This window comes from Carassius auratus, chromosome 21 (genome assembly GCF_003368295.1).
Source record: "Carassius auratus strain Wakin chromosome 21, ASM336829v1, whole genome shotgun sequence".
Lineage (NCBI taxonomy): Eukaryota > Metazoa > Chordata > Actinopteri > Cypriniformes > Cyprinidae > Carassius > Carassius auratus.
Window position 1 is genome coordinate 3,584,092 of NC_039263.1, and position 125,177 is coordinate 3,709,268.

Consider the following 125,177-nt stretch of genomic DNA (forward strand, 5'->3'; position numbering starts at 1 on the left):
ATAAGTACAGGGTCCTGCCCTTTGGGGTGTCCCTGTCACCCCATGTCTTCACGAAAGTTGCGGAGGCAGGCCTGGTTCCTCTGAGAGAACAGGGCATTTGCATTCTCAACAACCTCGACGACTGGCTCATGCTCACACAGTATGAGAGACCGCTTTAGCACTGGTTCCATGGCCGAGTCCTGAGGCGGGCATGGCAATGCGGCTCTCACCAGGTCCAAGTTACACCGGCCTGCCACCAAACTTTCTCCCTGTGGTCAGACCTTGCATTTTTCCAGGAAGGAGTGCCCCTAAACCAGGTCTCCAGACATGCTGTGAAGTCATTGGGGAAGCTTGACCAAATCGTTAGGTTTCTTAGGGGGCCAAGGAGGCTAAATCCTCCATGGACCTCCTCTATACACTCTTGGGAACGGATTCTAGCGCTCACAGTAAAACAGCAGTGCCAATTTGAGCCTTTGCAGACAGTCAAGCTGAAGTTTCTGTCAGACAGACACAGACACAGCCCTAGCTTTTCTTTGTTCTGTCCGAGCATTAAGATGTTACATAGATGGGACACAAAGCTTCAGGACCTCAGGTCAACTCTTTGTCTGTCATGGAGGCCAGCAGAAGTAGGATGCCGTCTCCAAGCAGAGGATGGCCCACTGGATAGTGGCTGCTATTACCCTTGCTTATCAGGCACAGGGTGTGCCCTGCCCATTCAGGTTGTAAGCTCACTCAACTAGAGGTCTTGCATCTTCCTGGGCGTTGGCCTGTGGCGCCTTGCTGACAGATATTTGTAGACCTGTGGGCTGAGCAACCCCTAACATGTTTGCTAAATTCTATAGCCTTCATGTGGAGCCGGTATCATGTGTTCTCAACTCAAACAGGTAGAAGCACTGAGTGGCCCGGCTTCAGGTGGTTTCGCTTTAACTGCTCCAGAGAGTCCATACAGTACACCCTGTTGAGCTCCTCCATTCCCTCGGCAGCCAGATGTGGCAGAGAGTACAGTCCTAGGCCCTCACTCGATGAATCCATGAAAACCAATAGAGGGCTGGGTTCCATATGTTGAGACCTGAGTGGATCCCATATGTTTAAGTCCACGACATAGCCTCAGAGCATGTTTCCCTGGCAGACTTCTGCCAAATCTAAGAGGGTTACAATCACCTCCAATCTTGCATATGCACTTAACAGTTAATAAAATGTGGATGGAATAAATCTGGATGCAATAATCGCATGCCAATGTGCATTGGCTTGTTTAGTTTACACTCAAAATAGGTTCAAGTAGTAATTAATCGGTCATCCAACATGACATCTCTGTTACCTCCGTTTATTACCATATGTAACCGAGACATTACTTTGTTTCCCCATGTATTGACTGACAATTCCCCTGTCCCCATATTGAAAGAAATCAAGAATAAGTGTTGAGGCACTGTGTGCACTGTGTAAAAAAAAAAACAACAACAAAAAAACCTTTTTCCTCGTGCTTTTGGCATTATCCTGTACATCGTATAAGAAAGGCTGTCTTGAGAGTTCAAGCAAATGTCAATTTGTTGTTGTTTTTTTTCATGCAAAAATGTTGCAAGTCGTTTACATAATATCCAGTCTTTAGGCTTTCATCGACAAATCATTGTTTATTTTTTTAGTTTCATTACAAGCTGTTCATACATTAATTTTGTAGCTAAATTGGACTAATATTTTTTCCATTTACATTTACAGTATGATTTTATCCAAAGCAACCTCCAAAAGAGGAATATAGCAAGCTCTTGATCGGCTGACATAAATAGCTTTAATGCATTTTAAATATCTTTTTTTTTTTTTTATCACTTTCAAATCTGTATTTGTGACTGCTCTGTAAGCAACAAAACAATCTAGGCATGGATCATGTTTTGTAACCAGTCAGAATGAACTGTTTTTTTCCAGTTATCCAGTTTATCCAGCAAAGGGTGGGGCTTCTGTGTGCAACTGAAGGAATTAATTCAAATTCCGCACATGACTTTATGAAAAGGTTACAATAAAAAGAAAATACTAAGAACACTTATACCTTCAGGACAGAAGAACGTCTTTCCTTCAGCAGACATATGGCTCATGAGAAACAAGTTACACACAGGTGTGTCACTAGGGATTCTGGGCCACTTGTACAGAACATTGTTTCAGATCCCCCTGAAATCACATTTGTGTGCTAAAGCTAATATAAATATTCCATTTTATGGGTTAAGTGGGCAGGCTTGTGGGTTAACGCGACCTCATAAAATATGCTACTCATGGTGGCAATACATCATAGTATTTCTTGCTTGACAAAGTTTTATGAGATGTTTGTCCCATGTTGCAATTTTTAATCATGACAGTTTCGACTACTGGTACAGATTTATTTTCCACTGAATCAGTTGGTGATTAGTACTCAGAGCTCAGTTCTGATATACTTTACTTGACAAAATTAATCAGAAAAGAGCTTCTGTATTCACTCTGAATGACCGTCCCATAAATTAGATTTCTCTGGGGCTTTTTACTTAACTTCTGTGTTTTTGCATACAAGAGAGACCTAAACAGTGTTTCTGAGAAATTTTCAGAGAAGCCTCTTAAGAAATTCTAATTATGCCAAAGTTTTGACCTATATTTTTTGGACCAATGTGCAATATCTTGCAACTGTGGCAGCACCCTCAAAGGTATACATTTGTATCTCCTTTACCCCTAAAGGGTTCATAATAGTACCTTGGAGCAATAATATGTACCCTTAACTTCAGAATGTGGTATTATAAAACCTTTAGAGATAAAGAAGTAAAGATGGCACTGCATCAGTGACTAGCTGTTTTTTAAAATCAGCGCTGGGTAGATTACTCTTAAATTGTCTGTAGTCTGATTCCAAATTACCACAATAATTATAGTTAGTAATGTAATCTATTTCATTACACATTTTAGATTATATAATCAGACTAGTTTCTGATTACCCTTTGACCTACCTTATTTATCACATTGATTTCAATAAGATTATCTTGTCATATTGATATAAAAAATATATAGAGAGAAAGAAAACATATTACAGTTATTGTGATTGTGAACAACATGAAATGCATTAAAGATTACATCATTACATCAGTGTTTCCCAAACTGGGCTTTGAGTTTAATGAACAGCTAATAATTCATAAAAATCACAATACATAAATAAATAACATCAATGAAAATAAAACACGAATAGAGAGATACAAAAATTAATCTAAAGCTGGCTGGAACCAATGATTCGGCAGCCAATTCATGAGAGTCATTTTAATTCCTGAGAAGTTTAGCATTCCAAGAGCAGTTTGAACAAATCAAATGAATGAATGACTCAAAATCGCATACTCTCATAAGTAGATCCTTTTTTTGAATAAGTAATTACTCTGCGTCCTCTAAAAGAGTACATTCTATATAGTATGAATGTGTGTAGTATGGATGAAATATGAACACACTACATTTGCCATATTGTCATTGTCACGTGATCTGCATAAATCCTACCGTGACCTCTTGGGTTAGTAAAGCATCCATCTGATGACCACTTCAGAATCACACTTGAAGTAGTAGGTCATATGAATAGGTTTTGTGAGTACTGTGAATTCTGACACTTCTTTTGTCAAATACTGTTTTTCTCCAAATGTAGTTGGGAAGTATTCAATTGCAATTCCAGATGCAGCCCACCGCCTACTCATTAAGACGTTTAGTTTCTTCATGATTTTATATTTACATTTTAATAAAACACCCATTAAAGTAATAATTCATTGATTATTCACCCTCATGTCATTTCAAACCTGTATGACTTTTTTATTTTGTGAAACATGAAGCGATTTTGAAGAATGTTGATAACGAAACCTTTTTAGAGGAAAGAAAGTCTTTCAGCTATGAAATGCCATAAGGATGAATAATTAATTATTGACAGAATTTTTTATTTTTGGGTGAACAATGCGTTTAAAACCAATTTATCTCTTGGCATTATTAATGCAATTTTAATTGCAGCGTAAATGCATCCATGCCACATCTGAGCTGCAATTAACTGCCTGTAAATATCTCTAAATATCAATTCAGATGCAGCTTCTTAAAAAAAATCTAAATACTTCTAAAGCTACTGTATAATCTCACGCCCGGTTGCCTGCACCAGTCTGAGGCTTTGAAGGGTGTTGTGTTGTGCTGTGCTGTGTTGTGTCTCTGCCTTTTGTTCTGGTTATGGACCCCATTTCCCATCATGCTGTGTTTTATTAAGCCCTAGTCTGCTAATGAAAATTCTGAAAGTCGAGAGTTAATGACAGTAGGACTTGATTATTTATAGGGGTTTTCTCTTGCGTGATTGGTAAACTACTTAATCATTAATGATGAACTGGCCTGTTAATTATCTGTGCATGCTCCTCCCGAAAACTTAAGAAACATCAAATATATGAAACAACGTACAAAACTACCAAATTTTGCTATAAGTTTAATAATATAATATAATAATTGTTGTTAATAGTGTTCATAGTCTGATTGATTACGTCTTTAATTAATTCTTACGTACATTTCTGCCATATGAACATTTACTGACAGTCCCCACTGCTACTATTAAATATTGTTGAAACCTATATTGTACAGCAGCTTTATAATGATTTGTATTGTGAAAGCCCTACACAAACTTGAATTGAATTCACCTAAAGGATTATTAGGAACACCTGTCATTTTCTCATTAATGCAATTATCTAATCAACCAATCACATGGCTGTTGCTTCAATGCATTTAGGAGTGTGGTCCTGGTCAAGACAATCTCCTGAACTCCAATCTGAATGTCAGAATGGGAAAGAAAGGTGATTTAAGCAATTTTTGTTGTTGGTTCCAGACGGGCCGGTCTGAGTATTTCACAGTCTGCTCAGTTACCTGGATTTTCACACACAACCATTTCTAGGGTTTACAAAGAATGGAAAAGCATCCAGTATGCAGCAGTCCTGTGGACGAAAATGCCTTGTTGATGAAGTCAGAGGAGAATGGGACGACTGATTCAAGCTGATAGAAGAGCAACTTTGACTGAAATAACCACTCATTACAACCGAGGTATGCAGCAAAGCATTTGTGAAGCCACAACACACACAAGCTTGAGACGGATGGGCTACAACAGCAGAAGACCCCACCGGGTACCACTCATCTCCACTACTAATAGGAAAAAGAGGCTACAATTTGCACCAGCTCACCAAATTTGGACAGTTGAAGACTGGAAAACTGTTGCCTTGTCTGATGAGTCTCTGATGATTTCTGTTGAGACATTCAGATGGTAGAGTCAGAATTTGGCGTAAACAGAATGAGAACATGGATCCATCATGCCTTGTTACCACTGTGCAGGCTGCTGGTGGTGGTGTAATGGTGTGGGGGATGTTTTCTTGGCACACTTTAGGCCCTTTAGTGCCAATTGGGCACCACTTAAATGCCACAGCCTACCTGAGCATTGTTTCTGACCATGTCCATCCCTTTATGACCACTATGCACCCATCCTCTGATGGCTACTTCCAGCAGGATAATGCACCATGTCACAAAGCTTGAATCATTTCAAATTGGTTTCTTGAACATGACAATGAGTTCACTGTACTAAAATGCCCCCACAGTCACCAGATCTCAACCCAATAGAGCATCTTTGGGATGTGGTGGAACGGGAGCTTCGTGCCCTGGATGTGCATCCCACAAATCTCCATCAACTGCAAGATGCTATCCTATCAATATGGGCCAACATTTCTAAAGAATGCTTTCAGCACCTTGTTGAATCAATGCCACGTAGAATTAAGGGTGTTCTGAAGGTAAAAGGGGGTCAAACACAGTATTAGTATGGTGTTCCTAATAATCCTTTAGGTGAGTGGATATATATATATATAATCCATAAACAGCTCCTCAAAAGGCAGACAAAGAAACATGACTTAATATTTAGACATTTTATTGCAAACCAGATAAGAATATGAAATAAACACTAAAGAACAGGACAATAATTTATGCATTATATGAACATGATATTTCTGACATGACACGATACTCCAGTTTAATCGGCCAAGAAATGTTGATTAAGGGGTAAATAAAAACACTCCAAATAAAAGAGAAATCCTCTACACACAGAATGGCTCTCAAACCCCAGCAGTGAGTGTAACTCATATAGGTTTGCAGACTCGAGGCACTGTGGCTAGAACCGAGCTCAAGGTCAGTCCCCTTCAGTCAGGCCACACGGGCGTCTGAACTCCTGACCTCTCTCATGAATCCATTTGTTTGAAACTGCCAAACGAGAGGATGAGACAGTAATGGACATTTAATGCCTTTAAAACAACCTACTTCTTATGCCATGTTCATTTCAACAGGAGTAGTAGTTCTCTCTCAGAAGAACGTGGGATTTATACAATTAAATGCAACTATTCACAGTATTTAAAGACAATACTTCACATGATGGGCCTGCTTTTAATTCACTTACCCCATTTACTGCCCACTAGAACAGGACAGGCAGCGTGTCTGGTTCTGAAGTCTCCTTCTCCACTCTTAAAGAGATTGTACCAGAACACTGCTGTTCCCTACAGAGAGACCAGGAGCTTTATCAAATGAATGCTACATCTGACAAATAACTGATAACAACACTTTACTTTAAGGAGCAATTCTCACTCTTAACTAGCATGTATATTACCAGCATATCAGCGTTTATAAAGCATGATAATATTTTGGAACCCCTAATCTACCCCATACCTAAACTAACAACTAGCTTTCTAATGATTAATAAGCAGCAAATTAGAAGTTTGAGGCAAAAGTTATAGTTAATAGTGAGAATTGGACCATAAAAATAATCTGTGACCTAATTAAATGATCAATTTAACACTTGATGCTGATACCAATATTTACACATCAGGGTGATCAATGTAAAAAAAAATAATAATAATAATAAAAAAAAATACTGCTTACACTGCATCTACTACAAATTATATACAGCATTTAGCTACAATATGTAACAAAATATGATTGCAGTATCATTATCACTGATGTAATGATTTCATGCATGTTTTATTATGAAATGTTTAAAAAGGTTGTCTGTACCTTTCTAGGCCAAATAGCGGCTCCAAAATCAGGGAAAACGGTCGCCCCACCAGCCTCAACATCACTCATCTGTAATGAAGAAAGGTTATTAGCATCCTCCTTTCAGAACAACATGGTATGATCATCAAAATAAAAAGACTATAAAATCCAGAATATGAGAGTAATTTGACTGAAATGACTTCTAATGCAAAATTCTGTCCAAAATAAAGGTAAATTAGAAACCGAAGAAATACTAACAAAACCAATTTGAAGTTAATATATATATATATATATATATATATATATATATATTATTTTTTTTTTTCTGTTTTAAAGTAGAGAGGGAGTCTTTTATTTTTCATTTTAATGTACAATGAAACACTCTGGATTTAATGCATCTGCTCAATGCTATTTAGAGATATTATATGGTCACAAAATATGCACAATGGTCTTAAAAGTGCAAGTGTAGTGAAGAGGTTCGCAAACTTTTTTACGGCAAGATGCCCAGACACCAGACACCACGGGATACACATACTTACATAATTCTAAAAAGTAGCCACACGATTTCCAGTGCCTAATGATTTGAAAGCATCAGGTTCGTCTTTCTATGAAGATAAAATTTTAGAGTAAAGACAGGCAGAGGAGCAGAAGCACAACACATGTACTTACGTAGTTCAGATAGGTGGCAAGTCTATTTCCATCAACCTTGAGGTTGCTGTCAAAAGGACGCTGCAACAGACGTTTGTAACTTTTAAACCAGACTGAACGGCAGTAGTGAATATCTCCGCCTCTGAGGCAACATTATCTTCAATATGACAAGTGTTAGGCATCAAATCAATTTACAAACATGTACTCAATTAAAAATATTTTTTAGGAGAAAATTGGTTAATGAAGTGCCTAATACATTCCCATTTTCATAAAACAATAAATATCCCTATGACATTATCAGGAAATGTCTTCCCATTAGCAATAAAAATGTGTACTGTCAGCTGCCATTCCAACCTTTTACAATAGGGGTGTTTACACGGCATCATTTTCAACTAAAAACTGAAAACTCCATGCATTTTGGGGGCCTGAAGAATGCTAATTTTGAAAACATTATCATCTCTGTGTAAACTACAAAAATGTAAATTTGTGAAAACAATGGCATTATCTCTGCGTAAACTACAAAAACGCTAATTTGTGAAAACGATCGCATTATCATCTCTGCATAAACTACAAAAATGCTAATTTTTAAAAACAATGACATTATCATCTGCGTAAACTACAAAAATACTAATCTGTGAAAACCGTGACTTAATGCATATTACGTGTTGGGTCTACAGGAATGAAAAATACAGTGGTTTTAGTCATTTTCGTGGATCTGTGTGAACAGGAGTCATTTAGACAACATTATCATCTCCATGCAAACCTTTAAAAAATGCAAAATGCAAAATGCAAAAAAAAATGCAAAAGTCGTGTAAACATATCCTATACCTAACAAAAAACATTATTAAAATAGAATAAAACTTTCAATAATAACTTTATTTATTTTGGCCTTGTCCTCTTCCATGCTTCTGTTATTTAAAAGTAATAATTTTATTTATTTATAACTGACATATGGAGATTTCATAGACTCTATATTAAGGTTTTTAATTATATTACATTATATTATTTTTGGTTTACAGACAAAATATCGAAAAAGTTGAGAAACTGATATTGTGTGTCAACTGACAGTAAAAATGCCCCACTGATATAAATGTTTTCTTAATTATAAGAGAAATATCAAAATGACACTGCATTGTTTTTTAAATGAAAACGGTCACTAATATTTCTTCACTGATTGTTCTGGTGTAAAATATCATGCTAGGAATGATGTAGTTCATGCACAAAGCTCTTACCCTTGAGAAATCATAATGTGGCTCATATTGACCTCCAACGCCATAGTTAGCCACCTACGATTGAACAGAAGTTATAAGAAAACCCTTTTCACACACATTCAGTTACAGTTACAATTCACTATTCACATAAGCACTGGGTGAAAAGTAAATCATGTGCACCAAAATTCTGTAACTTTATATCAAGAACATTTCTCACTATTAACTAGCATGCATTTTTACTAGCATATCTGCTGTTTATTATTACTTACGTTAATGCCTTATTCTGCATGATCATATTTTAGATCCAACCCATGTCTAAACTTAACAACTAACTTACTATTAATAGACATCAAATTAGAAATTTATTAGGGCAAAAGTCATAGCTAATAGTTAGTTAATAGCAGAGTATGTGAGCGGAGCGGAGTGGGAGCGGAGCGTGGAGTGGAGCGGTGTGATTTTGACAGGAGCGAGGAGCGGATTTTTTAAAAGTCGGAGTGTTGTGGTTTTCACTCGCTCCAAGAGAGCTCCACCACCGCTCCATCACGAGTACAATTCATGCCAATGGCCCGTAATATAACTGCATATTTAGCAAGTATTCACGTTAAACATATTTAACTATAGCTTGATACCGATGGATCTCTCAAATCAGAAGGTTACAATGACAACAATAGCCGAGCGGGAAGTTATAGGTTAGTTCTCAAGGAGTTTGTCTGTTCCTTTTACTGAATATTTTTGGGTCGAAGCATGATTTAAACAGTTACAGCACATTCACACGCAATCGCTTTTGCAATAATGCATTCAAACAAATGTAATCTTACAGTGTTACTTCATCTGTATCTGATTTTGAATGAGCAGAAATCTGTAAGAAATGCATTGATCTGTAGATAAAATAAAAATATACTGTTATTTACATCACAAATAAAATTTGCACAGCAGAATACAGTAATTATATTAATGCTGACATCCATGTTATTAGTTTGGCATGTGGTAGGAAAAAAAAGTTTGCACACAATAGCCTAAACCACTTTGAAACTCTCCTGTTAATTTTATTTTTTATTTTAAAATAGGCTACGTTATGAACATAACATTTCAAACATACTGAAATACTTTAGCCACGGAGCGAAGGCGGAGCGGTGTTTCTGGTATCACTGAGCGCGGAGTGGAGCGGGAAATTGTGAACCCGGAGCGGAGCGGGAGCGGAGTGATTATTAAATGCTCTGAGCGCGGAGGGGAAATTGTGGCCACTACACTCCGCTCACATACTCTGGTTAATAGTGAGAATTGGTCCCCAGACTAAAATGTAAATAATGAACATGGAGGTATGACATAATATTAATATCAACATTTTTAACTGACAAATATTTTTTACATAATTTTATTGCTGTTATTGTAATGTGTATTACTCTAAATACACTATTCCATATTATATAATATTAAATACGGTCTCTAAAATGTATAATGTTATTAAGTGCTGTCAAAGAATTAATCGCATCCAAAATAAGTTTTTGTTTACATAATGTGTGTGTACTGTGTATATTTATTATGTATTTAAACAATTTTTTTACATGTATATATTTATATCGTATATAAATATATTTATATATTTCTTTCTGAAATATATATACATGCATGTGTGTGCATTTATATATACATAATAAATATACACAGTAAACATGCATATATTATTTAAACAAAAACTTTTGATCGCGATTAATAATTTGGCAGCACTACTTTTTTTATTAATTTTTTAAGTATTATTAATTTAATTTAAAACTTTTCAATGTAAATCAAATTAAAATGTAACAATTCCTTACAATTTTTGGGGAAACAAAGTACTGCACAACACGTTAACTGTTACCAGAAAAATGTGATTATTTCTGAAATTTAGTTTTAATAATGGCATTATTATTAATTTGAGAAGTACATTCTACTGTATTATATTATACTGTATTACAGGGATGCACGATATTATTGTACTGATATCGTAATCGGCCGATAATGGCTTTAAATGTAAATATTGGCATCGGCCCTATATGAAAAATTATGTCCATATGTCCTGCCAATGAGAGGAATATGTCAACTCACATGTGCTTAGTGTGTGCTAGTGATATGACCATCTACAAATGTTAAATCTAAAAATAAAATGTTAGGGTTAACACTGCATCTTTCTGGGGGGGGAGGGATGCACCGATTGATATATCGTTTATTTATAATTATTTTCAAAGCTTTAACGTACTGTCAAAAAAACCTTAATTACTGTTTATTTAATTTGAACAAATAAGTTAAAAACTAACTAAAATTTAAAATATTCAGTATCGGCCAAAATGAGGTGACAAAATATCGGCATATCGGATATCGGCAAAAATCCAATATTGTGCATCCCTATTATATTATATTATATTACATCATATCACATTCTCGGGCATTACACTAAAGCCTAAGGAGACCACGGCTTGCATGTGTGATGTTCTGGAGTATTTAGGATGAGTGACCTGTAGAAGTTCTGCAGTGTCTACAGTTAATCCAGTGATGTCCTCTATTCTCTGATTGACCCGAGCGATCACTGGATCGTCTTCCCCATCCAACCATGCGCTGCAGACACACCAGAAAACAAGAAGATGATGACAAAATTCTGTTCAACAGTTGCATTAAAATAAAATAAACTTCTTCATGCATTACTTACAGGTGAGAGCTATGACCAAATCACAGAATGAAACCATTTACATCACAGTAAAGCCATATCATAATATACTTATTTTGCTGGATTCAATGAAATGATCAAGAGTGATGTTGTTCTAAATATCAGCAATTAGGAACAAGATTCCTTGCCCACCAATATTCATGCATATATATGTACTTTCATATTCTTTATACTGCATATACAATAAAGGCCCCAGCCTTTGTTAACTCTTTCCCCGCCAGCATTTTTTTAAAAGTTGCCAGCCACCGCCAGCGATTTTGATGATTTTCACAAAACTGTGATGGTCTCCAGTATATTTTGGTGTATTAATATCTGAATATGAAATACACCAAAATAAAGATCAGAGCCTCTACTTGTACAACTTCCTGGATCAACATTTTTACTCCATAACATTATGTAGTTTTCATTTACCGCATATGCTGTCTATTGCTGATGACTGGATTATTTTTAATATGCATCTGTTTACATAAGAGATCGCTCCTTTCTCCGTCCTGTCCATGTGTGTTTTTGTTCGGGAGGTTTTGTACTCATTCAGAAGATGTGTAATAGCGCCCCCGAGTGTATAACAGAGAAACGTTTTTGGCAGGGAAGCGTTGTCTTCTAAATGATGAGATAACTGAAAGGGTTAACTTATGTTCATGCACAGCATTAATGAACAGCTGTGTATGAGATGTGCTCACCTTTTGGAAACTCTGTAATTGGCGACCGTCAGAACGCCTGTTTTTGGGTCTCTCACTGTGGCTCTCGCAAGCTACAGAGAACAACTCAGAATTTAGCTTTGCAAAAACAATCAGTCACCACTTTTACAACTATAAGCTAATGCCTTATATGAGGGTCAGTGGATTTTTAGCTTAGTGGGGTTATTAAGAAACCAATGCTGCTGTTCCCTTTAAGACCAAATCTCAATAGAAAAATGACATTTATGAATTACACACTACTAAACATTACATTTGTTTGAAAATAGTTTTCCTTTGTCAATTCTTTTCATGCATTTTATTTTATTTTACAGCATCTTTCATTTCTATTAATCTTAAAGGGTTAGTTCGCCCAAAAATGAAAATTATGTCATTAATAACTCACCCTTATGCTGTTCCAAACATGTAAGGCCTCCTTTTATCTTCGGAACACAGTTTAAGATATTTTAGATTTAGTCCGAGAGCTCTCAGTCCCTCCATTGAAGCTGTGTGTACGGTATACTGTCCATGTCCAGAAAGGTAAGAAAAACATCATCAAAGTAGTCCATGTGACATCAGAGGGTCAGTTAGAATTTTTTGAAGCATCGAAAATACATTTTGGTCCAAAAATAGCAAAAACGACGACTTTATTCAGCATTGTCTTCACTTCCGTGTCTGTGTGAGAGAGAGTTCAAATCAAAGCAGCTGGATATCCGGTTCGCGAACGAATCATTCAGTTCACCAAATCTAACTGAATCGTTTTAAACGGTTCGCATCTCTAATACGCATTACTCCACAAATGACTTAAGATGTTCACTTTTTTAATGTGGCTGACACTCAAATAGTACACTGACTGAACTGCTGTGATGAACACCGAGCCGAGCCAGATAACGAACAATAGACTGACTCGTTCACGAGTGAAGAACCGTTTCTGTCAGACGTGTCCGATTCGTGAACCGAGGAGCTGATGATACTGCAGCGTGAAGCAGACCGACACACAGAGCATCTGAACTGATTCTTTTGGTGATTGATTCTGAACTGATTCTGTGCTAGTGTTATGGGTGCGGGTAAACCGAAAGCTTGAATCAAGGGCAATCATCGCCAATGACGCCATTACGTCGAGCGCAAAAGAACTGGTGAACCGTTTTCTTCAACCGGTTTATTGAATCGAACTGTCCGAAAGAACTACTGGTGATCCGAACACCGATGCAACCGGTTCTTCACTCGTGAACGAGTCAGTCTATTGTTCGTTATCTGTCTCGGCTCGGTGTTCATCTTCAGTTCGCTCTTCACAGCAGTTCAGTCAGTCACTGTCTGAGTAAATGAATTACTCCGGGATATTGGTTTGTTTGAACTCAGAGGGAGTGTCAGCCACATTAAAAAAAGTTAACAGCTTAAGTCATTTGTGGATTAATGCGTATTAGAGATGCGAACCGTTTAAAACGATTCAGTTCGATTTGGTGAACTGAATGAATCGTTCGCGAACCAGATATCCAGACTGTTTCTCACACAGACACGGAAGAGAAGACAATGCTGAATAAAGTCGTCGTTTTTGCTATTTTTGGACCAAAATGTATTTTCGATGCTTCAAAAAATTCCAACGGACCCTCTGATGTCACATGGACTACTTTGATGATGTTTTTCTTACCTTTCTGGACATGGACAGTAGACCATACACACAGCTTCAATGGAGGGACTGAGAGCTCTCGGACTAAATCTAAAATATCTTAAACTGTGTTCCGAAGATAAAAGGAGGCCTTACATGTTTGGAACAGCATAAGGGTGAGTTATTAATGACATAATTTTCATTTTTGGGCGAACTAACCCTTTAAAATTCTTTGTGCTCCAGGGTCACATCTGTCCATCACTCACCTTAGGTTTGGCCAGCTCCTTGATCTTCTCGATCTCTTCATCAGAGAGGGCGTCCAGAAAGCGTACGATATGAGGACTGTCCCACTCGTCCTCCTCCTTCATGGGCTTGAGCAGCAGACGCGGGCTCCTGTTCCCGTCCTGATAGCGGCAGAACAGTCGGCTACGCCTCTTTGGAGTCTGTCGGGAAATTAAGAGAGGAAAGAAAAAAAAAGGGAATAACTTTTTTAAAACAGCCTACTTTATTTAGGATGAGAATATTTATTGAGATAAATTCATTTCTGTTTTCTATTTTGCAAACACTCATCTGAAATCAAAAAATCATCAGGATTTGATGTTATACCTACACTGGGAAAAGATTACATATTCAATTACAGGTTTCCCTAAATTCTCTTTTGTGTTATCATCGTATTTCTCTGATATAAATCTACTTCCTGGGAAGTTATGGGCTTTGTATTGTTATTGTGACGTCTTCTTCTTCTCAGCCCTGCCTTATGTAGGGGTTATGTTGTTCATCACAGTGAACTGACACTGTATTAGACATGATTTTAGCATCTTAGTTACTTTGTTGTTGTCATTATTCAACTATCGCATCTTTGTTTTATTTTTTTAAAAATTATTATTATCTAAAAACAGACAGTCTGTTCTGGGTTGGTTGGGGAGGGTTTACGAATCAAAGAAATAAAACAATCTCTTTACAAACAATAGCATTTGTCTTTGAAATAAAAAAAGTACTAATTAATATTTCAAAATATTATAATTTAATCTTATTGACAATGACTTTTATTATTATTGGTGCTGAAAACAGTTTTAGCTGCACACAGCACTTATTTAAAATATATTTTATTTTTTGCATCATTTTAAATATCTTTACTGTCACTTTGGATCAAATTATTCAATTCCTTAAAAAAATCATGCATTCCCCAAACCTATGAACAGCTGTGTATTACAGCTTCCACAAAATTATTAAACAGAAAAAAAACAACTGTATTCAACATTGATAATAAAACAGAAATGCAGCAAATCAGCAAATTATTATGATTTCTGAAGATCATGTGACACTGAAGACTGGAGTAATGATGCTGAAAATACAGATTTGATCAAAGAAATAAATTATATTTTAAAATATATTCACACTGAAAACAGTTATTCTGAAGAGTAATAATATTTCACTATTTTTACTGCATGTTCAATTAAATAAATGCAGCCCTTGTGAGCAGAAGAAACCTGTGTGAAGAAATGTGACTCAAAATGATGATGCTTACAAAAGCAATAAAGTGAAAAGGGCAATAGGTTCCCTCATTGTGCATTTGGGATGTAAGCTGCGCTCACCATTTTGACTCCCTCTCCCCTGCAGAGGGCCTCGTACACCTCTCTCTCGGGCAGGTGGTCTTTGGGTCGCTCATAGGTGTCCAGCTGAATGGGCGTCTCGTCTGCGGGCTCCTGCTGGCTCTGACCCCGGTCCCTCAGCTCTTTAGACAGCAGCCGCTCGAAGTAGCGCAGGTTTGCTCCTGCCCTCTGGTGGCTGGGATCTGCACGTGCATGCACAGCACAGGATATGCAATTCTCAAAGGTTGACAAATACAGCAAAAAAAAAAAAAATACTTTCTTTGTAAAAGGCATTAAGTTGATCATACTGATTTCAAAATTAAGGGTTCATTAGTTTGAATATGCATTGAACCAAACACTATCATAACATCTTGATAATTCAATCTACTTTATTTTTGACAATTATTTCAATATTTTTATGAGTTGAAATTTGGGGGATATGGTTAGAGACAGCCACCTCCCAAAATAGGATGTTATATATATATATATATGTTTCAATAGATCTTCGTAAACATCTAAAATTTGGATTCTTAAATGCTTTTAAATGGGTTGTTTGGTTGTGGGACAGAAGTTTGCCCCAATTCTGTAGAATGGCCCATATGTGTGACTCAAGCACAAAACCTGTCATAAGGGTCCATTTTTAATAAATTGAGATTTCTTCATCTGAAAGCTGAAAAATAATCTCTCCATTAATGTATGGTTTGTTATGAGGACAATATTTGTCTGAGATGCAACTATTTGTATCTGAGAGTGCAAAAAAAAATCTAAATATTGAAAAGAAAATTGACTTTATGGATGTTCAAATGAAGTTTTTACCAATGCATATTACTGATCAAAAAAGAAGTTTTAATATATTTACAATAGGAAATTTACAAAATATCTTCATGGAACATTATCTTTACTTAATATCCTAATGATGTTTGGCAAAAAAGAGAAATGGATCATTTTGACCAATACAGTGTATTGTTGTCTATTGCTACAAATAAACAGATGAGAGTTTCCTGTGCCTTTATGTGGCTTTTACATTTCCTAATGATCATCTAGTGCCGGGATAGTCAACTCCGGTCCTGGAGGGCCACTATACTGCAGAGTTTAGCTCCAACCCTTATTAAACACACCTGAACAAGGCAATCAGTGTTTTCGGGATTACTTGATAGATACAGGCAGGTGAGTTTTTATGAGGGCTGAAGCTAAACTCTGCAGGATAGTGGCCCTCCAGGACCGGAGTTGACTATCCCTGATCTAGTGTCATCAGAAGATAATGAGAGAATGGCCCACCGATGTCCACCAAGCGTCGGGTGAGTTCGATGGCTCGTGGCAGGTCACCCATCTGATAGACAGAGTAACTCAGATAATCTAAGATATCAGCTTTGGGTGTCTTGGCGTCTTCTCCCGAGTCCATCTGTCTGAGCGCCTGCTGCATCCACAGCACGGAGTGATAATAGTCATTCTCACTGTAGGCCAGTTTACCCATGTCGAAGCAGTCCTCCACTGTCAGCTCCGCGCTGTAGCGCACCCCTGCGGACACAACATCACCTCATTCATCACAGGCTTTACCATGGATATCATATTGTCAAACTGTACACACCTGATCCCAATCATTAGCCCCGTCACACTGAGATCTGTTGTCATTAATGTCAAACTGTACAACAGTCACACAAAAATACTTTATATATATTCTGTTTACTGTTGTCATTATTTAGTCTTTCTCTAAATAGTTTTTATTGGCAACTAGCAGAAATCATTACACACACACACACACACACACATATATATAGGTTGTTTTGTTTTTGTTTTCACTTATTTCCATATTTCAGCCAGTACTTATTTCACACAATAAATGCTTTCATTGATTTGAAAGTTTTAGTATTTTGAGCATTTTTATTTTGTCTATATATTTATTACGTTTTAGATTTTAGCATCACTTTGTTTAGTTTTAGTTATTTAGTCCCTCAACTTAAACTAAAGAAAACACTGGAACTGCGAGACTAATTATTATATAAATATTATTATATAAATATTATATAAAAATATATTATATATAAATTATTTCGATTAAAAATTATGAGGGCACATGAATGCTCGAAAAATGAATGATAAAAACAGATAAATGGTGTTTAATAAATAATACAATTTTCCATAAAAAAAGATGAATTTGAGTAAAAACTAACAATCACTTTGTTAAATCTCTACTCTTTTGAGTAGTCAACATGAAGCACTCGGGTACAAACAGTTCCACTTACAGTTTATGTGCATCCTGCAGAATATTCTTGATAATATTAATTTAACTTCTGAAGCAAACTGTAATTCAAAGGTTTACACCCCCAGGTCATGGATGTCATATCACACACCAAGTTTGGTTTGAATACACTGAAGCGTTGCTGAGATATAGCCTCAAATCCAGCAGACTTATCAAATTTGTTCAAGCGTTATTCACAGACAGTTTTGACTAATCCACTTGGATTTGACCATGTTTTTGGCCTCAAGATGATCTGGTTCGATTTTCGCAAAAATTGGACCGATAGTCTAGGAGTTCAAAAAAGTGCAACTGAAATGGAAAATTAAGTCAATGCAATCAAATCATCTTGAGACATCTTGAGGTTTTTAGCATAAACAAAGTGCATATTTGGACAGCTGGTTGCACAAGAGGGATTGAGTTAGACGCTCCAAATTTGCTGTGGTTCATGTCGAGACATAATTTGCCTGCAAGCACTTCTATGGGCTGCCATTGACTCAAGAGCAAAGGAAGAGGAGAAAGACAATTAAACTAACAGATACAACAGGTGCCTAAATACCTAGTGCTTGGCCCCAATACCAAATCAAGGCAGCGTTCAGATTTGAAAGTTACTAAAAAGTCCAAATTATAAAATAAACAGATGCTTTAAAAACATTATTTAGATTTGTTCCCCTTTGACGGTCTCAGTTTATCACTGATATCAACAGGAATAGGAGCCTTGTATGAAATGAGAAGAGTTGGAGTTACCAGAGAACTGCTCTGACCTGGCAGTCTGCCTTTGGAGAAACTCTCAGAGTCCAGTTTATACGTGTCCTGCAGACGCATGAGCGCTTTGGCTGCCCCCTTCTCGTCCTCCTCATCCGGGAAATACTGTCGGTGCACAGACATGTTTGATATGAAGCCTTCGGAAGAAAAAATAACAGCTTTTTATTACACAAGACTGCACAAGTTTCTTTCTTCTGCTCAACACAATAGATAACAAGTTGACGTTCATAGTATTTTCTCTCTACTATGGAAGTCAATGGCTATCAGCAAATGTTTGGTTGGAGGGTGAGTAAATGACAGGGTTTTCATTTTTGGGTAACCCACACCTTAAGTGTCTCTGCATTTTATATACTGTACATATATGTATTTGGTAAAAGTGCATCATGTTTGTCACAGTGTCTGGGTTGTTGTTCCCCGGGGTTCCACTAGATGTCCTCCTTCTCACGGTGTCTGTCCCAGAGCACTTCCTGTTTCCTTATATGGTCACCTTCCTCCTTGTTACGTATTGATTGTCTCCCCCACCTGTCTCCTGTTTCCCCATTACCCTTCTGTGTATAAATACCCAGTCTGTCTTAGTCTGTGTTACGGAGTCCTTGTTTAATGTTATGTTATTTCATGCCCGTCATCCTTGTCTTGCCTTGCCTTGCGTTCGTGTCTTGTTTGTGTTTATGTTTTGATCTTCTGGTTTTGACCCTGCCTGGACTGTTTACTCTATTGGATTACCCCTTTAATAAATCATACTTACCTGCAATTGGTTCCTTCTCTCGTTCCTGTAGCACCAAACGTGACAGAAGGACTCCGTCAACAGAGGAACCAGCGGTATGTCAATTTTCCGTTCCCCAGCCAAGATGGCGGAGAGGCGGGTCAAGTATCTTCGGTTGACCGCCCTCCGTCAAGAGGGCAACGAAGTGGGTGCCCTGGCTCAAGTGTTCTGGTCCCTGGCTGAAGGCCTGGGATACAATGATGCGGCCCTTAAGGACCACTTCAATGGCGGCCTGGATGATCCAGTGCCTCAGGCAGAGATAGAGCAGTTGGAGACGCTGGAGTTCTGGGAATTCGTGCGCTACCTGCAGTTTCGGTGTCGGTGGGATGCCCCAGCCACTCCTGTCTCTTCCGGCAGGGTGGTCGTCAGCCCAGCACCACTGCCCAGGATGGCCGTCAGCCCAGCGCCACAGTACAAGATGGCCGCTAACCCAGCGCCAATGCCCAAATTGGCCACCGGTCCAGCGCCACAGTACAAGATGGCCGCCAGTCCAGCGCCACAACACAAAATGGCCGCCAGCCCAGCGCCACAGCATGAGATGGCCGCCAGCCCAGCGCCACAGCACAAGATGGCTGCCAGTCCAGCGCCACAACACAAAATGGCCGCCAGCCCACCGCCACAGCACGAGATTGCCGCCAGCCCAGCGCCACAGCACAAGATGGCCGCCAGCCCAGCGCCACAGCACAATATGGCCGACTCAAAGCCTGAGTCTCCAGATAAGGTGCACGATGCCGTCCCGGAGGCAGAGGCGGTGCACGATGCTGTCCCGGAGGCAGAGGCGGTGCCCAATGCTGTTCCGGAGGCCGAGACAGTGCCCGTTGCTGTTCCAGAGGCCGAGGCGGTGCACGATCCTGTTCTGGAGGCCGAGGCGGTGCCCGAGGCTGTTCCCAATGCAGTTACCGAGGTGGTGCCCGACGCTGTTCCCGAGGCCGCGCCCGATGCCGAGTCGGTGCCCGACGCTGTTCCAGAGGCCGAGGTGGTGCCCGAGGTCGAGGCGGTGCCCGAGGCCGTTCCCGAGGCAGTTGCCGAGGCGGTGCCCGAGGCCGTTCCCGAGGCAGTTGCCGAGGCGGTGCCCGAGGCCGTTCCCGAGGCAGTTGCCGAGGCGGTGCCCGAGGCCGTTCCCGAGGCAGTTGCCGAGGCGGTGCCCGAGGCCGTTCCCGAGGCAGTTGCCGAGGCGGTGCCCGAGGCTGTTCCGGAGGTCGAGGCGGTGCCCGACGCTGTTCCAGAGGCCGAGGTGGCACCCGATGCCGAGGCGGTGCCCGAGGCTGTTCCGGAGGTCGAGGCGGTGCCCGAGGCTGTTCCAGAGGCCGAGGCGGCGCCCGATCCAGTTCTGGAGGCTAAGGCGGTGCCTGATGCCGAGGCGGTGCCCGAGGCTGTTCCGGAGGTCGAGGCGGTGCCCGACGCTGTTCCAGAGGCCGAGGTGGCACCCGATGCCGAGGCGGTGCCCGAGGCTGTTCCGGAGGTCGAGGCGGTGCCCGAGGCTGTTCCAGAGGCCGAGGCGGCGCCCGATCCAGCTCTGGAGGCTGAGGCGGTGCCTGATGCCAAGGTGGTGCCCGAGGCTGTTCCAGAGCCAGTCACCGAGGACCCTCCAGAGCCAGGGCCAGTCACCAATTACCCTCCAGAGCCAAGTCAAGTCACTGGGTGGTCTGCTGCTCCGTTCCGGGGGACTCCGGTCTCAACCACGGGGACGTGGTGGCCGTCCGCTCTGCCCTGGAGGGCTCTGACTTTGAACACAAGGCTGTGGTGGTCCTCCGCTCCGCCCTGGAGGACTCTGACTTTGACCACAAGGCTGTGGTGGTCTTCCGCTCCGCCCTGGAGGCCTTTGACTTTGACCACAAGGCTGTGGTGGTCTTCCGCTCCGCCCTGGAGGCCTTTGACTTTTTACCACAAGGCTGTGGTGGTCTTCTGCTCCGCCCTGGTGGGGGCCTCAACAGGTCCTTCAGGGATTTCTGTGTGTTGTTTTGGTTTCTGTTAGGTTTCTGTCTGTTCCCCTCAGTTTGTCTGGCCCTCCGTCCCTCCCCCTGTACCTCCTCCGGTCCTCCTCCCTCCTGGTCTCCCTGTTTTATGTTTTCATTTCTGGTGTTTGTCCCCCATGTGTTCCTTGTCCGACCCACCGTCCCTCCCCCTGAGCCTCCACCTGTCCGCCTCCCTCCTGGTCTTTGTGTTTTGTCTTGGAGCGTCTGGGAGCCGCTCCGTAGAGGGGGGGTACTGTCACAGTGTCTGGGTTGTTGTTCCCCGGGGTTCCACTAGATGTCCTCCTTCTCACGGTGTCTGTCCCAGAGCACTTCCTGTTTCCTTATATGGTCACCTTCCTCCTTGTTACGTATTGATTGTCTCCCCCACCTGTCTCCTGTTTCCCCATTACCCTTCTGTGTATAAATACCCAGTCTGTCTTAGTCTGTGTTACGGAGTCCTTGTTTAATGTTATGTTATTTCATGCCCGTCATCCTTGTCTTGCCTTGCCTTGCGTTCGTGTCTTGTTTGTGTTTATGTTTTGATCTTCTGGTTTTGACCCTGCCTGGACTGTTTACTCTATTGGATTACCCCTTTAATAAATCATACTTACCTGCAATTGGTTCCTTCTCTCGTTCCTGTAGCACCAAACGTGACAATGTTGGGATCCTTGTTGCAATCACAACTGTTTCTGAGGAACTACATTGTTTGGTGGAAGAATACTGTTTTTATTATTATCATTACACTTTATTAGTTCTGTTTTATTTTGTGAAACTTAACTATGTATATGGAGTAACCGTTTTATAAAAGCAATAATCCCCGTGAAGCCGTGGTTTACGGTGAATTTATAACAGCTAAGAGGCGTTGTTGTCTAATACCCTCTTAGCTGTTATAATTCTTGGGGCTTGTTGCTTTAATACTGTACCATCTGATGGGTCCTGCAGCACCAGACTCTCTAACTCGGACCACTCGGTGTTGAGTCTCTTCATCAGCTTGTAGGCGTTCACCGGGTGAGCCAGGAAGCCCTCAGGGTCCAACGTGGACGCACGGGTCAACAGATCCAGTTTATTAGCCCAGCTGAAGCCAAAAGATGGACAGTAACACACAAATGAGTCGTGGGTTCATGTGTAGTCATATATTCTAGTGGAAGTCTCACCTCTTCACAGCTTCAAGTTTCATCTCTTCTGCTTCAATGTACTCTTTCAGCGATTGGACGAGCTCCCTCTCTGTAAATATCAGGTCTGTCATTTGGCCTATGAAAAGAGAAGGCAAAATGTTTGCATAATTTTTTTTTACTGCATTTATTTAAGTTTTAGAGTACTTCAGCAAAGCCAGCCAGTCCCATATAAAGGTGTGTTGTAATTTAAGATGATTTTCATGCAACTAGGAGGAATTGGTACCAATTGATGTGAAGATTTCGGCTCGCGTGGGAGAAGAGAAGGATGACAGAGTCAGCAGAGTAAACACCAGAAACATTGCCATTGTCAAGCAAAACCTACAAGGAAACCAAACAGACATGTTAAATGTGCAGATATACTTTATATCCCATTGAACTTAACCAAAGTCTTCAACTGAAGACTGCTCAGGGAGACTTATTGTGCACCAAGACTGAGCATATGTGTGTTAAGCATTGAGGACAAACCCTGAACACTGAGCCAAGTCAGGTCTTTGGTGCTTAACCAGAAGTGGGTCAAGAAACAGCTGCAGAGCTTTTATTGCTGGCCAAAAAACAAGAGTATGACTAGAAAATATATTTTATATAGAAACTGATTCAACTTATAAGTATACACTGCTGTTCAAAAGTTTGAGGTCAGTCTTTTTCTTTTAAAAGTGATAGTAAAAACATATTGTTAGAATAGATTTCTATTTAGAATAAGCACTGTTCTCTGACTTTCTATTTATAAAGGATTCTTAAAAAAAATTACAGATTCTAAAAAAAAAATATTATGTAACTTTTGGCCTTAATTAGAAAGCACAGTGTAGGACCAGTATGTTCTATTAATTTTTAAGATTACATCTTCAATGGTAGGTATCTACTGATGATTTTAAAATCAGTCACAAAAGTGCAAGTGGAATTGGTCACAGCCACAAATGTGAGGGTGGGAACTAACTAAGCTTTTGGTTAATGACTGGTCATTGATGTAAAATTGTACCACCTGCCATAACGAATGGTTTAACTGGGCGTGGGTGAAATTGGTGGAACCCAAAATGGAAACCACAGGTCACATCCACAAGTCTTTTACAACAGTCCAGCATTTAAAGACCTCACGATTCAACTGGATTCGGATTCAGGAAGTCCCAGTCGGATTCCAACATGATTTCTGATGCATCACAGTTCTTTAACAAATCTCCAAACAGAATGAATTTTCAGTGAATTAAGGTAGCTTGTTCCAAAGATTCTGCAAAAAATCTTACTAAAATCTGCTTTCTTTGCAATAGACCTGAAATTGGACTACTGAAATAGAGGGTGTGATAACTTATGGATCATTCAATCAGAGCCATTGAATATTTCCTCAAGAGTTCACACCTACTTTCAAACTAAACTCAGTGGAATGTGAACTCAGCAGTGTTCGGCTCTCTTCAGCTGCTCTTGTTTGTGCTAATCGACCTTTTACCCATTTTAATTGGAGACGTATCATTAGACAAGAATGCAGATTCTTCCGTGTATGAAATCAGGCCACAATTCACACTCAACCAGTGCTCTGTCTGTTAAATCCAGCTCAACTTTCACATCACAGAACATCAAGAGCAATATTTATCAGATCATTTAAGTTGAGACAAACAGCATTAGCATACTGTAATAACAAGAATAAAAAAGACTAACTAAACCTTAAGAGCAAACCAGCACAAACTCTAAACTCCCAAATGTTTCTGAAGTGAGTTCATGAGCGATGACGTCATCTTCTAGAAAAGTTTCTGTCCTCAACAAGATCTGCTGCTTACAGAACATCAGCACAACTCTACAGTACAGCACTCTTGTAAAACAATCCACGCCTTCAGCTACATTTAGACACTGATGTGTGTGTGATAAACACACTACATAATAAAAAGTGCACCTGCAAAAAGAAAAACACTCAAAAAATCTGCAATCAATCTAAAACAAATAGCAAGAAGCCTATAGGGAATAAAAATAATAATAATAAAAAAAAAAAAATATATATATATATATATATATATATATATATATATATATATATATATATATATATAACGTACAAAGAATAAAAACATGCCCTGTTTGTTTTTATACAGGTTTTACATTTACAAAAACAATATTTTACCACTTAAATGTTACCGTCGGTAAAAATGCATGCAAAAAGGTTCACATATAAGAGCTCCCACCTCGGTCCGCGTTGAAAGTGTGACAGTGTGATGTGTCAGACCAGAAGCAGTTTTCTCCGCTGTCTTTCAGCTGTTTTGCAGTGATTTTAGTCGTTGCCACGTACAGAAGAGCCTCTCACACACGCGCGCGCACACATCCTCGTAATAAACGCGCACGCACATTCCCGAGCTCCACGATGAGCATTTAACAAACAGCATAACAGTCTCAAATATAACTTCATATCAGCTGACCTAAACTTGAGTACAACCTTTATGCACATTGAACGTCACTGACTCTCTAATGGCATTGAAGAACCACGTGTAAACACAGATGAAGAAGGATGAGGACACGTCTCTGTGTCGCCAAGCAAGAGAAGAACCTTCTGGAACAGTCGTAATACTTTTGTGTTCAATTCATATGCATGGTGCTGGAGCTTAATCGAGGTATTTGATTAATTTAGAGATTTACTCCCAGTAAAGTTGTCCTGCCCAGCATCCGAGATCGATGCGAAAAGCATCTACACTGTGAGATAATCAGGTAAAACGAAACCTGAAGGGCTGCACGTTCACTGTCTGTCAAATAACGGAAATAAGAATCACTATATGTTAGCTTCATATAGCTACACGAGAGTTCAGTTATCATGAATACAGGGCTGTATTTCGTGCTTATCAAAAAAAAAAAAATAATAATTATCTTATCTCTGCAACAATCAAAACAATTCTCGAAAGGCAGATAGTTTACTTCATCAGTCTGTGCATTGGGTCAAAATGAGTCTAAATGAAGAAGCTGGTCACATGATTTAACTGTACTTAATTATACAAAGTCTTAAGGAGTAGTGCTGATATTTAGTCCAGTTTGTCTCTGTTTGCATGGTTCAGAAAGACTGTCAGCAGTTGAAGTCCAAATGACTTTGCATGATGAGCAGTTTTTCTAGATTGAAAAATAACCATGTTATATTAAAGAAAAGGTGCATGTTTTGTTTCTTTTTTTTTACTCTACAGATTCCGTAGAACATTCAATTGAACTGAAAATCTGATGAGAGGCTGAATTGCAGAATGGTGTCATAAAAATTCTTAATCCATATTGGTGTTAGAGACTAAAGAGTATTCATAATAATAGTATCAATTAATCATTTGAAGTACAGAAGCATTTTTTTTTTTAAAAGATTGAATAATCAAATGTTATTTTTCAACTAGACAATGTTCCTGCCCTAACTGCAAAGACCACCAAGAAGCACCTGGAGAATAAGTCCATCTGGATCATGTTTTGGCTCCAGATTTTTAATGCTATAAAGAATATCTGGGTCCAGTTCTCACACGTGTGGTCTTTGCATTTGACCACTTCCCTACTTGATGTGTTTCCTGTGTTTGGCCAAAGTTTACAAGTGGATATGAAGACTGAAAGTGTGACATTTGGTTACCTTTATTTGCACATGTTGATTTTTGATATTTTGCACTTTAAAATATTCCTCCAAATCTCCGTTCAGTAATCCTTCTGTAACAGACGACACAATTTAATTGTGGTTTTTAATTAAGTGATAAAAGTCAGTTACAGAATACCCATACTCGCCTCTGCACCAATAAAATGTGCAACATATGTTTTGCTACCAAATTATATGTAATAATAGTTTTCAGACCCTTGAACTAAACTGGGCTGAATAATGATGCATGCCTTACAGTTGATATGGATGAATTGTGCAACACTGACACAGTTATTGATCTGAACTGAAACAACTAAATGGATTATTTCGTTGAAAAATGACATGATTATCTTCAAAAGAGCTGTTTTAAAGCCACATATACACAGTTATTTTCCTTTTATTATATGTAGCTGCTTTTAAATAGTATCATCGGCCTATAAATGTGTCTGAAGAATGTTGTAGAGGTGGACGCTGGTGAGTACCATATGAACTTTCTTCTTCACGTTTGTATCTATGTAAAGTTCTAAGAACATCAAATTGAGGATTTGAAAATATCTTTCCACTTCTGTGCAACAATGTGTGCTGTTAAAAAGCTATGTGTCCTTAAGCTTCAAGGTGCCAAGCATGTGCCACACCCCTCTTGGCTTGTTAATTTACGATTAACTTCTAGCTCCACCCCCCTGATCTCAAGCCAATTAGGACACTATATAAATTGCACCTGTGCCCACAGCCTGGGGCGCTGTAAAGGGGGGTAAACGATGACGATTCTTGGGGCCCATGACTAAGAGGGGGCCCAGAGAGCCCCCAATAAAATTGTGGTGCTAAAAAAATATTTGATAGTAAAAATTATTAACTTTAAATTATTATATTTGCTGTTTTCTGGTGTCAAAAAAATGTATTTGTTTAGGAAACACAAACGTCCGTGGGCCCCTCTCCCCCTCTTGATTATCATAAATTGGTTCAGTCCGCCCAAATTGTATCCAGTAACCAAGGCAACACAAACAGCTTGACTTCACTTATAGCGCCGGCGGATTCAACTTGACAGAGGATGTGAAAATGCCCCTAAAATCTGGAAGTCAAAAACGGAAAGAGAAAAAAATAAGGGTCGACAGTATGTTACCCAATATTTCACAAGAAAAGGTGGGTTTGTAGGTAGGCCTAAATTGTTAGTGGACCGCCCGTGACAATGATCGTAGCCTACGGCACTTTTCTGTGCGTACGCACGCTTTGTACATGAAGCCCTAGGTCTCTACGGTAGCATTTTTCGATAAGTTAGCACGTTTCGATAGAGCAGGGTGCAGCAGGTGCACGGCTTTGCCTCACATGCAGCTGGTGTCGGCATCTTTGTACGAGGCGGCACCCACTTTCTGCACCCTGCTGCGGTCCACGCTGTTGCACCTGTCTTGCAAGCAATCTAACTTCATGAACACGAACTATCAGCTATTAAAAATATTAGGTTAGATTAGATTAACTTTATTGTCATTGCCAGTGTACAGTACAAATATTTACAGTACATTCATACAAATATAAATATATGTGAATACACTATATGACACATGTACAGCTTTGCACAGTATATACATTATACAGTACTGAAGTAGTGCAGTATTACAGAGGACAAATTACGGGTGTGGACATGGGACGGAGTTCAATTGTCTGATTGACTTAAATATATGAGAATGATAGTCAAAATAGCATAAAAGCACATGATTTTATGTAAATTAATATGAAAAAACTCTCAGCTGTGTTGGGGGCCCTGTCAAGATTCTTTTCATGGGGCCCAGAAATCCTTAGCAGCGCCCCTGCCCACAGCACCTTCATTCTGGTGCACATGGATGCACTGTGCAGAGGACTGAGTTATTTTCCTTTGTTTTTCCCTGTGTGTGTGTATTTGACCATGTAAGTGCTTTTGTTTGACACTTAATTATTCTGTATTTCTTAAGTTTGTCCTAAGTGTTTATTTTGCTGTATTTCCTGCTTAAGCATGTTCTTTTAGATATGTATTTGAGCTTTAAAGTATGAGTAGATGGCCTTATGCATTGTTTAAATTACGTTTTCTCCTGTGAATTTAATGTTATGTTTATTGTTAACTAAATCACTGTAATTCTGTCCTTTTGTAGAAACCACACGCTTACACACATACACCCCTGCATACACACCCATATCTAATACCTGCTAAAGAAGGAAAATAAAGACCTTAACATCAGAGTGACTAGACTGGACCTGTTCTTATTGACAGCCCCATTGGCTTCAAGCTAGCTACCTAAACATCCTCCTACTCCTTTTCATGGTCCTTCGAGCCGGAGCTCATTGTTGATCAGTGGATATGTCTAGTCACTCTTTGCCCTCATTGTCTCAGCATGAGCGGCCACGTCGCCAGGCTCGGCTCCCCGCACGTTATGATGATTTCATCCTACAACATCATCAGCAGTCGCAACCTACAGCAGAAGCACCAGAACAACAACTGCTCCATCCTGCATATATTCCTGGTACTGGTCCTCATTATCAACCCTGGAAAGAGGATGAGTCTGAGGAAGAGCCAGAGGAGTTGGAATTGCCCTCGGAGGCAGACATTCAGGAGGACATTCCACACCCTCACTCACCTGTCAGATCTGAGAGAGTGCAAACCCCTGATGTTGAGCACCCACATTCCTCTCCAATAGCTCCCATTCCTGATGCTCAAACTGCACTCCTACAACAATTGGTAGAAGAATTAAGAAATCAGGGTAGACTAATCCAGCAGTGTATGCTTAGAAGCAGCACTCACTCCTCACGGTCTCGCTTGCCATCCTCTTGCCCTGATAATCTTAACCTTCAACCAGCAGCATCTCCACAAGCCCATACAGAGGACCATAGGCCCCCTCCTCTCCTACTTCAGCCACAGCTTCCATCTCCTTTGCCTCCTGTAAGTCGTGCCCCTCCTACCCAACCTATGCCACAGTCATTGCAGAGCACGCATCCTCCTGGCTGTGGTCAGTTTCCTGCCACATATCAAGCACCAGCCTCCTATTATCCCATGCACCCAGCCTATACACTGCCAAACCAACCTTTGCCTGGTGTTTTGTCCTATTCTGTTCAGCCGGCATATCAGTCTCTCAATGTGCAGCCTCACCATCTGACATCGGCTGCCCCTTTAAACCAACTAGCTCCTCCTAGTTACCCCTTGCAGTTAAACCATAGGAGGGTAGAAGGTCCTTCTTTCCCTGATCTCACAAGGGAAGATGAATGTCAGTACATGATGTTAAAGATGGCCCTATCCAACTTGTTAGATCCAAGAGAATCGGAGCAATATAAATACCACATCCTGTTGGATCATCTAAAGGTAGACCAGGCGAGGAGACTTGCTTTGGCTTATGTTTATGCCCCAGATCCTTACACTCAAGCTATACGAGCCCTAGATGAGCGTTATGGTCAACCTAGACAGCTTGCTTTGAAGGAGCTCCGGACCATCATGGAGATGCCTGTTATTCGTACAGGTGATGGTAGAGGCTTAGACCAATTTTCACTTCGAGTGCAGGCATTAGTGGGCCTCCTTCAGTCCATGGGCCCTGAAGGTCTATCTGAGTTTACCTGTGGCTCACATGTTGAGCGACTTCTAGAAAAGCTTCCCCATGAGCAGTTCTGCCAGTTTAAGAGATGGATATGTTTGAGTAGACCAGGTTTCCTTTCTTATAACACCTGTTGATGGTGTCTTACCATATGCAGCACCCCTCCTCCGTGTAGACCCCTGGCCCCCTCTGAAGGCCCCCAAGGAGGCCGTAATGTCCCGTCTCCGCAGCTGTGAAAGGCGACTCCTTCAAAATCCACAACAGGCAGAGAACTATACTGATGAGATCCAGAAATTAGTGAATGCTGGTATGTAAAGAAGTTGTCATCCTCTAAAATAGTTCTTATTGACAGCCCCATTGGCTTCAAGCTAGCTACCTAAACATCCTCCTACTCCTTTTCATGTGCACTTTGCAAGTTAATTTATACATTGTGAATAATTATATATTATATTTTTATTATATAATAACAAAGCATATCAAATTTGACATTATGACAAATGCATAAATGGGAGTGATGAAACATCTGCTGAAACACACAGTGGTATTCAGTACAGTAACATTGTGACTTGTCTGGTGTCATTTTGAAAAATGCCACAGTGCTCCGACTCAGAAAGGGTTGGACCCTTTATCCAGCTTCTCTAAAGGACAAGCTATGATTGATGACATGGTCAGTAATTGTTGTCTGATTTCATTTGAAATTTGAGCTGTATTTTCTCCTTTGACAGTAATGCAGCTCCTCCACCCTGTGATCAAGCCTCTCTTTCTCTGTCCTCTGCCAGCTCTCTCCTCTCCTTCCATGCCTTTGGTCTCTCTAAATCCATACACTTGCAAATATCAGCACAGAGGTGGAATCTATTCATTGACTGATTGCAGATTGAAGAGTTGTGCAAACGAGTTTCACACAGCTGTGTCAGAGATTCATGGCTGTGCAAGTACTTTCTATCTTCCTTTTGTTCAACAGTGAATCCAACAGAGTTTGGGGTCTTTCAGTGAGATCGGTGGTGACTGTTAATAACAAAGGGTTTGAAAAATGTGTGAAACAAATGAAGAAGCGTTTCAAGTGGAGCCCAGTTTTATTGAGTGGGTCTTAGCAAATGAGAAATACTGTCAAAACATGGTATCAAACTAATAGTCATTAAAAGAAACGGCAAGTACCTCCACACAACCATAATGCCCAAAACAGTTCATTTCCAGCCATGTCTTCACTTTAAGTTGTAGAAAATCATCATTTTACACATCAAGCAACACTACTTTCAAAACAAACCTGTTTACGTTTACTGGATGCATATAACATAATGTGGGACAGTTTGAATGAGAATTTGAGTGTATGAGTCTGAAATGAAATTATGTTGACTGTTGTTGTTTTTTTAAATAAAGTTACAGATATCTGTTTGTGTGTGTGTGTGTGTGTGTGTGTGTGTGTGTGAGAGAGAGAGCTATGGGAAAAAATATATTGATCACTGATTGGCCTTAACATGAATTTACAGCTATTGGATACATTTTAGATTTCAAAATAACTTCAGTTTGCAACTAGAATCAATTGTGGGCAAGTTAAAAAAGATAAAGGGAAAATAAATAAAGGATATAAAGAGAAAGTGTATAGGACTTTAGAGCGACTGCACTTAAAGTCAAAGCACGCTGTGTTCAAGGGCTCTTAAAATCTCCTTCCGATCAGTTCAGCTTTCATCTGACCGCCAGGACCATCACGTGTCAACAGCTCACTCAGTTCATGACTAGTAGGTTTAAAGTGCACCTGACTTTCACCCAACCCATGAGCGCGTGCGAGAGCAGAAACCGGTCCAACTCGCGCCTCAACATCCGCCTCCTTCAGTACGTCTTCATTCTCCAGAAGAGCGTCAGGGTAAGCAGTCTCACACTCATGTGTCATTTACATTAGTAGATAGTTTGTGTTTTTCATACACTGAATGAAAACACACGAGGATACAAACAGCTGTAACATTAGCTAGTTTATAAGCTACAATCTTGAGTAGCTTGGCTACTATAGAAAGTCTATATTTTCTTTTTCTTTTTTTTAAGATTATCAGCACTATAATACTATCGTATTTGAACAGATGTTAGCGTTAATATTCAATATTAGTAGTTGTAATAGCAGCACAAATGAAGTAGGCCTATTGTTGGCTTTTTTTTTTTTTTGGTTATGTTATATAATAATGCGTCGTATAAACAAGTGTTTACATCCTCAGATTCCTAAATCCATGCTCTAGACTAGATCTAGAGACCCCAGGAAGTCTCGTCGAAACAAAAGGGGGCGCTATAACAGACCGTTTCACTATAAAATAATAAACTAACAGTTTGAACTTAACCTTTATATTAATTAGCCTACATCACATCAAACATTGGCAGAATTTTACATTGAACTTGAAATCAACAGTGAAAAAAATATTTGATTTTTATAATCACCAAATATAAAACACCAAACAGTGGAGCACATTTAGAGATGCACTTACCCTGTTTATAAATAAAATTACCTAAAATAATAGGGTAAAAAAAAAAAAAACCAGGAGAACAATTATCTACCCTAACTAGAGTTTGTCAGAAGACTTGCTTGATTAATTTAATGCTATATTTGCCATTAATCCATCCTTACATTGAACAAGTGTTGGTTTCTCTGTAGTAGTGGATTGGGACAAATGCATGGCGTGAAATGCGCAGAGATTAGCACTGAAACATCAGAGCAGAGGAACATACACCTTTAAACACTCTTAAAAATAGTGCATTACTGTATATATGGTCCTTCATCTCATTGAAACGGCTGCCAAAGAGTTAAGCTGGGAGTTTGAAATCAGAACCGTCCCATGTCTGGATGCTTTGACATAAATGTCACATTGTGTTGACGAGTGGAAAAACACGTCATGTCTCTTTACAATTCAAAGGGAGTGAATTCTTGGTGCTTACATTCTTGACTCTAATGACACAGCTGTCTCATGCATCATACTTATTTACTGCAGATGTCTGTGTCTGATCCTCCTGATATCATACCTGTGCCGAAGCCTCGATCGAGGTATTTTCGAGAAGGTGTACTTCAGCCGTCATCCAGTGAAAGGTGAGCACACGCTGTTCAGCTGTTGTCTGATTTAATCACAAAACAAGACGCCTTCTTTAATACAAGAAAGAAAGAAAGAAAGAAAGGCATTTGGATTCTCTTACAGGAGTTGATTACTTGATCGCATCTAATATGAATTAATATATTTAATTTTTTCCTCCAATACACTTCCTATACTCTTATTTCTTACAGAAAAGGCCAGTTGCTTTGTCCAGATGTTACAGCTGATACACAGACACAGATACAAGGTACTTTTCATGATGTTTCCTTTACAAGAATATCAGTAATATACTGATCCATGTGTCTGATGTCCTCCTTGTTGACACAGAATAACAAAAGTATTATTTCTCTTTTATAGTGGAAGTCTAATAAGGTGTAAAGGTTAAAATATTAACGTTTTTTTATATTTTGAAAGCTTTCATTTGTATGCCTACAAAATAGATATTAGAAAATGCATAAAGTCTACTCGTACACATGTGAGCCACAATATCCAAGTGAAAAAATAAATTAACATTTCTGGAAATTAAATTTAAATATAAAGCCATAAAATACCATATTTACATTTACATTTAGCAGACACGTTTATCCAAATAAGAGACATTTCGATATGCAATAAGAGCTAACAGTATTTGTAATACACAATGCCGAGTTGCAGGTATAAGTCAGATTAGCCACAACCTAGAAATGCAATGCAAAACTGAGAATACATTTAATAAGACAAATTATGGAAGTGGCTTTTTATGCCTGTGTATTAGTTAACTAGTTTGTTATTTAGAGAAGAAAAATGAATCACCTATAGCCTCTTGTGTATTAACTGCTCAACAACATTTTGAAATATCTGACTATATTTATGCACTATTTTTAGTATTGTTTCCTTGCACTTGCATATTGTGTGTTATGTGTATAAATAAAGTCCAGCTAAACAGCTTCTATGTTAAACATATGGAAAAATCACTGAAAATAAACATTCAGCCACAAATGAAAAATTACATTTTTGATTGGGAAAAAAACAAACACTTTAAGTACTGAAGTACATCTTTATATTTAATTTCATAAGTACTTCTATTTGTAATATGGTTAAAATATGCTGACGAATGTACAGACAAGCATTTATCATAAACTAAAATGGCATGCATTTAAATACAAGTACACAGCTGTATATATATATATACACACACACTTTATACTTTAAGTGTAATATGCACAGTAGGATTGAAATTATAATTAATGACTTTACATGTGCTCTAAAATGTTAGCATGCTTCTTATTAGCATGCAGTGTAGTTGACCAGGTGCTTATACAGTAAATATATACAACAAATATATAAAACACTATTGAAATGTGTAAAATTTGTCAATATGGCTCAACCCATACAGTAGCTTTATGGAAGGAAGTTAAAGTCAATGTTCATTATTAAATCAATATTTATCATCCATTCTTGCATGTCTTTGAAAGTAATGATGAGATAATCAGGAGTGACTGTTCATCACACAAAGCTGTTGTACTGACTTGAAAAGAAGTTGAATATAGAGCACGATTCATGTTGTTATATTAAAGGTAAGGAAGGTGATTTCAGAGAGGCTAGAAATAGCAAGCTAGCATTGAAACGTAAGACCCCACCCTCCCTGGAAATCAGTCTCCAAAGCCACGCCTCCAACAAAACACAGACGAACCAGCAACACAATGAGAGACGGCGTCAACGCTGTCAGATTAGCTCACGTCGCATTCACTGCTGAGAAAACATTACTGTACAAAATATATAATATTACAATAATAACGCCTTTCATTCTCGCAATAATGAACGCACTGATGACGGATCATGTCTGTGTGAACATGGTTCATAGAGGGATGCAAATACATACTCTGACAGGCAGGTAGGACAGCCAATCAGAGCCCTCGGACCGCGAGATATAATTGGACGAACATTTTATAGTCCCACACCTTCCACAGACGATATAAATATTAATGTTTAATGGTTTTAGAAATGTGAAGAGACTTTCAGCCAGCATAAAAAGATTTAACCAAATCGCCTTTGCTTCCTTTAGTGTTTTTATTTTATTTTTTATACTTGTTTTAATTTTGAAGCATGACAGAAAAAATACAAACCTGGGTGAAAATTCCTCAGCATCACACCTTTTGGCTTTGGAATAACAATGTTTGATGCAATTTTCTTTTAATAGTTTGGGTGTCTGTCACTTTGGCACACACACACACTTAAAAGACAAACCCTTATTAAAGTTGATGACTGCTGTTTTTTTTAGAAGAAGAAAGCGATGTCAAGCGTGAAGTTAGTGTGGATGATGCGTTTAGACAGCTGCGGTCCATCTCTGCACCCCCTGATCCTCAACATGTTAGTGACACACTTCCATGGCCAGATACACCTCCCATTAGTACCAGTCCATCTCCAGATACGGCCAGAGCCGCTGATGCAGTGTGTTCTGATGCTTGCCCCGTGACTCCAGACTTGCTCAGCAATGATCCCCACGATTCAAACGACGACAGGTAGTGCATCTGCTTTCATTTAGCATGTTTCTTGACCAAACGAGTTTACTACTGTGTTTATATTCTTGCTTGAAGTTTAACAGATCATGGGACAGAGGTACGGACAGAAACTTGCACCACTGAAGGAATCCATCAAGTTCCCAAATCACAGGATGTTCAGAGCAAACCTGGCAGACCCAACAAACCAAGGTACAGTATGATTACACCTCAGAAAGTGATCAGGTCTCTGTGATTTACATATTGTGATGTTTGTATCAGACTCTCATTCTGACGGCACCCATTCACTGCAGAGCATCCATTGCTGAGACACGGATGCAATGCTAAATTTCTCCAAACCTGATGAAGACACAAACTCATCCTGATCTTGCATGGACTGATGACCTGTAACAGAGTGCCATAAGTCACTGGCGAGATCTTACAATATCTTGAATTCTTGGTCTGCAGGGCTGCAACTATTCGTGTGAGCAGGAAGAAGCAGAAATTATCAGGGCCGCACCAGAAAGCCGAACCGTCTCGCAGTGAGTGTGTGGTGGCACAATCCAGCTGGCTCGACGTGTGGAGGGGACGCAAGTAACTAACACTATACAATCTCTGAAAATCACATTAAAAATACACTTCCTTAATTTAGGCCTTTAACCATTTGAAAACTGCTAAAATTAAATAATGCATTTCATGGAATATCATGAATACTGCAAGAACGAGCATCTTTACATAAAATCTAAACAAAATAATGTGCTCTTTCACACCAAATATGTGAAAAAAAAACAATGAAATGCAGACCTAACAGCACAGTATGTTTGCTGAAATCACTGCGTTTTTAAAATATGCACCATGCACGAAGGTAAAATGAAAGATTTTCATTTAAAGTACATTTTTTAAAGGTCATGATTTAAAGAAGTACACTTATTTAGATGTGTTGACAAAGTACTAGATTACAGGTTAACCAGAGTTTATTTGATGCTACATTTAAAGAAACAAAACAAGTTTGTTTTCCACAAATGCAACGCGGCAGTACACTTTAACCAGATTTCAAAGAGAAATCTTTCATAGTTGTTTCAACAGATGTACATAAGACCTAGTTAAGCACTCTTAAGGTAAATTCAATTTACAGTGCCCTCTAGAAGTATTGGGTAATTTCAAGAAACCTTGACAAACCTGATTAAAAGATGAATGAGACAAAACTACAGAATGTCCCATTCCTTCACATACAGTGCCGTGCATAAGTATTGCAACAGTTGCCTAACAGGTCTTTCCAAGTGTTCAGCTGTGTCCTGTAGCAGTAATTCTTCAGATGTTAAAAACAAGGAATCTGTCATATCAGTTATAGCAATTGCTTCTGCATTCTACGTCTTGATTCGATGACAATACACACAAACCGGGATGAAGACGAGGATAGATGGACATTTATCTAAGTGATGAGAAAGCAAAAGTGTGGAGAATATAAACATACAGCCTCATCTGTAAAGCATTGAGGAGGTTGAGTCATGGCATAGTCATGCATGGCTGTTTCTGGAACAAGCTTTCTCAATTTTAAAGATGGCTTAATGTATGAAGACAGCAGCTGAATTCATTTGGAAGGGTACAAAACTATCTCGGCTACCAACATTCAAGAAAAAGCCACCAGACTCATCAGAAAACGCTTTATATTGCATCAGGACAATGACCCCAAACACCCTGTTAGTTCAGTCAAGGACTTTATCAGGGTAAAGAAATGTAAAGATTGCCCAAATCAATCTCTAGATATAAAACCAATCAAAGATGTATTTCCCCAGCTGAAGAGGAGACTAAAGACAGGAACTCAAACCAATACTGATGCTCACATCAAACTCTAAAAGTGCTGCTCTTTTTATTTGCTAAAACACTTGTTGAAAAGGCTGTAACTCTCATTCATCTTTTATTTGCAGACTACACAAAGCAATTTTGTCACTGCTGTCTCAATACTTACGGAGGGCCCTGTGAATGTAAACTACAATACATTTTTTCTTCAATAACATGCAGTAAAGTGCTTAAACATTACAACCAGTTCACACATAAGTAGAAGTAATATTGGAATTATATATAGAGATGCATTTAATATAAAATGTAAACTACTTTACTGCACAATATGAATAGGTTCATTTAAAATGCATATAACATGCAATTAAACGTTTGAAATTTGCATATATAAACAGTATGTTATTTAAAGTTTATTATGTGCATAAGTACTCATATGCAAAGATAAGGTGTAAATGTTAAACTATATTGAAATATTTATTGTTTTAAAGTAAAAAAATTTACAGAAACATTATTGGGGATACATTGTATATCTCACAATAGGCTAAACCGGCAATGCTTTGGGAATATTTATGCCAAATCATGGGTTATTGCTAAAAGGTGACATAGAAGTCTTAAATGCTGTCCGTGTCTGGTGTGACTAGGTCTATAGAAATGTGTTTTAATTTATAATCTTTGAGCTCAAGAACATTTGGTGTGAAAGGTCCTCTAAGACACCCATTATAAAACTGAAGGAAACAAACAGAATAGAGTGCAAACAAAAAGGGAGAGTTCTGTATTGTGTTAAATGTGTATTTGTTTTGCAGGCACAATGTTCTGTGGGTCACTCTTGATGGACATGTCATGTCAATGTGGAAAAAGCGCACGGTGAGTGGTTTCATATTGGCATGACTTTATATAAATAATGATAGGTTTCCATTATCTATTTTATAAACAACACATTTTCAATGTGCTCCAGGACAAGTTCACAGAATATGTGTTTCACATAACAAGCATCACCAACATACGCGAGCAGGATCAAGGACGCTTCTCCATCCATTTACAGAAGAAGCACTTTGAGTTCATGGCTCACAGTGAAGGTAATGCATTTCCTAAAGGAACAGTTTTTCAAAAAGTTAATTTACTCACCCTTAGGCCATCCAAGTTGTTTTTTCCTTCAGTAGAAAAGTTAATTTATTAAAATTGTGGTCCTTGATGATTCATAAGATGCAAGTCAGTTGCTAAAATGATGAGAATCAAATCAATACCCGTGGTTCCTGATGATGTATTGAGATCTTATGAAGCAAAACAATCAGTCGGTGCAAGAAACTGAACATTATTACCTGTAGTCCAGACTATGCACAGACTTCACAGACCATATTATTGTATCTTTATGCTTTAGTACAGTCAAAAAATGACATGAAGCACCTTTAGAGAGGTAATGTCTGGTTTATTTGAAGCATCAGATCATCTGTTTGAGCTGTGTCCTGTGAATGTTGTGTGGTAGCTGTGCGGCAGCTCTGGTTGACGTCTCTCTACACCTCTCGAGGAAGTGAACCGATCACTGCACCCAAACAACACGGACCGCTGACCATGAAAGACCCACGGAAAAAGGTGTACACTGCTATCCGTGGATTCTCCCTTTGGATTTACAGCAGCAAAGAGGTGAGGAAACCTGCTTACTTACGTCAACCTGTCAAGAGAAATGAAAGAGATGAGCAGAGTTGTTAGGAACACAGTTGGTTTTACAATGGTTACTGAATAAGTTTGTGTTTCTGGACTCTTTTACACCATTAACGTGCTTTTCATATCCAGATAGCCATTATGCCTCAAATATAATTTTTTTTCCCGAATTATTAAACAGCCAGTTGTCAGTTATTCATTAGTAGAATAACCTCCATATAACATATTACTGCGTATAATTAACTGATGAAATATTGACCTTGAATAAACTGAATGAACTTTAAAGGGGTCATAAACGGCAGTTAAAAATATATATATATGTTCTGAGATCTGCTTATAATGTTTACATAACATTTAGGCATTTAGCAGACGCTTTTATCCAAAGTGGCTTACAAAAGGATAATTAATAATAGTAATTAATAATCTTATCAAAAAACATAATATACGTAGACATAGGCCTACCTAAAAAAAAATAATTAACAGCAGGATATTTAAGCTTAAATTTACGATTTTTTTAAGACCTGCACAAATTATATAAAATAGTATATAAAAAGCTTGATTTAGAGTTTTACATACAGGTTTTCACAAAAAAAAAAAAAAAAGTTTTTATAAAATGGTAAACTTCACATTTTAGCCTTTAAACCATTTTCAAAGAAAATTTTTTCAAACGTATCAATTATTATATGAACTAAAACAATTATTATTAATAAATTATTATATTAATTAAATAACATAAATATTTTTAATTGTTTCAGTTTATACAATACATTATTTTCTCGCTGATGCAACCATTCACATTAGCAACATGTGTTGATTTTCACATTGGTCTGAACAAAACCAGCAGAGGAGCTTATTGAAAATGCAGTTGAATTTTCTGCCAGCGGGTGGCGCTTTGAGAATAGCAGAAATATAGCAGTCTCCCTCTTAAAGGCCTTACACAAAGCAGCAGCAGCTGACTTTCAAATGTGCAGCGCTCAATTTTAGTCAATGAAATCCTTTTGAAGTTTAATCATTACATTAAGCGATATTACAATTCTACAAGACTTTTTATGGCCTTCAAAACTTTTGAAAGGAACCGAATTTTTGAAAATGCCTCTGTTTCCACTCGCTGAAAGCTTTACATCTGTCTGCGTGCCGTGTGTGTCTTAAAGGTGCAGTAGGTGATGGGCTTCAGAAACATTTTTTGTTATGCTGGTTAAAAGTCTCTTCACATCCGGATAGTAATCATTAAGTTTAGTGGTCTAAATGCATGTTTATATATATATGTATAGCTAGACTGTACTTATTGACAGGGGACATTTGCAAATTGAACTTGTTTGAATGAACAGGACTTCACTGTGGGTCTTGGCATGATGTTCGTGTCGATGAATATAGCGTCTGTGAAGGCGACGGGCCGTCACAGCTTCAGTCTCATTACTCCATACAGGACCTTCAAGTGAGTGTCTTCTTTTCTCTCCTTTTGCAAGCACGTTTCTGTTTGTTTTCTGTTGGTGGTGAAGTAACCCGATGCTTGGTTCAGTTTCTCTGCAGACTCTGCGAAGGAGACGGCCGTGTGGTTGGAGAGTCTGAATGAAGTGATCCGCAGCGCTCTGTCCTACAGCGAGGTGGCTCTTCGACTCTGGTCCAGTCCCTGTAATAAAGTGTGCGCAGACTGTGGCGCGGCTAACCCCGAGTGGGCATCAGTGAACCTGCTGGTGGTCATCTGTGAGGCCTGCGCGGGCGCACATCGATCCATGGGCAGCAACTGGTCCAAAGTGCGAAGTCTCAAACTAGATAATAGGGTTTGGACGGAGCCTTTAATTCAGGTGAGTTCACTTCCTGTCGTTACGCTCTTATATGACCAGTTTAATTTTCTACTTATTTCTCAGTACTTTGAGAAGTTGTGTTTTCAGTATTAGTATTTAAACAGCTTGGAAATAGCTTTATTTTCAGCTTCATAATGTCAGTAGCTTTGGCAGCTCCTTTGAGGTTTATACAAGATGTGGCCTTTTACTTTAAAGACATTAAAGAATGTTTTATGACAAGAAAATGAGTTGTATATGTACAGTGATATCTGTGAACTAAACTTCAGTGGCGTTGCATTCTCTACCATAACTCTAACTTTAAATCAGAAAAACAAAAATGGCTAAAAAAAAATATTCATATCATAAAATATTGTTTCCAAAACATGTCTTATTTTAGTATCATTGAGATACCACTACTTTACAGCTTTAGATTTAATTTGTGTACTTTTTTATTTAATGTTAAAGTCATTCTGTTTGTTTTTGTTCATTTTTATTTAAGCTTTAGTTATTTTTAATACATTAAGTCAAACAAAATGAAACTATGAAAACTATCTCATGAAATAAGTTTGTTTTATTTCCGTAAACATTTATTTTAAGTAAAGAAATGTTATATATATATATATATATATCTATAGTTTTAGCTGCTTAGCATTATGATATATGCTATCCTATATCAAAAATAACATCTAAAAAATTATAAAACAGTTCAATAGTCGCCTTTTACTTAATTACACTATTGTGTCACTGTTGTCTTTTATTTGTTTCATAATTTGATGACACTTGCTGAACTTTGCACGGTTATTTAACTGAACTGGAGCTGAATAATGACACTATTGTCTTCTGAGTTTGCTTCATAACCTTTGAACTTTGACACATTCACACAGTCACTGAACTAAACTGAGCAGAGCAATGTCACTCTAGAGCTGCTTTACCGCTGAAATACTGTACTTTTCTTGTTTCTCGCCGTGAATCTGCTTTGAAAACGAATTGTGACCTAACAGCAGCACACACCTCATGTTTTCAGTTGTTTGTGCTGTACGGGAATAAAGCTGCCAGCAGTGTTTGGGGTGCCAGCATCCCTCCGACGGAGCAGATCAGCCCTGACGTCTCTCCCGATCAGAGGCTGGAGTTTATCCTCGCCAAATACCGCAAAGGACTTTACCGCAAAGCTCACCCGCTCGCCACAAACCAGAAACTGCTTGACCAGGTCAGCCTGTGAACAAAACACCCTACTATATGTGTCCCTGCAGCACAAAACCAGTCTGAAGTCTCTGGGGGATATTTGTAGAAATAGCCAAAAAATACATTGTATGGATCAAATTTGCCAAAAATCATTAGGATATTAAGTAAAGATCATGTTCAATGAAGATATTTGTAAATGTCCTACAGTAAATATATCAAAATTTAATTTTTGATTTGTAATATTCAATGCTAAGAACTTCATTTGAACAACTTTAAAGATGATTTTCTCAATACTTGAGAGGTTTTTTTTTTTGCTTTTTTTTTGCTGGAATTTCTGGATTCCAGAATAGTTGCATCTCAGACAAATATCGTCCTCCTAACAAACCACACATCAATAGAGAGCTGATTTATGCATGATGTATAAATCTCTGACCCTCATGATGGTCCATGGTCACGTGTCATTAGTCGCAGGCGGATGGTGATCGGTGTGTGTGTGTGTGTGTGTGTGTGTGTGTGTTCTCAGAGGCTGCGTGAGGTGGTTTGTGGTGCTGATGTTGAGGAGACACTGTCTCTGCTGTGTTCTGGAGCCAGAGTCTCCTGCAGCATCACCGATCCTGAGCTTCGCTCTGCCATCAGCGAGGCCGAGAGCGCTGGACAAGCCCTGCAGACCGAGCTCCTCCGACACAATGAGTTTGTGGGTGAGTCCAGTCCTGATCACGGCAAATTCATCACAATTAAGTGCACTTTCTATCTACCCTTGATAAACGTGAACAAAATGTAAGATTTAATATTTCACCTTTCATAAAATTCAAGTAATTGAATGAAATAAATTTAAATAAACTTTATATAAGCAATTCAGTATACTTAAGTATATTTCAAATGAATCTCTAAGGGTGCCAATAATTAATGTTTCTTAAAAAAAAATTGTGACAACACAAAACTTCTCAGTGATCTTTAGAATAAATATTTATGAAAAATAAGTTTGGTTAAATGTGTGCTTGCAGTGTACTTAAGTAAATAAATAAAAAAAATACTTAAAAATAATGCAATAGTAATGAAATAAAAGGCCACTTAAGTGCATTTAAAGTTTTACTTTTTAAATCTTAATGATTTTTTGTACACTTTTTATTAAGTATACTTATTTTAATGTGTTGACTAACTTACTAAAGCACATGCAAAGTACTTGGTTATTATTTATTCAATAATACATTTAAAGCAATTTTTTTAAATATAGTCAATTGTAGCTTCATCATTACAAGTTTGGAAAATTAGAAAATCGATTTAAACACATGGCATACAAATTGTAACAGAATAAGTATATTTTAATTTACCTAAATCATAATGTAATTATGAAATTATATATCTATTACATATAGTATTCAAGTTCGGCTTTAGTGAGTCAAAAAAAATAAAATAATAATGTGTGAAAACATTACATTTAGTTGGAACTTGAGTAAATTCTTTTAAAATATATATTATTTTCACTTATATTATTTAGATTTTTTTTTAAAGAGTATGCTAAAGTCTACTTCTTTTTTTTACAAGGGTGACCTATGCATTGTTTTAGTGCAATGGGTTATTTTCTTCATTACTGAACATAAGTGTACAATTCTAAGGTTGTTCTATGCATTGATTGTTTTTAATGAATTTCACTCTTTTTTTTAAGCGGCACCTGACTTTGTGCAAACAAGACATTCAGAGGAGCAGATAGGTAAGATGCACCACTGAGGTCCCTCATCAACATGCATGGAGTTGTTCTTTATGTTTCATTTATAATGACGACGCTGCTATATCATTTGTGTAGAGGAGCTCCATGGAAAGCTGGATGAGGAGCGTTTCTTGTTCTCGCAGGAGAACGAGTCTGCGGCCTGTGATGTGCTGGATTTGACAGAAGTCATCTCCGTGTTCGACTGCTCTGCAGGGTAAGAGCATGACACCATATCAACACAACCCAAAGTTAGGATCGCATTAATGCAGCCGTGCATTACAGATATCATCATGTATGGCAATCCTGTGGTTGGACACGGTGTGTTTTTTAGGGCTATGTACTGAATGTGTCAGTTTAAAGCATTGTAAAGCAATGTGACCGGTTTTAGTCTGAATGACAAAATAAATAGCTTCGGACTGTAGTCACACACTGGCTTATGTTTAATAATAAACTGTTTTCTGAAGACAGTTTTTGTAATTCCTGCATTAATTCAGAAAATACAGACATTTTTATGAAATCAGACTAAAATATTTTGTGTAAATGAAGTGCACTTTAGCATACTTATACAGCAATATTGTACTTTATAATAATATACAGTACTTAATTTGAACTAAAAGTGTTGTTTTGGACACTTAATTGCATGTTAATTTAATTACAATTTAAAATAGAGCTGCAAGTAGAGATGGCGGGCCCAAGCCTTCAGTGCAAACGGCACGTCGGTGGCATCTAGAAAACTGTGCACAGCGGACTCATGCATTTACAGTAACCCTCTGACCGGCTGGCTTTAACGGATACAGCAATGAAAGGGTTACTGTATAATGTTAAGACTGCGAAAAATGCACATTATATTAAAGAACATAAACTACTTTTAAATAGCGTTCATGGCTTATATTAAGTTCACAATTTACGAATAAATTAATAGTTTTTTTGCTGTCTTTTTGCTGACAAACATGCATGGTCTAAAATATACCTAAAAGTAATTTTTATTGAACCTTTAATGCCATTTATTTAAAGCTATGTGTAATTACACTTTCATAATGGTGAAGCTGCAATTTAGTGCATTTAAAATATATTAACACATACAGTTGTAACACTTTAAATGCAAAATATGTAACATATGTAACACATTACAGTTCAATTATAATCAAGTAGTTTGAAGGGGCTTTAGTATGTTAGTCAACACATCAAAATAAGTGTACTTCTGTAAAGCATGAAAAAAATTTTTTTTTATTAAAACATGACTTAACATGTATCTAAAGTAAAAAAAAAAAAAAAAAAACGTTTATTTTGGCATTATTACAAAGTGCACTTTTTAAGATAGTATCAAGAAACAGTTCTGAAAGTGTCCGTCTTAAAGTACGCTTAAATAGCCTTTTATTTTGTTAATATTATATTATCTGCAAGTACAGGTTTTTTTAAATATAATTTACGATTTGAAATGCATTAAAGTGCACATGCAATCAACTGAGCACACTTTTATTTTGAACCTCTAACCTTTCTTTTAAGGCTCTCATATTAATATTTTGTTGAGCAGAACATGCATTTTATTCTGGAAGTGTAATAAAGCTTAGCGTGTGGTTTACAGGCAAACCCATGAGTTTGAAGCGTTATCGCTGACAGACAGTGTGATCTGCAGAGCAGACGGACGAGACGCCCTCCTCAAACACATGCTGCATATCATGAAGGTAAAACTACATCTCCGTCCTAGAGGAGACAGATCATCAGAGCTGGGTGTAACGGATGACATGTAATCAGACTCCTCACAATCAGACCACAGTTTTTAATGGATGTCTGGGAAACCTTGGCCTGATATATTGTCTAACACACTTCACGTGTAGATTGTGCTGGCGGGTGTCGTGGTGGAGGAGGATCTGCTGGGGGTCTGTGCCGTCTCCAGAGCCTCCATACGTCAGGATGCAGCGCTGCAGTGTGCAGAAGTGTGGTGCACCCTTCACGACGGAGAGATGAGCATCCACACCAAACACGGCTCCACAGACACGGTGACCCTGGACAGTCAGACACGCTGCCGTCAGTATCCCAGCCCACATCAGATCACCAAACACTGCCATAGTGCTGTCCATTAAACACATGTGTCTTCTCTACAGATCTGCAGCGCTCCGAGAACTGCATCCTGCTGGAGTCTCCTGACCGGTCAGTGTCCTGACGTCTGCTGCAGTGATGTTATTCAGGCTTTTTTTCTATAATGTGTGTGTGTTTGGTGCAGGACGTTGCACATGCAGTTTGAGCTGGAGCACAGCTGTGTGCGATGGCATGAGCTCGTTCAGAAGACCCTGAGCTCGACCACAGACGGACCACAGCGCTCCGGATCCGTGCCCTGCTCTATAGACCGGTGCATCTCTCACATCACACAGCACGGTGAGTCCCAGCACGCATGAAGAGAACCGCACTGAATGCATGCAAACCTCAGTGCCTTGGTGCTTATATAAAAAAAAAAATAGTCACAACTTTGTGGAAAAAAAGTGTGCTTAATTGTAATGAATATGCACTTTTAGTGCACAAAAAATGAGTAATGCTTTAGTTTCAGAGGCAATTCTCACTATTAACTAGTTGTTTATTAGCATGCATATTTCTAGCATATTGTCTGTTTATAAGTACTTATAAAACATCTATTTAATGCATTATTCTGGTTGAGTAAACTTAACTACCTTACTATTAATAAGCAGCAAATTAGGAGTTTATTGAGTCAAACGTCATAGTTTATAGTGAGAACTGGACCTTGCACTTCATTTAATATGTTAAATTAAAGGCCACTTACGGGTGATTAAAGAGAGCAAAATTTCATGTTTCTTAACACACTTAAGTACACTTCTTAAAAGTGCAGTTTGTAACGTCACAAGGAAATATTAAATCAATACTTTGAAATAATCTTTAGAGCAGTGAACTTATGTTGGATAGTTGGATAGCATACTAAAGCACATGTGAAGTAGTTAGTTATGATTTTCTAAAATCCATTAGATGTTATTTGATGCACTTCACACTGACTAAATAGAGTACATTTTCATGTAACTGTAAATAGCAAGTATATTGATTTAAATGGTTTTATTATTATTATAATAGGTACTGTTTATGAAACTAAGTTAAAGTGTACTACATATTGCAAAAGAAAAACATTGAATTGAAACTCTTTTTAAATGTAGTCTTTCCTTTATTCAGAAGATGACTAATATTGTGATACGTGTGTGTTTGGTCTCATGACTCTGTTGGTAGTTCTGCACAGCTGCTGTGCTGGATTGACCATCGAACGTCTCGTTTATGTAAAAACACCATAAGGAGGTCTCTTCTGAGATGTGTTAAAGAGCAGTGCGGTGTCTGTTGCAGGGCTGACGGTGGAGGGTTTGTACCGGCGCTGTGGAGTCGCTCCTCAGATCAGTAAGCTTGTGGACGACCTGAGCGTTTCTCCCAGAAGAGCGCTTCTGAAAACAGACGAGCTCTCCATCCTGGACATTTCAGGAGCTCTGAAACAGATCCTGCGGCAGAGCTTTGAGATCATACCGCACGCACACAGACCGCTCTGGCTCAAAGCCGCAGGTACGACTGCTCTCAAGACATCAGGTCTCCAGTGAAACACAGCTCGGCATCGCACTCTGCTCTCAGAAACATCTAATAAAGTCACTGCCCATGTGCATAACCTGAGAGAGCCTGAGAGTTTGCTCAAGCTGTAGCATTAAAGAGCTGTCATGCATGCATAAACGGCATGATAGATATCAAGATTGGTGTGCATTGATATGCAGTTGTCTTCACAGTGCTCTCAGACGAGAAACAGAGACTACAGACGTACCACAAACTGCTTAAACAGCTTCCTCCAGACAACCGCGTGACTCTGGCTGCTCTGTGTGGACACCTGCACATGTAAGACAACCCTTCTGAAAAATAGACTTATATACTTAACAATATAATGCCATGCAATTGTACTTTTTAACTATACTTCGTATATTTCATTGTGCTAAAGTGGAACTATTGCAATATTATAATATTTTGCATTTAAAGTCGATCAAACATCACACAATCCTCATCGAAAGAGACATTAAAACACATTTTAGATTTAGTATTAAGAAAAGTGCATTGTGCACAAGTAGCACGCCAAGTAAAGTTTAATTATCATTTCTATATCAGTGAGTCTGTCAGTAAATATGTTAATAGATTTGAACTAGACTAAATGCATTTTAAATAATTAGAGCTAGAAATACAAACACAGACATGCACATTATGTAGTTGTGCATGTAAATATACACATTTAGAAATGTCAATAATGTAAGTCTGAATGTACAAATTTCTCGATTTTATTTCTATTTTTAAAATAAGTCTCTTCTTGCTGCTGCGTCAAGGTCTGTTCAAACAGGAAATGGTTATTTTAAATTGTAACATTTCACAATTATTACGGTTTTAACTGTATTTTTTGATCAAATAAATGCAGCCGATAAAAAAATAATTTTATGATGAAAAAAATATTGTTGTAGGCTGATGTTAAAATATCTATAAAGTGTAAGAATAAAAATATGCAAAAGCATGCAATCACACACACAGCGGATTGAGAAAGTACTCAGACCCTCGTGAATCTGCTCTCTCAGTGTTCAGATGCACAGTCAGCAGAACCGCATGACGGCTCATAATCTGGCCGTGATCTTTGTGGTCACGCTGTTCCAGGAGCTCGCCATGAACCCAGCCTTGAGACAACTCACCAAAGAGCTGATCCTGCGCCACAGAGAGATCTTCACGGTAAGATGCACACTGACAAGAAACCATCCCACTGCCTTCACGTCACAGGAATGACTGTGTGTGTGTGTGTGTGTGTCTTCTGTGTGCAGAGTCATGTGGAGACCGGTGGAGACATCATCACTGTATTGTGAAGAGCTGTTTCTCTTTATGATCGAGGACCGAATAAACTCATCAGCGTCGTGACTGCATTACATATGACTCTAATAATAATAATATTGAAAGAAGAGCATCCAAGATGTAGAGGAGTTTGTTTCTTTATCAGTGTCTCATCAATGGATGCTCTGCAGTGGATGGGTGCCGTCAGAGTCCTAACAGCTGATGTAACATCACAATAATCCACAAGTAATCCAGTCTATCAGTCAATGTCTTTAGAAGACAAAAGCTGTCTGGTGATTTGTGTGATACTTTTAAAATGTTTTTGTCACTAACTTTTTTTTTTTTTCATACAATGGAAGTCAATGGCTACCGGTATCTGTTCGGTTACTGACTTTAATATCACAGTGTATTACCTGCCCATTTAATCATATTTATCATGCTGGCAATAAAATGTCCAGTGGGGTGTGTGTGTGTGTGTGTGTATAATAAATGACAGACTGCATTCCAGAGTGTGTCATGCTTTATTGTTACTCAGAATTACATGTGTACATTAATGAATAAATGCATTCAAACAGGAGTTGAGCATGTGCATCTGATGGAGTTTATTTCCACAGAAAAGCCTTAGATATACAGGGAGCTTTGTCCCCGTCAATGTCTGCAATAAAACTGGCAACACTTACAAGTCACGATAAATCATCATCATTTAGTTTCTAGAAGCTCACAGTTGCATCTAATTCTGAAACACTCTGCCAAAACAAAACTTGCAAATAACAGTAAAAATGAGAAATAACAACATCTTTTAACATCCTTTCTCTACCACTGTATTCATGAAGACTCAGAAAAACAACAACTCTTTTACGGTGTATCCACGTGGATCATATACACACACCTGGAAGGATTCTTCAAGCTTTAATATTTGGGCCGTTTCACATTCACCCTGTATTAGACAAGAGACAGATGACAGATCATGAACACACACAACCTCTAGATCCCATCTTAGCTCAAATCCATTCATCTGCTCAAATCGATTGTATTTTATTCATGTTTTGAGGTTATTTAAATTCACATTTTCAAAGTGACCCACATCTGATGTTATATCATTGCTGTCCGAACAAGAAATAAGAGTTTCAATGTGAGGTCAATCCCAAAACCTGACATAACCTGAGCAATGGGTTGACTATAACACTGATCAAAAACACACGTGCTAGCGCGGATTCATCATCAGATGTTGGTTATTAATAAAGGCACTGATATGTGGACCACAGGACTGCTGGGACTCCAGACACAGTTCCTGGTTTCAGTGTGTTATTATTAAATGGGGTCAGTCACATTAACTAAGACTAGTCTGACCAATGGCTAATGAGTCACAGACCAATCCACATGTTTTACGCAACCAACTTAAAAAACAGAATTAAATTATGGCCAGTCTTAAAGAAAAAAACTTGATGACTAACTTTAAAGACTAGTCGAAGTGTTTTCTGCAACTGGTGACTAAATGCATTTTACTGAACAAAAGCAATCATGTGTCAATGGTTTCCAAGATTGATTCTCAGAGGAAAAAAAAAAGGGAGTTTTAGTTACAGGCCAGAGGGTCACATTTTTATATCCAATGCCAAGAGTTAAGAGCTAAATATGTTCACCCTGGTTCATTTATGTGCAAAATATTTAGTATAAACCATGCATAAAATTGCATCCTGGTAAGATATGTCAACATTTGAACTGCCTTAAAGTGTGTGGAATATCTAACATGAAATTTATGAGTACAAATTTAAGGTTAAAATCTACAAAATTAAGTTCTTTCACATCTTCTTGTGCTTGAATGGTTGTTAAAAAAAAAAAAATAGCAAACCTAAACAAGACATTTCAAAATGATAAACTTTTGTGAGGACACACGTCTGACCCGATAAAGGATTTTTAGGATATTTGTAAAACTTGACTGAAGCTAAGAGAAACCACTGACACTCACCCATCAGCCTCCATCTTCTTCCTCTTCTCGATGATCTGAAATAAACGGAGACAGTGTGAACATGCTGCAGGACTGAATGAACACCTTACATCTGTTTGCAGCTCACGAGGTTCACAGGGGTGCCATACTGACCAGAATTTTTTTTATTAAATAATAATAATAATTCAATTATATTTTGGCAAGTGTGTTTTTGTGCTGATTTAGGCTTGTGATGGATAAATAAATATGACATGGAAAACCACCAGTAGGTGGCAGCAAATCCCTGCCTTAATGTGTGATTCATTCATTCAAATGATTCATTCAAAACACATGATTCGTGTAGAAATGAAGCAAGTAGCTGTTGCTTTATGAATGGATCATTGAATCAATGACTCAAACGACTCATTCAAAAGCAGATTCATTTAGGAATGAAACCCCGCAGTGTTTCCATGATGAGATGCATTAATGTCCTGCTCCGGCTCTGATTTGGAACTGTATTCATTGCTCAAAAAACAAACAAACAAAAAAAAAAAGACAGATTTGTGTCTAAAATGTAACAGAATTAAATTGATTGTAGAACTTATATAAAATGGCGATAATGCTCATATGCTAATATTTAGGAAAACGGCACTGATGCTTGTGCATTATTACTAAACTATACCATATCTTATAAAAACTCACACAGAGATATTTTTGGATTTCATAACTTGAATTATAGAGTCATTCAAAATGCATTCTAATAGACTTCATCACACAGTCAATGATTTGAACTCGCAAGACAAGTTTGTTTTTTTGCACATTGCTAAACAACGATTCCGATATTATCGCACACCCCTAGTTGGAGTTTTATTCCACTCCATCTCTAATTCTTAAAACACCCCACCGAATGTTGCCTGTAAACTCACAGCACTGATTTTCTTCCACTGTCGGTCTAGCTCAGCCTTCTCGTTGGTTTCTTTAAACCGGCGAGTCTTTCGGCCCTCTGACATTTTGATGCCGTACTGGAAGGCAGCCCTACAAACACACAATTATCATCATGAATACATCGAACACACAACCTCAAACCGATGTCAACTGGTGAAGAACAGAGACTGAGTTACTTGGGAAGCGCCTCCTTCTTGTTCATGTAGTCGCTGTACTCCTCTTGAGTGTCGAAGTCCCAGCGGCCCAAAGGACCCTTCTTATTACCCTAGAGAGAGACACACACGTGAACACACCTGACCAGAGGCACACGGACACATTTCTCCATTACAACTCAGAATCACTCATACCTGGTCCATCTTGCTGTAGTCCACCTCCTCATCACTGTCCACAGCCAGATCATCCATTCTACAAAACACAAGCAAACAAACTCAGCATCATCAGCATCCTCAACTGTACGAGACAGAAGACGACCTAACTTACGTGGCCGGGTAACACTCGGCGTAACTGTTCGACATCCCAAAGAAATCCCCAAGATGCTTCTTCTCTTCACGTCTGCTTCCAGTGCTCACGGTTAAAGAAAAAACAAACTAAGCATTTAAGAAGTCATTTCATCCCTTGATTGTAGACCACAGCTGGTTAAATGCTGAAAAAAAAAGGCTGGTACTTGTGCTAAATACAGTAGCTATATCCAAACATCTGTTGAACTCAAAAATAGCTCGTCATTTGAAATGAAATATATACAAGTATTGGCAACTTCACACTTCCGCTCACCCTAACATGAACCTAGATAAAAGAGCGCTATTAGATGAATATCTGAGTATTTGTGCCGAGACTGCATGACATGGAGACATGCACAAGCACAACATCTACAAATACACTGTCTTTTCTACTCTACAGAGAAGAGAAACACATCACTGGAAACTGTAAAGGATCAACTTCAGTGTACACAAAAGCGTTGGGAAAGTTATTTTTAAAAGTAATGCATATCACAATTTTGCATTATTCCCTAAAAAGTAACTAACTGCTTTAAATTAAGGCATAGCTTTTTGAATAAATATGTGACCCTGAAGCTCAAAACCAGTCCCAAGGGTAGATGTTTTTTTTAAATAGAGATTTATGCATCATCTGAAATAGATAATCTTTACATTGTTTTTGGCATAAAAGAAAAAAAGTTTTGACCCACAAATTATTATTATAATTTTTTGGCTATTGCTACAAATATACACCAGTGATTTAAGACACATTTAACATTTTAGTCCGGGACTAGGCTTAAGCATTGTCTATGAAACTGGAGGTAAATGTATTACATTACTTTTAGCTCACAATATAAAAAAAAAAAAAAAAAATTGTGCTTTTGTAAAATAAAGAAAAACAGGATGCGCTCTCAACCCTGAACTGGAGCATGTCACAAAAACTACACAAAACTATCAGTATATAGGATGGATACTCGTCCCACAGACATAATAAATATCAACAGAAAGCTTTAAATGTCTAAAACCAAACAATTCAAACTGAAAACACTCTCTGATTATGTAATCCAATGGAAAGTTGCATTTCGCTCTGAATGTGCGACGCTGACTCAGAAAACAATAGTTTGATTAATAATCAATTCAAATATCTCCTAGCTTTTTTTTCCAGACATATTCATAGTCTCATAACATATCTTAGTAATAAAATTAATATGAAAGTGTGATTAGTCAACAAATGGTTTAAGTGAACCGTCCAGAAGAATCTTCAATCGGGAGCAGCCCTACTGAACACTATATGCAATAGTGTGTGATCTACATCTGAACGGACTGATTTTCTGCAGTCTCGTGAAGGATATGGCTCCTGGCCCTGCAAGTGAGCAGCTCCTGCAAACTTCTCATTGATCAGCTTGATCTGGTCCTTCACAGAGCCTGGACCTGAAAGAGACCATCACAGCACTCAACTATAGGACTGACAGCATTTCTTTCAATACCTTTGTGATCAAGAAGTGTGCAACTTGGAGAGTGAACTTTCATGATGATTTTTCTTCGTGCACGTTTTAATAATCTTTTGTCATGTTTAATCTTGTACACATTTGACATTACATTTAAAAGTTAACATTCTAAATGGAATGCACTGCAACATCTTCATTACAAATATATTAAATATACAACGTACCAGCATTCAATAGAAATGGCATTGAAGTATGTTTCTCATTATATCTTGTAAATACATTTGGCAGTATACTTAAACAACAGGACAAGAGAAACAATTATAAAACTACTTAAAGACTTAAAGGCACTTCTAAGCTCAGTTAATTGCATTTAATATAAATCCATTTTCAATTCATTGCAATTGACATGCAATTGTATTATGCATTAAATTTAATTGAAAAAGGTAATACTATTATTTTCATGTGGAAACGCTGAAGTTTTATAGATTATCAGGAATATGAAGATTGTGAGAATTTACCTTTATCAATGTCCACGGCCTGAAAAGACAGAAATATTGTATATGCATTAGAAATATCACAATTATTAGTAATATTCTTAAGTTTTGCACTAACAGTCAGAGGCAATGAGAATCACAGACACAGCACTGATCATCTGACCTCGTCATCATCAGCTCGGGGTTTCTCGAAGTAACTGTGTCGTCTTTTCTCCTCTTCCCGATCCCTCTCTCTCTCCCTCTCTCTGTCCCTCTCTCTCTCTCGCTCTCTCTCCCTCTCTCGCTCACGGTAGCGCTCCTTCTCTTTGTCTCGGATGATCTTGGAGGTGGAGGGTGCGTAGTCACCGATGTCGTCAAAGATGCTGGAAACACACAGATGTTAGCAAGCTTCATTTCAGATCATAAACTTAGCCTTAAGACTGTGTGTCAACTCACCTTATGTCGGCCTCTGGTGCCTTCTTCTCATCCAGACGCCCTGAAAACACAGAAAACACCCTAAAGTTTAGCTTTTACAAACAATAAGGATGGGCAAGAGTCACTTTCTCATCAGAAATGTGAAAAGGCACATGAATTATAGACGTGTTTCAGTGATTTAAAATGCAACTAGTAGAAGGTATCTTGACTTAAACTTCAGGTGCATCACTCAAAGCTGATCTGTAGTGAACACATTAGCGGAGCGGCGCAGGGAAACCACCTTTGTCCTTCTTCTTGAGCTTCTTGTTGCGGGTGCCCTGCCTCAGGTACGACAGGATCTGTGTTAGTTTGCTGATGACTATGTCATTAGTGGTGAGCGTCGTCTGAGCCTGAGGAACAAAAACAGCAGTGACAAGACTTTCAGAATCATCTAGTGCCGTCTGATCATACATCCTCACTGGTTTCTGTTTTCTATTTCACACTATAGTTGACATGATGGGGTTTTTGTGGAAAATGTTTAATATGTCGAGGTCAGATCACTGAAACCACATCCAGATGCAGACCAAACACATCTGCGGCACCAGTTACGACTGAAACTATTCCTCTTCTTCTCATTCACCTCCTCACCTGTTCAATCACAAGCTACTTAATACTGCATCTATGCATGCAACTGATGTGAAATCAGAGGGGGTTCATAAAAAAAGAGACAATAAAAACCGCTTTGTGCATCAAAATTTGATTTTTAAAAGTGCACAAATCTGCAAACTGCCAACAATGCATTGCATGGGTCAAAATAGTTTTTTTTTTAGGCCAAAAATCATTAAGATATTAAGTAAAGATCATGTTCCATGAAGATATTTAGTTCATTTCCTACCATAAATATATCAAAACTTAATATTTGATTAGTAATATGCATTGCTAAGAATTCATTTGAACAACTTTAAAGATGATTTTCTCAATATTTAGATTTTTTTTGCTCTCTCAGATTCCAGATTTTCAAATAGTCCGAATATTGTCCTCCTAACGAACCGCACATCGATGGAAAGATGATTTATTCAGCTTTCAGATGATCCATATATCTTCAACTGGCCCTTATGACTCTCTATTTATCCTCAGACTACTATGGTTTATGAAAACCTGACAATGTCACAGGACTGATTCTCCCACAGATGAGAAGGTTTGTGCTGGTGTGTACCTCCATGGTGGGGCAGTCAGCTTTGCTGCGGATGAGTGTGGTGGGGATGTCTGTGTCTGCGTACTCGTCCTCCAGGTCCACCACATACGCCATGCGTCCCGGCAGGAAGAGCTCGTTACGCTCCATCTGACGAGCCTTGAACAGGATCCGATAGATGTTGCGTCCTGAAGAACAGAAGACCGTGAGCTTACACAACATCATGGGCTGAAGCACTACTGCATTCATTTACATTATCTGAACCGGGTAATACATTAATATTAGCTCTGTTATCTTCGTTATTCTGCTGATGATACGAAACGGAAATATTGTGCATATTGCGCTAATGTTAAAAGGTTTAGCTTGTAAAGACAGTAATCCAGTGTTATCCTCCTGATAGGAGCTACTTCTGATGCATTCTGTGCTACGTGCACAGCACAGACAGCTTTGATGATTATAATGTGTGTTTCTGAAAGAGTGTTAAACTCTGACTATAAACTATTTAAATAAAAACTTATTTTTACATTATGCAACTACTACACACTGTGAAGTTTCTGGAATGGCAACTGTATTTAAATGACATTTGTGACAAATGACAAAAACTTAATCTGTGACATTGGATGGGACAAAAAAAATGATCTGATCCTGTACGCCAGAATTCATTTGCACATAAAGTCCTGCAAACTCAAAGACCTGCTGCAACTCGTTCTGTGAGATGTGCAAAGCATTTTTTATTGCTTTTGATGTATTTCTTGACATTTTAAAATGCTCATTTAGTAAAAAAAAAAATAAGTCAGTAAGCAAGCATGGTCTAGATTGTTTTTTAATTGCTGATTTTCCAAGAGCAAATGCAAAAACACTGAGATATACACTTTTTAGCTCCATAACCTGGCCTGATTATTGCATTATTTTCCTTATGCAGTCTTTAATCACACACACACACACACACACACACACACACACGCTGAACTCACCCAGACGAGTCTTGAACTCAATCTTCTGCTCTGGATCTTCATCTTTCCTGTCAAACACAAACATGTTGAAAGACACTTGGAAACAGACCAAACACACACACACACACACACACATACGATTTTCCGGCACATACTTGACTTCCTTCTGCACTTTCTCGATCATGTCCTCCTCCTCGCGCTCTTTATTAGTGATCTCAGCTCGGACCTGAAACCGAAGCACTAGTAAGCAGAAGGCAGCATGCGTCAGCTGTACGAGTGTCCGTCAGTGTCTCTGCAGTCGTACCTTCTGTAGCAGAGCGAAGTCCAAACCCTTCACCAAGTGAGTGTGCTCCATGTCACCTCCCAAGAACTTGGACTCCTGGATCAGCTGACGCCGCTTCTCTGCTGCCGATTTGTCCCTGTTCAGCAAAGGAGACACAACAAATGCATGCTTCAATCCACACAACAATACCTAGAACCAGTCTGCAATGAAATAAGATGAAAGAAAGCACCCCAAATTATGCATTACTGCAATTAAAGGCACAATGAATGATAGAAATAACTGTCTTGAACCCATTTCTCTCTGTTATTCTGCATTACAGCAGGAATGGACACTCACGCCTCTGCAGTGGGTCCCACGGCTCGATAGTTGGCCGTGGTGCTGATGAGCTCCGTCTCCTCGTAGTCTTTATTAACCCCGTCACGTCTCTCTCGAGCACGGTCGCGGTATTTCTCGGCCAGCTCGCGCTCGCGCTCCATCTCTTGCTGACGCAGCTTAGCGTAGTAACTTCAGACAGAAGCGCAAAGGGTTAACAGAGAAACACTATCAAAACCTCTTCTTGCGTGCATCACATCATACTATTAAAAATATTAGTCATTCTGTAATAACTAAGACATTTTGTGTTTGCTTTCACCACATTTGTAAAAAAAAAAAAGCACGATTGAATTTTTACAAGACCAAATTTCACACATTTTGGTATAGAAATATAAGTTGGTTCAATAATGCATGGGGAAAAACTCAAGTTCACATGCCAAATTAATAATTTTAATTAATCAGCTTTCCACTTGCTAACACAAGCGGGAATCTGAAGTCAATACAGCATAAATATAAATATTCTGTAAGGAAAAATGTAAAAGGTAAGATTTATCAAACCAAAATCATGAATGAAATGTCTGTTTATTGTGGTGAAATGTCTAATTGCTGCTCATTTACTTGATTAGAAATGTAAAAAAGTGAAATGCCATTTGATCAGCAGTGAGTGAAGTAAATACATGCAGAAGTAATGAAGGATGAGTTATTCTTCACCGTTCCTCCACTCACCTTTTCTTCTTTCGCCTGCGAGCCGCAGGATCCTCGTCCTCATTATATTCCCGTGGCATCCTGGGAAATACATCACAAGATGAAGTCAAGCTGACATGGAAACATGCAGAGCTGAGAGACTAGTCGGGAAGTCTAGCATCTAAAGGACACGGATTCCTGTCGCAGAAACTGTTACATTGTATCAAGATGCTCGCACATATTGGTTTTAAAGATACAATGTTGCATGTCAATCTGTAACGTGCTCCATGTTAAAGTGATATTTCTTACCTTAATGTTTTAACATGACATTCTACTGCACACATTGGGCTATCAATTACTAAATGGGACCTGTGCTGGCTAAATGAGTCCCAATGAGCACATTTTCAAAGATTTGAGAAAATTCACAATATAGTGATTTTATATTTGATCAGTGTTATTAAAAATAAGAACAGATGTAAAAAACGACCACAGTAGAACGAGTATAAGAAGAAAACATGGGATAGCTAGAACCTGAAACCTGAAATCTGACCAGAATCGACATCCTTCGCTTTATTTGCCCGTAGCTCAAAATCAGACCATGCACATTCACACTGGTTTTTGCCAGCACGGGTCACAAACACTATCTGATACGAACGATTTGTTAAACGGGAACATAAAGCAGATGTACTGCTCAGGTTTGGTTTAGACTGGTAAGAGACGAGCAGAAGTGGAAGTACTCATGGTGGCGTGTTTTGGAGGGTGGAGCGGAGGACGGCGTAGATCTCGGGGTCATCAGAAGCTTCCTGAAGTCTTCATTGGTCAGCTTGGATCTGAGGATCACAAACAGATGAGTGAAGAACCTACAGCTAACGTTTCAATGGCTCACTAATGAGATCTCAATCACATTTTTCAAAAACTTTTGACTTGTAGTGTACATTAGTCTTTAGTTTGAAGGTAAAGATATCAATGTTAATTAGGTGAGTCTGTGATGATTATTTGACAGTGACTTCACATTTGTTTGCATGAAGGCCAAATACAAAAAAAGCTGAGCATTAACTTCTTTGTGTAGTTGTTTTTATATTATATGTTTTTAAGTGAGGTGTAATTGAAGCAAAGTCTGATCTGAAACCGAATGTTTATGATTAAAAAAAAGAACAAATATCTTAATAATTCAAAGTTTTTATACCCCACTGACTAAGAAGTTAGTTCTTGCTTTAAGCATAAACTCAGTATAACTTCACATTTGCATCTCACTCCTGATTTAAGGATGTTTAGATGTTCGTAGTGGAAAACAAAAAGGCAAAAGATAATCAATGCATGCAACATTTAACTCCACGACCTTAGGATTTTTATGCTCTGATTTAAACTTATTTTAAAGGCTTTACAATTCACAAATGTGTCTGAACGATGAGCAGAAACCATGTTCTCCACATTATCCTGAGATGAAGAGATGATGAAGAGCACTTACTGAAGCGCCGAGCGGTGATCCTCCACCTCGTGTCCGTCCGGAGCCAGAGGATTGGAGTACACATCAGCTGAGACACACACACACACACACACACACACACACACACACACACACACACACACACACACAAGGATCAGACATCAAACACACATTAATACAGTATCACACATGCTAAAATAACTCCAAAAACATGACAGATACTCCGATATTTGACCTCATTCTCATGCTTTCTGAAGACTTCACAATAATAGTAATAATATAAAAAGTCCAGTTTTATGTCTACTTCAACTTAGATGTACAAAAGTGATTTTATATGCATGTTAAAGGTATATAAAATGTTTAAAGAAACTTTAATGGAAATAAAAAATTGAAATATTGTCACGCAGCATAACGTAAGATAAATAAAAGTGTTTGTGTAACTTACATATAAATATACACATGTAAATACATCCTGCATGTGTGTGTCATATATATATATATATATATAAAATTGATCATACCATATTTATGTGTTTATATTGGTTTGAAGGACAGAGGCATTGTTTGATTTGATAAAAGATTTAAAATTAATTCGTTTTGGGCAGCTGTGATGCTTAAATACTGCCTTTTAATGATTCTGACTTGAAATATCCCTGACAATATTAAACTATTGTTTATTACATTGTCATTACAGCGGGTGTCTTCTGTTAAAAGATTTATCAATGATAATATTAAATTAACTTACACAAGACACATTCTGAGGATAAATATGAAGCGGTTTCATAGTTTTGATGGCACCTTTCGTCTTGGCCCCAAATAACCTTAACGTAACTGGCAGTATTTGTGTTAAAGTGTTATTCATTTGCACCAAAACCATCGTTTTAATCATCGGACGCATTTTTTAACGAATTAATTCGACACAATATCTCTGAAGTCTGCACACAATCGCTGCGTCGCGCGTGCTTATAGAATACAACGAGGCATATTCTCAAACATGACTTTATCCACACACATTATAAACGTTTAATAAAAAATATATAATACTTACATTCGCGTTCAGGCATGATGAAATTATTTGGGCCTCTCTAAACACAACTCGACGCAATTTAATGTTGATAATAGGTCTTCTGACGTCAGACTTCCGCTTGTTTCTAGCTGTCCGCCGTCGCGACAGCGCCGCCTGTTGACCCGGATGTGCCTTGTTTAGCCATCACCATTGTGGAACGTATTATTTGGAAGCAATATATAATAATTTATGATATATATAAATATATTATCCAAAGCGACTTAGAAATGAGGACAATGGAAGCAATCAAAATTAACAAAAGATTATTGATATGCAAATGCTACGACAAGTCTCAGTCTAACGCAGTACATGTAGCAAGTTTATTATTATTATTATTATCATTATAATAAATAAAAATAAAATGGATAAAGAATAGCGGAAGCTACTGTCACATAACTTTTTTATCGATTGTATAATAAATACACCATTATATTATATTTAGGTCACTTTAATTTGAATATTATGTTCAGTTAATGAGTTTATTCAGGCGTTTGTGGTATGTTCTCATGAGATGGGTTGACCCTTGGGTGTAAAAAGTGCGTAATCTGCCTCTCAAGAGTTTGTTCTTTGGGCCTCCTTGATGAGGGTCAACTTTAAATATCTTTTGTAAGTCAATAAACTCATTTTATGACTGCAAGCAAGCGTCTCTCTGCCTTTGTTCTGGCATGTCCACACAATATGTTTATTTAGTTATTTATTTAACCTGTGTGCTCCTAAAAAAAAATCTCCTGCTTTCTATTACATCTGTGTGATTATGTATATTTGAGTAACATCATTGCCAATGCGGAAGGTTATTTACAGCAGTTCACATCACATCACTGTTGTTGGCAGGTAGACGTCTTGATGTAAACACAAATGAATCCAGTCTTTGTTTTTGGCAAGCGATTTTAAGAGCTTTGTGTTTCAGAGTTTTATTCCAAAGATCTATCAAATGTTGGAAAACTGTAACTGTACAGTGTTAGTATATAAAGGACTAAAGTGCACACAACTGTGTTTCGTTTACTGGCTGTGTCTATGCGTATGCAAGTCATCATGTTCATTATATTTGATTTACTGTATGGTTTACACTTCAGAAGGGACTTAGTTAAGAAAAATTGGCGTTACAAATAACTTAGTACCACCAGGTATGTCTGTTTCACTTCTGAATGAATCAGTTGAATGAATGATTCAATGACTCCCTGATGAAAACAATTATTTGGTATAACAGTCCACTAAAACTCTGACTGATAATGATTATTCTACTGGTGTTTGTGTGTGTGTGTGTGTATGTGGTGTAGAGACAGACAGCACAGACTCGTTAGACAGAAAGCACAGCTTTATTGACTGCACTGGTCGACCGCAGTCGAGCGCTGGCGGTGATGGGACGGGAGCTGTTATTAAGGCTTCACAAACAGCATGCACATACAGTCACATGAACATTATATTGCTCTAAAGACTGCTTAACATGGAAAATACAAAAAGGAAAAAAAATAGCTTTTTGCACTGATGAAAAATACTTGTCTTTTTTTCCATCTATAAATATTTCCAATACAAGAAAATAAATATCGCAAAAAAGCCTAAAATAATTTAAAATAGCTCTTTTTTTTTTTTTTATTCTAATCATATGTTCAATAGTTTTCTCTGCTATTAACAAATGGCACAACATTATTTGAAACAAAGAGCATAGAAGGATAAACTCCTGCGACATTCATATCATCGTATCCTAACCGTGTCGAGCGGAAGATGCAGGACACATGCCATTCTTCAATGGACTACAAGTGCTTCACCTCCCTGGGTCTCGTTTACGCTTTCAAGAGAGAACGGCTGAATAAAACCGCTCGATCGCAGGGGCTTGTGGGAAAATGACAGTGCATAGTAAACGAGACAGCAGAGTTTGGATTTGGACATGACACTGAAAGCTCTTCACGACGGGTTTCTGACCCACATCTGAACAGAGCATCGGAGCTGAACCACAACACTGAAGGATATTTGGGTGAAGCTCGGGACACACTTCACCAAAAACCATTAAAGAAACCCTTGAAAGCTTAAAAAGCAGAAGTACTTTTTTTGTAAGGAATCTTATTTGTGCTGACTTTAATAATAAGATGTCCAGACATCTTTATATCTGCAAAAAAAAAGGGTAATGGTCCTACAAATTGGCTTCACTTTATTTCCATGAACGAAATATGACTTTTCTTCAATATTCAGTTTCATTAGAAGAATGAATGGGCCGTCACGGGCCATATCAAATATTCACTTCACCATCTCAATGGACTGAGTAGACAAGAATGGCACGATATGCTTTAAACTGACGACTTAACCTTAAACAAAAGCTGGGTCTTAGGGGTGTGCGATCTTCTGGGATAATATACTAAATGTTGTTTAAGTGATGTGGGAGCTGATGTTGTCCCTCAATTTGCACAAACAAAACAGAACCATGTCTTACAGCATGATTCAAACTAGCACAATGACACAAAATTCAAGATTTAAGTGTCCTAGATCATATTGTAGTTCAGCAATGCCATATGAGCATACTTCAAGTGCTGTTTTCACAAATATCAGCACAGATGCAATTGTGATTTTACACAATTTCTTTATTAAATTAGTCCGTTTTTGCTCTATTGTACTCAATGAAAACAGTTTCAAAGCCACAACAAAAACACTGTGAGCTCTTTGTTACTGAATAAATCCAAGTTTTTGAATGAATCGTTTGAGGGAATGATTCAACGACTCATTAAAGACAAGTGACTTGCTTTAAAGTTTTGTTTAATTTTTAATTTTGTTATTTTTTAAAATTTGAATATAATTTTACGTGACCTCTATAGCCATACTGAAAGCAACGATATAGTTTACCTCGGTTATTGAAAATAAATTACAGCAAACATTTAATGTTAAAACTGAGACCTCAATGCAAACCAACGTGTATTTCATAATGATAGTGTCAGTCACTAAATATACTTTTAAAAAGGTTTAATATTTATGAATTATGGTTAACCATTCATTTAATTGGGAAGGCAATGAGCTTGCAGAGAGGCTCCGCCCACACATGCTTCTGATTGGCTTTGAAATTTTATTGATTTTATTGTCGCATAGCCGTGTCGCATCTGATGTGGACTGACAAATAACTTGTTGCTGGAATCCTGTCGCATTATGTTTGGTTAGGACACAGTGCATTTGTAATTGCAGTGTAAATGCATTCATGCCACTTCCGAGTTGCATTGGACAGTCTGTATAAAGGCATATAAATGCCACTTTAGATGGACAATTTCTTTGAAAAAGTTAATTTCTGTCACTAATGCCAACAAAGAGAATATGAAGGTCTTTGTGAGCCAATAATCCAGCCAACATAACAAAAAACACACTACAAATCATCTAATTCTCATTAGAATCAAAAACATTTTTTTGTCAGCATCCCACACCCCTTGATCGTCTCAATGATTTCCAGCCATTCACCCTCCCAGGGAAAGCCAACAGTAGAGACCAAAAGAATAACCAAAATGCAAAACCTAGCTACCCTTTGTCGATCAAGCAGACGGTTTACTAACACCATGCGAGTGTCGGGATCTACCTTTCATAGGAGGAAAATGATGATTGCACAGAAGCTGAACATTTGCAGAGATTACGTAGAGTATATGTTATAGTTTTGGTTTGCGAACAGCAAACGAAGCATGGTAAAGAAGCGTGAACTCTTGCAGGAAACAAAGTCACTAAAGGCACAGTATTCAATGTGTGCACTGGGTGCATACTGAACCAGAGAACGGACCGGCGCTATGATTACTCCCTATTAAAGCAGCTAAGATACATGAAATCTGTACAGGTCGCCGTCTGTGTTCTGTACAGATACAGCAGACGGCCGTCGTGGTTGAAGCCAGTGAAGAAGTGAAGCAATTCAGCCGTCGTTCCTCCACCACGGCATCGGTCCAAACCCGAACGACTCTTCTGTGCAACACAAAATGAAGTGGTTTGTGTGCTGTATATTCTAGTCTTCTGATGAAAGGCCTTTGGTTACGATGCTATTCGCATACTTGCCAAGATCTATGGTGACTGTGGAAGGTGTTCAGTCAATAGATGCTTCAATTTGGGCGAAGCATCACCCGAAGACTTGGAATGTAGCGCATGGACTACTTTTTTGTCCATTTTGGACCCTTTCACTGTCGACACAAGACTGAATACAGAACTGGGGTTGGGTGAACCAACCCTTCGATTACGTACGCTACATATCAGATGCTTGTGTCTCATAAATGAAACATTTCTGGACAGAGCATCACTGGAGCACACGTATGTGATCGCGGATGAGGCTCGATTGATGATGCGATCCAGGAGTGTACGGATGGATATCAGTGCATGCTGAGATCTTCAGAGGATCCAGACGCAAAGTTTAGATCCACTTCAGAGCATACGCTGACTTACTTTTCTTTGGCATCATCATACAAGATAAAGGAAAAGAAACTAAGTGCTTCATCATTACACCGTGAGACGATCGTCTCAAAGTGTGACGTTTTGGCAAAGAAACACGTGTTGCTTGTGAATGTACAGGTTTGAGCTTCTCAGATGATTACAATCACTTCTTCTCTATAACCCTGAGATAAACACCATGGGCTGATTCATTAGACTTCACAAGCAGAGGGAAAACATTAGCAAAGCCTGGGGACACTTTGTGCCTGTGCATCCAATCTGACTGACAGAAGTTGGTTCACGAATAGCACTTTGCTAAAGCAGGATTTATGATTTTAGCATTGTTGGGTCGATGCCGTTTTCTAGGCGTCTAGAATCTCTACAACCTCAAGATTTACAAATAAGCTTTTGGACCAAGCAGGTTTAGTTTCTGATTGGCATGTTTGTATTAACACAGTTAAAACATGTAGATTATTGGTTTGATTGGTTTGATTGGGGGGGGGGGGCTACAGAAGGCACGCTTTAATGGAGAACAACAACTGTTCTTTCTGAAAAATTATCTGAGCAAGTGGAAAAGAAAATGCTAGATATCAGAGTGATGAATCTCCCAAAAAAAAAAAAAAAAAAAAGATAATTCCAAGAATATTCCAAGTGGTCCACTGGAGTTAATTGACCATTTTTTTATTATTTGAGTGATTATCTCCATCTATTGGTATTGCAAAACCACTATTTTCATTTAACTTTGTTTAACTTCGGTGGTTTTCTTTTGTCATGGCGCACAACAAATTTTGGGTCATACAGATGTTTATGGAAACCATTAGTCTGAGGATGGTCCTGAAGCTCATTAAATCAAGAACTTATCTCAAATTAATCCACATTTTATGATACATGAACATGAACGCTCCTTAGACTTAAAATTTAAGTCCAAACGTTAATATAGCCGCAAACAGCAATAAAGGTTGATGCGTTAAATGAAAACCATTTCAGCTATTGACATGAAACCCATTGTTTTTTGCTGGCAGGGTGTGAAGATGATGGGAGCCAAATTTGGTGAAAATTGGAACAACGGTCTAGGAGAAGATCGAAAAAGTACATTGATTATAAAGTGTACCGATGATTGCATCATTGGTATCAATTGTTTTCGGGATGATTAAAGGAATCATGACCCTAGGCAAAATTAATAAAAAGTTATTTTCGCATAATTAAAAAAAGTCTGCTTGATCCAAGCAATCAAGACAATAGGTACAATGAATCAAAAGCTGTTCACATTATATATATATATAATTTTTTCCACAAAGTGGCACTGCTCCAAAACTTTCTGAGTACCTTTAGGACATGTTGCCAAAGACACTGACCAAGTTTCATAAGGATATGCCAATGCATTCTTAAAATAAAACTTTTTTTTAAGGGTGCATGATAAATATCGGTGGATAATTAATGCGCATCTCGTCAGTAAAGCCGGTTCACTAATCAGCGGTAAATTCCATCAGGTGCGTGATTGCACATAGAGCACCTGTTACTACACAGAGCCATTGTTAACTGACAAGCTGCACATTAATGTTTGGCTGATATTTATCGTGCACCCCTACTTTTTCTCTTTTTTAATTTCAAGATTCTCAAGGCACTGAGGTTACCATAAATGACCCAAAATATGTTGTGCAACATCTCACAAAGAGAGTGTAAAATTGGTGTTTTACAAATGCCAGTTGACAGAGCTTATCACTCAAAAAAAATTAGAACAATTCTAACCGGTCAAGCAAACAACTTTCCAAATTCGTACCAGTTGAGATGCACGGACCAAACGTCAAAAGCGTGCTTGTCGCATGGCTCTTACAGCAGGCTTCATGTTCGTGAGATGATGGATCTGTCCACTGGCACACACATAAACACAAGGATGTACGTGTGATTCTAGTCTCTGTAAAAGCGAAATGAGGCGATGGATACGACAGGTACAGGTGTACTACATTCCCCGACGGCTTTTTGTGCTTATTTATGTCATATTTTCTCTGTACGTCATTTTAAAGCAGCCGCGTCCTCTGGAGACACACGACAGACGTACTGATATAAAGCGAACACAACCTGAACAGACGTCATAATGCCCACGTCATCGTCCCTGTTCCAGGACAGAGCCTATTGCTTGTCAGGAGGACACATCCCACAGTTTTCATTCAGACTTCTGCGTTTCTTTGCTGTTTGTCTAGCACAAATGGTTACGGCTGCATAAATGTAGGCGACAGACTAATATACACTACCAATAAAACGTTTTTGAACAGTAAGAATTTTGTTTTTAAAAGTAGTATCTTCTGATCACGGCCTGTATTTATTTGATCCCAAATGCAACAAAAGCAGTAATACTGTGGATATTATTATTACTGCTTTCAAAAGAAATGTTTCAACCTGTAATGTATTTCTGTGATGCTCCGCTGTATTTTCAGCATCATCCCTCCAGTCTTCAGTGTCACATGATCTTCAGAAATCAGAATAATGATTCAAGAAACATTTCTGATTATTATTAATATCATCAATATCTAAAACATTTTTTTCAGGATTCTTTGATTAATGAGAAGATCCAAAAATCAACATTTATCTCAAATAAAAAAAGCTTTTGTAACATTAAAAAACTATACCATTCAAAACTTGTGTGTGTGTGTGGGGGGGGGGTTATATAAATTAATATTTTTTTTTAGCAAGGATGCTTTAAATTGATCGAAGGTGATGGTACAGAGATTCATCATTTTACGAAAGATTTATATTTCAAATAAATACTCAATATATATATTTTTTTTATTAGAATGATTTCTGAAGATCATGTGAATGGATAATGATGCTGAAAATTCAGCTTTGAAATCACAGGAATAATATACATTTGAACATATTCCATAAGAAACTAGCTCTTTTAAACAGGAAAAATATTTTAAAATGTTAATGTTTATCCTGTATTTACGATCTAATAAATGCAAGCTCTGTGAGCAGAAGAGACTTCTTTAAAAACATTAAACGGGAGAGAAACAGGCTTCCGAAAATGGTTCTAGGAGGCAAGCACGCTTCGCCGCACTACCTCCTCCTTCCCAGCATGCAGTTGGGGCAAGCGCAGCTCCCGGCTGAACGAGCGTAATTCACTGTCGCTCGGCTCGGCGTCAGAGAAATAGCCGTGTGTTTCAGTGTGGAGAGTGTTGTTCCCAGTGCTCTTGGGAAGGGAGGTCTCCGTCGAGTGGCTCTTCGAGCGTGACTTGCTCTGTCTAGGGAGACGCAGACGCAAGGCTGTTTGCGAGCGCTTGCTGCTCTCCGTATCCACATCGAATCCGCAAGAGCCAAGCTCTTCGGAAATGTGGCACGAGTCCATTTTGGATATGGCTGGCTGCAGCGGGTCCGGTCTGCCGTCGCTGTGGGTGTGATGATGCTGAACATGACCTGCTCTCTCTGCCTTGGCTCTAACCGCGGAGCCGATCCTTGGGAGCGAGACGGGTTTCCTGCGGCTGCGCGGCGCTCCTCTCGGCTTGCGGCCCAGCTGGGGCGTCTTCCAGGTGGACTTGATGGAGTGGTCCATCATGAGACTGAGCAGGCTCTCCTCGCCCTGCAGGAGCTGGTCTGACAGGAGGCTAACGGACGGGTGGCGCGTCTCTCCGGACAGAGACCACTGGCTCAGCATGTTATCTGCTGTGATGTGAATGGACTGAGCCAGCCAGCTGTCAAACAGAGAGCCGTCCAGCGGGAAGGATTTGGAGAAACCTGTGAACGAGATGGACATCAGACATCATGTGCTAATCACAAGCATGCATTAGATCTAGAGTTTGGATTTATCCACATTTTTACAATACCCACCATTCATAACTTCTACTAGCTCAAATTTATTTATTTTATAACAGAAATAAAATAAAAAACAGCTTGCGGCTGTCTACATTGGATGTGACAAAGTGGGAATTGAATTTTGCAAAATCACTTAAACTTTGTGTCAGTAAGTCATAAACAGAACGAGGAATACGTATACGGTCAGGGATAGGGCTGCTCGATGATGGCAAAAAATAAATATCACAATTATTTTGGTCAATATTGTAATCACGATTATTTAACCGATAATGATTGGGCCATTTTTTTTAAGAAATCCTCAATGATGAAATATATATATATATATATATATATATATAGGGAAATATAATCTTATTCAACTGAAAAACACAATGCAAAAAATGTGCTACTTGTATATGCAACTTATACTTTAATTAAAAACGAATTAAACCTCTATTTTAATCATTTTTATGCAGTAATAAACAACATGTAAACACTGCAGAAGGTTTTGCCACAAGCTCAACTGACAGGCAAGTGCACAAATATTATAAACCGTATAAATAAAAAATAAATAATAAACAACACAAATATCTCTTTAAAGTGGAAGTAAAGCAGTCAGTCAAGTTTATTATTTGGTAAACTGATTTCCACTGATTTCCTCATTTTATTTTTTCCAAATTCTTCTTTTTTTCTCCCCTCATTTTAAAAGTTCTGTCTATCTTTTTTTCCAGTTTAAATTTTTCTCAACTCCTTTTTAATAGTTAAATTAAAATTGAAATTAACATTTCTCATAAATTAAAAGCATGAAACGTACACATTTTCAAATCAAAAAGTTTAACAAAAATGACGTTTAGGGCCCTACGAAAGGTTTCTTTTTTTCCCCTCACTATATTATTTACATTTTCTATTGTTACAAAATTCTGTTTTAGCATGTCTAAATATTTGAATATTTAAACAGCTTAATTGTGCTTGCAATTCTTTTTCAATTTACTATTAAAATGAATTCATTGAAGAAATGTAGCTTTTGTGCTAAATTACACAATTCGTAGTTACCACAGCAGAATACTAGGGTAACTAATATTAGTAAAAAACTAACATAAATTAAATATAGATGATTCTTTAAAGCTATTTCCTCTTTTTTCTTTTGTTCTTGATGAACAGAAATCAAAGTAACTGGATATAAGGTTGTTTTGGGTGCTATTACTTTAACACCGATCTAACGCGCATCAAAGATAAGGTCTTATCCACCAACTTCAGGTCTTAAAGTCTCTATAATTTGTTTGGCTTCCTATAACACCAGTGTGAATGAATGTAACTTTAAAATGTAAAAAAAAAAATTCTAAATCTCATATCATGATGTTATTGTATCGTGGAATTTTGATATTGTTACATCCCTAGACTACACTAGAATTAACTTAATTGTAAAAAAACAGTGAATAACTGTTTATTATTCAGATTTTTAGAATGCATTTTAAAATACTTTTCCCCATCATCTGGTTAAAATGCATAACACTGCTGTATGCTGTGTTAAAGAGGCATGCTGATGAATAAAACAAGCACATTCATGCTCTGACAGCAGATGGCGCTGCAGAAACAGCAGAAATCCATCAATGGTAAATGGTAAATGCAACATTGTAATGCATTACTTTTAAAACTAACTTCATAGTTATCTCATCTCAGAGAGCAAGTCTTTTTTAGCAGATCTGTACATGAACACATCATTCAGTTACACACTTACCCAACTGTGTGAATAGAGATTTGTCATCTGATCTCCATTTGTCTTTCTTTTCTGGACTACACTTCCTTCTTTCTCTCACTCGATCCCTGACTCCATTGCGATGAATCTTCTCCCCTCTCCGAGTTTTGTCTATAAAACACAGAATATAAGAGAGCATGCAAAATACTTAAAATGAGCAATTAAACATCTTACAGATGTCAACTGCATTAGACTACATTTCCCTCATCGAACACCAGATGCAGATCATCCGCAGAGGACGTGCGATATATGTGCTGTGTTTATAACGCAGCTTTCTGAAGTTCGGAGTTTGAGGAAAAGATCCGCAAACACTAGATTTTAAACGGTCCACAAGAGGTTGCAAGACTTAAATCTAAACTAAACACCACTTCGTTTACTGCATTTATTGTTTATGCAAAGAACAAACCAAATGCATTTAATTTTAAATCATCCTTTAAATGTAGGATTTCATGCAAATTGATTAATTTCAATGCTACTCAGACTAAAATAGCATGCAAATCAAATCTACACAATTGTTAGTTGATGAGACTATGATTGACATTATATATACATTTTAAATTGATATATTGTAGCGCATAGTTACTAAGAAAGCACATTCCAATTATAAAATCGAGAAACATTTAATGTCGACTGATGCAGATTTCACGGTCATGAATTCTTGTGAGGGAATAATTCTGTCATCAGGAAAAAATTCTAATTTGACAATCATTGTTTGTGATATTTCAAGATGAGCACCGTCCTAGACATTACTTTTCAGATAAACCATAAGATCATCAAGGCTTTGGAGGAATGTTTGTATGTTCATCTCAACCATCATTGTATTGCATTGCATTATGTTTTGAAATTATAGAACTACATATCTTTTACAATGAAGTTTTTTTTCTCAGCCACTTAATATCATGCACCGCTTTTTACATCCCTGCAGTGAATTTGAGTGCGTGGATAGTTGCTCAGATGTGATGTCGAGAGGCTTTGGTTGTAGTATTTTTGGTTGCATATGGGAAATAATATACAGATTAACCTTCAGCTTTCTTGTTGAGGGTCGAGGACCGCTCTGATGAGGCTCGCAGGCCCGGCGGCCGCTTGCCAATCTGTGTGTTCATTTAAGGAAGACAGAATAAATATGGGTCTTAACAGCAGAAGACAGAAAGCCAGCGAGTAGAGAGAAGTGCTGACTCAGATTCAGGAATAATGAACACTGCAACCAGGGATCTGACCAAACGCAGTGTGTGAGAAACGGGTCGACCGCAATGCTGTTCATCTTTAGGAAAGTCAAATGAATGCAGAACACTCTTTTTCATTTTAAGCATTAAAAATAAGAGCAATTAGATTTGTTTGATGAACCTAGCAAAACCAACTGTATGTCATAATATCAAACCCTAACACATTATCTCACAATTTAAATAATTTCTTCAGATTCCCTGAATCTTTTCACAATATTAAGTACAGTAAATGGTTAAAGACCTCAATTCTTTGCAATCATAAGCATTGAGAAATGTAATTTTTTTTTAACAGCTTGACGATTCTCTCTGTAAGTTTGGCACAAAGATGTTGCAAAGACTGAGGCTTTGGTAGACACTTGTTTATCGTTTCGTTGTTTTACCCAATCATGATGCCCTAAACTATAACCAAATGCACCTGCCTATTGTGGACTGTTTCAAAACGGTTTAATTTGGATATTCTATTCTATTATCTACATTTTCCTGGTTTTATAAACTTTTAATATTTAATGCTACACAACAACAGCAAAACAAATCTGGTTAAAGGCTAGGAGTGACTGCAAACATCATAGACAATGTGCATGAAACCGATCAATTATTAAGTTTAATTGTTTAAAATATAAAAAAAAATTTTGAATGGTATATTTTAAACACTATTTGTGGCTAATGCTGTGAATGAACTACACTTTGGGGAATTGCCAGCTTAGATCATGTGCCATGAGTAAAAACTGGCACTGATGGAAAAGACAAAAGAAAAACACAAGAGATTGTTGCAGATCATTTCCATACCTCCAGTCAGGTTCTTCTCTAGGAGCTGAATCTGCAAGGTAAAGATCTTCTCCTGCAGGTTGCATAAAGAGTGTTTGATCTTCTCTCGCCGTGTGACCATGCAACACAAGTTTCTGACCTGAAAGAAAACACACCATTTACATTTAGAGGACAAACTGTGAACTACGGTTAGTGTGTTTCTGACTAGGGCTCTGGTGTAAAACCTGCAGAGATAATCATCACACTCCACGTGACTGACGCTGCATTCATTACATTTTAGAACTGATTATGTTCTTTCTCAATTTACATTCCATCTACAATGAGTTGCCTCATTAACCTAATCGGTGACTATAATCAATAATAGATTAATCACTTCCTGTAGATGCACACCATTTTCAGATGTCAATATTCTTGCTTGACATAAACCTTGAAAAAGAGGTTTAACATTAGAGCTGCAACAAATGATTATTTTGATAAATCGATGAATCTGACGATTATTGGTACGATTAATCGACTAGACCTAATCGTCGATTTTCACTGATTAATCACTATACTTTGATTATTCAGCATTTGCAATTAGTTAAAATACTGATTTATACATATTCTAACAAATAAAGGTAATTCAGCTTTTGAAAATCCTATTATGCAATTAGTTATTACACAATTAATTTATACAAATAAATGTATTTGGCCCAAAATGAGAGGACAGACAGAAACTCTCTCATTCGCCATTTAGTTGCTGAATGACATAATTCTGCCTGACATCTTTTATTAGTCATATGGATACGAGACAAAATAGAGTTAAGGCATGAGACGCTTAATTTTTGGATAAACTATTTTATTCAAGCACAACCTTCACAGCAAAAACTCTCTTAAAATACCTCATAGGGTTATGATAATACAGCTTTGGTCTCTGCTCTCACATATAATTTTTATTTATATAGCATATTTTATTTAAGATGAACTAGAAACAAATGTTTAATTTATAAAGTTTTATTTTGAAATGCAAGTCAATAACAATTGGTTGGAGCCAGAGCTAATGGTGAAAGTCTTTGCGCGAGGAGACCACGCCCCATTTAGTTTGTTCTGCCCACTTTTGGAATTCACGCCCCATTTTGGAGACCTCCGGTCTGCTGTTATATCTACTTGGTTTGCTCTGAAGTAGGGCTGTCAAAAAATAAATAAATTAGAATTTTGAAAATTTGTCGAATTCAAAATAAAAATCCACATTCGAATGCAAAAATGCATTATTCGAATTGTAGGTGTACGTTAAGGTGGCACTTCAGTCATTCAGTCTTTTTTTATTTATCCCCTTGGGTAAAGTAATTTGCACCATACTCCCACAGATATCACAATCATACATATAAAGCATATACAAGTTAACAATCACTGATTTTAAAATTGAATCTAATTTAAGCTGGTCAGACCAGCTGACCATCAATCAAGGCTAAAATAAGAATTAAAAATCCAATTGCTTGGGGGATGAAGGATTGTTTGGACCGGTTTTTAGTGCATCGAGGAACATTATCTTCTGCCAGATGGTAATAATTGAAAAATGCATCTGAAAGGGGATGCCTCTTATCATTCACAATGATATTAGCTTTACTCAGCACACTCGCTTTATACTCTCTATACTTGGTAACTTAGTTCCCAACATTTTGCTTGTCATTGTTATTACATTCCTCAATGATTTCTTCTGAGCCTCTGAAGCATTTCCATACCAGCAGCTCACACAGAAAGTCTATAGTGCTTTCTATAAAAGCCCCATAAAACTTCAAAAGCAATCTGCTATGGACGTTAAAAGAAATTAATTTCTTAAAGAAATACAACCTTTGTTGTATCTTCTTACTTAAAAAGTAAGTCCATACATCCCATTTAAGCTTATGATCCAAGACTATACAGAGATATTTATAATGTGTTATTACTTGTATTTGTTCCCCATTAGTTAGTGTAGAGTGGGTTATATCATTTTCTTTCATTCTAAAATCAATAACCATCTCCTTAGTTTTGGAGGCATTTAAGAGGAGATTTGATTTCTCACACCAGATCAGAAAGAAATTCAGAACAGGGCCATGCTCTTCCTCTCCACCATGTAAAAGGCTCACTATGGCAGTATCATCTGCATACTTAATAATGAATCTGTTTTTAAAAGCACTAGCACAAGAGTTTGTGTATAAAATAAATAATAGAGATCAGACACATCGCTGAGGTGATACGATCGAAGTAATCATTTTGTCCGAGATAGACCCTCCTAACTTAACCTGCTGACTTCTCCAACCATGGCGGACGGAGAGGGGAGAAGAAGCGCACGTCCGCCATGGTGGTGCCACTGCCCATGATGGCCGCAAGGCCAGCGCCACGAGGCAAGATGGACGCCAGCCCAGCACCACAGCACAAGGTGGTCGCCAGCCCCACGCCACGAGGCAAGACGGCCGCCAGCCCAGTGCCACTGCCCAAGATTGCCGCTGAGACATTTTTGGATTACTTTTCCATGCTGAACAAGATCCTAGAGATTCCCAGGAGTGTTCACGTCATAGCTGCTGAGCCAGCGCCACAGCCCAAGATAGCCACCAGCCCAGCGCCACAGCCCAAGATAGCCACCAGCCCAGCGCCACAGCACAAGATGGCCACTAACCCAGCGCCACAGCACAAGATAGCCACCAGCCCAGCGCCACAGCACAAGATAGCCACCAGCCCAGCGCCACAGCACAAGATGGCCACCAGCCCAGCGCCACAGCACAAGATGGCCACTAACCCAGCGCCATCCCCAAGATGGCCACCGGTCCAGAACCACGGCCCAAGATGGCCGCCAGCCCAGCGTCATGATGCAAGATGGACGCCAGCCCAGCACCGCAGCATGGGATGGCCGCTAGTCCAGCGCCACAGCACAAGATGTAGCCTCTAACCCAGCGCCAATACCCAAGATGGCCACCGGTCCAGAGCCACGGCCCAAGATGGCCGCCCGTCCAGAGTCATGGCCCAAGATAGCTGCTTGCCCAGCGCCTATGCACAGGATGACAGCCACAGTTGACTTTAATGAGTCGAGTCAGGTTCCAGTTGACCCTCCAGAGTCGAGTCAGGTTCCCGTTGACCCTCCAGAGTCGAGTCAGGTTCCCGTTGACCCTCCAGAGTCGAGTCAGGTTCCCGTGGACCCTCCAGAGTCGAGTCAGGTTCCCGTGGACCCTCCAGAGTAGAGTCAGGTTCCCGTTGACCTTCCAGAGTCGAGTCAGGTTCCCGTGGACCCTCCAGAGTCGAGTCAGGTTCCCGTGGACCTTCCAGAGTCGAGGCAGGTTCCCGTGGACCCTCCAGAGTAGAGGCAGGTTCCCGTGGACCCTCCAGAGTCGAGGCAGGTTCCCGTGGACCCTCCAGAGTTGAGGCAGGTTCCCGTGGACCCTCCAGAGTTGAGGCAGGTTCCCGTGGATCCTCCAGAGGCAAGTCAGGTTCCCGTTGACCTTCCAGAGTCGAGTCAGGTTCCCGTTGACCCTCCAGAGTCGAGTCAGGTTCCCGTTGACCCTCCAGAGTCGAGTCAGGTTCCAGTTGACCCTCCAGAGTCGAGTCAGGTTCCAGTTGACCCTCCAGAGTCGAGTCAGGTTCCAGTTGACCCTCCAGAGTCGAGTCAGGTTCCAGTTGACCCTCCAGAGTCGAGTCAGGTTCCAGTTGACCCTCCAGAGTCGAGTCAGGTTCCAGTTGACCCTCCAGAGTCGAGTCAGGTTCCAGTTGACCCTCCAGAGTCGAGTCAGGTTCCAGTTGACCCTCCAGAGTCGAGTTAGGTTCCAGTTGACCCTCCAGAGTTGAGTCAGGTTCCAGTTGACTTTCCAGAGTTGAGACAGGTTCCGGTTGACCCTTCAGAGTCGAGTCAGGTTCCCGTTGACCCTCCAGAGTCGAGTCAGATTCCTGTTGACCTTCCAGAGTCTAGGCAGGTGCCCGTTGACTTTCCAGAGTTGAGTCAGGTTCCCGTTGACCCACCAGAGTCAGGGTTAGTCACCGTTGACCTTCCAGAGTCAGGAAGAGAGAGAGATCCAAGTGGGGATTGATTTCCAGAGTCAAGTCAAGTCACAGATGACCCTCCAGAGTCAGGGCTAGTCACCGTTGACCTTCCAGAGTCAGGGCTAGTCACCATTGACCTTCCAGAGTCAGGGCTAGTTACTGGTGATCTTCAAGGACAGAGTCAAGTCACTGATGATCTTCAAGGACAGAGTCAAGTGAGGGGGGTATTGTATTTGAGGGTATTTGAGGGGGTAGTCACAGTGTCTGGTTTGTGTTCCATGGGTATCCACTAGATGTCCTCTTTCCCCACGGTGTCTGTCACTTCAGGAACCACATTCCCCACGTTCTCTGTCTAATCATTGCAGTCAGCTGTCACTGGTCATTAATCATTGCACTCAGTCAATTCCCCATTAGCGTTTGTCTCTCCCTGTGTATTTATACCCGGTCTGTATTAGTATGTGGCACGGAGTCCATGTTTAATTATAAAGTCCGTCTCTAGTCTTGCTCTCGTCTTGTTTCCTTGTCTGTTTATGTTATCTGGATTGATGTTTGGTTTTGACCCCTGCATGGACTGTTTATTCTTTGGATTGCCCCTAATAAATGACATACCTGCACTTGGATCTCTCTCCGTGTGTTCCTGTATTCCGGCCGTGACAATACCAGATTCATCATAATAACGAGTCATAAACACATCCACAGCTGTAAATCCTGGTTTAGTTAGAAAGGTAAGGGTCCACTGAACGTCATCTCATGAAGCACATTCAGTTATTCAGGGACAGTATTGTTTGTATGTAACGGAATAACTCACGCTCATAAAACTGTGTCTTGGTAGTAAAAAACAGTATGGTTTTGTAGCATACAGTGTCACAAACAGAACAAGTCAATCCACTAGAAAAAAAGTGAAAGATAGGCGGAAGATTGTTTATTTGAATCCTGGCGCTCTCTCGTGACGGCTCGTGGCGCTCGCTCTGACGCACCTGTAACTTAGCGATTGGCTTTTTCTTCATTTTTTTCAACATTTTCCATGTGTGTGAGTGTGTTTTATGTTGGATGTGCCTTTATCTGCATGATTACCATCTGTCTGATCGCGAATCAACATGCTATTACTGTGTAATCACAGCTATCAATGTGAACGTGTCTATGTATAGTGTGAGATTATTGTGCATCTGTGTGATTACCATCTCTATAACTGACCATCAGCACATCACCATGTGATAATTGACTATTTGAACAGAATTCATTGTAAATGTTGTAAATGCATTTCTAGCAATCTCAGGATGTTTTGTAATTGGCATACATAGTAAAACCTTTTTTATTATTCTTATTTTTATTGCTCAAATTTGCATTTTTCTAGAGCTCTAATAAATCACTTGTATAATGTCTAAGTGTCTATCTAGTGTTTTATAATTGAAAAAATATGCAGTGGTATGTTAAATTACTAAATAGTTTGTAGAAGCCTTCAATACAGTTGGTAATTTTTTTTATATTTGGGGGGTGGGGGGTCTAGACTTGGTCTTATAAAAATAGTTGCAGGAATCTCATTATTTATGGTATCGTTTTTAGATTTGAAATAGAAAGATTTAATAGATTTCTCCAGGACTGATTTCATGTATTTTAATATCAAATAAATAAAAAAAATCAGTGTAGTAAAAAATTTTTCAAGGCACTTCAGTGTCTATAACTTTTCATATTTTTGAGCATTATCAAATCTGGTTGATAAAAAAAGTAAAGCCCAAAGGGTTAAAATGATGTTTGTAACAATGAAGTAAGTCACTGTTGCAATTTTAAGTCAGTTAGGGCACTTTCAGCGGTAAATCCCGTAATGGGGGGTCTGGTTAACAGATAAAAAATAAAAATCTCCAAATATCACTTAAGTGATTGTTTTATACAAACCAAAAATGCCTACAAATCCAACAGTTTATTTGGTCTAATAGTTACATCAATTATCTAAGTTCCTTATTGATATTTCACTCGCACTGTGTCTGCTTAAGATGCTTTGGGAAAACTCATTTTTCTCTGATAACTGAAGTCTTTCAATAACGCAGTGAAAATGCTCGGCCATTGGTTCGTGCAGTAATAAAAACTAACCAATGGCTTGGCAGCGATGCAGCACGAGGCTATGGTGACGAAGCCTGTCTGAATGGGCGGGGCCATCAGGCTATACAAGCATTTCATCATTGGATCCCCAGATTCTTCTCTTTCAGCGATAACTAAACATTACACTTTTTTATTAAATATATTAAATGTTTTGTCACACATTATTTAGTTTAATTCAGAATCGTGGAAGAATTGTGAGCTCTATTCGAGACATAAAAAATAGCGTTTGTCAATCTGTAAAGAATCGTGTATCTCTAAATCAAGTTCGAAACAATCATTGAGAACATGTGAGAAAAGGGCAGCTATACTCACCCTCTCGAGATCCTGACGCAAGTGAGTGAAGAGCTTCAGACGACGATATAAAACGTCCTGCTCCTGCTGGGCCAGATTGTCCACCTCGTCTCTCTTGATGGCCACCAGTGGCTGGTTAAAGTTGGCCTTTCGTCGCAGCTTCCAGTACTGGAAGAGGAAGTCCACGTGAGCGTCTGGCAGAGAAAGGCTTTCTGCGACTTCCTTAGGGTCCACGAATCTATAAAACTCATCTTCGAGCTCTTGCAGCTTCTGCTTGCGTTGGCTGGCTTTCTCCTGTTCTGCTTGGTCCTGCTTCAAACGATCCAAATGCGTCCCCGACAGATCGGAGACAGCATGGCGTGTTTCGGGTCTGTCCACATTCCCGCTGTTTTTGGAGCGCGAGACGCTGCTGTGCTCTAGACAGTAGGATTTGAAGCGCACCTCGTCGTTCTCTGCCAGTGTGGTGCACATCTCCAGTCCGTGGTCGAACGCACAGGTCACGTGGAAGGCCATGATGCAGGACGGCATGGAGCACTGTGTAAGACACACGGCATGTTTAGAGATCTGGTAGAGGATGGTTCCCATCCTTTCTTACTTTGAAAAGAAACTACATTAAAGCTTATTCTGCTCTTTAAATGTGTGAAGTGTTCAAACGCAGCAAGTCTCTCACCTGTATACATGTGCCTGTGTGTTCACGACACAGACCACAGGACAGGGCCCAGCGGCTGGCCGGGATGTGGGACACTTTAGTAATAGGCTCCATCTTCTCAGGGCAGCCAATGCTCACCTTTGATAACATGGAAACAGCACAAGTCAGAAATCTCTTCAGCCCAGTTAACACATCATATGTGATCAGATTAGGGATGGGAACTGACATTGTCTTCTTATTTTCTTACTCAAGATTGTTGTTTGTTTTGTGTTATGTTTTTGGACTCTTGTGTAATAGGACCCCCTTGAAAACGAGATGATGCATCTCAAGGGCTTTATCCTAAATAATAAAATTTGTTGCAATGAAACGGATTGCTCCATCTTGAGACAGTCTCTTTAAAAGTACCCATTCAATATACACAGCACTTTTTTTTTTAATCAAAAAACCTCTTGAAAACAAACCAAATCATGAATAAGTCATGTAAAATGAATGAAATTGTGAAAAATGAACAAGATTTCGACCTAAGGAAACAATCTCGTAAAAGTCATAAAAAAGAACAAAACCATGAAAAAGTCATGAAAATTTAACAAAACCTTAAAAAGTCATAAAATGAATAAAACCTCAAAAACCTCAAGAAAAAAACATGAATATTATCATGAAAATGAACGAAACCTTGAAAATTTCATGAAAATGAATAAATATTTTAGAGGTCATGAAAATGAACCAAATAGCCAAAAGGCATTAAAAAATAAAAAAGGTCATGAAAATGGAATAAAATCTCAAAAAACTCTTTAAAAAAACTAATGAAAGTGAAATTGCGAAAAGTCATGAAAATAAACCAAATCTTGGAAAAGTCAAGAAAATTTAACAAAACCTCAAAAAGTCATAAAAATCAAGTCAAGTTGGTCGCAATAATATATATATATATATAAAACGGGCGCACCCTTAATATGATTATTTTTGTTATCTGCAGGAAGCGCAAAAAACAGCCTTTGTGTTTTTATAGAGCTTTTTATAGAGATATTTCGGCATGGGATTGTGGGTACTCTTGTTCAACTGCACGTTGTAACATCTTACCGATTTAAACCTACCTAAATTCCTATTCTGAAACAGCGTGTGACAACAAAAATACATTTTGTGCTTTATTGCAAAATAACAAAGCACATATTAAGGTCTCATATTGCATGAGCATATTTAAGATTTATTAAGTATTAATAAACTGACAATATGCTAGGAATAGGCATGCCAGTTAGACAACTACTTAATAGTGAGAATTGTTGCTTTAAAAATAAAAAAAAAGTATTACCCAAACAATAAATAAAATGTAAACTATTACTAAAATGTAGTTGCATTGGGTAACATTGTATTATGTGATTTTACTGGTTAAATCTAAACAGAAGAAAAGGTACCTAGTTAACTAAGACACTTATGATCTAAAGCAGAGTCTACAATTGGGAAAATAAGTGCCACTTCTGCATCTTGAGCGGTGTCTTAGTTTCAAATTCAATTCTCTAAAAACAGGCGAGTCTCACGAAGCCTGTCAAGGAGTTACTGTACAATATTTCTCCTGATTCTCCCAAAAGTGTTAAAGATGAAATGTGATCGCTTCAGTTTATTCATCAGCCCTTTACATGATTTCTGTGAGTCTTTTCACTTGCTTTTGTGGCTCTCTACATCACTGTCATTCTGTCATTGTCACTGCCTCACTCTTTAGCTTTTCTAAACGTTAATGGAAAAATCATTTTGACCAGGATTTTTTAATTCCCTCTTCGAATCCCCTTCTTCCTGTCAATTCTGCTTTTGTCCTCCATTGACTGAAATATTCGCCAGCTTCCTGCACGTGAAATTGAGCGCTCCTTTACAAAGACATCTTGCCCTCCACCTGATTGAACAAGTTCAAATTTCCATCTGAAAAGCTTTCCGTTCAATCATCCGCCGAGAAATAAAGAGAACGGAGGAAATATTTCAATAAGAACTAGTCCATTATTGCATGCTAATTACAAGTTTCATGTCAAAGGCAAAGCGCCTTGCAGATGAATAAGTGTGAATGAGTTCTGTAGCTTTTAGGGAATGATTTCCTTCATGCTTTTACTGCATCTTCTATCAATCAAAATGAATTTCAATTCAACTATGTCCGAACAAATAATCAAAATCAATATTGGAAATAATAACCAATGAACTTCATTTTGTGTGTGTGTGTGTGTGTGTGTGTGTGTGTGTGTGTGTGTGTGTGTGTGTGTGTGTGTGTATATGATATATATATATACACACACACACACACACACACACGTATATACACACACACAGGTCATATAATTAGAATATCATCAAAAAGTTTATTTATTTCACTAATTCCATTCAAAAAGTAATACTTGTATATTATATTCATTCATTACACACAGACTGATATATTTCAAATGTTTATTTCTTTTAATTTTGATGATTATAAATGACAACTAAGGAAAATCCCAAATTCAGTATCTCAGAAAATTAGAATATTGTGAAAAGGTTAAATATTGAAGACACCTGGCGTCACACTCTAATCAGCTAATTAACTCAAAATACCTGAAAGCCTTTAAATGGTCTCTCAGTCTAGTTCTGTAGGATACACAATCATGGGGAAGACTGCTGACTTGACAGTTGTCCAAAAGACGACCACTGACACCTTGCACAAGGAGGGCAAGACACAAAAGATCATTGCAAAAGAGGCTGGCTGTTCACAGAGCTCTGTGTCCAAGCACATTAATAGAGAGGCGAAGGGAAGGAAAAGATGTGGTAGAAAAAAAGTGTACAAGCAATAGGGATAACCGCCCCCTGGAGAGGATTGTGAAACAAAACCATTAAAAAATGTGGGGGAGATTCACAAAGTGGACTGCAGCTGGAGTCAGTGCTTCAAGAATCACTACACACAGACGTATGCAAGACATGGGTTTCAGCTTCGCATTCGTTGTGTCAAGACACTCTTGAACAACAGACAGCGTCAGAAGCGTCTCGCTTCAAAAAGCACTGGACTGCTGCTGAGTGGTTCAAAGTTATGTTCTCTGATGAAAGTAAATAAGCATTTCCTTTGGAAATCAGGGTCCCAGAGTCTGGAGGAAGAGAGGAGAGGCACAATCCACGTTGCTTGAGGTCCAGTGTAAAGTTTCCACAGTCAGTGATGGTTTGGGGTGCCATGTCATCTGCTGGTGTTGGTCCACTGTGTTTTCTGAGGTCCAAGGTCAACACAGCCGTATACCAGGAAGTTTTAGAGCACTTCATGCTTCCTGCTGCTGACCAACTTTATGGAGATGCAGATTTCATTTTCCAACAGGACTTGGCACCTGCACACAGTGCCAAAGCTTCTAGTACCTGGTTTAAAGACTTCAGGCTTAAAGTAATTCAGGCAAAAGGACCCGCAAGTATTGAGTGCTTTACATGCTCATACTTTTCATTTTCATACTTTTCAGTTGGCCAAGATATCTAAAAATCCTTTCTTTGAACTAATCTTAAGTTATTGAATGAATTTGGGATATATTATATATATATATATATATATATATATATATATATATATATATATATATATATATATATATATATATATATATATATATATATACACACACACACACACACACACACACACACACACACACATACATACACACAGCAAAAAATTGTGTTACTGCAGAACTTTCTGTTTTTCCTTATAATTTATAATTCAGTGATTCAAAATAAGAGACTGAAATCAAAGCCAGACATTAACACTATACACAAGGGCTGGGAAAGTTGTTCACAGCGGGCTGCGTTTAGATTAATCTTGCATCATTAAAGCATTCTAAGCTGAGCTGAAATTACATGACTCCGCTGGACACAAAGAACAGAAGAGTCTGACTTTAGATTTGTGAAACTATACTACATGAAACATATTCAAATTAAACAGCAGACAGACTGAATGAGATGCAGATTCGCTCTCTGCCAGCAGATGGCGCTTATGGAACAGCAGCGATATGCTTATAAATGCTACTTTAAGTAAGGATTAATTGACGACGGGCAAAAAAAAAAATAATTTGAGAGAAAAACGTGAGGTGACAAAAAAAAGTTTTGTTACATAACACATTATACAATTTGATTTGGGAGAGAAAGTAAATAAATTAATACTTTTGTTTAGCAAGGATGCTTTAAATTTATCAAAAGTGAGCATAAAGACATGCATAATGTAACAAAAGATTTACATTCCAAATGCTTTTCTGATGAACTTTCTATTCATCGAAGAAACCTGAAGAAAATTCTACTCTGCTGTTTTGGACATAATAATAATAATAATAATAATAACAATAATAATAATAATAATACTAAATGTTTTTGAGCAGCAAATCAGAATATTAGAATGATTTCTGAAGGATTATGTGACTGGAGTAATGATGCAAAAAATCCAGCTTTGAAATTGCAGGAATAAATTACATTTTAAAATGCATTCAAATAGAAAATGGTTATTTTAACAAATAAAAAAATAATTTTAAAATGTTACCGTTTTTACTGTACTTTGGATCAAATAAATGCAGGCTTGGTGAGCAGAAGAGACATCTTTCGAAAACATTAAAAATCTTACTGTTCAAAACCGTATGACTGGTAGTGTAATTACAAAGGTTTTAGGAAAAATATTAGGGAAAGCAAATGCAAAAGAGCTTGTTATCACGCTGTCAACAGTCTACAGCACAAACATGCATGCAGTCCTTTTAAATGTGCATCTCATCACACATTAGAGCAGGTGCATGCATCTCAAATGCAAGCTATTAACAGCCAGCATTTACATATGATTACAACTGATTAATTTAATGTGCACGCTGCCATCTCATGTAAAAAAATAAAATAATTATAATTATAATAAATTTAAAAGTGAGCCAAAAAGCTTTTCAGAAACAATTTTCAGCCATTGTCTCTTTAGTCCGAAACAGAATAATTTTCGAAAGCTGATATTTTGGTGCAATCCTAAAACTGAACACTTATATCTGCCGTTCCCAGACTGACTCCTTCAAATACCTCAGGGATCCATAAGGCACAGCTGACGTGGACCCACTTGGTTCCGCTGCGTGTGGGTTTCAGAGCTCCTCCTCTCCTGGGACAGAGCAGACATTTGGGCTGCACTCCGAGGGCACAGGTTCGGCACAACCAGTTACCCTGCGGCACCTTCAAGATCCCGTAACACGCCTGCAGGAGGAACAAACACATGCTTTCTGTCAACACAACCAATAACCTCCACAAATCACAACTGTTACATAATCAGAAGGATCCGTTTCTGCTGTCTCTGGACCTACGAGCAATTCACGGTCCAGGAAATAATTCACTGTGAACAAACGACTGATCTCAGCCGCTGCTTCAGTGTCTATTTCATCTCTTAAGGATTAAAGATTATATACCTGATGCACACAAACGTTGCATTTGTCGCAGAAGACCATCTCATTGCCGTCCTCGCCGTCAGGTGAGCGGCACACGTCACAAACCACGTCCTCGTCGTATTCGATGCCCAGACCCTCCTCGGTCTCGATGGCCTGCTTCATTTTCTGCTGACACCGGTTCTCCAGCTCCACCACGACCTGCTCCATGGTCAGCTCGTCCAGCTCTGGAAGTGCTGAGACACACAAAGGAAACAGCCTGGTATTTGTGGGTTTCTGATACTACAGTAGGGTCCTATGATTTCTGCGATGAAACCATAATGATGAAAATGACATTTACTGTATAAATGCATGACATTTTCAGCATCTGCCGTCTCAAAAAATAAGGAGATAAATACATGAACAATATCTACTAGCTCTGAGAGTCACTTTTGACCCTTTTGAGAAAAACTACCATCATATCACATACACATATACAAAACTCTTCCCACCAACTCGTCAAAATAAGAGTTTGGTTTAACTTGAAGAAATTGTGACAGAAATATATTAATACTGTACAGTAGAAAGTATATCTAGCTACTACTGCTACTACTAATGAAATTATTATTAAAACTGCTGTTTTAAAGAAATAAAATCACACACATTTTCTTAAGTGTAAAAAATTTTAGAAGTAAAGCACTTTATTTGCCAAAAAAGGGGGTGTTTAATTTAACATTTTATTTAATTTAAGTGTTAAATTTTTTGTGCCATCATTTGATTTCCAAAAAAAAAAAAACTTAAAAATTAAATAATTTCACAAATTAAAATAATATGGAAAACACAGAATTTTGCTAAATAACTGAATTTGAGAAGAAAAAAGTATTTAATTGGGCTACAAAAAAAATAGATTTTTGGTCAACTATTGATAAATTACTGTTAACTTGTATAAGTTTAATGATTTCAATAATTAGATATGCTTTTGATTAATACAATTTAATTTAACCATTAAAACAGAGTCCAGAAAATTTAAAATGGGAAAAAAAGAAATTAACTAAAAAAAAAAAAGAAAATACAAACATAAAAACTAATTTTAAATATTAATAAAAAACTATAATGGTATCTCAATGATACAAAAATAACACAAATAGCGCAACAAAAAACAAAATTACAACTTCAACTCTATTTTTGGCCTGTTTGCTATAAACTTAAAGAAACATGGGTCAGATCTTACCTAGTTGTCTAAATTCAGCATTAACCAGTTCAAGCCAGGTCACATCCAGATCATCAAGATTGTAACAACTCAACGACTCCGTGAGACCATGTGACTCTCCGAAGCCAAACTCTGACTGACCCCTGGCTTGGATCGGTGAAAAGAATGGGATTCGATTGACCTCCGGAAGCATCCTGGGGAAAAAAAAATGCATACTTGAATGAGCACAAAACTCATTCTTCATGCATCAAGTATTCAAAGGAATGTTTCAGATTCAAGTAAAGCTCTATGGACAGGATTTGTCGCATAATGTTGATAGCCAGAGGAAACCATTGTAACTATGTAATTATGATTGGTCAATGCACGCTGAAATCAGTCATGTTCTCTGATTAGACGGTTATTTCCTCAATTCATGTAACCGGTTGAAGATGAAAGTCATTAGTGAAACCGATATTAAAATATTGAAACCGATATTGAAACCGATATTGAAACCGATATTGAAGCACAAATGCAACGTTGCCCACTGTGGTTTCGGAGAGCATTTCAGACTTTATTGATACCTGCATTTAGTGCTGTCCATTTATGATTGGATCACCAGAGACTGAATACTGAAATAAATGATGCACAGCAATACTTTCATCAATAATTCTGAATTCATTTATTTCGTATGGAATTCAGTGCATATTCAATACACAACCTCACTTACTGACACGCAGCTGCTGCTAAAGCAAAGGCACATGTGAGTAGTTCACTAATTATTAAAAATGAACAAATACAATCAGTTCCTATATCAAAAATGTATACTTAAAGCATTAAAGCAGGTATTACTTTGGAAAATGAAATGGTATTGAGAATCTGTTACCTGTTAGAACTAAATGAATGATAATCAAGTTTGTTTTATAATGGAAGTACATTGAAAGCTTGAAAATAGCCATATAATAAAACCAGTCGCAATTGTTTGTTTGTTTTCTTGATACAGATGCAGTGGGAACCTTCACATTTTATTTGCAGATTAAACATTTACTGATGGGCTAAAGCAAAAGAGCTGTAAAAATGCTAAAACCTTTTAGAGCTCCTTGTATGTAAGTTTTCATAATCCATTTGAAAATATGCATTACATTAATTAATAAATCTGTATCTACAAAATTTAATTGCACATCATTTATTTTCTTGAGCGTCTATTCTTGTATAAGCAAGAGCTGCGCACTTCACAGAGACATTTGTGACCCTGGTCCCCAAAACAAGTCATATCGGTCAATTTTTTTTAAATTGAGATGCACCTGTAAGCTGAATAAACTGGCTTTCCATTGATGTGTGGTTTGTTCGGGGGACAATATTTGTCTGAGATACAACTATTTGAAAATCTGGAATCTGAGGGTGCAAAAAAATCTAAATATTGAGTAAATCATCTTTAAAGTCGTACAAATGAAGTTCTTAGCAATGCATATTACTAATCAAAAATTAAGTTTTGATATATTTAATGTAGGATATTTACAAATATCTTCACGGAAGATGATATTTACTTAATATCTTAATGATTTTTGGCAAAAAAAGAAATATCTATAATTTTGACCCATACAATGTATTGTTACCTATTGCTACAAATATACCCCAGAGACTTAAAGGGGGGGTGAAATGCTATTTCATGCATACTGAGTTTTTTACACTGTTAAAGAGTTGGATTCCCATGCTAAACATGGACAAAGTTTCAAAAATTAAGTTGTACGTTTGAAGGAGTATTTTTGTTCCAAAAATACCTCTTCCAGTTTGTCACAAGTTTCGGAAAGTTTTTTTCGAGTATGGCTCTGTGTGACGTTAGATGGAGCGGAATTTCCTTATATGGGTCCTGAGGCACTTCTGCCGGAAGAGAGCGCTCCCGTATAGCAGAGCACTGAGAGCACAACAGACTTCACTGATCAGAGCGAGAGCATCACGAAATGTCACAACAGAAGTGTGTTTTTGGTTGCCAGGGCAAGACAACCCTGCACAGATTACCAAAAAAAAACAGCATTAAGGGACCAGTGGATGGAGTTTATTTTTACAGAGCATCAACGGAGTTGTGCGAGTGTTTGTGTTTGTTCCCTGCATTTCGAAGATGCTTGTTTTACAAACAAGGCCCAGTTTGACTCTGGATTTGAACATCGTTTATTTCTTAAGGATAATGCAGTCCCAACGAAAAAGGGTCACGATCGTGTGTTGGAACCGCATGCGGTGAGTAAAACTGCTTCAAATATCTCTGTGTTGTTAACTTAGCTATCTGCGCGTAAGCACATCAAGTAAACAACATGCGATGTTGTCATCAAACTGCACTTTCCACATGTACAGCTTAAAAAAAAAAAAAAAAAAGACGACATAAAGTGGAACTTAGTCATTTTCCAAAACCGCTAAGCAAATATATACAGTTTCAGTACATACCACATAGAGACGTCGTTGCTGATGCTGCTCTTGTTAAATTTCAGCCTCTGGATCTGATTCTGGATCATAAATATACGCTGAATCTGACTGTTAGCCATGGTTTGTTTTGGATGATGTTTTTTTTCCTCACGGTAATGTCACAGCTTCCAAACGCTCTCAACGCAAAAGCCTACTGGCGCTCTTGATTCTTTAGCTCCGCCCACACGTCACGCCTCCAGCCGCTCGTGTTTTTCCGAAAAAAATCGGCACAGACTATCTTTCTCTTATGAATATAATAAAACTAAAGACTTTTTGGAGTTATGAAGGATGCAGTACTACTCTATAGGTACTCAAGATTAACAGGATATTGAGTGAAAATGAGCATTTCAACCCCCCTTTAAGACTGCTTCTGTGCTGCATGGACACATAATATGGTGCAACACTGTATGCAAATTAATTCTGACATCTAAAAAAAATGATTTTTTTTTCTAACTTCATTTCTCTGGATCAATCATCAGTCTAGACCATGCCTGTAGTTTACTGAGTGACTCTCACCTGACTCCAGGTTCAGGGATGGCTTCCACATTAGCTGGCACCTGAACACCCTTCTCCCATTCCTGCCTCCAGGGGTCGGAGAGGAAGTAAAACTCCTCTGGGCTCAGTTGAGCTGAATCAGGCAACTTCATGGCTGTAATAAAATCGGTCCGAAACACCTGAAAGAACAGAACATTGGAAACATTCAACAAGAATCAATCCCTTCTCGCTCTAGTGACATTTTCACTGGCGCCGAGACAAGAATTCAATATTTTGCCATGTTTTAGAAAGCAATGTTTGTGCCAGAAAGCACAAAAACGAAACCCTCAAATATGTATGAACATGTAATATGAAATATTAAGATGTCATCACAGAAGACAATCATACAAACAACTGCTTTTAAAAATTAAATTGAAAAACATTAAAGTTTTTTGAGTGGGTGGCTTGCCAAGAAAAAAAACGCAGGGTGTTACGTGAATTCATCCAGTGGTGTGTGAAATGTGGTTTTAAATCAGACACGTATGTAATATCTAGACATCTGAAGTATTGGGGGTAATGCAAACGGATTACTTTTTATCGTAATTGTTTTAATGATACATTATCAAGTATGCATGAGTTCATGCAAAAACAAACAAAAACACGACGTTAAATCATTGACTGTGTGATGAAGCCTAGTAGAATGCAGATTGAATGCTGTATTTCAAGTTACGAAATAGCCCTGCATGGGTTTTGTTTTTTATATGATATAATATAGTAAGATACAGAAATCGCAAACAAGCTAGAGTGCTGTTTTCCCGAATATCAGCATGTGAACGCAACCACAAATATTTTATTGATTTCATACAACAAACATCGAGTCGATGTCGAGCGAGTTACATTTTAGACACAATAGAGTCTGTTTTTATTGTTTCACCAGGTGAAAATAGTTCCAAAGCCGGATCAGTTTCATTGTTTTTGAATGAATCATTTGAGTCAGTGATTCAATGATCCATTCATAAAGAAAGTCACTTGCTTCACAAAATAAACATATATTGAGATTTCATTATTTTTTCCTAAATATTGCACACCCCTACCATCCACCCAGTTCATTAATACATATTTTTTATTTCTTCAAAAAATGCTGACATGAATGAGAGAATCTGATGTTTACTGATGAAGCCGTATCTCTCACCTCAGACGGTCTCTTCTGCTCATGGCGTATCCATGTGCTGCTGGTCCCTGTGTTCTTTGAGGACCGTGACAAGGTGGTCACATGACCTGCAAGAGAGCCAACACCAAATGAGAATTTACTCGTCCTCTTTCTTCCAAACCTCGATGACTTATTAATGGGTTTGAAATTGAAGCAAATGACAAGAGCACAATTTTAATATAAATACACGTAAGATATTCCTAGATAAACATCTGAAGGTATAATTTCCACTTAAGGGCAAAGTTGAAAACTGTTTCTGCACTAAATTGTTTTTCTCAAATGGGGTCTCTGAAAAAGAGTTTTTTTGTTTTTTGAGTGCAAACAGCAAGTTCTCACTATTTACTACTTTGCTATATTTGATCTTGATCTGTAAAGAGGTCATGCAGTGTTTGTTGATCACTCACTGTCGGTGGTGTCCGAGTCGTTGCTACTGGTGGAGTATTTCCTCCTCTTCGTCTCACTCTCCATCTGTCAACAAAGAAGGGATGAGCAACTATCAGACTCTGAAAAGATGGCAGAAAAGCCTGCTTGAAAGCTCAATATGCTTGAAACACCTCCATTGCATATTTTTGTTGCATCACATTAAAAGTGTTTATTGCTAAAATGTGTTCATGTATATATATATATTCAGTTTATGTATATACAACATGTGCTTCTTAAAATTAATAGTTATTATTAAAATATATCACAATATTTAGTTTGTTTCAATTTTAGCAGTAAACCTCTGTTGTGCGGCACTTTTTTCTACAAGATACAATTTTTGTTAAATTTGAATTTATTTACATAAAAAAACTAAATCTGTTTAATAAGTTTTATGCATTTATTTAATTACTACAGTGTTTTGATAAGATTGTATTAAATTATAACAAGAAAAAATCTGAACATAAAACCGACAACAGAATTTCTTGGGGGGGGGTATTAATATGGTCATAATGTTGTCAAAATCAATGTTAATAAGGTGTTAAAGTTTTATGAATTTTATTAATCCGACATGCCTTTTGATTAATGCAATTTAATTAAACCAATATAATAGAATCTAAAAAAAAATAATGGGGACAAAAAACAACAACGTATTTCTCGGGCCCCTAAAATCTAAATCTATTTCACAGATCCATTACTTTTTTTTTAATGATTACATTTAGTCATTTAGCAGACACTTTTATCCAAAGCGACTTACTGATGAGGACAATGGAAGCAATCAAAAACGAATTGAATTACAAATCTAGTTTTTACTACTTTGCCATTTTGGGGTATGGACAGTAGTTGAGCAAAAAAAAAAAAAAAATCCTAATTTATAGACGTTTAGCATAAAGCATTTTCTCAAATAAAATGCGTCAAATGAAGAGGCACAGTAGATGAACATATTCAGTGTTTCTGATTCTCTCGTCGTCCAGGTCTGTCAGATAAACACTGACAGTGAACATCAGGAGCGCATGCATCCTTCACAAACACTGAAGCTGCAGCACTAAACACCACGGCTCTACTCACTGTGTTATGGGTGATGGGAACAGGCAGAGCTTCATTCATGAATAACCCCCTCACACCAGAAACACACACTGTGACCATGTGACCGCCTCACCTCCTCCTCCACCAATCACACGCCAGATGACAAACACACCGCTCCACTGGGATTCAATATAGTACAATTATACTGTTTGTGCTTCAAATTCAGATATAAAACATGCATTTTACAATGGACTTAGCAAAACTGCCCTGCATTTTATGCATGTATAGTATAATATACCATATAGTTCTAGAAAACTTAGTACAGTATTGGGTAATTTGTTTATATTACTATAGTTTTTATATTACTAATATAAATAATTAATTCAAACAATTTAATATAGTATGGTTCAAAAACACTATAGTATGTATTCATGTGGGAGTGCTATGTTTGATCTACATACAGCACTTGAGAGCACTGCATGACAACAAAGCACATGCACACATCCCGTTCAATGGTAAACTAGATTAGTAACAGTTACATCGACGAAAAGAAACATGCTTTCCCGTCCCTCGAGCGCAGCCACGCCTCCTCCGCGTGACGTCACGCCCCAGTGTGCCGTGAGCAGCAGCAGACTGTAGGGGGCGTGGCAGATGACCTGCAGGGTGTTTGTGAATCTGAAGCATGCTAGGCCAGCATTCAGTGCTCAGAACTTAGCATGTCACTAAAAAAACCACTGATTTGAGTTTAAACAAACGATCCGGTTTCAGGCTCAGCGCACTGCACTTTCAAAACAACTTAACCAGTCGCAGAGTAAAAGCTCCCACCAAAGAACTAACGTTACAGTTGCACAGAAGAGTTTATCACTAGATCAAAAACAGACAGGTCTGCAATCGCATCAGCCTCTGTAGAACTTGTCAGAATTCAGCCTAACTTGATAGGATTACCAAAAACACATTCTGAGAAGATGGCACGCGGGTTTTTCCGCTTTACCTTATATGCAGTTTGCACTAGAGGGATGTCCTCGATGCACCGAGATCAGGGGATCATCTGAGGCCAGGCACATGTAGACGAATTTCCCCTCCACAGACAGAAATAAAAGTTACTGTCGGCGGATTGAATCCACAGCAGCGCCCATCCGACGACGACTTCGTGAAATCGCTGTTCAACACCACACACTTATTTATTCGTCATCCCCAAAATTGTGTTTTTATTTTTCAGTTTTTCCTCAGAATCCTGCAAAGTGAAGCGCAATAACGTGACAATCCATCGCGAAAGCGTTTACGAATTGCGACGCGCGTTTAAATTTCATTTCTGTCCGCTTTGGCGTTCCATATTCCTGCGTAAACACGAGCGGCTGAGGAGAGGCGTCTCTCGAGCGAAAGCAACATAACAAGCTCACACTTATAACTCTTTTGGCGCCATATTAATGACGTACCAAAAAATTTCCGTTAGCAGCGATTGAAGAAAACTCCGTTATTCCTCGGAAGCGTCACGGACGGCGGAGAAACACGCGGCGCGTAACCTGTCAAGTTTGAAAACGTCCATCAAGAAGCGAGCATGAAGAAGAAAGTCTTCTTCTCTCCCCAAATGAGTGAACGGGGCGGTTCGCAGAAATAATCCGAGGGGGGAGCCACGGACGAACACGAAGAGGAAACGCTGTTCATGACAGCTTCAGCTGCACCTTTTTTTTTTCTCGCTCAACCGAGCAACTTTGTAGCACCTAATGTTTACAACACGAACACGTGCAGAGTTCTCACGAGGGAACATTATGCGAAGTCACGTGTGATTCAGACAAAACAATAACTGTGCCTCAGCTGAAGAGGAGGAATGAGTGCTGGCCCCAAAACATTCACAGACACACAAATATCAACATATTCAAGTGGCATTTGATTAAACAAATCTCACTTTTCGAGCACGATGTGAAACAGCAGATCTAGTTATTCTCTCTACTGTGGTTCTAACTTCTCAAACACCAGCCATGATATATTTCTATTGACATAAACAACATTTGTAATTTGTGATATGCATAATAACAAGCAATCACCATGAGCAAGAGGTTAATTCTACATTGTCATTCAGTGTAACACTGCTTATTCTGACCTGTACATATTACAATATATAAAAGAATAAGTAAGCATATTGCATTTTATTGGGTTTTAAATTAGTCAAAAAAAATCTTACTGACAATTTAGCAAAACCTAGCTAGGATAGTAAGACATTTAAAAAACAAATGGAAAATAAGAACAAGTTAGTATTTTGGGGGAAAGTAATTATATATATATATTTTTTTTTAAATGTCATAAATAGATTTTGTTGTAAATATAAATCAGGGGAAATATATTTATTTTTTTGCTCAGGAAAAACAAAAATACAACTTTTTAATTTTTTATTTATTTTATTATTATTATTATTATTATTTGAGGGGGGGGGGGCATTTAAAACAGTATTGTTTTATGATTAAGCCCTTTTTCGAATTTCACCTGTACACACAAAAAGTTAAAATAATTAATAATTAATAATTTTTTTTAAGGAGTTTTTTCTGCTCACGAAGACTGAAAATAAAACAGCATTGTGATGTATATTTTTACAATTTGTGTGAATATATAGAAAGAGGTTTACTGCTACAATCTGTGAATATATAGGAAAAATATATAATTTATTCCTGTGATGCACAGCTGTATTTTCAGCATCATTACTCCAGTCTTCAGAGTCACATGATCTTCAGAAATCATTCTAATATACTGATTTTCTGCTCAGTTGCATTATTAATATTGCCATTTCTATTGACATAAGATTATTATAATGATAAGCAAGGTGTCAACACTTGTTTCATTTCAACTCTGCACCCTTTAAACAATAAGGACAATATATTGTCATATTAATAGTGATGGTTAGAAATAAACCTGAGTCATTGGTTTGCATCTCTGCTCTTGATGCTTTGAAGTGTTTGAGTGATGTAGCAAACAGAACCGCTTCCTCGATTATAACGGTATGACTCATATTAGACTATTATGGATGTTGTAAATGATCTTTCTCTTGAGAACCACAATCTTGCAGCTGAAGCACATTTGTGTTTCAAATTATAGCGTTCGTCTGACCAAGCACACGACTCGTCAGATTTCCCCCCAGTCATAAAACATGCCATTATTTGCCATAGCAATCCGTTTTCTTGTGAAAAAGGGGCTAAGAACGGTAGAACTATCACACAAATGATTATAATTATGTGGCATGCATATGAAGCAACATGCAAACACAAGAATACATATTTTTATATTAAACAATTACTTCATGAAGCATGTGGAAAGGAGATTCTAAGAGGTTAGGGGAAACATTTTTTGTGCACATGAAAAAAAAATCTATTGTGTGAGGGATAGATGCACAGTGTTGTTTGAAAAGGCATGTTTCTAAAAAAAAAAAAAAAAACTACAAAAAAAAAAAAAAACGTTCTTGTGACACCGATTTAATTTTTGTACCATAGGCCTACTGATATAAAAATACAAAGAGAAATCAAATATATATAAATGCTAGTTAAACATTGCATTACATAAATCCTTTTAAAATACCAACAATCAAAATAAAACACTGGCTAAAAAGATGTCACGTGACCATTAACCAATCATGTGCTTATCAATAAAAAGTTACTGTATTTGGATTACAAGCATTTTAAATTTAACATAATCCAATTACAAAGAATTCAGATAAAATGTAATCAGTTTGTAAACGATGACAGCGTTGTATTTTTTTTTGGTCTACTGTCCCTTTAAGACGAGCACAACCTCCTGACTCGGAGAGTGACGTCATCGCCCCGGCCCGAGACATGGCGAGTACGGACGTGGAGGATTTCATCGGTCAGAACAGGCACCTTTCTGATTTAGTCGACACGTTTCGCAGCATTTCCGAGAGCGAAAAACACTGGAAGTCCAGGAGGGAGTTTTTATTCCGAAACATCAACGATTTTGAGGACCCTCACCTGGATCAGCTGCTCGCGCTGTCTATGGTGTGGGCGAACCACGTGTTCCTGGGCTGCAGGTCAGAATAAAAGCACTTACATCATCATGAACTATTAGAAAATATGAAATGGTAAAAAAAAAAAAAAAAAAACCCAATTTATTACTCCGAGAACAATAGAAAACATTATTATTAATTGTAGAATGGTTGAGCAGCAAATCAGCAGTGAGTTCTGAATATCACGTGACTCTGAAGACTGGATTAATGATGCTGAAAATAAAGCTTTGATCACAGAAATAAATTCAAATTTAACATGTATTCACATAGAAAACAGTTATTTGGAATTATAATTATATTTAACAATTTTACTGTACAAATTTATCTTCGAAAATAAGAGATTTATTTCAAAACCATAAAGAAAAGTAACTGCATTATAAATTTAGTTAAGGTTTAAAACACTTGATTTACTATCATGTTTTTCCCCCATTTTAAGCAGCAAACAGCTTGAATAAAGATTAAAGTTTAGTTTATTTCTAGAGATCAATGTGCTGCACGAAAAACAGTAAAATGCAATAAATGCATCTAGTTTCAGGGATTGTGTTGTGGCTCATGGTTTGTAGGTATGATCCAGTTCTGCTGGAGAGGGTGAGCGAGATGGCAGAGGGCATCGTTGTGGAGGACGCTCCTGTTTTTAAGACCAGAGATGAACTGATCAAACAGCAGCAACAGAAGGTACACGCTCCTGCTTTCATTCACTCGGTCCTTCACTGAAGACGTGCTGAAGTGTCTGTTCTCTATGGAAGGCCGTTCAGGATAAAACCAATGGAAAAGGTCATTCTGACTTTTCAGCTGAACAGTTGCAAGTTAATGGTCTGCCAATTCAGACGTTTTCTTTCAAACTGCAAAAGAGAAAAGGACGAACTGTGAGAGAAATGTAGAGTTCTGAACGTGTGTGTGTGTGTGCGTTTGTTCTCTTGAAATTCTGACTTTTTCATAAGATCAAAAGATGCTATTATCCTTTTACACTTTATTTTGCAAATATAAATGTCTGTCTGTTCATCATGCAAAGTAATTTTTTTTTGCTTCCAAAATGCCAGTTGAGTATTAAGGGTTAATCTAATCTCTAAATGTCCTTTTTGAAACAACTTTTACTCTGCCTTCTGATACAAACTGTAAAAAAAAAAGTGTTTCTTCCTCTGTCTTTTTGATGCTTTCCAGTGCAAATATCCCTAATTTTACTACAGAAGCAAAAGTCTTGTTTTCTTTGAAATCGATCAAGAGACAAGAACAAATATCTACCGTTTGGCTCCAAAAAATGAATTTAACTCAAAGGTAAAATAATATTTCATACCCTAGTTGAGCATAAACTCATTTATGTCAGTTTTTCAGAAAACAAGACTTCATGTGATCAGTTTGCGTCTTGACTTGAGTGAATGTATGTTCATTGAAGGATGTTTAGATGGAAAACAAAAAAAACCCATCCATTTTTTTAATGGGTTTTTTTTTCATGTGAAAGGGCGAATTAAGATCAGTGACACGCTAATCATTTACTTATTTTATAGTTGGAGAAAACATGATCAAATGTCTAGAAAGAAAGGCATGCCTCACACAGGATGCATAGAATAAATGACCGACCCAAACATAATTAAATAAATTACAAATAATCTGTTCTGTCTTTTCTGCAGAGGTGATGCCTGCCCGACTCCTCATCATCACATCTGATGAAGAAGCCTGAGATCTGTGCATCATCACCACACTTGTTTTATCCCTAGCTGTACATACGACAACCTGTTCTTGGTATTTTTAAAATACTTTTTTTTTTTTAATGCTTGTTTTAATAATTAGCTACAATAAAAACGAGTGCATTCTCTTCACCCCAAGTCTGTAAAATGTTTTATTTTCCTTTGCATACAGCATAAGTATAAATGTTCACAAGAATCCAACTAAAACATCCCCTCAACTCCGTGATCCAAGCATTTCCCGCGTCTTCTCTCAAAACTCGCGAGCATCGAGATGCATCGTCAAACACGCATACAAAAAAATGATTCCCAGTCAATCTTCAGGTGCATTTAAAGGCATGTCAGATATATTACTGATGGATTACTGAAGCTTTGAGATGGACCTATTTAGGGATTGCACTCTTTGCTGATAATTTGCATTCAACTGCATCCATCTGTCAACAGTATGATTCAGATTTTGTAAGCAATAACTTATCATGCAGTTAAAAGAAATAAATAAGCACACACATTCAAGGTAAAACGCATTTGCGAAGAACTGAGTAATGCTATGAATGATGTGTAGCTGCGTTATGAGTCGAGCCAGCTCTGCTCCACGATGGCTGAGACTCTCTTCTCATATTCACGTTTGTTCTCCTGATAGAGCTGAGCTGCTTGACTGTTGGCTGGGCTGTTGGGATTGGGCTCGTCTAACAGAGACTGGAAACAGACACTGATCTGAATGAGTGTCAAGAACAGCAATGCAGATATACGTGCATACACGTGTATTTTAATCTGAAATATTGTTATTGTGTAATAAAATACATAAACAGAAGTGTGATGAGGACAAACCCATCATGCACCTGGATGGATGTCAGAATGGAGGAGACGTCGTACGTGGGACTCCAGCGATTCTGAAGAATGTCTAAACATATGCTCCCATCTGCATAAACTGACAAACACAACATGATTCATCAGAAACAGCGCAGACGCTGATCGGCCGGCGTTACTCCGGACTGCGGCTCACCATTTGGGTGAAACATTTTGGAGATGAAGCGAACCGTTGGAGGCTTGTTGGGATATTCTTCTGAAAATTCAATAACCAGCTTAAATGTTCCTGCGGAGAGAGATTTAGGATGAATACGAATAACATCAACATGCCTCTTTGTGGCACGGTCAGTAAAAAAAATAATGTACATTTGTGTCCCTGGAGCACAGCAGTAGTATGGGGTATATTTGTAGCAGTGGCCAAAAATACATTGTATTAAAATTATAAAATAATTTTTGCTTAGTAATATGCATTGCTAAGAACTTCATTTGGACAACTTTAAAGATTATTTTCTCAATATGTAGATTTAGAACACAACTGTTAGTTGCAGCCATAAAAATGATGCCACAAATACATCAGGTCTTCAAAGCTGCTCATGATTCAATAACTAACGCTGATTTCATGGTTATTAACGAGTGTTTGTTTGTAGGAGTCCAGGAGTGTCTCACCATCTTCAAAAGGAGTTCCTACAGGCCTGCAAGGAAACACAGGAACACAATCATAAACGTGTGCAACAGATACACATCTCTTCATGCACAGCGATGCTCCAAACATACCCAAAGATCACGGCGTTCCACAGCATGATGTTGTTTTCTGAAGGAGCACCGCTCACACCAGTCGGAGGATCTTCCTGAAGTCTGCAAACCAAGAGGAACTAGCTATTAGTGAACATGTGTATATAAAAGTGATGTTTCACTATTGTTTACAACAGGATCTGCGTTTTCATTCAATGTAAACATGTATGTGCATTGCATCGAATTATTAGTTTACATGTAATTGCATTCTAGTTAAAGTTAACTACCACTTAATGTAAAAATAAAGAGTTACAATACAGTTTCGCCCACAAGAAAAAAATACTATAGTGTTTCTAAACCATGCTATAGTAAAGAACTAGAATTAATTAGTTGTGCTAATCCTACTTGCTGTTGTAATATAACTATAGTAATATAAACAAAGTGCTTTACCCTACCATAGGATACATTATACTACAATACACTACAGTATTTATTAAAGTTCACTAAAGTTGATACTACAGTATGCTGTAGCAATCATTAACTAGGTGTTGTTAATACTATAATATAAACAGTACTATAATACACTCTAGTTCTAGTGTTTAGTATTTGTTTACGTGTGTAATGCTATTAGCAAGGGCTGTATCTTCATATCTACACAAATGTGTTGCCTAATGAAGTGTCTATGATGCCCACAAATGCTGTGAACCCTGACAAAACGTACTATGGTACTGTACTACGGTAAAAAGAACAAGAAAACAAAACATCGCGACTGAACTCTCGTTTAGCTCGTGCTAGCGCAGGCCTAGCGGCTAACGCTGCTAACGGCTAACTCAGTCCGGGGTATAAACACAGCCTCAGTTCGACACAAAATTCTCATCTGAAGACACAAACCTCTTAAAGTCTCTCATGAGCCGCCGTCTCGCAGGAGTAGACATGCTTTAACAGAGGCTTGCTCTCTTAAACCGAGCAGAAGATGAAGATAATGTCTCGACCTGGCCACAGCCGCGGAGCGAACTATTCCTCTGTTTGTTTACAAACACACTCTGATAATGAACATTTCATTTAATTATGAAGAAACTCTTTATGGCTGAGTTTAACTGTAATGATCATGGTATTGATAAACGATAAATACATATCTTGTACAATTATTAATACACACGGGAATGTTTCATATTCATTAACTTAAATTAAATGGTCAGACTCCAAACCAAATGTTTTCTCTCTTTCAAAATGATTTCATAATTTTTATTTCTGTTAAGATTTTTTATACATATTTTTTTGTTATTCTCTGGCATTATTGCAGGCTATTATATAAATAACCGCAGATGCAAGTTTTTAATTTTGATAAAGAAAAGTTTTTTTTATCATGTGTTTTGGTAGAGGACTCACTTCTCACTCCACTTCTTTTTTGTTAAACTAGTAATAAACAATTCCACAGATTTTCGAAACAATAATATAAGGATGTTTAATATAATTTCTGGTGAGGTAATTGCATTCCTCTTCTTATTAATGTTTCCTAAAATTATATTTAATATATATATATATATATATATATATATATATATATATATATATATATATATATATATATATATATATATGTTTATTCATCCTTTTAAAACGTATGTTTAGGTACAGTTTTGTTAAAGAAAGCTTTAACTAGAAGGCCTAATTACAAAAGTCACAGATTTCTAAAATAATATTAATATATAATATTTTTTGTATATATATATATATATATATATATATATATTTTTTTTTTTTGCAGTGATTTGAATAATGTGGTTTAGTTTGCTCTCATGTAGACATTAATATATTTTAATATTTCATTAATTTAATTATGATTCATTTAATATGACTTTTTGTAATCATGTTTAAATTTACAATTATAAAAAAATATTTATTTAATATTTAAAAAATAAAATACATTTTTAGTTTAATAAAATATGACACCAAACAAACATGTGAATGTGGACGGATAAATCGTTTATAATAAACACCGCGATTTATTCCATTAAAAATAAAAATTGCGAATTTTGATTTCTACATTTCAACAAAATGTAAAGTTTCCTCACTGACCAATTATGAATGTAATATGTATAAATTATTATAAATAGAAAATGATGACGCATCAATACAAAATAATCCAAAGTTTTACATAAACATTAATTTAGCCGTTGACGTATTAATGAGATCCTATCGCAGTAAAGGAAAACGCCCAACGATGTATTTGAGAACCAATCGGAAAACAAGACGAGATCCTTGCGCCCAATCAGAGCGGAGCAGGAGCTGTGAGCGTCCAATCAGCGTCGAGCCGGCTGATGTGAAAACAACTGTGGCTCAGGGAGGGACTCTGAAGGCCGACGGCTTCTCCTTTCCTCACAAGATTCTCTTAATTAATTATTTCAAGATCCCTGGCCACATGTACGTCTCAAAGTAATTTTTTCGATAAAAGGCGGATATTCGTGGAAAGGAGGGTGAAGTTAGAGCAGAAATCAGCGTGGAAAGCGAGTGTGAAGCAGAAATGGACGAGAAGGCGTTTTCGAAAGAGCTCGATCAGTGGATTGAACAGCTAAATGAGTGCAAACAGCTCTCAGAAAACCAAGTCAAGAGTCTCTGCGAGAAGGTAAGTGGGTGAAACACATCATCAACATCGAGTTTGTTTGTATGTGGTCGAGAGTTTCTTGTTTATTTGAAAGCGCGACGCCGCTTCCTCATCGCTCACGCGCTCTCAAAATGGCGCCCGCGTGACTCACACATACACGCGCACACACACACACACACACACACACACCTGTATTATCCGACTTTTAAACTCTTATAACACACTTACTCACTCGTCCAGAAGTGTGCATGTAGGTGTGAGCCCAGAGTTGGTGTATTTGAAGATTCATGTTGAGTCGCTGGTTGCTGCAGTGGTTTTGTTAATTTAGTTGTGCTCGGTTTGCTCATGAAAAACCTCTTTAGATAAAGTAAAATAGCTATTAAGTCTCTGCAACTGATGCCAATATGTGTCACCCTTCTCTTGCAATCAGTTAGAATCATGTGGGTTGATAGAATCAGCCATTTAATAATCAAAAATAACTAATTAAATAATATAGGATCTCTATGGGATGAGTGATGAATCACTTTTTTTTTGTTACGTTGCCCTTCATTTATTAGTAACATCTGTTTAACTAAAGCATTTCCTTGAGGTCTATGCCCATTTTTTTTGTTTTTGTGCACACCTATAATTTGTAATCTGTTTTATTGTAGGTATAACTCTTATTCAGCGTGATTTTATAAACCTCTGGTGGAGCATCCGACTCCTGTTGACTGGGTTGGTTTAGTTTACCCAAAAAATGAGAATTCTGTCACTAATCACATTGAAGTAATCAGTTGCATTTAACTAATGTTAAATAAACCGTTTTTAAATTCAAATATAGTTTAAGTGTCTGCGTTGTGTGTAGTTGGGACAAATCCTCACATTAACATGGGAAAGATGTCTTTTATTTTACAAGATACCTTTTTAGTTAGGACTGAACTCACGGCTCAGAATGGTTGGTTGGTTGGTGTTCTTGGCTTTATTGCAGATCTGTGTCACTCTTATCTTGTAAGAGAATGAAATCATCAGCATGTATGGACAAGTTACATAACCTCAAGTTTCCTCAGTAGTATGGATGAAAATGGACTACTTTAAGGGCTGTAGACTCCTAAACACAATGCGAAGTACACTTGGGCCCAACTAGTTCACTGGAAAGCATGGTTGGTGTGGTTTATAGACCCAGGATCAGCAATGCCTGAACTTAACCAATCAGAATTAGGGATGCATCGATGCGATACTCGGGGATGGGTATCAGACGAGACTGATCCCAATCTGTGTATATGTAGTAGATTGTGTTTAACACACAAAAGAGTGACGATCAGCTCAACACAGATGTATAGAAATACTACGATGATTTAAAAATAAAATAAAAACGTAGCTTCTGAAATAATGGTTTTGTTGAATCCCTATATGATTACATTTTAAATCCTAATGATTTTAACTCCCAATGTTGATTTACTAAATGAAAAGGATGGAACGAAACTTTAATTGTGTAGTGTTTATGGTTTGAGGTCAGCAGTGTAGCTCCTCCAAACAGAGCGTCTCTTTATGACGAGAATAACGAGATCTTGTTCTGTATCGTCTCCGCAGGCTAAAGAGATCCTGACCAAGGAGTCTAATGTGCAGGAGGTGCGGTGTCCGGTCACCGTGTGTGGAGATGTACACGGACAGTTTCACGACCTGATGGAGCTCTTCAGGATCGGAGGGAAGTCGCCGGACACTAACTACCTGTTCATGGGAGATTATGTGGACCGAGGCTATTACTCTGTGGAGACCGTCTCGCTGCTCGTCGCTCTCAAGGTACGGCCTGCTTTGGCTCATGTTCAACCCAGATCTCAGAAATATTAAAGACGTAGTCCACATAAGAGTAAAAGTCAGTATCATTTACTCCCCGTCAAGTTGTTCCAAACCTGTATAGTTATTTCCTAGTTTCTCAGCGTGTACTTCTGTTATTAGTTCCTGCGGTGCGAAAGCTTCTCAAGAGACCACTGCTAATCAAACATCACCGCTCTAACAAAGATCAGTCTGTATTTAGTCTAACTCATGCAGAACTACTGTTGTTTTACACTTAATTGTTACATTTCTGCTCTTAAATCCTACAGTTACTTTGTTGTATTCATCGATTCTTGTAATTGTTCTTGTTTTATTTCTGACTTTATTGGTTAAGCTAATAGATTCTGCTGGGGGTATAGAACTACTTAAAGCTAGCTTTAAAAATAAAAAAATCTGATCTGAAAAATGTCTTAAACTTAATCATAACATAGAGGTCGGATAGTCATGTCACAACATTTGGGAGGTTTTTTTGGGAGGTAATTCGCAAGCTAAAGTTAGTATTTGTGTGTAAAAGTTTATAAATTAGCATCGTGTTGCTCTGAGGATTTTTTTAAATATCTTTGCATTATGTTCTGTTATTTCTCATATATTTGTCATTCTATTTAAAAATGACTAATTTCTATATATATATATATATATATATATATATATATATATATATATATATATATATATATAGAATTTTTTTTTTTTTTTTATATTTGGGGTGTATTTGTAGCGATAGCCAACAGTGCATTGTATGGATCTAGATTATAAATGTTTATTTTATGCCTAAAATCATTAGGATATTAAGTAATGATCATGTTCCGTGAATATATTTAAGGTATGAAATTTACAAAATATATCAACTTAGTTTTTGATTAGTAATCTGCATTGCTAAGAACTTCACTTTAAAGATGATTTTTCTCAATATTTAGATTTTTTTTTGCTCCTTCTGATTCCAGATTTTCAATAGTTTCATCTCAGACAAATATTGTACGATCATAACCAACCACATGCATCAATAGAAGGCTAATTTTCAGCTTTTAGATGAAATATACATCTCAATTTTGAGAAATGGACTCTTCTGACTGGTTGTGTGCTGTGGGGTCACTAAAGGAACATGAAAGCTGTGCAAGTGTCCTGCAGTCTGTACTCATACTCAATCACGAGACTATCTCCAGTTAGTCTTTATGCAGTTTGATGGCCAATTTTCTTTCTTTTATTTTTGTTAATCATTTGATTTATGTGTTCAAACTCTAGGTAAGGTACCGTGAACGCATTACAATACTTCGAGGGAACCACGAGAGCAGACAGATCACACAAGTGTACGGCTTTTATGACGAATGCTTACGGAAGTACGGCAATGCAAACGTGTGGAAATACTTCACAGACCTCTTCGACTACCTTCCCCTCACTGCTCTGGTCGATGGTCAGGTGTGTGTGTCTCCAGATTTCACCACTCCAGCTGTTTGTCTGTCTGTATTCCTGCGCTTCTGTTTGGTGTAAACTACAGCCCTGAGAATTTTTATTTATTTATTTTTTTTTTTTTTTTCGAACTCAGTTTTTTCTTTTTAATCTTTGTTGTTGTTGTTTTTTTGGATTCCATTTTAATTGAATTTAGTGATCAGAAAGCATGTCTAATTAATTGAGATCATCATGAAACTTATACAATTTAACAATTACATTTTAATGCCCTATTAATTTTTTTTTTTCTCCTGGATTTCATTTGAATATTAATTTATTTGAATATTTAGGTTTAATTGATTTTATTAATCAAAGTATAATCAATTAAATTAATAAAAATAGTGTTTTATAAAAAATGTGACACAATATTATAATAATAATAATAATGTTTTTCAGAATTAAATCTAATTAAATGAAGGCATGCAACATGAAAGTTGAATCAAATTAAAATGATTAAAAATCAAAGGGCCCTCAGTAAACCCTTCTGTGAAGGTTGCATCTCATTTCTTTTATCTATTTATTTTCCTCTTGCAGATCTTTTGTCTTCACGGAGGATTGTCGCCGTCCATAGACACTCTGGATCACATCCGAGCGCTGGATCGTTTACAGGAAGTTCCTCACGAGGTACAGGACATAGATGAGCATCGAGTCTAAAGGCAAAATAAAGCTTTAACCAGCACTGATGGCTCTGTCTGTGTGGTTTCCTCAGGGACCCATGTGTGATCTGTTGTGGTCTGACCCAGATGATCGTGGAGGGTGGGGTATTTCTCCGAGAGGTGCAGGCTACACCTTTGGGCAGGACATCTCTGAGACGTTCAACCACGCTAACGGCCTCACGCTGGTCTCTAGAGCTCACCAGCTTGTGATGGAGGTCAGCTCATACTCCTCTCTCATTAGAAGAGGGAACATGAACATCGCTGCTGAGTGGGACACGTTATTGACTTTGCTGAAAGATCAGTCGTGTCACACATCTTCAGCTCTCTTAGGAGCATGCGTGTTCTTTAAAGATCTAAAAAGCTCAATTTTACCAAAGTTAAGGTCATAGAAGATCCTAATTTGAAGTTAAGAGGCCTTAAATTTGGGGATGGAAAAAAAAACGATTATGATTACATTTAAGTCTAGGATTTTATTAAACGAATGAGCTGCATGTTCAAAGTCATATAATCATCAGCATCATTACTCCAGTCCCCAGTGTCACATCAGAAATCCTTCTCATATGATTTATTAATGTTGGAAACCATTGTGCTGCTTAATATTTTTGTAACCTGTGATACTTTACTTTTATTTTTTCAAAATGCTTTGATGATATTATTATTTTATAACAAATAAGTATCACTTCACTAATCAATTTAACACATCCGTGCTTCACAAAAGTATTAATTTCTTAAAAAAAAAAATAAGAAGAGAAAAACATCTGCCGACTCAAGATTTCAGTTTGAAATGATCTGCATATTAGAATGATTTCTGACAGATTGTATGACTCTAGCTTTTTGTTCTGTTTGTCAGTTCTATTTTACAATTAACAAAGCGAGCTCAAAAAGGCTTCTTGTTGTAGCACATCATTACTCTGTTGTTGGTTTCGGTTGTTTCCATTGTTCTCGTATGTAAGTCGTGCTTGCTAAATAACTAAATGTTAATGTAACACACTTTTCTGGTCTAGGGTTACAACTGGTGCCATGATCGCAACGTGGTGACGATCTTCAGCGCGCCGAACTACTGTTACCGCTGTGGGAACCAGGCGGCCATCATGGAGCTGGACGACACGCTCAAGTACTCTTTGTAAGTCCAGAAGCTTGATCGAAGCAGATTCAGTTGCTGGGGTCTTATGAACATGTATATTTTTTATTTATGTATTTTTTGTTAAATTTGTATTAATCAAAAAGCATTCAGGAATCAAAAATTCAGGAAACTACTACATTTTCACATCTATTAAGTTTAACAAAAATTACATGATAAGGGCCCTGTGAAACTTTTTGTTACCTAATTCTGTGTTTTAGCATGGCTAATTATTTAAATGCATTAAAACAACTTAAACTTTTTCTTACAGTAGCTTTGTTTTTGCTCAGAAATCCTGTTTTAAAAATTTCCTATTTATCAAATGAAGGCTTAAAACATTTATTTTAATAACTGAAAATCAAGCAAATGTTATTTTTTGGTAAACAAAATTTAAAATTAAGACATGGAAGAAAGGATGTCCGATTATTCCTTAAAAATAATGTTCGTTTCTTTGTAGTAGTAATAGACCATGTACGTTCTGCTGAATAATAGTAATCCAGTTTTGGCCAATACTTGTCTTTAAACTAAACAGGACTTTTATTTTGACGGGTTGTCGTGAATATCTTCACAGTTCTGTGTATGTGATGCTAGTTTTACTCCAATCAAACCATGAAGTCACTCTCAGAGCAGCTCTGGAGATGTTGTTCATGTGTTTCGTCCTCATTTAGTGAGACGACAGAAGCTGAAATCAGTGTGTGTGATCTGATCTGTTGTGATGTGGTGTTTCCAGTCTGCAGTTCGACCCGGCGCCGCGCAGAGGAGAGCCACACGTCACCCGCCGGACCCCCGACTACTTCCTGTGAACCCAGTATCACCGTCATCTTATAATCCTCATTCAGTTTAACCTGAAGGAGAGAGGAATGGGTAACAGTAGAGAAAAGAGAAAACTGATCCAATGAGAAATGTCTGTGGACCAAAAGGTGTGTGTGTCTGTGCCATATCCGAACCGATCCACGAGCTCCAGATATTCCCAGCTGCTCCTGCTTCTGTCCTGCGCTCTTCAGATGAACACACCGTCTCCTTCATCAACCCTGTTGTGTTCTGGCCTTTTTTTTTTTTTTTTTTTTTTTCTCAACAGAAGTCCGTTTACAGTTTATTTCCGTTTTCCAAGCTCTACGGGTGATTAATGCTCTTCTATCCCAACAAGCAGGTGATAGTGTTTCCTACACTGAACTAGTGATGTGTGCAGACTGAGAGGCATACAGTCGTCTGAATCCTGGAGTAGCTTCATATGATGACTCTGTGTCTGTATAAAGGGTACCAGTTAAGAATAAAGATGAATCTCGCTCATGTAGTTTGTGTGCTGTTTCTGACACGTGAGGGACTGAGATACAGTTCAACAGATTGTTCTGTTGAACTATTTTTTTACAGGAAAAAATGTATACAAAAACTGATGGTTTTAAAAGTCAAGAATTGTGAAGACCTTTATACAGTCTTTTTTTTTTTTTTTTTTTTTTTAGTCTTTTATACTACACAAATTGTTTTAAAGCAAGTTCACAGTAGCAGACGTTAATAAGTCAACAATTATGAAATGAATTGAACATCGGTTACAGAAGACAAGTGTCATTATTCAGTTCAGTTGAGCCAAGTTCACTCTTGGTATAAAATATAAAAAAAAAAATTTAAATAAGAGATTGCTCAATTCAATCATTTGGTATTAAAAACTACATTTTATTTAATAAAAAGGAGAGTTGAGTGGTTTTCCAGCCTGTCATATTGGGGGATCCGCCCCTTTGAGAAAAGCCCACCCTCTATAGTGACGTCATGACAACAACAGATTTTTGGCGGGAATGAGGTAAATTTGTTGGCGACTTTTTAAGTGAGAAGTTTTCTTTTGTATGAGTTCACTTTCTTTGCCAGATCTTAACATGTCCACCCTGTTGTTATGTCAGAATTGATTAGAATACAGTATTTTCAATATATATACCAAATTATCTTAAATAATCGGACTAACTACTAACTGGAGTACTGTGGATTTATTATGATGATTTTATCAGACTCATTCTGACGGCACCCATTCACTATAGAGCATCAATTGATGAGACGCTGATGCAAAGCTACATTTCTACAAACCTGACGAAGACACAAACTCATCCTAAAATGAAATCATTATAATCTTAATTCAAGCGAGGAAGGCTTTTGAAAGTCTGACCGTAATCAGTGTTGAATACTACCGAAAGGTTAACTTGTTTACAGGTTTGAAAAATGATTATCAGTTGAAAACAGTAAAGATTTAGAAAAGTAATCCAAAACTAATCAAATGTAATCAGCTACGTAACTTTAATAAACTTTTCATCACTTGAATTCAGATCATAATAATTTAATATTACAGCACATCCTCCACAAAAGCAGTTTTATTTTTTTACTTTACTTTGTTAAATACAGATTTAGAATCATAAGAATTAGTTTAATAGCTATTACACTGTTTTTGAATCAAAAATTTGCATAGCTGTGACAGGAAACACTTGCCTTGGGAAGAAAGTTAGGACTCATCTTCAACAATAAATCATATATAGCTATAAAATAAGTTATAAATCAGAAAAAAAGTGATGTAATGCCGTTTGTAATAGTTACTATTTTCATTTTTAACATTGTATTTTTTTTTGTAGCAACTAATTACAATGACGTTTATTTTGTAATGTAATTACGTCATTCCGTTGCACGTGGGTGTGGTTTAGTTTGCGCACGCACGTCACTAGAGCGCAGTCTCACTCGGGCCTTGTTGACGTTCGGTTTCATACCTTTGCCGCTCTCAGTCACGGTAAGAACGGGACAGAATCTACCTCATCAGCGAGTCATATGTTATATTCTGACAGCGAAGAGACGCAGCATGCGTAATATTGTGTGAAATGAAGTTTTATCCCGGTTGACGTGATGAATGCAGCGGTTGCTAAGAGAGGCCTATAGCCGCGCGGCTAACGATAGCTTAGCATCACAAACAGCCCGTTCTTTAGGTCTCTGCGGTGTTTTTAAAAAGTATCTGAATTGGCTGTGGGACAGTCATAGTCTGGATGCTTCGACTGTAGCGGGATTCTTGTTTATCCTCTTCCATTTTACGGCCGTCTCTTATTCATGTGTAACATCGAGCTATCTGTAGTTCACCTCATGTGAGCTAACACAGCTAGCATGAGTCAGTGTTCTGAAACTGTGTTGTTATTGTTCATGTAGATGCCGACTATTAAACTGCAGAGCTCTGATGGAGAGATGTTTGAGGTGGATGTGGAAATCGCCAAGCAGTCTGTGACTATAAAGACCATGTTGGAAGGTAAGCTGAAGTGATGTGTGTGTGTGTGTGTGTGTGTGTGTGTGTGTGTGTTTAATCCCAGCTCTCTTCTGCTCAGATCTGGGGATGGATGATGAAGGAGATGATGATCCGGTTCCTCTGCCCAATGTGAACGCTGCCATCCTGAAGAAGGTGAGACTTGTACATTAGTCAAGTTTAATTGGGAGTTTCACATGATTTTAGTAAACAGATGGTAGATATCTAGGTCTGATTTTACCCTGAGATGATGATAAATAATACTTTGCATGTGGGTCATTCCATGTGACCTCAACCGGAGATCTCGAATGTCTTGGATGAATATTTGGATCAGTTTTGTTGAGGGAGGTCAAAATGACAATCTTCGATGGAAATTACAGGGCCTTGAAATGACTTCATAAAGATGGCAGGATCGTTATTGATTTTAGCAATCTTTGTCTCATTATATACTAATGATAACCTTTCTCCATTTGACAGACAAGCTATAATTCTAGTTCCAGCTGAATCTATTAATTGTTTTTAAAATACAGTAAGTATCGGGTGTGTACAAAGTGGCCAACATTTAGTTTTTGGCCCTTGATAAGTGTTCATTTTAACAATTTACTCTGAGCCATATTTAGGTTCCAGTATCTCTGGAACCAAACCACACAGGGCCTTTAAAATTATGATGCCAAAAGGAAACCCCAACATCTAAAAGGGCGTTAAGATATCTTAAATACTTCTTGAGTTTCAGACATACAGACTTTGGAGAACAACACTTGGGCCTACCAATCTTTTGCACATTGGTTGTTTTAATATAAATACACGTGTCTTAGAAGGGACTGAGTCTTACAGTGTGTTTAATGTGTCCACAGGTGATTCAGTGGTGCACCCATCATAAAGACGACCCTCCTCCTCCTGAAGACGATGAGAATAAAGAGAAGAGGACGGATGACATCCCCGTGTGGGACCAGGAGTTCCTCAAAGTAGACCAGGGCACCCTCTTCGAACTCATTCTGGTGTGTTAACTGCTTCTGTTTGACTGTCTGCCAGTTTTTGTTATAATGCTACAGAACTGAGTCGCAGGTTTGATTTCATGGAGGGAAAACAAAACGAAATGCATCCTGTTGGTTTTTAGGACCGGTCAAGTGCTTGAAGTTGTAGGATAAACCAATGTGGCGCCCTGCGTTTAATGAAGCGAAACCAGTTCTGAGTGCTTCTGGTGCTTGAGACCGCAGTTTGGGCAAAATAACCCTGCGGTTGAACATTTATCAAAGATAAATCTGAGAGACAACTATTTGAGAATCTGAGGATGCAAAAAAATCTTAAGATTGAGAAAATCATCTTTAAAGTTGTTCAAATAAAGTTCTTAGTAATGCATATCACTAATCAAATAATTAAGTTTTGATATATTTACTGTAGGAAATGTACAAAATATCTTCATGGAACATGATCTTTACTTTATCCTTCTGATTTTTTACATAAAAGAAAAAACTAATAATTTTGACCCATACAATGTATTGTTGTCTATTGCTACAAATATACCCCAGAGACTTCAGACTTTAGTGCTCCAGGGTCACAGATGTGATTTAACTATTGTTTTAATAGTACTAATCACAAAAGTTATTCATTATACAGTGATCATTTCAATATGCCTTTAAAATGGGTTTATCCATAACGCAATGCATATCAGAATATTTGAATAAGACAAAAATAAATACTTTGAAAATGGAGCAGTCTGATGCAACCCACAAGGTTCATTTAAACATTATTTCGCATTGTAAGATGCGTGCATGCAAGTCCCATTATCTTCATCAGTCTAGCCGTAGCTTTCTTGCTGTATGGTGTGTAAAGTTCATGTCCTCCTCACGTGTTGGCGTCATCAAATTGAGATCGGTTCGTGAGATAGAACAAGTTTAGTGAGCACCGATCGAGTCCTAAAATCTGATTATCGTCCGAGAATCCCTATAAACTGCTAAACTTTTATTTATTTATACAAATACATGTTCAATCACCTAAAGCTCAGAGCAGATGGAGTTCATGTGGATCATTTATTTACATGAATGCTGAAAACACTGAGCTGCTGATGTGTAAATAAAAAGTTTTTTTTGGATGGTAGTGCTAAGAATCTCTTTCCTTTCAATGTCTGAGTTTCTGACATTAACCAGTATTGATCTATATCTGTTAAATGTCAGTATGCACTGGGGAAACCCCTCAGAAACCAACCTGAAACTGCTTCGAAGCCTTTAGAATCAAGTTCTGTGCTGTGTTTTGGGACACGTGCTCTTCTTTCACACGTCTGAGCAGCACTGTGTCGTCTCTCCACACGAGGGCCACGTCTTCGTCTCATCACGCTCTTTCATCTCTTCTCTTTGTTTAGGCTGCAAATTACTTGGACATCAAAGGCTTGCTAGACGTTACTTGCAAGACGGTTGCTAACATGATCAAAGGCAAAACCCCAGAGGAGATCAGAAAGACTTTCAATATCAAAAATGATTTCACAGAGGAAGAGGAAGCCCAGGTAAAGCAAGAGCTCATTTCCTGTCTCTTCATGCTTAACTGTAGCATCACTGAGATACGCTCTCACAGTTTTCTTAATCGTTTTAATATTCTTATTACAGTCAAATGTAGTAGTTTTGTTGTTTTTGTCATTTTTAGTAACTTTTAGTGTCAGTAAGAGATTTGAAGCCTCTTCTGCTCATCAAGGCTGAATTTATTTGATCAAAAATACTGAAAAAAACTTTAATATCGTGCAATTTAAAACAGCTGTTTTCTATTTTAATGTACTTTAAAATATGATTTATTTCTGTGATGCACAGCTGCATTTTCAGCATGATCCGCAGAAATCAGAATAATATGATGTATCTGCTTAATATATTTTTAGAAACTGTTACAGTTTCAGATGTTGAAAATAAGATGAACTGACACAGTTTTAAGTAGTTGTTGTTAGTTTTGTTCAGTAATAACTCGCCGGATGTTGTGTGTTGCAGGTACGTAAGGAGAACCAGTGGTGTGAAGAGAAGTGAAGATCCTGACACTTTAATACTACTTTTTTGTTTTGTTTTTTGGAACAATATGTAATTAAAAAATTGCACTGCACTGTTCATATTTGTTAAGATTTAACATGAACCAACGGAAAGACTCCCTTGTGATTCGCTAGCATGGCCATCCTCTTTGCTTCTGTGCTGTAAAAGCCTTTTTTAATGCCCTCGGTCTTCACCCGTGTAGAGAAAACGCTCCTCTTTCTACCAGGCTTTATTTGATTTGACTGGCAGCTTGTGTTTAGTGTTCTTGAGAAAGGAAGGTTTATCTCCAGGTTTTCTGGCAGTGTATCCGTGCTGATGAAAGCTCAGTGTTGAGATGTTGTGAACTTGAAGTGCTCGTGTCTGCTTCCACTTCATCTGCTCGCCTCGGTGTATAGGACTGAGTCTTTCACGCTTCTGCTCCTAAACGGCAGGCCATTAGGATCATCAGTCTTTTAGTTCAAAAAATAAAACCAGATTATTGTCAGCTGTCTGTGCAGTGTTGTGTTTCTCTTTCTTCATCTGTTCAGAGACTGTAGGATGGACCGTCTGGATCTGCACATCTCAGCTTCTCTAATGAATTAGGGTTTGTGTGTTTGAGTTTGTCAAAGGTTAACATTCAGCGTGATCCACTGCTTTAGTGTCTTTCAATACTAAATTACTTCACACCTAACAAACTTTTAAATGGAATATTTTGCTCAAAGTGTGCTCTTGCTATCTTTCAGACATTGTGTGACAAGTGTCTATACATTTTGTACAAACCAGTAATCATTACACCTGCTCTGAAAAACTACAGTGACACCCTTGGTTATAATAAATGTTATTTGTTAATAAAAATACAGCTATTGCTTTATATCAGCCCTGGTCATTAAGATTATTCAATGGAGCGGAGTTAACATGAACTTTCGGTTGCACTTTATTTTACAGTATGTGTACTAACGTACTTAAATACACTAAGTACACTATATATAAGAAAGTTCTGGTAACACAAGGTAACTACATGGGGTAGGGTTAGGTTTAGGGGTAGGTTCAGGGTTAGTACCTAGTTATTACATAGTTATTGTAATTACTATAATAAGTACATAGTATGTACATGAGGAACAGGACTGTAAAATAAAGTGCTACTGAACCTTCTATGGAAGATCATTTACACTATGGCTTAAAGTAATTGCAGCTTTTTTTTCCAGTTAATATAATTTTTAATTTACTATGAATTAATGATTAATATTTCTTGATTCATAATTTAATACTGATTTTTCTTCCTCAATTGAGAGATATAAACAGTTAATTCTTTGAATAAGATGTTATGTTGAGAAAGATGTTGTAAACCATTTTCTTTTTTACTTTTTATTATTATTTTTTTTGCAAAAAAAACAAAACAAAAAAACAACGACTGCAAGACATCTTTAAATCGGATGTGATTTGGAATTGTGGGAAAGGAAGTTAGAATTATGAGTTTCTCACAATTCCATTTTTTTATTTGAATTTAAAGTATTGCAGCTACCTTCCACGTATTTTTGAAATGTACTGCTTTAGACATTTTTCATTGTTAGTTCATTGTTAAGTAATGCAGTTTACAGTAATAATTGTATCAGTGGATGTGAAGGGACAGTATCTTACTAAATATTGTTCTGGTATTATTAAAAACAATGCATGCTGTCATATGTAAATATCACAGAATGAGTTCATTATACAGTCGATAAAACCAGATCAAGCTGGACACTTGCTGGTGAATACACACAAATAACAGTATGAACTCCAGGAGACAGATTTTTCAAAATATTTTAATAAATCTAGAGCATGATTATCATTACATCAAAAGCAAAAGAGCGAGCGATGAGTTAACACTGAAGATGTGGGGCAGGAGGTCACAGATGACACGATCGCTTCAGAACAGACCTGAGTCAATACTGAAAGACTTCTACGAAGCACACACACACACACACACACACACACATCATTTCATTCTGCGACGTGTGGATGGATGACAGGCATAACAGACTACTTCAGATCTACACAACAAAAGCCATTCAGACTGGAACTTGTATCATTAAAAGTAAACAGCCAAGGAACGTTTTTTTCTTTTTTCTCTTTTTACATAAAAACATATAAAAGTTTAGTTATTTACGGCCTTTCAGTCTATAAAAGATGACGTTTAACAACACACATTTGATTGTACAAGAGTTATCGTGAGAACTGATGCACTCACACCATCATTTCTCTCCACACACAGTGACTGAATCTCATGAAGAAACATCCAGCTCATGCTTTAGCAGAAAAAAAAAACATTTTGCACAAAGAAAATTAAGTTAAGACCATTTCAGATTTGTGGGATTGTGTTGACAGTTGAGCACAATTCACCCAAAATTCACATTACTGTAATGCACACACACACATAATAATAATTTCCACTACTGTAAAGATGGCTAAACTGCTGCTACCAGACAAATAAAATCATAATCAGCCAAATTTCATTTCAAATGAAACAGAGGTGGCTTTTAAGATCAAATGATTGATTGCAGAATCAGATAAAATCCCATTCTCAATCGTGCTGATATTTGGGAAAACAGCACTCTTGCTCGTGTAATGTTTCTTAACTACTTAACTGTATTGGATCTAAAACTGTAAGCGTTGAACCCTGTTAATGTGTGCTTTATATATATATATATATACATATATTTTCCATACTACAGTAACAAAAATGATCTTTTTTGCACTATTGGTAATGAAAACAATATGCTTGATTGTCATTAAAATGAGGATTCTTCATGAGATTCATCCACATGGAAATCTAATTCCATGACTTCCTAAAAGAGGAGAGGACACCCCATGTGAACTTGATCTTGTTTTGAGGAAACTGAAGTGAAGAGAACTTGAAGAAGGTGAGATCGGTCTCCGTCGTGATCAGTCTGGGTTATTGTGGCTCTCTGTTTTAATTCTGCTGAAGTCGAGCGAGAGTCTGGGCGGGTGGGCGGGGCGTTTGACGCTCTGTGGGAGGGGACTGCTGGTGGGGGAGGCGGGGTTTGGCAGGTGATTGACAGGTGAAGGGGAGGAGTCTATAGCACTTCCATCGGAAGAATGGGGGCTGGTGCAGCGTCCTCTTTGAAGGTAGCGAATGCACTTCTTTTTCCTCCTAGGAACAGTCAAGAGAGTTATCTGTGAATAAAGCGTGGATGTGAAACGTCACAAAGATGAACTCTGCACAACAATGACAGAAAATAAAGAGCACACAAAACAAACAGTTATGCCAGAATATATAGATGGGGTAAAATAAGTGCGAAAAAACGACGTGTGAATTTAGTGAAAGCAGGACGGCTTTATTTGACACTTCTGACTTTCCTAAAAAACTCCAGTTGAGATTACAAGAACTCAAAGCATAAATTCAACCTAACAGCCACCGTAGCCAATTACAGTTTTAAAGAAAAATACATTAATAAATTAATATCAGTCAATTTTACACAAGCAGGAATGATGTTTAGTCCTGCATAAATATATGCATAAGTTTGTAGAATCTTCAAGATGTTCTAATCTAAAACGCACTAATTTGCATTGCATTAAAAATCTAATGTTTCATTTTGTGACTGAAGAATAAAACTATCAAGTGAATGATGACCAACATCCTCTGTCAATAGACTTAGCAATACAACCGCATGAACTGTAACCGAAACGCAAACAGATGAAGCGTAATAAAGTTAAAACCTCAGGTCATTTGGATGTTTTCCATCTCAGAACTGACTGAGAAACCCTGCTTTTGTCTGCAGCGTGTTGCTCTGGAGATTCGTTCTGAATGTGAAAGTTGAAAGCGATCGAGACACGTAAACCGCAGCGAAAGCAAACCACAGTGCCAGCCCCGTCAGGAGCCGCTGGAGATCAGTCACTGCACACACAAATCACAGTCTCACACACGCTTTCTCTCGGCCGCATCAAAGTCTCAGGAGCAGAGAAACTCTACTCACACCAGATACTGATCGCTGCCTCTCAGACTACAGCTACTGGGGACTCGTTCTTCACAGCCGTGCCACAGAACAACCACTTCTGGATCCACAAAGAAGCATTCAGTCAATCTCTTCTCATCCTTTATAATCTGAAGAAGCTCTCGTCACAAAGAAGCTTTGGTGAAGCAGAAAGGTTCTTCAGGTGTTGAAGGTTCTTCTGTGACATCATCACTGTGAAGCTCCTTTATTTGTTGAATTTTAGTGTTGATTATTGTAAATGAAATCTAGTATTCTTGCATAATGCTCATCTTAAAATAGTCATGCATTTTGATGTTTATACTTTGCATTTTATACTGTTCGTAGCCATGTATTTATATTTCTTTTTAAATACTATGGTGTATTGTTTTTGTTTTAATTGATATTTTAGTACATTATCAAAACATTATTTAAAAAAACAAAAAACAGTAGTGTATATTAAGTTTCAATAATAAATTAAAAAGTGTATTTTTAGATCATACACATTAAAGGTGCCATATGCAATAATTGAGGTAAAAATATCCATAACATGACCTACACGCATCAAAAGAATGAGAAGAAATAAGGGCGATGATGTCATTAAAAAAATGTCAAGTTATAGTGCTACAGAGATATCAACCTTAATTAGCATTAGCATTACTAGCCCCGGCCCGACAGGTGTCGTAATACCAGTTTCGGCCGTGGGAGGCGATATGCGGGCAGCATAACCACCAGCCAACCTGCAATACACGAATAACTCGCACGGCTTGTGGGCGTGTACTTGAACCTGATGTCAATCATGTGGAAAGTACAGCCCACTAGTTCATTTCAGTTAAGGGAAGAGAGCGTCACCCGCTACAGGGAAACAACCGCGCTCGGAATCACAAATCAAATTAACATCGGCACTGCTTTTAATCGCTGGATACAACTGATGGACCTGAAAGAAATGAGGTTCGACTCCGAACTTGCAACATTTCTTTTGGATTAGTAAGTTAGATGCTGTTAGTATTTCGCTAGAAGTTTGTTTTATATGTTTGTGTATTTGTTTTCGGGAAGTTATAACATAGAAATGTATCGATTTTGAAAGCGATTTTGTGTTAGTTGTCGGTAGACTACGGCTCTGTGTAGTAACTGCCGCTCCACCTGAACCAGTGTTGCCAAGTCTGCGATTGTTTTTCATGTCCGCGGTTTGAAGCAATCCCAATACCAATAACGTGATATTTAGCCCCTAAAATGCTAATTTTACCAGGGAAACCCTTCCCAAAAATTTATATTTTAACCCCGGGAAGCAATTTTTATCGGGGAACCTCCCGGAAACGCGATTGGACTAGTTTTGGACTAGTTTTAAGAAGCAACTGGGCAGGATTTGTTGTGAAAACCTGGCAACCCTGATCTGAATGCACAGGCTGGGGATATACTTCTAATTACAGGAGCGTCTTTACTGATGAGAGGTGCATGAAAATCGCATTTGAGTTTTTGCACAGCCCTATTATCATATCATAACTAACCTGCTCTGTCTAGTCTGTTGGTCTCCGTGTCCTCTTTGCTTCGTGGTTTTTCTGTGCGTGAAAAAATTGATGTGTGGCGTGAAAGCGTGTGAAAAGAGCCAATTGCGTGTGTCTCACGCTGAATGCTTGAGAGTTGGCACATCAGTTCCCAAGCAGAATAAAGGACAGGTTGATTATTGCTGTTTAGCGTTTGTATTCATCTATGATGTGTCCCTGTTTGCGTACAGGGACATAAAAAATAAATTAAAAGTGATACGTGGACCAAGGTGTCTGAGATTGTTAATTTTAATAAAGGATCCTAATATTTCGTCCACAACAATATTTAATGAGGTTAACTTATAACTCCTTGTGGTTAGTCTGCACGAGATCAACAAGCTTGTTTGCTTTGCGGCCGCTTTAAATACAAAATAAGCATTCGATCTACGTTAGAGCGCCTGAGCGCTCACAAATCTTTCTGCAGCGTCGTGAGCAGAGCGGCAAGAGCGATTTTTGACGCTCTAGACGCCGGCGGTGTGAACGCACAGTTAGGCTTCGGCTATGGCTGTAGTGTTGTTGTGAAAGTAGGGGCGGAGCATAGAGACTATGCCGTTTCTCGTTTGTTACTCTAGAGTAGACCAATTCACTTTATTGAGGCATACTGCCCCCATCTGTTATGGAATGTGGAGTATGACTTGATTTTTTTTTGCCAAACATTACAGATGGCACCTTTAAAGAGCTGCACTATTTAGGGAAATTTTATTTTATTTTAATGTCTCGTTTGCTGCACAATTTGGTCCAAAGTTTGTAATTTTATCAGTATGGATATAAAATAATATCAACAACATTAATAATAATAATTATAATGATAACTGCAAATATTATTGCTAAATAATTAACTGAATAACAAAAGGAATATTACTATTGGTCTAATGCACAATTTAATCCAAAAGTTTGTGATTATATCATAATAACCTACTGTTATTATTTAAAAAAAAAAAAAAAAAAAAAAAAAACACATATATATATATATATATATATATATATAAAATAAATCTTACTATTGGACTAGTGCTGCAATATTTAATATGGCTATAAAATAACAACAATTATGATTAATAACAAAAAAATATCACAGTTAAAAACAAAATTAAAATATTGTATATTGTAATATTTCAGTGTAAAATAATATTTAAGAAAAAAAAAAAAAATAATAATAATACAACAATTAAATCCTAAATGTAAAATTACCATAGTAATATTTATAGCTTTTTGCATCATTCCTCAAATGTCAAAGGTTAGACAATCAGCAGTCTTTGTGACTCTATAATCACACGAAGCACTCCTCTTTCTGACGGACGAGTGTAGGCTATATTAATAATAACCCATAAGTAGATTAAAAGCCCCTGGTCAGACAGGAGCAGGACTCAGTGTTTGTGATGGAAGCAGAGCAGAGCGCTGTTAGTGACAGACTCACACACCTGCAGGGACCGCACCAGTCCGTCTGATGCTGGAGGCCGAAGAGAGCGCGGCATTTCTTTGGTGAGCCGGGGTCTGAGCGACAGGCAGCATGCGTGCAGAGAAAGAGAGAAGAAGAGGAGAAGAGGAAGAGCCGAGGCAGAGAGGTTAGAGGCGGAGAGAGAAAGGCAATCACAGTCAGGATGTAAACCAAGCACACTGCTAACACATCCATGACATCACCCAGCTGCTCCAGCATGCACACCGACAAAGAGGATTCTCAGAGCAGTTAATGAGTTCTGCCACTAGGTTACACCTCAATTTAGACTTTGTTCTTACAATCGGGAGTTTACTTTTTTTTTCAGAACAGCATGATGATGTAAAATCACAACTGAAAATGTTTTTTTCCTTTACTTTACAACTCACAATTGCAAGATTATATCTAACAATTATGAGAAAAGAGTTCAGAATTTTAGGATGCAAGTTTGCAATTCTAATTAAAAATAATAAAAAAAAAAAAATTCAGAGAACAAAGAATTGCTAGATACAAACTCGGAATTAAAAAAAAAGAAAAAAAGAATGGTGAGATAAAAACTTGGAATTTTGATGAAAAAAGTCAGAATTGAATGAGATGAACTCAGAATTGCAAGAAAAAAAGAAAGATACATTTTTTTAATACTTATAAAAAATCTAAATTGTGAGATACCAACAGGTCAGAATTTTTTGATAATTTTTTTTTTTTCTAATCCTGTGGTGGGATTCACCAACCCTACACCTAAACCTAACCCTCACAGGAAACTTTCTGCATTTTTAGATTTTCAAGAAACTTCATTCTGTGTAATTTATCAGCTTGTTTACCCGTGGGGACCTCAATTTAGGTCCCCACCGTGACACAAGTCCCCATGAGTCTGTGTGTATTCAGGTTTAAGTCCCCACCAGAATAGAAAAACAAGTACACGCACACGCACACACACACACACACACACACACACACACGATGTGTTTGGAGCCATCAATAGCAGTCATCTGATTTTTTATAAGCCAAGAACTTGCACTTAATATGACTTGTTCTGAATGTTGTTCTTTTATTATGAACAGATATCTCAACCGTTTGGTAGAGGACTGTATCTAAAATACTGTAGGGTCTCATAAAAAAAAAACTACTGAGTGTTGTTATTCTTATCATAATTGAATAGTAAATGCAAAGAAATAATTTTTCCTTTGCTTTTTTCATAGTGGGTACCTTAAAGGGTTAATAAGCTTCCATACAAAACGTTTTGTTGTATTACTACTGTTTTACAAAAAATAAAAACTTCAAGATTTCAGGTTTATTTCAGGGTTGTTACTTCATCATTTTATGTGAAAGTGTAAGTGAAGTATATATTACACATATGTGCATTATTTATTAGCCAGAAGTTATGGCTGATCTGGACTCGTCTGAACGAGAGTTGTGTGCATCTCTAAATCTCCTCACACCAGTGCTATTCAAACATCAGTATTATTTTATTGTCTAGAGGATTGGTTTCAATTAGTTTTAGATAACGATAATAACCCTGGTGCATAAGAAATGTATAAAATCATGTTAGTTTACACAGATGTTCGTCAAAAGTGGAGAGTCTGAATGAATAGTTTGATGAGCAGAATCCTCTGACTGCTTCAGAAGAGTTCAGTCAGTTCCTCTGCGGAGTAAGACTGGTGTGTGTCACAGGTGTGTGTGATCATCAGTGTGATCTGTGTGTGAAGCATGATCAGAGATGATGTACCTGTGCCTGAGTCCTGCGGCTTGTCTCGTTTCCTCCGCTTCTTCTTGCCCTGCGGTGATGAGAGATCAATTCAATTCAATTCAGTTCAAGATTGCTTTATTGGCATGAATGTAAATGATACAATATTGCCAAAGCTAAAATAAACAATAACAAAAGAAATTAACATCACAGTAATGGAACTGAATATTATATTCAGAATAATATTATAAACAAATTATAATGTGAGATTATTAGAGAACACGCACACACACGTTGAATCATGTTAATCACACCGGTCACTCGGTGTAAACTCCTGAATATGTCTGATCTCTGCACGTCTCGCAACAGCCCCTGCTTTCCCAAATACACTCTGTGTGTGTGTGTGTGTGTGTGTTGTGTGTGTGTGTGTGTGTGTGTGCTCTTGTTTTTGTGACATATCAGGACACAACTCTGTATAATGACATGGGTATGACACAGGTATTACAAGGAGAGGGTGACTTATGAGGACATAACCCATGTCCCCATTTTTCAAAACGCTTATAAATCATACAGAATGAGTTTTTTTGAGAAAGTAAAAATGCACAAAGTTTCCTGTTAGGGTTAGGGTTAGGTGTAGGGTTGGTGAAGGGCCATAGAATATACAGTTTCTACAGTATAAAAACCATTACACCTATGGGATGAACACACTTTACACAAAACAAACGTCTGTGTGCGTGTGAGTGTGTTTGTGTGCGTGCATGTGTGAGCATGTGTGTGTGAGCATGTGTGTGTGTGTGTGTGTGTGGACATCCTGCAGCGTTGCAGTTAATATCTCTGCGTGGGTTGTGTGTTTCCTGTTTACATGTAGGTGACGGCTCTAAATGCAGGTGAAGTTTGTGTTCATGTGACGGGTGTAAATCTCCAAGAGAGAGAGAGAGAGAGAGAGAGTTACTTCCTGAAAATACTGAGCTTCAGCAACTTCATGTAGCGGTGATAAACCAGTAAATCAGCATAAATCAGTGGATCTTTGGGACATGGTTTTGTTCAAATAATAAGATATATTTTTAATAAGTAATATTTAACATATAAATGTATAAATAATACATAATTTTATCTAATTAACTATCAAATATCAAAATGACAAACACAACCAGTTTTATCTTTGGAGTAACATGCACAATGAGCTGCAGCCCAAAAGAAAAAAAAAACTCTACAAGCAGTGTTAATAAATCCCAATTTGTAGTATTTTTATTTATTTAGAGTGCTGACTTGATATTTATGTTGGCTAAGCTCATTTTGTAAGTTTTTCTTTATTCGTTTCTTATTCACATGGTTTTATCTTAATGTGGTTTTATTAACAAAGTTCGGGAGAAGCACGATCAGATAATCATTCAATTTGGCACAGATGCATCTCGTTTAGCTAATCATCCTAAATAGCACACAAGCGTATATTATATATATATATATATATATATATATATATATATATATATATATATATATATATATATATATATATATATATATATATATATCCAGTCTTCCTACCTCCTGTCCCACGACAGTTTTTTCAGCATCCCTCCTCCACCCCAACTCCTCACTTCTAATCTATTTATCCCAAATTGGGGATAGGGGGAGTTATTTGGGTTCTGGCTGTGCTCCGGGCCCGGAACCCTCCCCCAGGACAGCACGCCAAAATAAGCCTACTATTCGCCTTCAGATTAGATGTAAGGGTGAACTCGTGAATTTAAACTTTGTGTAATTTATTTAGGCCTATTTTATTTTCTTACTCGTTTTAAAAACGTTCTAATATTGGCTAAGATGTAAACATTCTATGGTTCGATTTTCATTTTTTTCAGCCTATACATGGTGATATTTTTTATTCGTTATGTTAATAAAAGTTCTGTATTTTATGACAGCGTTTTAGTGCCATGTTGAAAAAAATTATAATCTAAGATTACAAGACTAAAGTCGTAATACCACGAGAATAAAATCATAATACCATGAGATTAAAGTCGTAATACCACGAGAATAAATAATACTACAAGATTAAAGTCGTAATACCACGAGAATAAATAATACTACGAGATTAAAGTCGTAATACCACGAGAATAAATAATACTATGAGAATAAAGTCGTAATATTACGAGATTAAAGTCGTAATACCACGATAATAAATAATACTACGAGAATAAAGTCGTAATACCATGAGATTAAAGTCGTAATACCACGAGAATAAATAATACTACGAGATTAAAGTCGTAATACCAGGAGAATAAAGTCGTAATACCAGGAGATTAAAGTCGTAATACCATGAGATTAAAGTCGTAATACCACGAGAATAAATAATACTATGAGAATAATGTCGTAATACCAGGAGATTAAAGTCGTAATACCACGAGATTAAAGTCGTAATACCACGAGAATAAATAATATTACAAGATTAAAGTCGTAATACCACGAGAATAAATAATACTACGAGATTAAAGTCGTAATACCATGAGAATAAATAATACTATGAGAATAAAGTCGTAATACCACGAGATTAAAGTCGTAATACCACGGGAATAAAGTCATAATACCATGAGATTAAAGTCGTAATACCACGAGAATAAATAATACTACAAGATTAAAGTCGTAATACCATGAGAATAAATAATACTACGAGATTAAAGTCGTAATACCACGAGAATAAATAATACTATGAGAATAAAGTCGTAATATTACGAGATTAAAGTCGTAATACCACGATAATAAATAATACTACGAGAATAAAGTCGTAATACCACGAGATTAAAGTCGTAATACCACGAGAATAAATAATACTACGAGATTAAAGTCGTAATACCACAAGAATAAAGTCGTAATACCAGGAGATTAAAGTCGTAATACCATGAGATTAAAGTCGTAATACCACGAGAATAAATAATACTATGAGAATAATGTCGTAATACCAGGAGATTAAAGTCGTAATACCACGAGATTAAAGTCGTAATACCACGAGAATAAATAATACTATGAGATTAAAGTCGTAATACCACGAGAATAAATTATACTATGAGAATAAAGTCGTAATACCAGGAGATTAAAGTCATAATACCATGAGATTAAAGTCGTAATACCATGAGAATAAATAATACTATGAGAATAAAGTCGTAATACCACGAGATTAAAGTCGTAATACCACGAGAATAAATAATACTACGAGATTAAATTCATAATACCACGAGAATAAATAATACTACGATATTAAAGTCGTAATACCACGAGAATAAATAATACTAGGAGATTAAAGTTGTAATACCACGAGAATAAATAATACTACGAGAATAAAGTCGTAATACCACGAGAATAAAGTCGTAATACCAGGAGATTAAAGTCGTAATACCATGAGATTAAAGTCGTAATACCACGAGAATAAATAATACTATGAGAATAAAGTCGTAATACCAGGAGATTAAAGTCATAATACCATGAGATTAAAGTCGCAATACAACGAGAATAAATAATACTATGAGAATAAAGTCGTAATACCACGAGAATAAATAATACTACAAGATTAAAGTCGTAATACCATGAGAATAAATAATACTACGAGATTAAAGTCGTAATACCACGAGAATAAATAATACTATGAGAATAAAGTCGTAATATTACGAGATTAAAGTCGTAATACCACGATAATAAATAATACTACGAGATTTAAGTCGTGATACCACAAGAATAAATAATACTACGAGATTAAAGTCGTAATACCACGAGAATAAAGTCGTAATACCAGGAGATTAAAGTCGTAATACCATGAGATTAAAGTCGTAATACCACGAGAATAAATAATACTATGAGAATAATGTCGTAATACCAGGAGATTAAAGTCGTAATACCACGAGATTAAAGTCGTAATACCACGAGATTAAAGTCATAATACCACGAGAATAAATAATACTACAAGATTAAAGTCGTAATACCACGAGAATAAATAATACTACGAGATTAGTCGTAATACCATGAGAATAAATAATACTACGAGAATAAAGTCGTAATACCACGAGATTAAAGTCGTAATACCACGAGAATAAATAATACTACGAGATTAAATTCGTAATACCAGAGAATAAATAATACTACGATATTAAAGTCGTAATACCACGAGATTAAAGTCGTAATACCACGAGAATAAATAATACTACGAGATTAAAGTTGTAATACCACGAGAATAAATAATACTACGAGAATAAAGTTGTAATACCACGAGAATAAAGTCGTAATACCAGGAGATTAAAGTCGTAATACCAGGAGATTAAAGTCGTAATACCACGAGATTAAAGTCGTAATACCACGAGAATAAATAATACTATGAGAATAAAGTCGTAATACCATGAGAATAAATAATACTATGAGAATAAAGTCGTAATACCACGAGATTAAAGTCGTAATACCACGAGAATAAATAATACTACGAGATTAAAGTCGTAATGCCAGGAGATTAAAGTCGTAATACCAGGAGATTAAAGTCGTAATACCATGAGATTAAAGTCGTAATACCACGATAATAAATAATACTATGAGAATAAAGTCGTAATACCAGGAGATTAATGTCATAATACCATGAGATTAAAGTCGTAATACAACCAGAATAAATAATACTATGAGAATAAAGTCGTAATACCACAAGATTAAAATCATAATACCACGAGAATAAATAATACTACAAGATTAAAGTCGTAATACCACGAGAATAAATAATACTACGAGATTAAAGTCGTAATACCACAAGAATAAATACTATGAGAATAAAGTCGTAATATTACGGGATTAAAGT

General features: G+C 37.6%; 9 protein-coding genes across 19 annotated transcripts in view; 4 read left to right on the forward strand and 5 right to left on the reverse strand.

Annotated features, from left to right (window-relative positions):
• Window positions 1-5,873: 5,873 nt before the first annotated feature.
• On the reverse strand, window positions 5,874-22,976 carry LOC113038237 (prolyl 4-hydroxylase subunit alpha-2-like). 3 transcript variants are annotated; one of them, XM_026195515.1, is made up of 14 exons: window positions 22,549-22,975; window positions 22,305-22,401; window positions 22,074-22,225; window positions 18,432-18,569; window positions 16,710-16,949; window positions 15,435-15,634; window positions 14,106-14,282; window positions 12,240-12,310; window positions 11,351-11,450; window positions 8,880-8,933; window positions 7,669-7,728; window positions 7,021-7,089; window positions 6,410-6,506; window positions 5,874-6,216 (listed from the first exon to the last, which is right to left on the reverse strand). In XM_026195515.1, exons 1-14 carry the CDS (start codon window positions 22,664-22,666, stop codon window positions 6,146-6,148), a joined length of 1,644 nt encoding a protein of 547 aa, XP_026051300.1. In that variant the 5' UTR covers window positions 22,667-22,975; the 3' UTR covers window positions 5,874-6,145. The 3 variants fall into 3 exon arrangements, 1 of the variants encoding a protein (XP_026051300.1); XR_003274745.1 differs by lacking the exons at window positions 5,874-6,216; window positions 7,669-7,728 and adding an exon at window positions 7,539-7,604 and having other exon boundaries at window positions 6,433-6,506; window positions 22,549-22,976; XR_003274744.1 differs by lacking the exons at window positions 5,874-6,216; window positions 6,410-6,506 and having other exon boundaries at window positions 7,020-7,089; window positions 7,539-7,728; window positions 22,549-22,976.
• Window positions 22,977-31,163: 8,187 nt separating this feature from the next.
• Window positions 31,164-48,345, forward strand: LOC113038239 (arf-GAP with Rho-GAP domain, ANK repeat and PH domain-containing protein 1-like). The gene is made up of 23 exons (XM_026195516.1): window positions 31,164-31,299; window positions 32,408-32,502; window positions 32,695-32,750; window positions 34,764-35,004; window positions 35,080-35,193; window positions 35,449-35,574; window positions 37,584-37,644; window positions 37,736-37,856; window positions 38,264-38,421; window positions 39,768-39,874; window positions 39,959-40,244; window positions 41,248-41,430; window positions 41,929-42,103; window positions 43,072-43,116; window positions 43,210-43,327; window positions 44,699-44,798; window positions 44,952-45,141; window positions 45,219-45,264; window positions 45,338-45,489; window positions 46,453-46,662; window positions 46,878-46,983; window positions 47,703-47,850; window positions 47,940-48,345. Exons 1-23 carry the CDS (start codon window positions 31,168-31,170, stop codon window positions 47,979-47,981), a joined length of 3,012 nt encoding a protein of 1,003 aa, XP_026051301.1. The 5' UTR covers window positions 31,164-31,167; the 3' UTR covers window positions 47,982-48,345.
• Window positions 48,346-48,452: 107 nt separating this feature from the next.
• Window positions 48,453-59,677, reverse strand: ik (IK cytokine). Its single transcript, XM_026195517.1, has 20 exons — window positions 59,543-59,677; window positions 58,516-58,582; window positions 57,785-57,877; window positions 57,090-57,149; window positions 56,388-56,555; window positions 56,073-56,187; window positions 55,924-55,994; window positions 55,790-55,836; window positions 54,840-55,003; window positions 53,925-54,033; window positions 53,666-53,705; window positions 53,394-53,592; window positions 53,255-53,273; window positions 52,641-52,719; window positions 51,296-51,376; window positions 51,163-51,220; window positions 50,992-51,080; window positions 50,797-50,905; window positions 49,913-49,947; window positions 48,453-48,883 (listed from the first exon to the last, which is right to left on the reverse strand). Exons 1-20 carry the CDS (start codon window positions 59,556-59,558, stop codon window positions 48,856-48,858), a joined length of 1,647 nt encoding a protein of 548 aa, XP_026051302.1. The 5' UTR covers window positions 59,559-59,677; the 3' UTR covers window positions 48,453-48,855.
• Window positions 59,678-66,841: 7,164 nt separating this feature from the next.
• LOC113038241 (protein Jade-1-like) lies at window positions 66,842-92,415 on the reverse strand. Of its 3 annotated transcripts, XM_026195520.1 has the most exons (13): window positions 91,607-92,408; window positions 89,574-89,637; window positions 89,152-89,237; window positions 88,002-88,159; window positions 85,074-85,246; window positions 83,888-84,099; window positions 83,511-83,678; window positions 78,510-78,626; window positions 78,228-78,373; window positions 77,861-78,185; window positions 71,486-71,603; window positions 69,459-69,587; window positions 66,842-67,663 (listed from the first exon to the last, which is right to left on the reverse strand). In XM_026195520.1, exons 2-13 carry the CDS (start codon window positions 89,635-89,637, stop codon window positions 66,963-66,965), a joined length of 2,397 nt encoding a protein of 798 aa, XP_026051305.1. In that variant the 5' UTR covers window positions 91,607-92,408; the 3' UTR covers window positions 66,842-66,962. The 3 variants fall into 3 exon arrangements, with proteins under 3 accessions (XP_026051305.1, XP_026051303.1, XP_026051306.1); XM_026195518.1 differs by having other exon boundaries at window positions 77,861-78,373; window positions 91,607-92,411; XM_026195521.1 differs by lacking the exon at window positions 69,459-69,587 and having other exon boundaries at window positions 77,861-78,373; window positions 91,607-92,415.
• Window positions 92,416-94,388: 1,973 nt separating this feature from the next.
• On the forward strand, window positions 94,389-96,437 carry cdkn2aipnl (CDKN2A interacting protein N-terminal like). The gene is made up of 3 exons (XM_026195524.1): window positions 94,389-94,645; window positions 95,185-95,296; window positions 96,250-96,437. The coding sequence occupies exons 1-3, from the start codon at window positions 94,434-94,436 to the stop codon at window positions 96,253-96,255; spliced, it is 330 nt and encodes a 109-aa protein (XP_026051309.1). The 5' UTR covers window positions 94,389-94,433; the 3' UTR covers window positions 96,256-96,437.
• Window positions 96,438-96,445: 8 nt separating this feature from the next.
• Window positions 96,446-98,907, reverse strand: ube2b (ubiquitin-conjugating enzyme E2B (RAD6 homolog)). Of its 2 annotated transcripts, none has more exons than XM_026195522.1 (6): window positions 98,734-98,907; window positions 97,885-97,965; window positions 97,777-97,802; window positions 97,307-97,396; window positions 97,143-97,231; window positions 96,446-96,999 (listed from the first exon to the last, which is right to left on the reverse strand). In XM_026195522.1, the coding sequence occupies exons 1-6, from the start codon at window positions 98,775-98,777 to the stop codon at window positions 96,871-96,873; spliced, it is 459 nt and encodes a 152-aa protein (XP_026051307.1). In that variant the 5' UTR covers window positions 98,778-98,907; the 3' UTR covers window positions 96,446-96,870. The 2 variants fall into 2 exon arrangements, with proteins under 2 accessions (XP_026051307.1, XP_026051308.1); XM_026195523.1 differs by having other exon boundaries at window positions 97,132-97,231.
• Window positions 98,908-100,161: 1,254 nt separating this feature from the next.
• ppp2cab (protein phosphatase 2 catalytic subunit alpha b) lies at window positions 100,162-106,775 on the forward strand. Its single transcript, XM_026195525.1, has 7 exons — window positions 100,162-100,468; window positions 102,017-102,226; window positions 103,502-103,675; window positions 104,240-104,329; window positions 104,415-104,576; window positions 105,366-105,484; window positions 106,212-106,775. Exons 1-7 carry the CDS (start codon window positions 100,367-100,369, stop codon window positions 106,282-106,284), a joined length of 930 nt encoding a protein of 309 aa, XP_026051310.1. The 5' UTR covers window positions 100,162-100,366; the 3' UTR covers window positions 106,285-106,775.
• Window positions 106,776-108,118: 1,343 nt separating this feature from the next.
• Window positions 108,119-112,235, forward strand: skp1 (S-phase kinase-associated protein 1). The gene is made up of 6 exons (XM_026195526.1): window positions 108,119-108,242; window positions 108,650-108,746; window positions 108,823-108,896; window positions 109,595-109,738; window positions 111,100-111,240; window positions 111,710-112,235. Exons 2-6 carry the CDS (start codon window positions 108,650-108,652, stop codon window positions 111,743-111,745), a joined length of 492 nt encoding a protein of 163 aa, XP_026051311.1. The 5' UTR covers window positions 108,119-108,242; the 3' UTR covers window positions 111,746-112,235.
• A 2,369-nt stretch (window positions 112,236-114,604) lies between these two features.
• tcf7 (transcription factor 7) overlaps window positions 114,605-125,177 on the reverse strand; it is a 49,040-nt gene continuing 38,467 nt past the window's right edge. For 2 of the 6 annotated variants that reach the window (XM_026195528.1, XM_026195529.1), the window contains 3 exons: window positions 120,398-120,446; window positions 118,658-118,730; window positions 114,605-114,875 (listed from right to left, as the gene is read on the reverse strand). In XM_026195528.1, the coding sequence (XP_026051313.1) occupies window positions 114,647-114,875; window positions 118,658-118,730; window positions 120,398-120,446 (351 nt within the window). In that variant the 3' untranslated portion in view covers window positions 114,605-114,646. Of the gene's footprint in view, window positions 114,899-118,657; window positions 118,731-120,397; window positions 120,447-125,177 lie in introns of all 6 variants that reach the window. The other 4 variants (XM_026195533.1, XM_026195531.1, XM_026195530.1 and 1 more) reach the window with 3 other exon arrangements.

Excerpts from the sequence above, each read along its gene's own strand:
- ppp2cab (XM_026195525.1), top strand. The coding sequence starts at position 100,367 with ATGGACGAGAAGGCGTTTTCGAAAGAGCTCGATCAGTGGATTGAACAG. Across the intron at positions 104,330-104,414 it reads TACAGGAAGTTCCTCACGAG|GGACCCATGTGTGATCTGTT; the intron begins GTACAGGACATA and ends TGGTTTCCTCAG. Across the intron at positions 104,577-105,365 it reads CTCACCAGCTTGTGATGGAG|GGTTACAACTGGTGCCATGA; the intron begins GTCAGCTCATAC and ends TTTCTGGTCTAG.
- LOC113038237 (XM_026195515.1), bottom strand. The coding sequence starts at position 22,666 with ATGTCTGTTTGGTTTCCTTGTAGGTTTTGCTTGACAATGGCAATGTTT. Across the intron at positions 14,283-15,434 it reads GGGGAGAGGGAGTCAAAATG|ACTCCAAAGAGGCGTAGCCG; the intron begins GTGAGCGCAGCT and ends ATTTCCCGACAG. Across the intron at positions 6,507-7,020 it reads CCGCTATTTGGCCTAGAAAG|GGAACAGCAGTGTTCTGGTA; the intron begins GTACAGACAACC and ends GTCTCTCTGTAG.
- skp1 (XM_026195526.1), top strand. The coding sequence starts at position 108,650 with ATGCCGACTATTAAACTGCAGAGCTCTGATGGAGAGATGTTTGAGGTG. Across the intron at positions 108,897-109,594 it reads ACGCTGCCATCCTGAAGAAG|GTGATTCAGTGGTGCACCCA; the intron begins GTGAGACTTGTA and ends ATGTGTCCACAG. Across the intron at positions 109,739-111,099 it reads CCCTCTTCGAACTCATTCTG|GCTGCAAATTACTTGGACAT; the intron begins GTGTGTTAACTG and ends CTCTTTGTTTAG.
- cdkn2aipnl (XM_026195524.1), top strand. The coding sequence starts at position 94,434 with ATGGCGAGTACGGACGTGGAGGATTTCATCGGTCAGAACAGGCACCTT. Across the intron at positions 94,646-95,184 it reads CACGTGTTCCTGGGCTGCAG|GTATGATCCAGTTCTGCTGG; the intron begins GTCAGAATAAAA and ends CATGGTTTGTAG.
- ik (XM_026195517.1), bottom strand. Across the intron at positions 56,188-56,387 it reads GTGGGACCCACTGCAGAGGC|GGACAAATCGGCAGCAGAGA; the intron begins GTGAGTGTCCAT and ends TTTGCTGAACAG. Across the intron at positions 48,884-49,912 it reads AAGAAGATGGAGGCTGATGG|GGTGAATGTGAAACGGCCCA; the intron begins GTGAGTGTCAGT and ends TGTCTAATACAG.
- LOC113038241 (XM_026195518.1), bottom strand. The coding sequence starts at position 89,637 with ATGGAGAGTGAGACGAAGAGGAGGAAATACTCCACCAGTAGCAACGAC. Across the intron at positions 78,374-78,509 it reads ACACAGGCACATGTATACAG|TGCTCCATGCCGTCCTGCAT; the intron begins GTGAGAGACTTG and ends TGTCTTACACAG. Across the intron at positions 69,588-71,485 it reads AGAGAAGAACCTGACTGGAG|ACAAAACTCGGAGAGGGGAG; the intron begins GTATGGAAATGA and ends TGTGTTTTATAG.
- ube2b (XM_026195522.1), bottom strand. The coding sequence starts at position 98,777 with ATGTCTACTCCTGCGAGACGGCGGCTCATGAGAGACTTTAAGAG. Across the intron at positions 97,966-98,733 it reads CTCATGAGAGACTTTAAGAG|ACTTCAGGAAGATCCTCCGA; the intron begins GTTTGTGTCTTC and ends CTTGGTTTGCAG. Across the intron at positions 97,232-97,306 it reads CAAAATGTTTCACCCAAATG|TTTATGCAGATGGGAGCATA; the intron begins GTGAGCCGCAGT and ends TGTGTTTGTCAG.
- LOC113038239 (XM_026195516.1), top strand. The coding sequence starts at position 31,168 with ATGACTAGTAGGTTTAAAGTGCACCTGACTTTCACCCAACCCATGAGC. Across the intron at positions 41,431-41,928 it reads ACCAGAAACTGCTTGACCAG|AGGCTGCGTGAGGTGGTTTG; the intron begins GTCAGCCTGTGA and ends GTGTGTTCTCAG. Across the intron at positions 45,265-45,337 it reads CTGCTGGAGTCTCCTGACCG|GACGTTGCACATGCAGTTTG; the intron begins GTCAGTGTCCTG and ends TGTTTGGTGCAG.